Below are 113,038 nucleotides of genomic sequence, written 5' to 3' on the forward strand. Positions count from 1 at the left end.
TTGTTTTTTGATATGGAGTCTCTCACTACTCAAGTGCAGTTGGGATATATCAACCACAGTCAGAGCATTTATCCCAAGACCAAGTGTTTACAGAAGGGAGAAGCCGAGATGTTCAAGTTGTGGAAAAGATAATATCATGTGTTTTTAAAGTGATGAAAATTTGACATGTTACAATTGTGGTGGGAACCGTTAAGCCACGTCTTTGGAATGCCCAACAAGGATGAAAGAGAATGAGGTGGTCAAAGTCCGGGCTGTCCAGAGTGTTTCATATGCAGCAGCTGTTAAAAGGGTTGAGGGTTCTAATGGTGCTCCTGAAGAGTCCATGGTTGTGGATAGGCCTTCACTGAGGGCTGCAGGGGTTTCTGTTCAACAGCAGGACCCAGATATGTTAAAGGTTGAGAAGGTGGACTCTGTGGCCTTTATAGCTATGGTGATTAATGGCACTGCCAAGGTGGAGAGGAAGTCCAGGAAAATAGACATCATTGTGGATGTGGCGGAACGGTTCCTGGGACTGAAAGACTTCTCGGCGGAGGAGTTGCATGGAGTACTGTCACAAGCCGTACCTCCCTCCGAGGTCATAGAGCCTGAGAAGGGAGATATGGAGATTTGAAGGAAGGAAGAAATAGGAGTTTTGGTATTGTCAATGTGTTTTTTTACTGTTTTATTTGGGGTGGATTAAGTTTGTTTTCCCTGTCACGTATTAGGGAAAACTATCACGTATGTTTTTTTCAACTCTGTCCAGTTGGTGGCGGTAATATACATTTTGGGATTGTAGTCTGCCATAAAACCTACAGAAGAAGAAGAAGGCTATGAAGCCTGGGTTGGGATTCGCCAATAAAACTTACGTGGGCGCTAGGTCTGAGCAAGCAAATCAAGGAATCCGGGAGAAAGATAGCGCGTTTGTTTGAAATGGAAAAGTGTCGCGGTAGCTATTGATAAAGAAGAACATCAAGACAAAGCAGCTGATTTACAAGTGGGATGCACTGTTGAGCGCTACATCCTGAGGGGGTTGTGCTGATTGTATGGAGATTGTGACAGCCGGTTAAATGGCGTACCTTGAGAAGGCAAGAACAAGATGTATGCCAGGAGAAGTGTAGTATTATCATAAGGAGTGTTATACTTTGAATACGGAGGAGGAATGGAGGGAAAGAGAGGCAGAGGTCTTAGAGAGAGCTTGAGTTGGTTAAAAATGGTGGAAAAAAGGGAGATGGTTTGTTGAAGAAGAATGGTAGAAAGTGTAAGCAGAGTGAGTTGAAGACAGCAGGAGAAATGGAAGTGAATGAGGGCGAAGTATCGGAGGTGGTAGGTGTTGTGAAGTTGTCGGAGCCAGAGGCTTGCACCGAGGGTCAGGATGAAGATGAGTCTGTGACAGTAGGATTGATGTTTTTGGAAAAAGTGGGCCTTTGACTTTTGGCTGATCCATTTGTGGTTTCAGGGTGGGTGAAAACAGAGTTGGGTGCTGTGGAATCGGCGATGGTAACCAGAAGTAGTCTTGTGACAATTGTATGTGTTTCTGCTGGTCAGAGGGAGCAGGCACTCCCTGTTAAACGAATGGGGGCAAGAGATGTGAATTGTTTTTCTCTCAAGAAAAGGGCGCCATTGAAAGGAGTGATTACTGGGGTAGAGGTAAATGTGAAAGCTGACCAACTGAAGGGGAAAGATTCCCGGTGTTTGTGATGCTCGTCGTTTGATGCGATGCAGACAGGGTGGCGTGAAGGGAGAAACAGAAGAGTAATTGTCTGTTCTTTTGAGTTTTGATGTTGAGTCTTTGCCAAACAAAGTAATGTTATGATATAAGTTATCCTGTACAAGCTTTTGTGCCGAATACATTACGTTGCTACAGGTGTCAAGCTTATGTGCATGTGGCAGCAGTGTGTAGGAGGGAGTTTCCTAGGTGTGAGAAGTGTGCAGAAGGGCATGAGACAAAGGAATGTGTAGCATTGGGGAAAGTAGTGGTATGTGTTGTTGTGTCTATGACTATCATTAAATGTGAAGACTTATTTATATCAAATCAGTTCTCTAGGTTAAATTATTATGTGATTAAACTAATCATGTAAACATTAATTAACTAGGAAGTCAGTGCACCATGGGAAAATGTTGTTTACAGAGTTATGATTTCTAGAATATAACTCTTCAGATATTTTCATATCTTACGATTACAGTCTTCTTTTAATTATTATTACCCCGGTCATTCTCATTCTGAACGTCGTAAAATTCTTCGTTATCTGCACGAACCCTAGTCTCCATAATGAATCAGCGATATACAAATTGGCTTAATTATTTATTTACTAACTAACTAAATAATCACAGAAATACATAACAAACTAACATATAGTTATTGGTTACTAACACAATGCAATGAAAAAGTCACTAGTGGACTATACCAATATGACGGCTTGATAGACAATGGAAAGGGTGGGGACAGATAAAAAGCGGGAAAGACTAAATGAACCCACTACACACAGTTGATAGTTAAATTCATTGAAATGCTAATACTTTGCACATGAACGGCCGCTCATTCGAAAGGAATTGCAATGTACATATTTACGCTTTTATGCCGTTGTTGTCTCTCTGTTGAAATCACCGGTCCGTCTGCTGGAGAGTAAGTCGACAGAAAGTCTCGGGTTGTGTTAAAAAGGATACATCAGGCATACCAATGGGTGTCGCATAGAATAGACGCTTCCGCGGTTGTCTGTATTCTTGTCTTCGGCTACGCATATTTCCAGCTGCAGACTGGTAAAAGCGTTGTCTAGGATGTGCTCCTTCTGTAGCAATGTTTTAGAGTTGAACAATTTCCCGCTGTGTAGCCAACACTACACACTGTCTGATCTCCTTGGCCGATATAGTGGTAGCCATTTCAACGTTAGGACTTCGTTCCGGCGTTCTCTGACTCAATGGAAAATTTGTAGGAAGTGGGTTTTATACACTTCTGGAAAAGGACGGTCCATGACGCCGACATAATGTCTGGGCTCACGTGGGCGTGGCAACTGACTTGGTTAATACTTCACATGAAAAACAATTCCCTCATTTAGAAGGGTACCATCACATTACATCATCTCACAAATAGTTTAATATTTAATCATTAATTTTATACAACATTCAGGTAGAAAACGAATAACTGAGGGATGTACACTTCCAGAGATACCGTTATATTGTCCTACTGCCTTTCCTGATGTCACAAAATAAAACAATTTCGACAGGATTGTTCTTTAAATACCCACGGACAATTCCCACATTCTCAAAAATAGAAATATTGTTTAATTCTCCAATTTTGGGGATGAAGAGTTTTGGCAAGAGAAGATACTTTTGTCACGCCCTGATCTGTTTCACCTGTCCTTCCTTGTGATTGTCTCCACCCCCTCCAGGTGTCGCTTATTTCCCCCAGTGTATTTATCCCTGTGTTTCCTGTCTCTCTGTGCCAGTTTGTCTTGTATGTTTCCAAGTCAACCAGCAGTTTTCCCGTTCTCCTGCTTTTTGCATTCTCCTTTTTCTAGTCCTCCCAGTTTTGAACCTTGCCTGTTTCTGGACTTTGTACCCGCCTGCCTGACCATTCTGCCTGCCTTGACTACTCTGCACCGTCTCCTCTGAACAGTTGATGTTTCTGAGGCTGGTAACTCTAATGAACTTATTCTCTGCAGCAGAGGTAACTCTAGGTCTTCCTTTCTGGTGGCGGTCTTCATTAGAGCCAGTTTCATCATAGCGCTTGATGGTTTTTGCGACTGCACTTCAAGAAACGTTCAAAGTTCTTTACATTTTCCGAATTGACTGACATTCATGTCTTAAAGTAATGATGGACTGTCGTTTCTCTTAATTTGAGCTGTTCTTGCCGTAATATGGACTTGGTCTTTTACCAAATAGGGCTATCTTCTGTGTACCATCCCTACCTTGTCACAACACAACTGATTGGCTCAAATGCATTAAGAAGGACAGAAATTCCACAAATTAACTTTAACAAGGCACACCTGTTAGTAGAAATGCATTCCAGGTGACTACCTCATGAAGCTGGTTGAGAGAATGCCAAGTGTGCAAAGCTGTCATCAAGGCAAAGGGTGGCTACTTTGATGAATCTCAAATATAAAATATATTCTGATTTATTTAACACCTTTTTGGTTACTACATGATTCCATATGTGTTATTTCATAGTTTTGATGTCATCACTATTATTCTACAATGTAGAAAATAGTAAAAATAAAGAAAAACCCTTGACTGATTAGGTGTGTAGGATTGGATTTTGGGCATTTATAGTAATGATTATCAGTGGCAGGGGCGAAAATCTGATATCAACCTTGGAGGGGACAATTACATTACATTTTCTCAAGAGCAATTCCTGAGGGGGACACCAAAAGTAGTGCTGTAACACATAGCCTACGTTGTAATATGTTAAATGTATATTGAGGAACCATAATTCCTACAACTGAATAATTGATAGGGACAGTAGTTAACTGAAGGGTTTAACCAACTTGTTCAAATGTTTAAATCATTATAATACTACTACTAATAATAGTTATAGCAGTGCTCCTTACCAGTCCAGTATGTATGCAGGTATTCGTACTTACAACTAGCAATATCAAGAAAGGCCAGTAGGTAGCAATGGTACTGTACACTGTATGGGTGTAGTTTTCATAAATACAATGAACATGGTGTGATCTCATCTAAAATAATCTCCATTGAGAACCATCACAAAGTTAGTCTCCGTATTGAATTGACCTTTTAATTTGACTTTTTCTGATACATTTATATAGTCATTAAATGTGCCACTGGCCTGAGTCTACTACAATATCTTTACAAGAACAAAAAGCTTAAAATAAGTACAGTTCTAAAAGCAAAATAACTACTTCAATGAAAAACCCAAATAAATCAAACAAAATATCCTTCAGTCAGTGTCTCAACTCTTCAAACAGCAGCTATGGACAAGTATGTCGCACAAAGTATGCAATTTTAAATAAAATAACATGAAATAAATAATTTGTAAGTGTACTGTCGTGTACTGTCATGTACTAAAAACTACTCTCCTCTAGGCTGCTTAGTACCCGCTCATACTGCCCTAGCACAGCTCTAATAGCAGTATTCCGCACAGTCCACCTTGTTGGACATAGGGGTTTCCGGGTGGGCAGATGTGTTTCTTTGGACGTGGCAATTGATTCAAACATGCTCTTAAACTTTCCTGACTGGCCATAGAGGACACCTAACTGATGGACCCAAGAAAGGGAATCCCGGATCAGTGGGGAGGCTGAGCAGCCAGCCTGTGTAATCAGATTTACACAGTGTGCTCCACAATGGACATAGAGGGCTAATGGCTGCTGCCTTCTCACAATTGCCTGTGCACCTGTGTATTTTCCTGCCATGTTTGAGGCACCATCGTAACTCTGCCCACGTAAGCCAGACATGGGCAAATTGAGCCTCAACAACACTTCAGTTGCCACTTTCGCAATGCCCTCGCCTGTTGTCTCCGACACCCTGTATAGCCCAATAAACTCCTCGTGAGGGACAAGGTCATGGTCAACATAATGCAAAAAGACACTCTCCTGTTCAGCACCAGAGACATCTTGAGTACCATCAACAATTAATGAAAATTGTACAATCGGAAGAGACCTAATCTCAGCTGCAATGCCTCGAATGATTGTATTGGCCATGATGTTCAGAATTTCATTCTGTGCTTTGGGGCCTCTTGAAACGTCAACACTCTGTTGGCAAGAGTTTGCGGTTCAAAAATTGTGGGTGTGGCTGATATGGTTTTGTGCCATCACTGAGGTAACTGGACAATGCTGTGCCACTGTCCCCTATACTGGTGCTGCTGGCAACAAGGGTGACACCTGGTCCTGCCGTGGCTGTGACATTGTTCTCTGAAGTCTCTCTCCCTGGCTCTTTCCCTTTCACCACCCTCACAGACTCAGTCTGTCTCCTAGAAAATAAATAAGGTGTTTGCCGTACTCCTAACTACCGGTACCCAAAACTACACAATTCATCACAACAGCAATACCATTGCCATAAACAAATCTTAGTTTAGTCATCAGTTTAAGTTGAGAGCGGGGGTATCCATGGCATTTTCCAATTATGTCCCTATTTTACAAGTTAAAAAAATTGAGAACCTTTCATAATGTTGCCAAACAAAGACTCAACAAACTTACCTGAGACTCCCTGTCTCTGCCAGTCTGTCCCTGCCTATCTGTCCCCAGCTCTGCTGTCTGTGTGCCATCTGATGCCTGCTCTGCCTAATGACATCATTGTGAAACATTCCATTAGCATTTCACTTCTTTCTTATGAACATTTTATCAACTCGTCTTTGAGATATTAGGCTACTAGAGTTCTTACTTTGCGTTTTGGTGTACTGAAAAATACTCTGATGTCCGTCTTTTTACTTTTTTCTGCCATTTTTCTACCTGGCTGGCTGGCTGGCTGGCCGGTCTAGCTGCACACACACACATTTACACAACATATGCTACAACCTTTTCTAATTTTAATATAGTTTGTTTCATATTGGCTGGCTTCCAACAATAGCTGAATTTGTAAAGCTAGCGAGCACCAACTCCGTTTCTGTGGTGTTTGCTATAATCTAAAAAAAAAAAAGGTGAAATAAAATAAATGTAAAAAAGTTCACTAGCGACAATTTAGCTTTTGCAACGAGACCATTAAATATATTTAAGACAATGGTATAAGAGAGTGTAGTTCTGTTCAGTTTGGACTTCAGTTTATCGCTAACCTTATCACAGGGACTTTGAAGCACTACAGCTGCATGCTGATCTTGGAATAAACTGACGATAGCAAAGATTCCATCTTTGACGACGCCACATAAATGGAATAGGTACTAGCTAGCTTGCTAGTTAATGTTTGCTTTAGTTTGCGCGCTAGCTCTGCAAATTCAGCTAGTGTGTGAACCCTGCCAACATAAAAATGTAAACATTGCTATGGCGCGATTGACTGGATTAACCTCACGTCAGTTACGTACATGTGCCTTTCGGACAGTAGACACGAACCCTCTATTACCTTGCCAGCTAAAGAACTGGCAGTGGATCAAACCATTGTGAGGCAAAGGGCGGGGTGGTCGCAATCTTTTGAAACTTAAAAAGGCGCTATTAAGTGTCTATAATCAGCACAACTGCTTTCATTGCGTATTATTAATATTATTGAAATTACATAGTTATGTTTACAGTGATAGATTGGGGGAGACAAATCATATTTTTCCCAGGATGGGGGGGTCGTGTCCCCACCGCCCCCCCTGGGATTTCCGCCTATGATCAGTGGTACTGCAGGGATGGAACGTAAGTCGCAGAAAATAGAGGTTGTGGTGACAACTGCAGAGAGGCATTTGGGTCTGCGAGACTTTACATCAGAAGAGTTACAGGGTGTGTTAAGTGGTAGTGTCCTATCCTTTCAGGCTGTTGGCCTGAAGTAGGACTAAATATATTTAAATAGTTGAGTGTGGTATTTTAGTGTGAGTGTAGTGTTAGATTAGGGGGAATTTTGTTATTTATTTTAGCTAAGTATAAGGAAGTTATACCCCAGTCTAGTAGGTGGCGGTAATGCAACATGTTTTGTTTTTTTTGGATACCAACCGCCATTAAACCTCAGCGAAGAAGAAGGCTATGTCCGGCACAGTTTTTTTAGCACATCTAATTTTAACTAACTTTTATTTAATATGTAAACAAATTAACTAGCAAATATGCTCAAACTAACGTTCATTGGATTGTGCTTCTGCTTTCGTCTGGTGCAAAAGGTGGTTTCCGGAGGTAAGTTGAACCGACCGGCCTACGTAATATGTGTGCTATAGCTAGTGTGCTTATTGTATAGCCTAGCCTACAACATTATCACATGTTTGATTGTCATGTACAATAGATATAGGATATGTATCAATGTGCCTTATGAACACAATATGCGTTGCAACTTAAAGAACAAGCGCAGCCGCCGGGGTCGGGAATCAATTCAATGAAAAAAACACATGGCTATCTGAACTCAAAAGCTTGTATAGAGATTTTCAACATGGACAGTCAGAATGGTTGTAAAAAAGCCATGTAGGTTTGTAATGAGTACACCACTTTTCTTATTCCGTTTAGCTACGCACAGACCAATTTGGCCAAGGCGCAAGCCTACAGAAGGCACTGGGTATGCATGGATGTGTGTATACTGTAAATCATTTCTCAATAACTTGTTGCCTTAAAAGCATTTAATACAAGGGGTCCTCAAATAGCAGTCTTTAAAGCATATACCTATTCTCACAGAGTTTGGATGCCCTGCAGTGAAGGCTGAGTTTTCTGTGCTATTATTGTCACAGTAATATAATCATGAGATTAGACTACTAGAATGGTCCTGAACGTTCTTATGATGGTCCATGTTGGTCAGGGTGTTGGTCAACCATGGTTTTGCCTTTTCTGTGATATTGTGTAAAACAATAAATGTGAAAAATGTATGTGTGTTAGCTTAGCTAGCCAGACAGTTTTAGAGGAATGACTCCATACATTTTTCTAATTAACTGCCAATTACCATTAAAATAATGCAGTCAATCCACAGCCATACACCAGCTGGAATCAGTTGATGATAGGACTTAGACAAGTTGTAAATGCAACAAGTACTGATATTGTATCATATAATATATTCAGAAGTTTGGGGTCACTTAGAAATATCCTTGTTTTTGAAATTAAAGCAATTTTTTTTGTCCATTAAAATAACATAGTGTAGACATTGTTAATGTTGTAAATGACTATTGTAGCTGGAAACGGCAGATGTTTTAATGGATTATCTACATAGGCATACAGAGGCCCATTATCATCTGAAACTCGTCAGCCTTCATTTCTCAGAACAAGAATAGACTATTTCATGTGAGAAATTGCCAAGAAACTGAAGATCTTGTACAACGCTGTGTCCTACTCCCTTCACAGAACAGCGCAAACTGGCTCTAACCAGAGTAGAAAGAGGAGTGGGAGGCCCCAGTGCACAACTGAGCAAGAGGACAAGTACATTAGTGTCTAGTTTGAGAAACAGATGCCTCACAAATGAACCATTCAATTCTCTGGCAACAGCTCTTATTGGACATTCCTGCAGTCAGCATCCCAATTGAATGCTCCCTTACAACTTGAGAGATCTGTGGCATTGTGTTGTGACAACTGAACATTTTAGTGGCCTTTTATTGTCCACAGCACGAGGTGCACCTGTGTAATGATTCTGTAACTTTGAGGGATTATGACTAGAGGTTGACCGATTATGATTTTTCAACACCGATACCGATTATTGGAGGACCAAAAAAAGTTATTTTTATTTTTATAAATGTTTTATTTATTTATTTGTAATAATGACAATTACAACAATACTGAATGAACACTTTAACTTAATATAATACATCAATAAATTCAATTTAGCCTCAAATAATGATACATGTTGAATTTGGTTTAAATAATACAAAAACAAAGTGTTGGAGAAGAAAGTAAAAGTGCAATATGTGCCATGTAAAAAAAGCTAACATTTAAGTTCCTTGCTCAGAACATCTGAAAGCTGGTGGTTCCTTTTAACATGTCTTCTATATTCCCAGGTAAGAAGTTTTAGGTTGTAGTTATTATTGTACTATTTCTCTCTATACCATTTGCATTTCATATACCTTTGACTCAGTCAGACTGCTCTATCAAGTATCAAATCATAGACTTAATTATAACATAACACACAGAAATACGAGCCTTAGGTCATTAATATGGTCAAATCCAGAAACTATAATTTCGAAAACAAAACGTTTATTCTTTCAGTGAAATACGGAACCGTTCCATATTTTATCTAACGGGTGGCATCCCTAAGTCTAAATATTGCTGTTACATTGTACAACCTTCAATGTTATGTCATAATTATGTACAATTCTGGCAAATTAATTACGTTCTTTGTTAGGAATAAATGGTCTTCACACATTTCGCAACGAGCCAGGCGGCCCGAACTGCTGCATATACCCTGACTGCTTGCACGGAACGCAAGAGAAGTGACACAATTTCCCTAGTTAAAAGAAATTCATGTTAGCAGGCAATATTAACTAAATATGCAGGTTTAAAATAATATACTTGTGTATTGATTTTAAAGAAAGGCGTTAGGTACACATTGGTGCAACGACAATGCTTTTTTCACGAATGCGCTTGTTAAATCATCACCCGTTTGGCAAAGTGGGCTGTGATTCGATGAGAAATTAACAGGCACCGCATCGATTATATGCAACGCAGGACACGCTAGATAAACTAGTAATTTCATCAACCATGTGTAGTTAACTGGTGATTATGTTAAGATTGATTGTTTTTTATAAGATAAGTTTAATGCTAGCGAGCAACTTACCTTGGCTTCTTGCTGCACTCGCGTAACAGGTAGTCAGCCTGCCACGCAGTCTCCTCGTGGAGTGCAATGTAAGGCAGGTGGTTAGAGCGTTGGACAAGCAACCGTAAGGTTGCAAGATTGAATCCCTGAGCTGACAAGGTAAAAATCTGTCGTTCTGCCCCTGAACAAGGCAGTTAACCCACCGTTCCTAGGCCGTTTATTGAAAATAAGAATGTGTTCTTAACTGACTTGCCTAGTTAAATAAAGGTAAAAAAAAAAAATCCACATTCGGTGTCCAAAAATGACGATTATCGATTGTTATGAAAACTTGACATCGGCCCTAATTAATCGGCCATTCCGATTTAATCGGTCGACCTCTAATTATGACATAGCTCCTCTAGTAGTTTAATAGGATCTCTAATATAATTACGTGATAATGCCAGAGAAGCCGGTGTTTGGAAGATATATTGGCACGCGTGTCGAGGGCCAGCAAACTGTGCCAATAAATCCTCAACACCTGCTTCGAGGGCATTATCACTTTAATACAACAGGTTACCAAGATATTCAAATAATGATTGACATATTTTCATTGACTTTATTTTGATTGATTTCTTAATACTATTTCACCCTTCCACAAGATATAGTCCAGAAACAAATCGAGGGTGTCTACCCAAGCCGGCTGGTCATTCGTTCTATTTGTTCGGTTGCCAGAGACGCGACCCAGTCGCTCAATCTTTTTGTTCTGTAGCTCTGGACATACATTCGTTCTAAATGTTCCATTGCCACACTGGCTGGCAACGTTCTTATTCTTTGCTTGCTAGCTAGCCAACTACGGCTAACTTAGTCACGTCAAACAGTGCAGACAGAAAAAAACAGTAGCTGCATTTGTTTAAGCTGTTTTCTAGTGACATTTATTTGTATATATCCATAACAATGATGTAATGAGGCACGATTTTGCCTGGCATAGAAAATGTACTCTCTTGTTAGGACACTGTTGTTCAAAAGAGCTAGCCAACAACACAGCTCACACAATAACTTCAAACTGAAGCTGGAAAGACTGCAAACTAGCCTCACTTTGTTTCGTTATACCTTTTTTTAAATATACATTTCTTTGTATATATTCATAAAAATGATGCCAGCTGATTCATGATTTTGACTGTCTGAGAAACACTGCCTGCCTCTCTCTCGTCCCGACCCCTACACGTTCATTACTATGGTACAGTTGGAGATCACATTTGAATATTGAAACAATGTTGCAAATGTCAGAGAGATGGACAGTAAGGTTTATACAAATCTGAGATAATGTCTAGATGCTTTTTATAGTGGGGATCAAGTGTATATCTTCCCTGCCTGGGATGAGGAGACAGTGGATTGCGCAGTCAGATGGAACAGAGTAAATAAGCATTTTAATATCATAGATTTAGCCGATGGTAACTTGTGCAATAGACACCGTCTGGAATGTGCTTTTAACCAATCAGCATTCAGGATTGGACCCACCCTTTGTATAATAGTGGACAGCCTCCGAGGCAGGGTTTACCCAAAGATTTTAATCTGTGGTGTAGTCTAGATAAATTTCTACTCCAGTGGTGTTAGTGAGGGGGACAATACTGGTAAAATGGTCAGATTACATAGACCAGATACACCCAGCAAGCAGAATTCTAGACATAAACAGTAAAGGTTGAAAATAATGTCAGTTCAATGCCAATAGGGTTAGGACTACATATTTATCCCCTAACCATACTGTATTATCCTGGATACATTGATACTCTGATACATGTATGAAATGTCTGCTTTTCCAGAGGATCTTTATAAAGTGGGAGGTGAGCTCGTGTTGAAACCAGACAAGTCCACAGTGCCACACTCCATCACAAGCATCCTATGGAAGCATGGGAGGAACAAGGTGGCAGAGTGGGACAAGGGTTTTGGTGGTCTGGACATCTATGGTGCCTTCAAAGAGCGTACAACCCTGAACCAGACTACTGGAGAGCTGAGAATCAGTGGATTGAAGAAAACAGACAGTGGAGTTTATTCTGTGGAGTTCAACAGCAAACTGCTTGACAAGACATATAAACTATCTGTTATCAGTAAGTGTTTCTATGTGTGTCTGTGTCTATGTATGTGTGGTCATGTAGAAACAGCAGGTTATGTATTGTAGTGCCTCACAAACATTTTCCCAAATGATTCCTGTTTCTTTCCTCTATTTACAGAGGCAGTCCCCAAACCCACAATCACTTTTTCCTGTAACTCCAACAAAACCTCCTGCACTCTGACCTGTGAGGGCGACACCACTGATGCTGAACCAGTCACCTACAGCTGGAAAGTGGGGGAGGGGGCGTGGGAGGTCATAGGAAAACAGCTGATTGTCTCTCAGAGCGACACTGGCAAATCAACCAACAGTTACAAGTACATCTGCAAGCTGAAGAATGATGTTCGTGGGGAAGGGGAAGTCAGTGAGCCAGTTGGACAGGTGTTTGGCTCAGGTGAGTGGACACTCATAAGTGTGTTACAGTCTTATGTATTTATATGTCAGTAACACTGCTAGTGTTGTAGTGCAGCGTTCAAAATGTCCTATGTTGAATACCTGAAACTCCTGTCAAAGTATCAATACAAAATGTTTTTTTTCATTTCAGAGCCTTCTGAAATTGATGTTGGGGTTGTTGTTGGTGTTGTCGTTACTATTGTAGCGCTTGTTGCCATCGTCATAACAGGTAAGAACAGCACATCTCTAGTAACAGAGCACTGTACATGTACATAGTTGTGAAGCACAGATTGACATAACAGCAGCAACAACAGTGAGCTATACCCCCTGAAGGGGATACCTGTTCTACCTGTATTTACAGTAGTTCAGATGTGCAGGTACTGTATGCATGTTGTTTATTGGTGCTCTCAGAAAATGTCTTCTTATTGCAGCTTAAGCATGTAAATGTGGATGAAGTCCTACTCAACAGCTGATAGTATGGTTAATGCAGACTTGTACTTTAAGAAGTTGTAAAATATTTGTATATTTACTCCTCAGTTTGGTTGGTGTGGAAGAAAATTAAAGGTAGGGTGATTCTCTGGCTCTTTCTGGTCCAACTCTTCATACTCACTGCTTCACCAAAATGTTAGACAATGTGCATTTCATTTCATTGAAAGGGTCTTAATAATGTATTAATGTATGCACACTCCAACACTCAAGCATATTTTACAACTGCAGTATTTGTGTTTAGTGAATCCACCAGATCAGAGGCAGTAGGGATGACAATGCATTATATTGATAGGTGCGTGGATTGGACCATATTGCTGTCATGCCTGAGCATTCTAAATGTAATAAGTACTTGTAGGTGTCATGGAAAATGTATGGAGTAAAAAGTAGATTATTTTCTTTAGGAGTGTAGTGAAGTAAAAGTTGTCAAATATATATATAAATAATAAAGTACAGATACCCCCCCCCCCAAATTAAGAGAATAAATAAATAGAAAAAGGGTGTGTGAGTGCACAGTAGTAATCTCATAACCTTATGCAAACTTAAAGGGAAAATACAGTTGAAGTCGGAAGTTTACATACACCTTAGCCAAATACATTTACACTCAGTTTTTCACAATTCCTGACACTTAATCCTAGTAAAAATTCCCTGTCTTAGGTCAGTTACGATCACCACATTATATTAAGAATGTGGAATGTCAGAATAATAGTAGAGAATTATTTATTTCAGCTTTTATTTCTTTCATCACATTCCCAGTGGGTCAGAAGTTTACATACACTCAATTAGTATTTGGTAGCATTGCCTTTAAATTGTTTAACTTGGGTCAAATGTTTCGGGTAGCCTTTCACAAGCTTCCCACAATAAGTTGGGTGAATGTTGGCCCATTCCTCTTGACAGAGCTGGTGTAACTGAGTCAGGTTTGTAGGCCTCCTTGCACGCACACACTTGTTCAGTTCTGCCCACAAAGTTTCTATAGGATTGGGGTCAGGGCTTTGTGATGGCCACTCCAATACCTTGACTTTGTTGTCCTTAAGCCATTTTACCACAACTTTGGAAGTATGCTTGGGGTCATTGTCCATTTGGAAGACCCATTTGCGATCAAGCTTTAACTTCCTGATTGATGTCTTGATGTTGCTTCAATATATCCACATAATTTTCCTCCCTCATGATGCCATCTATTTTGTGAAGTGCACCAGTCCCTCATGCAGCAAAGCACCCCCACAACATGCTGCCACCCCCGTTCTTCGGCTTCCAAGCCTCCCCCTTTTTCCTCCAGACATAACGTTGGCCATTATGTCCAAACAGTTCTATTTTTGTTTCATCAGACCAGAGGACGTTTCTCCAAAAGGTACGATCTTAGTGTGCAGTTGCAAACCGTAGTCTGGCTTTTTTATGGCGGTTTCGGCGCAGTGACTTCTTCCTTGGTGAGCGCCCTTTCAGGTTATGTCGATATAGGACTTGTTTTACTGTGGATATAGATACTTTTGTACCTGTTTCCTCCAGCATCTTCACAAGGTCCTTTGCTGTTGTTCTGGGATTGCTTTGCACTTTTTGCACCAAAGTACGTTCATCTCTAGGAGAGAGAACGCGTCTCCTTCCTGAGCGGTATGATGGCTGCGTGGTTCTATGGTGTTTATACTTGCGTACTATTGTTTGTACAGATGAACGTGGTACCTTCAGGCATTTGGAAATTGCTCCCAAGGAGGAACCAGTTGTGGAGGTCTATAATTTTTTCTGAGGTCTTGGCTGATTTCTTTTGATTTTCTCATGATGTCAAGCAAAGAGGCACTGAGTTTGAAGGTAGGCCTTGAAACACATCCACATGTACACCTCCAATTGACTCAAATTATCTCAGAATATCAGAAGCTTCTAAGGCCATGACATCATTTTCTGGAATTTTCCAAGCTCTAAAGGCACAGTCAACTCAGTGTATGTAAGCTTCTGACCCACTGGAATTGTGATACAGTGAAATAATCTGTCTGTAAACAATTGTTGGAAAAATGACTTGTCATAAACAAAGTAGATGTCCTAACCGACTTGTCTAAACTATAGTTTGTTAACAATAAATTTGTGGAGTGGTTGAAAAACGAGTTTTAATGACTCTAACATAAGTGTATGTAAACTTCCGACTTCAACCGTACATCGTAAATTCAAGGAACCTCTTCTACTCTGTTTGCTGTAAACCAATGTTGAATGACCAATCCTAGGGGAAACACTGCTGTAATTGACAGATTCTTAAAAGTTAAATACAACACACTGTGTATTGGGAAAGGGGGATAACTAGTCAGTTGTACAACTGAATGCATTCAAGTATAGGAGTGTATAAGTATAGGAGTTTTTCTTTCAAAATGATCTGATTAGAGAAAGTTTGTCCTTCTGTTCTCAGCAGCTGAAGCCAGTGGATCCAACAGTCCTAAATATGATTCAACGCCTGAGAGTAAGAAGACACAGTGGCATTCACCTGGAATTCTGCCACTTAGCATCCTTTTCATTGTCATCCAGAAGTGAACACAACCAATGCTAATATGGTCTGTGTATCAGAATGCTAAGCTCAACTTTTCTTTCTTCTCTTCTCCTCAGCTAAAGGCAGTGATGTAGTCCAGCCAGAACAAGGCAAGTTATCCAGTTAATTTAAGACTGTATAAAGCAGAGGTAAATTCTTAAGTAGCATTTGATGCAGTAGGAGAGAGGCTGTAGTTGATGTCTTCCTTCTGTGTGATTCTGCAGAGGTTACGGTTCCGCTAACGGTCAACCACAAAACCGGGGAAGAGGACGCAGACAAACCTGGAAAGGGGCAGGAGAATGGCGGTGTGTATGAAACTTAAGGGGATAGTTTACCTGGCAGTTACAGTGAACTCCAACCATATTTCCAACTGACTGATTCTTAAATGGTAAACGTCAATGGAGCTCAGCGTTCAACACAATAGTGCCCACAAAGCTTATCACTAAGTTAAGGACGCTGGGACTAAACACCTCCCTCTGCAACTGGACTTCCTGACGGGCCGCCCCCAGGTGGTAAGAGTAGGCAACAACACATCTGCCATGCTGATCCTCAACACTGGGGCCCCTCAGGGATGCGTACTTAGTCCCCTCCTGTACTCCCTGTTCACCCATGACTGCGTGGCCATGCACGACTCCAACACCATCATTAGGTTTGCAAACGACACAACAGTGGTAGGCCTGATCACAGACAATGATGAGACAGCCTCCTCCTATAGGGAGGAGGTCAGAGACCTGGCCATGTGGTGCCAGGAAAACAACCTCTCCCTCAATGAGAGCAAGACCGGTTGCATCACCGCCTGGTATGGCAACTGCTTGGCATCCGATCGTAAGGCGCTACAGAGGGTAGTGCGTACGGCCTAGTACTGAGGCCAAGCTTCCTGCCATCCAGGACCTATATACTAGGCCGTGTCAGAGGAAGGCCCCAAAAATTGTCAGACTCCAGTCGCCCAAGTCATAGACTGTTCTGTCTGTTACCACACGGCAAGCAGTACCGGTGCGCCAAGTCTAGGACCAAAAGGCTCCCTAACAGCTTCTACCACCAAACCATAAGACTGCTGAACAATTAATCAAATGGTCACCCAGATTATTTACATTGCCCCCGCCTTTGTTTTTACACTGCTGCTACTCGCTGTTTATTATCTATGCATAGTCACTTTACAAATTACCTCGACTAGCCTGTACCCCCGCACATCGACTCGGTACCGGTACCCCCTGTATATAGCCCGGTACCCCCTGTATATAGCCGTGTTATTGTTATGTAATTTTCTTCTTTTTTCTTTTATTTATTTAGTAAATATTTTCTTAACTATTTTTTGAACTGCATTGTTGGATAAGGGCTTGTAAGTAAGCATTTCACGGTAAGGTCTGTTGTATTCTGCAGATGTGACATAAAATTTGATTTGAAATACATTATACTGTTTATAAGTATAGAGGGTTCATCTAGAACTGGGGTGTCAAACTCATTCCATGAAGGGCTTAGTGTCTTTTTTTCTTTCAATTAAGACTTAGACAACCAGGTGAAAGGAGTTATTTACTAATTAGTGACCTTAATTCAGCAATCAAGTACAAGGGAGGGGCGATAACCTGCAGACACTCAGCCCGCCATGGAATGAGTTTGACACGTGATTTAGAGGGTTACTAGAAATTATCTAATTAGCAGCTGAAGCCAGTGGATCAAACAGTCCTAAAGATGAGCTGAAGCCTGAGGTAAGACAGTGGCATTCCACCATGTACTATGTTGTTGTTTACCTTGAGGATTGTTAGAGCAAGTTTGTGGTCAATAGACCAACTATGAAATCCCTGTACTGTTTGTTGTAGTTTGAGGGTGTGAAGGGAGAGCAGGGATGTGTGTGTGCTTGCCTGCATGTATGATTAAGTCCAACTCTTCTGTTGAGTGTTTTCTTGCCAGATGCCACTCCGTTGAAGTAAAGACCACCAGTAAAGAATCCAGTATTTTAGGATGGTAATTATGAGTCTGAGAGACACCAACCACTACATTTATTAAGAAAGCATTAGGAAGTGCTCACATTGTTAGTGATGATCAACATGTGGTATTTTTCGTTTTAATTTGGATCCAATGAAAGAAACAATGAAGTCTGATTGGTGCTGGTATTCTTAAAGGAAAGGAAGAACACCTGTTGTTGCATTTATAACATAAGACCAAGAGTTTTTCCAGACCATGTGACCTGACCAGGAAAAACTCCTGGCCCTAGTCATTAGTAATGTTTTCTCATGAGCGCTTTCCTCTGTTGCTTCCTTCCAGCTGGTGGTCTTCCTGGTTGGTAACTGAGAACAAGAAAAATGGGGCACGTGTGTGTAATGATCATGCTTCTTGAAATGCCACACCTGTAATGTGGAAGAATTATCTTGGCCAAGGAGAAATGTTTACTAACAGGGATGTACACAACATTTGTCCGGAATAAGGTTTTTGTGAGTATGGAACATTACTGGGATCTTTTATTTCAGCTCATGAAACATGGGACCAACACTTTGCATGTTGCATTTATATTTTTGTTCAGTGTATAAATGGTAAATGAAGGGAAACAGGCAAACATTGCACATAGTAACTTGCATGCAATCAGATGAAGTACAGTGAGCTCCAAAAGTATTGGGTCAGTGACACATTTTGTTGTATTGGCTCTGTACTCCAGCACTTTGGATTTAAAATGATACAATGACTATGAGGTTAAAGTGCAGTCTGTCAGGTTTCATTTGAGGGTATTGTTATCCGTATCACGTGAACTCTTTAGAAATTGCAGCATGTCTTGTACATAGTACCCCCCCCATTTTAGGGAAGCAAAGGTTTTGGGACAAATTCACAAGTAGTGTGAAGTTTACTATTTGGTCCCATATTCCTAGCACGCAATGTATACATCAAGCTTGTGACTCTACAAACTTGTTGGATGCATTTGCTGTTTGTTTTGGTTGTGTCTCAGATTATTTTGTGCCCAATAGAAATTTATGGTAAATAATGCATTGTTACTTTTATTCTAAATAAGAATATAATGTTTCTAAACACGTTTACCTGACTATGGATGCTACCATGATTACTGATAATCCTAAATGAATCGTGAATAATGACGAGTGACAAAGTTAGACAGTCTGCACTTTTAACCTCATAGTCATTGTATCATTTAAAATCCAAAGTGCTGAAGTACCTTCAACATTCCACATTGGAAGCTTCTGTTTACCACAGAGAGCGTTTTATTCTTTTATCTGTTTTATCTGTTATCCTCTACCTTTCCTGGCTGGCAAAGTACCGGGATGTTGTCTCTGGTTTTTGATCTGAATTTAGATGCATCCGAGATGTTTAATATATGAAACTTTGATCAACTTGAAATAATAGTTTCTAAACTTGATGCAGAAACAATAAATTCAATATCTACCATACTGAATATTTAAATATTAAATTGAAATATAATTTTAAAACTAAATGAATATTCAATTCAGTTTCAATTGATGAAATCTATGATAAGTCAATTGGCGCATTACAAATAAAAATTCAAAATTATGGAATGAGTTCTTTTTTTTTTTTTTTTCTCTGGCGCTGTAGGCGAAATGTGTTCCCGACGTGTTCCCATTTTGAACCATTTCATATATACGAAGGTACAAACTCTGTCTTCCTGGGGGGGGAATTACTCAGCACTGTCAACACTTTCTATTCAACAGTTAAGGCATGAAATGGGTCATTTTAATATCAAGGAATATTTCACTTTCTCTGGTCATATAGGAGTAACAACATGAATTTGTGCAGAAATATTATGGTGCGACTCGATTTTCGCCATCAACTGGAAGATGGTGTCCATTTTGGTCAGTGTCAACGGATGTTATGGGTGTAAAATGGCATGTTGATGCCGTCTGTTGGTAAATGTTCATTATTGCAACACCAGTGTGCTTAATATACCCCGGATGTATTGCAATGTGCTGAACAAGAGTGGTTATTCGCATCAATGACTGTCTCGTCATTTAACATCCAATCAGCGGAGGAAAGAGAGAGTGGAGGGACTTTGAAAGGCGGACTCTGATCAGGCTGCTTCTCTCTCCCTCCGCTGAGACTGATCAGGCTCCATTTTTTATGTATTTTTTATTTCACCTTTATTTAACCAGGTAGGCTGAGAACAAGTTCTCATTTACAACTGCGACCTGGCCAAGACAAAGCAGTGCGACAAAAACAACAGAGTTACACATAAACAAACGTACAGTCAATAACACAATAGAAAAATCTATGTACACTGTGTGCAAATGTAGAAGAGTAGGGAGGTAAGGCAATAAATAGGCCATAGAGGTGAAATAATTACAATTTAGCATTAACACTGGAGTGATAGATGTGCAGATGATGTGCAAGTAGAGATACTGGGGTGCAAAAGAGCAAGAGGAAAAATAATATGGGGATGAGGTAGTTGGGTGTGCTATTTATAGATTGGCTGTGTACAGGTACAGTGATCGGTAAGCTGCTCTGACAGCTGATGCTTAAAGTTAGAGAGGGAGATAAGTCTCCAGCTTCAGTGATTTTTGCAATTCGTTCCAGTCATTGGCAGCAGAGAACTGGAAGGAAATGCGGCCAAAGTAAGTGTTGGCTTTGGGGGTGACCAGTGAAATCAGCCCAGTAAAATAAAAATAAAAGCTGATTATTTAAATGTATGCTCACTCAGCTGTGCCTCAAGTAATACACCAACTGATCTATTACCGGTGTGATCATGTAGCCTACCTCAAATGTTGATTGTAAAATTTTAAAAAATTGTCAGAAGAACAACAATGCATTGTCAGGGGAGTTCAAGCAGAGCCAATATGCGGGAATAATGTTTTAGCACTATAGCGGGGTTGGTTGTTTAGCAACAAATTGACACATCCACAAGTATGAGAAACAGATTGGATTGGCTTAGATTGCTGACAACATGTAAGCTTTATTTAGTCTCCAATGATCATAGAAAACATCAATACATTTTCACAATGAGCACTTGTTTTCTCTCATACATCTTTACAGTTCTTGGTTAGCTAGCGAATTTTAGCCATATTAGCGTAGACATGACATGAGACAAAACACCTCTAAAACAAGACATGGTATGAAGAACAAGATAAAACGAGCAACTTATGATTCCCCACATGGTAGTTTCTTGTCATTCTTGCTAGCAATCTGGCCATACAGTAGAGGGGAAATTAAGGTTTTCGGTTTTTGTTGTTGTTGCTCTGCGTGCTTTTCATACTCCCACATATAGTTAACAATCAACTTTGGCAATCAAAATGTAATATATTATTTTTCCATGACAATTTGTGTCAATCTTTTGGGAAAAAATTATCGTTTGTATGATTATATTGACAATGTTGTACCACAACACAGTGCTTTTAACCTGCATGCAAATATAATTTTGTGCAGTTGGACATCCCCCTTTTATATTAATTTTAATATGTATGTGCTGTGTATACTGTATTGTGTGTGTGTGTGTGATGTATTAATGTATGTAATAAATATTTTATCTTGAAAAATGTAATATTCTATGTAAAACACTGTAGCCAGCAATTTTTGTGATGAAATAAACAACTACTGCTACAGGCAGGAGGTTAGATGCACCACCTACCATATGGCACAGGGAAGTGCCACACAACTGCACAGTATGGTATAGACTCATCTGAGTTGATGAGTAAAATTAATCATAATTACTTTGTCAAACATATGTTTAGCCTTTGATGGATATTTTATTGATTTGAAGTCGCTAGCTAGGTTATTTTGCCTTTGTCATAGGCTAAAGATGGCGGCGACAAAGAGGGCTGCTTCGCTTCCAGCTCTTAGGGAACTTTGCAGTATTTCGTTTTTTTATGTATTATTTCTTAAATTGTTAGTCCAGAATTGTTTTTGTGTTATTACATACAGCCGGGAAGAACTACTGGATATCAGAGCGGCGGTAACTCACCAGCACTACCAGCATCATACCAGGAATACGACTTTCCCGAAGCGGATCCTTTGTTCGTACCCCCCAGGGCAATTGAACTGATTCCAGAAGCCGACCCAAAACAACGCCGGCGAAGGAGAGGTACTCGGAATGGTGTTCTAGTCCGACCTAGGAGGCGCACACACCACCCACCCCTTCCGAGTATATTACTCACTAATGTTTAGTCTTTGGATAATAAAGTTGACGAGCTCAGAGCGAGAGGATCTTTCCAGAGAGACATCAGGGATTGTAACATACTCTGTTTCACTGAAACATGGCTCTCTCGGGATATACTGTCTAAGTTGGTCCAGCCAGACGGGTTCTCAGTACATCACGCAGACAGGAATAAATATCTCTCCGGGAAGAAGAAGGGAAGGGGTGTATGATTTATGATCAACGACTCATGGTATAATTGTGATAACACACAGAAACTCAAGACCTTTTGTTCACCTGACCTACAATACCTCACCATCAAAAGCCGACCATATTCTCTCCCAAGAGAATTTTCTTCGGTTATAGTCACGGCCGTGTATATCCCCCTCAAGCCAATACCACGACGGCCCTCAAAGAACTTCACTGGACTTTATGCAAACTGGAAAAACACATATCCTGAGGCTGCATTTATTATAGCTGGGGATTTTAACAAAGCAAATTTGAGGAAAAGGATGCTGAAATTCTACCAACACATTGACTGTAGTACTCGCACTGCTAAGACACTCAACCACTGTTACTCCAACTTCCGGGAGGCCTTCAAGACCCTCCCCCACCCTCCTTTTGGCAAATCTGACCACGACTCTATTTTGCTCCTCCCTTCCTATAGGCAGATCTCAAACAGGAAGTACCCATGCTAAGGACTATTCAACGCTGGTCTGACCAATTGGAATCCACACGCAGACTGGGATATGCTCCGGGTAGCTTCAGAGAATAATATAGACCTATACACTGATACAGTGACTGAGTTTATCAGGAAGTGTATAGGAGATGTTGTACCCACTGTGACTATTAAAACATACCCTAACCAAAAACCGTGGATAGATGGCAGCATTCACGCAAAACTGAAAGCGCGAACAACCGCATTTAACCATAACAAGGTGACTGGGAATATGGCAGAATACAAACAATGTAACTATTCCCTCAGGAAAGGCAATCAAACAGGCAAAACATCAGTATAGAGACAAAGTGGAGTAGCAATTCAATGGCTCAGGCACGAGATGTATGTGGCAGTGTCTACAGACAATCGTGGACTACAAAAAGAAAACCAGCCACGTTGTGGACACCAACGTCTTGCTACCGGATAAGCTAAACACCTTCTTCGCTCTCTTTGAAGGTAACACAGTGCCACCAACGCAGCCTGCTACCAAGGACTGTGGGCTCTCCTTCTCCGTGACCGACGTAAGACATTTAAGCGTGTTAACCCTTGCAAGGCGGCGGGCCCAGACGGCATCCCTAGCCGCGTCCTCAGAGCATGCGCAGACCAGCTGGCTGGTGTGTTTACGGACATATTCAATCTCTCCCTATCCCAGTCTGCTGTCCCTACATGCTTCAGGATGGCCACCATTGTTCCTGTACCCAAGAAAGTGAAGTTAACTGAACTAAATGACTATCGCCCCGTAGCACTTACTTCTGGCATCATGAAGTGCTTTGAGAGACTAGTCAAGGATCATATCACCTCCACTTTACCTGTCACCCTAGACCCACTTCAATTTGCTTATCGCCACAATAGATCCACAGACGATGCAATCGCCATCACACTGCACACTGCCCTATCCCATCTGGACAAAAGGAATAACTATGTAAGAATGCTGTTCATTAACTATATCTCAGCATTCCATAGTACCCTACCAAGCTCATCATTAAGCTTGAGGCCCTGGTTCTGAACCCCGCCCTGTGCAACTGGGTCCTGGACTTCCTGACGGGCTGCCCCCAGGTGGGGAAGGTAGGAAACAACCCCTCCACTTGGCTGATCCTCAACATGGGGCCCCACAAGGGTGCGTGCTCAGCCCCTCTGTACTCCCTGTTCACCCATGACTGCGTGGCCATGCACGCCTCCAACTCAATCATCAAGTTTGCAGATGACACAACAGTAGTGGGCTTGATTACCAACAATGACGAGACTGCCTACAGAGAGGAGGTGAGGGCTCTGGGAGTGTGGTGCCAGGAAAATAAAATCTCACTCAGCGTCAACAAAACAAAGGACATGATCGTGGACTTCAGGAAACAGCAGAGGGAGCACCCCCCTATCCACATCGACAGGACCACCGTGGAGAAGGTGGAAAGCTTCAAGTTCCTCAGCGTACACATCACTGACAAACTGAAATAGTCCACCCACACAGACAATGTGGTGAAGAAGGTGCAACAGCGCCTCTTCAACCTCAGGAGGCTGAAGAAATTTGGCTTGGCACCTAAAACCCTCACAAACTTTTACACAAGATTCACAATTGAGAGTTTCCTGTCAGGCTTATCACCACTCGGTACGGCAACTGCACCGCCCGCCACAGCAGGGCTCTCCAGAGGGTGGTGCGGTCTGCCCAACGTATCACCGGGGGAAAACTACCTGCCCTCCAGGACACCTACAGCACCTGATGTCACAGGACAGCCAAAAATTTCATCAAGGACCTCAACCACCCGAGCCACTGCCTATTCACCCCGCTATCATCCAGAAGACGAGGTCAGTACAGGTGCATCAAAAACAGCTTCTATCTCAAGGCCATCAGACTGCTAAATAGCCATCGCTAGCACATAGAGGATGCTGCCTATATTCATAGACTTGTAACCACTGTCCACTTTAATAAATGGAACACTAGTCACTTTAACAATGTTTACATATCTTGCATTACTCATCTCTTATGTATATACTGTATTCTATACTATTCTACTGTATCTCTATGCCGCTCTGACATTGCTCATCCATTTATATATTCTAATGACGTTCCTTTTCTTAGATTTGTGTATATTAGTATATGTTGTGAAATTGTTAGATATTACTTGTTAGATGTTACTGCACTGTTGGAGCTAGAAACACAAGCATTTCGCTACACCCGCAATAACATCTGCATGTGACCAATAAAATTTTATTTGATTTTAAATCCAACATATTGTTTTCAATCGAGTGGCTCAACAGGCAAGTTGAAGTTTTACTTTCACTTTTACATCATGTCATGTCTGCTAGGTAGGCAGGCTAAAGACATAGCCACAGTGAGTCAACATACTACACAACTGTTTTGTTGTCTGTAGCTGCAAACAAACCACCACTTTTGAGCGTCTTCTTCACAGAAGCGATACTCTGCGCAGTTTCATCAAATAGGTTATTCTGTTCCACAGGCTGTTGTCTGGGTGGTGCGAAACTCTTCTTTTAAAGATGCACTCGTTTTTATTACAAGTCTGGTCTGTTATGTGTGCTGATTACAAACAAGGATATCACAAGTCAATAAACGACCGCACCCCATGCTGGTATGAAACTGCATAGGCCTACAATAATGCAGGTCCATGTTTGCATAATACATAAGCGCATGGGTGGCTTTAGCATAATAAATAGGGGGTTTCCAGGGTTGGGTAGGTTGTAATCAGTTACTCCCCAACCCTTGGGGTTTCCACTTCTGACTCCCAATGATGACATATTATAGACATATTCTATTGGCAAGGAGAGAGATTTTAACAGCTGAAATTGTGCATGGTAACCCTCACTTATCCCCTTTATTTTGGCATCAGTTTATTTTAAGGGCTATACATGAACCACACAACATAATTCCCATATACATGTAAACTGACAACTGTTATTGTGGTTAATATGTACAGTTGAAGTCAGAAGTTTACATTTAAACTCAGTTTTTCACAATTCCTGACATTTAATCTTAGTAAAAACTCCCTGTCTTAGGTCAGTTAGGATCACCACTTTATTTCGAGAATGTGAAATGTCAGAATAATAGTAGAGAGAATGATTTATTTCAGCTTTTATTTCTTTCATCACATTCCCAGTGGGTCAGAAGTTTACATACACTCAAATAGTATTTGGTACCATTGCCTTTTAATTGTTTAACTTGGGTCAAACATTTTGGGTAGCCTTTCACAAGCTTCCCACAATAAGTCAGGTTTTTAGGCCTCCTTGCTCGCACACGCTTTTTCAGTTCTGCCCACAAATGTTCTATAGGATTGAGGAATGGGCTTTGTGATGGCCACTCCAATACCTTGATTTTGTTGTCCTTAAGCCATTTTGCCACAACTTTCTGAAGTATGTTTAGGGTCATTGTCAATTTGGAAGACCCATTTGCGACCAAGCTTTAACTTCCTGACTGATGTCTTGAGATGTTGCGTCAATATATCCACATCATTTTCCTCTCTCATGATGCCATCTATTTTGTGAAGTGCACCAGTCCCTCCTCCAGCAAAGCACCCCCACAACATGATGCTGCCACCCCCGTGCTTCACGGTTCGGATGGTGTTCTTTGGCTTGCAAGCCTCTCCCTTTTTCCTCCAAACATAACAATTGTCATTATGTCCAAACAGTTCTATTTTTGTTTCATCAGACCAGAGGACATTTCTCCAAAAAGTACGATCTTTGTCCCCATGTCCAGCCGTAGTCTGGCTTTTTTATGGCGGTTTTGGAGCAGTAGCTTCTTCCTTGCTGAGCGGCCTTTCAGGTTATGTCGATATAGGACTCGTTTTACTGTGGATATAGATACTTTTGTACTTGTTTCCTCCAGTATCTTCACAAGGTCCTTTGCTGCTGTTCTGGGATTGATTTGCACTTTTCGCACCAAAGTACGTTCATCTCTAGGAGACTGAACGCGTCTTCTTCCTGAGCGGTATGATGGCTGCGTGGTCCTATGGTGTTTATACTTGCGTACTATTGTTTGTACAGATGAACGTGGTACCTTCAGGCGTTTGGAAATTGCTCCCAAGGATGAACCTGTTGTGGAGGTCTATAATTTTTTCTGAGGTCTTGGCTGATTTCTTTAGATTTTCTCATGATGTCAACAAAGAGGCACTGAGTTTGAAGGTAGGCATTGAAATACATCCACAGGTACACCTCCAATTGACTCAAATGATGTCAATTAGCCTATCAGAAGCTTCTAAAGCCATGACATAATTTTCTGGAATTGTCCAAGCTGTTTAAAGGCACAGTCAACTCGGTGTATTTAATCTTCTGACCCACTGGAATTGTGATACAGTGAATTATAAGTGAAATAATCTGTAAACAATTGTTGGAAAAATTACTTGTGTCATGCACAAAGTAGATGTCCTAACCGACTTGCCAAAACTATAGTTTGTTAACAAGACATTTGTGGAGTGGTTGAAAAACGAGTTTTAATGACTCCAACCTAAGTGTATGCAAACTTCCGACTTCAACTGTATCACGTTTATTGTCAATAGGGCTATGTAGGCCCATTTAGAGTGTTAACTAGTTCACTTTCACGTATATGATGCCTGGTTTTCCAGATGAACAGCTTCTACAGAAAAGTGGGAGAGTTTCTTGTGTTGACTCCGGACAAGTCCACTATACCTGACCCCATCACATGCATCCTATGGAAGCATGGGAAGAACAAGGCAGCAGACTTGGACAAGGATTTTGGTCTGTACACCTATGGTGCCTTCGAAAGCCGCACAACCATGGATCAGGCTACTGGAGAGCTGAGAATCAGTGGCTTGACGAAAACAGTTCAACAGCATACTGCTTGACAAGACATATACACTATCTTATCAGTAAGCGTGTGTGTATGTGTGTGTGTGTGTGTGTGTGTATGTGTGTACGGAATGCTTGTGTGTGCATGTTGGTTCCTTTGCTTGCTTCACAATAATTTTTCACAGCTTTGTCTATCTCCTGGATTTCCAGAGGCAGTCCCTAAACCACAATGACTTATTTCTGTAACTCCAACTAAACCTGTTTTTAAACACAGCCTAATAGAGATTAAAAGAGAGAGAGAAACAGAGAACACAAACAGATTGTAAAGAATGAGCGAGAGAGTGTGTGTGTGTGCGCACCACCACAGGTCCTCTGCTATGTGACATACTCATCCATTTCCATCCACAGACACAGAATCACAACCTGACGTCACCTGTAAATTGAACGGTACCATGGTAACTGTTCACTGCAGTGCTAAGGGTCCGCTGGTGGTGTACTGCTGGTCTTGGTCTGACCACCAGGGGGAGATGTGGAGCCAGGAGCAGACTGGACAGCACTACAACATCAAAGCCCTAGAGTCAGACAGACAGCTACACCTGTAAGGCCAGAAACCAGTCAGTGAGATCACACAGACCTACAACAGCAACGACTGAAAGGCCACAGCTAAACAAGATAGATAGTATAAGCAGATATGGGCGACATCAACAACATATGTTTTTGTCCAACTGACCATCCCCAACTGTTTCTGTATTTGAGTCTCCTCGGAGTTTGATGGAAATGTATTTTTCATATCAACAATTGTATCTCTAGCTATCTCAATATCAAAGAATGATTCCAGGTAAACAAAATATTCAGATTTAGAAAGTAAGTAAGTGAAAGTGTTTTTCTGAAATAGACTTTCATATGCTCCAACATACCTGGTTCTCTAGGTATGATAGGTTGAATGATATCCAGAGCAGGACAAAGAACAGGATGCTGATTGGCTGAAAGCCATGGTATATCAGACCGTATACCACGTGTATGAAAAAACATTCATTTTTACTGCTCTAATTACGTTGGTAACCAGTTTATAATAGAAATAAGTCACCTCGGGGTTTGTGTTGCGTCGTGCATAAGAACAGCCCTTAGTCATGGTATACTAACCATATACCACACCTCCTTGGGCCTTATGACGTCCTGCCCCTGAGCAAGGCAGTTTACCCACTGTTCCCCAGGCACCGAACACGTGGATGTCGATTAAATGCGGAAGACACATTTCAGTTGAATGTATTCAGTTGTACAACTGACTAGGTATCCCCCTTTCCCCTTTACCCCTTTTTGTTCAGTATAACCAGATTACCCACACCAGCAAGGGTGTGATAACCAGAGAGAGTGAGGGAGAGAAGCAGCCATTACTAGATGAGGCAGGATCTACTAATAACACAGGTGATGTTGTGAGTAATAACACCCTCAAACGAAATGACCAGAATCAGGGCTGGAATTCCAATGCCTTCCTGCATAGATCTCAAGTGAGGACACTGACTAAGGTATCTGGAAACGGAGAGGGGGAAAGAGAGAGGGAAGAGAGTAAGGGAGGGGAGGAGGCTATGTCACGGGCTCATCTGACCCCTTCCAAAGCCCAGAGATGGATACAGCCTGAACCACAATCAGGATACACTGTGGGGGACAGAGGATTATGGGAATGGATCTGACCAGGAGTCACATAAGGCAATGGTCTGAGATTATGATGCAGAGACAGGGGGAGATGAAGAGAACGAGGGAAGACGAGATGAAGAGGCTAGAAGAGATGGAGAGGGGAAGGAAGAGAAAACACAGGATGAAGGGAAGGAAGAGGAGGAATCCAGCAGAGCCACACTCAACAGCCAGACTGACGGTCAGAGGTCTCCACCAACCCCTCAGAGAAAGAACAAATATGGAGCATCAGAGATAGAGGTGAAAGAACCTAACTCCTCCCAAACAAACACCTCCATCCTGAATTCCCATACATCAAGACCCAAGGGGGGCCCGAGTGAAAACATTTGGAAAACCCTGATCTATAAGACACTATCATGGCTATCAGATGGGTGTAGAACAAGGAAAACAAGTGAAAACAATGGAAACCCAGAGGAGCAGTGGTCAGGTAGACAGAGAGGGAGGAACACCTGACCTATCAGGTCTGAGGAGACCCACTAGCTCAGTGTCAGACAGTACAGACACTCCTGATAGAAGCAGTCCAGGATTGTCAGCTGGTCTCAGAGCCACAGCATTTAGGTACACTATCTACTCCAGTAAACTACAGTTCAGTTGCACCCTCTGGATCAGTAGACACCAGCTCAGATACAGCATGTACAGCAATAGAGAGTAGCTCAGATACTCTGTCTACTTCATAGGGAAGTATAGGTAAATCCTCTGTACCAACAGAGACCAGTACAGCTACAGAGTCTGTACTAGAGGAAACCAGTTAAAATGCATTTATTGAATATATGGTTTGTTTGATAAATATTTAGATTCTGTACAGGGAAGGTTTGTATCTCTTCAGTAAACTCATCTCTCTTTATCTATATATTTGGTGTTATTATGTATCATGTTATTATCCTGTATGTGCTGTCATGTTTAGCCTAGGCTACTATCATTTTTATAAACTTTGAATAATGTGAATTATAATGAGATGTTGATCCATACAACAAGATGGGAAACATGTATTATATTTTGAGGAAAATATGTCTGTGTGAATGTTTGTGTGTATGTCTCATACAGTAGGCCTATAGGTCAATGGTTATAGGCTGGTGAATCAAAAGCCCTCAGACTCAGTGGACAGGAGGAACATTAAATGAACTATAGTTATTAAGTTAACTTTGAATATTACAGTATTGACAACGTTTGTTACATTATAGCACAGTGATCCTATCAATTGTAAATTATATAATTCTGTACATTGTAGCCAATTATACACACAGCTAAAGACCAGGTATGGGCAAGGAATATTCCAGACGTGGTTAGATTATAGTAATTATAGCATATCAACATAATGCAATGTGTTGGTATACAGTGTGATTGTATTTCAGCTATTAAACATGATTTACAAGTCAAATGGAACGTTATTTTCAACCAAGTGGTCATGACTTCAGAGGAAGGAAGAGGGAGGAACTAAAATCCACATTTTACTTTCACTTTCACAGCCTCGGTAGGCTAGCTTATGAACCTCACAGTGTTTTAGCATATCTCATTTGAACTTACTTTTATTTATTATATAAATAAACGAACGAACTAACAAAGATGTCTAAACTAACGCTTATCAGATTGTGCTTCTGGCTTTATCTGGTGCGAACGGTGGTCTCCAAAGGTAAGTTGAATCGACTGGCGGGCCGAACGTAGCGTTTGGCCTACCTAATATTTGTTAGGCTACTTGTTTGCTATTGTGTTCTAGTTGTATAGCCTAGTCTACAACATCACATCATAATATTTGATTATCAAGAACAGTGGGTGAACAATGAACAATACAATATGTTAGATCACGCGCCTTATGAACACTGCAGAGTGGGATTCATATAAAAGAAAATAAGAAAGATGGCAATGTGAAATCATAAACGACATTATGGAGTGATGGACATAGCCTAAACACGCTCTTCATATTGAAGAATGGTTTTAAACGACGTCTAAGTGGGTTACGTTACGGACCGCGCCCTTCATTTTCCGTTTAGCTACACACAGAGCCAACTTCAGGAAGTTATCAGATGTTGAATCCTGGCCTAACCAAGGCTAAAAACCTACAGAAGGGTCTGCGTGATCATGGCAGGCCCGGCGTTATGAGCGAGCCTTAGGGGGGCCCATCCAAATAACATATTGAAATATTGATCATTTATTTGACTGAGACGCTCGCCGACAGAAAGACCCATCAATCTCAGATAAAGAATCCGAGCGAGCGAAACAGCGCCCCTCTGTTTCTGTAGGTGTAAACAATGTATCTGATTCTGTCTGGACCAAAAGAGTATGGCATGTTATACTATTTCTGTCCAGACAGCATCAGATCCATAGGCTAGATAGATATAGGAGGCTGGCTTCCCCTAAAGTATTTACTAGGCAGCAGCAGCTCTTCCTGGGGTCCAAACACATTAAGGCACTTACATTACACAAAAAAACAAAGATAAAACAGTACATCATATAACATTATTACACCACTAGACATCTACAATACAAAATGTATAATACCACCATACAACAATATTACAATGTACATCTGTGTAGAGTGTGTGTGCTAACATTTGTGTGTGTATGTGTGTGTCTGTACCTGTGTGTGTGTCTCTTCACTGTACCTGCTGTTCCATAAGGGGTATTTTTATCTGTTTTTTAAAATCTGATTCTACTACTTGTACCAGTTACCTGATGTGGAATAGAGTACCATGTGGTCATGGCTCTATGTAGTACTGTGCGCCTCCCACAGTCTGTTCTGGACTAGGGGATTGTGAAGAGACCTCTGGTGGCATGTCTTGTGGGTTATGCATGGTTGTCTGAGCTGTGAGCTGGTAGTTTAAACAGACAGCTCAGTGCATTCAGCTTGTCAACACTTCTTACAAAAGCAAGTATTGATGAATTCAATCTCTCCTCCACTTTGAGCCATGAGAGATTGACATGCATATCATTAATGTTAGCTCTCCGTGTACATTTAAGGGCCAGCCATCATGCTGCCCTGTTCTGAGGCAATTTTAATTTTCCAAAGTCCCTCTTTGTGGCACCTGATCACACGACTGAACAGATTGTTTTGCCACAGTTATATAATTACACCTGTCTAAATAAGAACATTCAAAATACTTAACCAGAGAGCAGGACTTAGCCACAGAGGATCATTAAAATACTTCACCAGAGAGCATGACTTAGCCACAGAGGATCCTTAAAATACTTCACCAGAGAGCATGACTTAGCCACAGAGGATCCTTAAAATACTTCACCAGAGAGCATGACTTAGCCACAGAGGATCATTAAAATACTTCACCAGAGAGCATGACTTAGCCACAGAGGATCATTAAAATACTTCACCAGAGAGCATGACTTAGCCACAGAGGATCATTAGCTTCTTTAAAAAAATAGCTGTAGATTGTTTTAAAATCACAAGTGAATTAGTGTATGCCTATTTTGGAATCCCACAATTTGGGCAGCGGGCGTGGCAATTTGTCTGGGGTGGCAGGTAGCCTAGTGGTTAGAGCGTTGGGCCAATAACCGAAAGGTTGCTGGATTGAATCCCCGAGCTGACAAGAAAAAAAATCTGTTGTTCCACCCTTGAAAAAGGCAGTTAACCCATTGTTCCCCAGTAGGCCGTCTTTGTAAATAAGAATTTGTTCTTAACTGACTTGCCTAGTTAAATAAAGGTTCAATGTAACAAAAAATGTGATCTGATTGAGTTGTGCCTGTCAGTGAAAAGCATCTAAAATATGTGTGAAGGTAATGTGTGTATAATGTTTATGTTGCAACAAGAAGAGAAGGGGTGTGTGGCGAAGATATGGTGTGTCTCTCTCCAGAATGCACTCAGCTGTCTCCTACCAATTCTTGCCCTTCATTGTTTCATTGTGTGACTTGTTTGCCCTTTGATTGTATATTTTATTAATCACTTCCCCATTACATATGTCATCTGTAGTCCTAGGCCTAGTTAATCCCTCGTCATTTGGTTACATTAATGACTGTTAATGCACGTATTAATTAGAGTCATATACTATTCTCAGAGTGGAAACGTTGTTTGCAGAATTCAGAACCTGCTACACTTTTGAGAAACAAGTTTTGGTTTATTTCATAACCATTATGAGTTTTGTCAATCTGGGTTGGGTTAAATGCAGAAGATACATTTCAGTAGAATAAATTCAGTTGTACAACTGACTAGGTACCCCCCTTTCCTTTCACTTTAAATGGGGTATTGATCAAGATCAAAAGTCAAAAGGGCAAACAATTCACACAATGTAACAATGAATGTGCAAGAATTGTCAGGAGACTGCGGGCTTATTCAGGACAGATTTTGGTGAGAGTGAACCCTCTTGCTCAGCCTCTTCCTCTCTGCTGAAACTAGCGAGCGAAACAGCGCCCCTTTGTCTTACTATATGTAGCCCATGTATCTGATACTGTCTGTCCAGAAAAAGTATGACATGCCTTACTCCTTTTGTCCAGACAGCATCAGATACATGATCTACACATACAGAAACAGAGGTGCGCTGTTTCGCTCACTCTGACGCTTTGTCTGAGATTGATGATTCTTTCTGTCGGCGTGCGTGCGTCTCGGTCAAATAAATGATCAATATTTAAATATTTTATTTAGAGGAGAAGGCAAGGAGGTATGGTAGGGAGGGCAGGCCCCCATAACACCTTCCCTCCTTTATGCACAAATATTGATATAATAACCATCATATCGAAGTAAACTTGGAGTCACGTGATAATATGTTGTGTGTTCCTCCCATTATGACTCGGGAAGGTACTGTATGCAGTTTATTAGGCTACAGATGAAATAAATGATGGTGAACTTCACAGGGTGGTGAAAGTGCAAGGTTATGAGTTTGATTCTCCTTTCCAATAAATATTGACATTCTTATTTTGGTGACATGACGATCGATGCTTTGCTGCCGTTTGACTAATAAAAATAATAATCGCTCTTATCCATAATAATGTCATAATGTAGATAGTTTAGCCCCACTGTAGCTGTTTGCTAGAGCACATGTGTCAAGACCAGATTGGGAACATTTACTATGTAACACAACAGTCTATAATACAGTCTATATAACGCAACAGTCTATATAACGCAGCAGTCTACTCTATATAACACAACAGATAACAGCCTATATAATACAGCGGTCTATATAACGCAGCAGTCTATATAACGCACAACAGTCTATATAACGCAGCAGTCTATATAACGCAGCAGTCTACTCTATATAACACAACAGATAACAGCCTATATAATACAGCGGTCTATATAACGCAACAGTCTATATAACGCAGCAGTCTACTCTATATAACACAACAGATAACAGCCTATATAATACAGCGGTCTATATAACGCAACAGTCTATATAACGCAGCAGTCTACTCTATATAACACAACAGATAACAGCCTATATAATACAGCGGTCTATATAACGCAGCAGTCTATATAACGCACAACAGTCTATATAACGCACAACAGTCTATATAACGCAGCAGTCTATATAACGCAGCAGTCTATATAACGCAGCAGTCTATATAATGCACAATAGTCTATATAACATAGCAGTCTATAAAGCACAGCAGTCTATAACAGAAATTTGCATCCTGCAGCACTAATACCACAAGGTTCTGGGACACTGTAAAGTCCATGGAGAATAAGAGTACCTCCTCCCAGCTGCCCACTGCACTGAAACTAGGAAACACTGTCACCACGGATAAATCCACGATAATCGATAATTTTAATAAGCATGGCCAGCCGTAGAGAAATGCTTATTAAAATTCTCGATTATCGTGGATTTATCCGTGGTGACAGTGTTTCCTAGTTCCACCTGGCTACCCCAAACCTGGTCAACAGCTCTGCACCCCCCGCAGCCAACTCTTTTCTCTGAATATATCAATGATATTGCTCTTGATTCTTTGATCCACCTCTACGCAGACGACACCATTATGTATACATCTGGCCCTTCTTTGGACACTGTTAACAAACCTCCAAACGAGCTTCAAATCCATACAACACTCCTTCCGTGGCCTCCAACTGCTCTTAAATGCAAGTAAAATGAAATGCATGCTCTTCAACCGATCGCTGCCCGCACTTGCCCGCCCGACTAGCATCACTACTTTGGACGGTTCTGACTTAGAATATGTGGACAACTATAAATACCTAGGTGTCTGGCTGTCGTTCTGCCCCTGAACAAGGCAGTTAACCCACTGTTCCTAGGCCATCATTGAAAAATAAGAATTTGTTCTTAACCGACTTGCCTAGTTAAATAAAGGTAAAATAAATAAATAAAAAGACTGTAAACTCTCCTTCCAGACTCACATTAAGCATCTCCAATCCAAAGTTAAATCTAGAATTTGCTTCCTATTTCGCAACAAAGCCTCCTTCACTCATGCTGCCAAACATACCCTCGTAAAACTGACTATCCTACTGATCCTTGACTTTGGCGATGTAATTTACAAAATAGCCTCCAACACTCTACTCAGCAAATTGGATGCAGTCTATCACAGTGCAATCCGTTTTGTCACCAAAGCCCCATATATTACCCACCACTGCGACCTGTATGCTCTCGTTGGCTGGTCCTCGCTACATATTCGTTGCCAAACCCACTGGCTCCAGGTCATCTATAGGTCTTTGCTAGGTAAAGCTCCACCTTATCTCAGCTCACTGCTCACCATAGCAGCACCCACCCGTAGAACGTGCTTCAGCACGTACAGTGGGGAGAACAAGTATTTGATAACCTGCAAAATCGGCAGTGTTTCTTACTTACAAAGCATGTAGATGTCTGTAATTTTTTATCATAGGTACACTTCAACTGTGAGAGACGGAATCTAAAACAAAAATCCAGAAAATCACATTGTATGATTTTTAAGTAATTAATTAGCATTTTATTGCATGACATAAGTATTTGATCACCTACCAACCAGTAAGAATTCCGTCTCTCACAGACCTGTTCGTTTTTCTTTAAGAAGCCCTCCTGTTCTCCACTCATTACCTGTATTAACTGCACCTGTTTGAACCCGTTACCTGTATAAAAGACACCTGTCCACACACTCAATCAAACAGACTCCAACCTCTCCACAATGGCCAAGACCAGAGAGCTGTGTAAGGACATCAGGGATAAAATTGTAGACCTGCACAAGGCTGGGATGGGCTACAGGACAATAGGCAAGCAGCTTGTTGAGAAGGCAACAACTGTTGGCGCAATTATTAGAAAATGGAAGAAGTTCAAGATGACGGTCAATCACCGTCGGTCTGGGGCTCCATGCAAGATCTCACCTCGTGGGGCATCAATGATCATGAGGAAGGTGAGGGATCAGCCCAGAACTACACGGCAGGACCTGGTCAATGACCTGAAGAGAGCTGGGACCACAGTCTCAAAGAAAACCATTAGTAACACACTACGCCGTCATGGATTAAAATCCTGCAGTGCACGCAAGGTCCCCCTGCTCAAGCCAACGCATGTCCAGGCCCGTCTGAAGTTTGCCAATGACCATCTGGATGATCCAGAGGAGGAATGGGAGAAGGTCATGTGGTCTAATGAGACAAAAATAGAGCTTTTTGGTCTAAACTCCACTCGCTGTGTTTGGAGGAAGAAGAAGGATGAGTACAACCCAAGAACACCATCCCAACCGTGAAGCATGGAGGTGGAAACATCATTCTTTGGGGATGCTTTTCTGCAAAGGGGACAGGACGACTGCACCGTATTGAGGGGAGGATGGATGGGGCCATGTATCGCGAGATCTTGGCCAACAACCTCCTTCCCTCAGTAAGAGCATTGAAGATGGGTCGTGGCTGGGTCTTCCAGCATGACAACGACCCGAAACACACAGCCAGGGCAACTAAGGAGTGGCTCCGTAAGAAGCATCTCAAGGTCCTGGAGTGGCCTAGCCAGTCTCCAGACCGGAACCCAATAGAAAATCTTTGGAGGGAGCTGAAAGTCCGTATTGCCCAGCGACATCCCCGAAACCTGAAGGATCTGGAGAAGGTCTGTTTGGAGGATTGGGCCAAAATCCCTGCTGCAGTGTGTGCAAACCTGGTCAAGAACTACAGGAAACGTATGATCTCTGTAATTGCAAACAAAGGTTTCTGTACCAAATATTAAGTTCTGCTTTTCACACTGCAGTATCAAATAATTATGTCATGCAATAAAATGCAAATTAATTACTTAAAAATCATACAATGTGATTTTCTGGATTTTTGTTTTAGATTCCGTCTCGCACAGTTGAAGTGTACCTATGATAAAAATTACAGACATCTGCATGCTTTGTAAGTAGGAAAACCTGCAAAATCGGCAGTCTATCAAATACTTGTTCTCCCCACTGTATATTTCACTGGTCATCCCCAAAGCCAACACCTTCTTTGGCCGCCTTTCCTTCCAGTTCTCTGCTGCCTATGACTGGAACGAATTGCAAAAATCAATGAAGTTGGAGACTTATATCTCCCTCACTAACTTTAAGCGTCAGCTGTCAGAGCAGCTTACCGATCGCTGCAGCTGTACACAGCCCATCTGTAAATAGCCCATCCAACAAACTACCTATCTCATCCCCATATTTCTTTTTCTTTTTCTGCTCTTTTGCACACCAATATTTCTACTTGCACATCCTCATCTGCACATCTATCACTCCAGTGTAAATTGCTAAATTGTAATTACTTCGCCACTATTGGCCTATTTATTGCCTTACCTCCATGCTTTATTTGCACACACTGTATACAGATTTTTCTATTGTGTTATTGACTGTACGTTTGTTTATTCCATGTGTAACTCTGTGTTGATTTTTTTCGCACTGCTTTGCTTTATCTTGGCCAGGTCGCAGTTGTAAATGAGAACTTGTTTTCAACTGGCCTACTTGGTTAAATAAAGGTGAAATAATATAAAAAATATAACCCACAACAGTCTATATAACACAGCAGTCTATATAACACAACAGACAGCAGTCTTTATACCGCAACAGTCTTTATACCGCAACAGTCTTTATACCGCAACAGTCTTTATACCGCAACAGTCTTTATACCGCAACAGTCTTTATACCGCAACAGTTGGTATACCGCAACAGTCTGTATACCGCACAACAGTCTATATAACGCACAATAGTCTATATAATGCACAATAGTCGATATAACACAACAGTCTATATAACGTAGCAATTTGTGACAAACCATCAGTATAGTTGAAAATGCGATGGAACCCATTTCAATTTGTATTTTTCATTTGGTACATGGGAATTTATCTGCAAAAGTTATTTTTTGTAAAGTGAAAGGGAAGGGGGATACCTAGTCAGTTGTACAACTGAATGTATTCAACTGAAATGTGTCTTCCGCATTTAACCCAACCCCTCTGAATCAGAGAGGTATGGAGGGCTATGTACACTACCTCATCATTCAAAGACTTTTATCATCAAAAAGTCAGTCTGATGGAAACATGTCTCTGGTGGGAAAATGTGATTATTGTTTTATGCGGATTTTAGAATAATATCATGAAAATCTGTCGCAGATTGGATGGAAACCTAGCTAGTGATATGATAGTGAACAGGGTGTAGACAAAGACTTTTTAATCTGTAGTGTAGTCTAGATACATTTCTGCTCCAGTGGTGGTGGTGAGGGGGACATACTAGTCAAAGTGGCCAGACTACATAGACCAGATACACCCAGCAAGCAGAATTCTAGATATAAACAGTAAAGGTTGATAATAATGTCAGTTCAATGCCAATAGGGTTAGGACTACATATTTATACCCTAACCATACTGTATTACCCTGGATACATTGATACTCTGATACATGTATGAAATGTCTGTTTCTCCAGAGGATCTTTATCATCAAGTGGAAGGTGAGCTGGTGTTGACACCGGACAAATCCACAGTGCCTGACTCCATCACAAGCATCGTATGGAAGCATGGGAAGGACAAGGTGGCAGAGTGGGACAAGGATTTTGGTGGTCTGGACATCTATGAAGCCTTCAAAGAGCGTACAACCCTGAACCAGACTACTGGAGAGCTGAGAATCAGTGGATTGATGAAAACAGACAGTGGAGTTTATTCTGTGGAGTTCAACAGCAAACTGCTTGACAAGACATATAAACTATCTGTTATCAGTAAGTGTTTCTATCTGTGTCTGTGTATGTGTGTGCGTGGTCATGTAGAAACAGCAGGTTATGTAGTGCCTCACAAGCATTTTCCCAAATGATTCCTGTTTCTTTCCTCTATTTACAGAGGCAGTCCCCAAACCCACAATCACTTCTTCCTGTAACGCCAACAAAACCTCCTGCACTCTGACCTGTGAAGGCAACACCACTGATGCTGAACCAGTCACCTACAGCTGGAAAGTGGGAGAGAGAGCATCGGATGTTGTAGACAAACAGATGATTGTTTCTAAGAGCGACAGTGGCAAATTAGCCAATGGTTACAAATACACCTGCAAGCTGAATAATACTGTTAGTGAGGAAGTCAGTGAGCCAGTTGGAGAGGTGTTTGGTCCAGGTGAGTGGACACTCATATATTTCATCCTTTATTTAACTAGGCAAGTCAGTTAAGAACAAATTCTTATTTTCAATGACAGCCTAGGAACAGTGGGTTAACTGCCTTGTTCAGGGGCAGAACGACAGATTTTTACCTTGTCAGCTCAGGGATTCGACCTCGCAACCTTTCGGTTCCTAGTCCAACACTCTAACCGCTATGCTACCCTGCCGCCTCATAAGTGTGTTACAATCTTATGTATTGATATGTCAGTAACACTTCTAGTGTGTGGTCATGTGGAAACAGCAGGTTATGTATTGGAGTGCCTCACAAGCATTTTCCTAAATTATTCCTGTTTCTTTCCTCTATTTACAGAGCCAGTCACAAAACCCACAGTCACTTATTTCTGTAACCCAGTCTATATAACACAACAGTTGTGTTGCAGTTATGTAGAAACAGCAGGTTGTGCATTGCCTCACAAGCATTTTCCTAAATTATTCCTGTTTCTTTCCTCCATTTACAGAGGCAGTCCCCAAACCCACAATCACTTCTTCCTGTAACCCAGACAAAACCTCCTGCACTCTGATCTGTGAAGGCGACACCACTGATGCTGAACCAGTCACCTACAGCTGGAAAGTGGGGGAGGGGGAGTGGAAGGTCATAGGAAAACAGCTGATTGTCTCTAAGAGCGACAGTGGCAAATTAGCCAATGGTTACCAGTACACCTGCAAGCTGAAGAATGCTGTTAGTGAGGAAGTCAGTGAGCCAGTTGGACAGGTGTTTGGTCCAGGTGAGTGGACACTCATATATTTAACTAGGCAAGTCAGTTAAGAACAAATTCTTATTTTCAATGACAGCCTAGGAACAGTGGGTTAACTGCCTTGTTCAGGGGCAGAACGACAGATTTTTACCTTGTCAGCTCAGGGATTCGACCTTGCAACCTTTCAGTTCCTAGTCCAACACTCTAACCGCTATGCTACCCTGCCGCCTCATAAGTGTGTTACAATCTTATGTATTGATATGTCAGTAACACTGCTAGTGTGTGGTCATGTGGAAACAGCAGGTTATGTATTGGAGTGCCTCACAAGCATTTTCCTAAATTATTCCTGTTTCTTTCCTCTATTTACAGAGGCAGTCCCCAAACCCACAATCACTTCTTCCTGTAACCCAGACAAAACCTCCTGCACTCTGACCTGTGAAGGTGACACCACTGATGCTGAACCAGTCACCTACAGCTGGAAAGTGGGGGAGGGGGCATGGAAGGTCTTAGACAAACAGCTGATTGTCTCTAAGAGCAACACTGGCAAATCAAACAATGGCTACAAGTACATCTGCAAGCTGAAGAATAATGTTAGTGGGAAAGGGGAAGTCAGTGAGCCAGTTGGAGAGGTGTTTGGTCCAGGTGAGTGGACACTCATAAGTGTGTTACAGTCTTATGTATTGATATGTTAGTAACACTGTGTGAGGCCGTTGGTAAAATTGAATAAATGCAGAGTCAGGCGCAGGACACAGTTCTGAGTAATAATCCAAGATTTACTCAAAAGGTAAGATTCCAACAAGGAACGTATACAATCAACAAAAGCACGAACAACAAGAACCCACATGACAAACAATAACGCACAAAACAGAGAGGGAAGCCAGAGGGTTAAATAAGGAACATAATTAATGGAATAGAAATAAGGTGTGTATAATGAAGACAAAACCAAACGGAAATGAAACATGGATCGGTGGCGACAAGAAAGCCGGTGACGTCGACCGCCGAACGCCGCCCGAACAAGGAGAGGGACCAACTTCGGCGGAAGTTGTGACACACTGCTAGTGTTGTAGGACATTTTGAGTGCGGCACTATGTTGAATTCCTGATCAACTCCTGTCAAAGTATCAATACCAAATGTGTTTTCATTTCAGAGCCTTTCAATATCGGTGCTGTTATTGCTTTGGTTGTCGTTACCATTGTTGCCATCGTAACAGGTAAGAACAGCACATCTATAGTAACAGCACTGTACATGTACATAGTTCTGAAGCACAGATTGACATAACAGCAGCAACAACAGTGAGCTATACCCCCTGAAGGGGATACCTGTTCTACCTGTATTTACAGTACTGTTCAGGCTACTGCTACAGTCAAGACAATGGGTTAGATGCACCACCTGCTGTAGGGCACAGTCTTCATAATGTGTCACAGGGAGGCACCAATTTGGACAGTGCACAGTATGGATTAGTCTAATCTGAATTAATAAGCAAAAAGGATGGTAATTACTTTGTGTTAACCTAAACATATGAAGACATAGCCACAGTCTGTCACGATCTATCACAAGGATGACGCTGGAGAGACGAAGCAGGTACGGGGAGTAACATTTAATAAAATAACGGACATAGAACGAGACATAAACAGCTTAGCAAACAGAAAAAACAATCAATGCAGAAGCAGGGAACAGAGCTGGGGAACTGACACATATAGGGGAGGAAATGAACAGGTGATAATAGAGTCCAGGTGAGTCCAATAACGCTGATGCGCGTGACAAGGAAAGGCAGGTGTACGTGATGGATGGCAGGAGTGAGTAATGCAAGGCATTCTGGCGCCCTCAAGCGCCAGGGGGAGGGAAGAGCGGGAGCAGACGTGACAGTACCCCCCCACTAGGGGCGCCACCCGGCGTCCCACCTGGGCAAACCGGCCGAGACATGGGCGCTGGGCAAGCCGGTTGAGGCGTGGAAGCCCGACGAACCGGCTGGAGCGTGAGAGCCTGGCGAGCCGGCTGAGGCATGGGAGCCTGACGATCCGGCTGAGTCCAGACGCCTGTCGATCCCGCTAAGGACACCCGATGATCCGGTGGATTGTGACGTGGGATGGGAAGCCACCGAGCCAACTGAGGCAATGAAACCTCTCGAGCCAGCCAGGGCATGAAAGCTCGACGGGCTGGCTTAGGCACCCCCGGTTCCATCGGCGGCAGAATCCACCCCCGACGTCACCGACAAAACAAACAACAAACAAACAAAAAACTCCTGGACAGGCTGGGCAGACAAGAACTGACGATCCAGCTGAGGCCCGACGTGGGATGGGCGCCATCCGAGCCAACCGGGGCAAGGAAACCTCTCGAGCCTGCTAGGGCGTGGAAGCCCGACGAGCAGGCTAGGCACCCCCGGTTCCATCGGTGGTGACCCAGAGCCGATGCCACTATACCAACCAGAACGCCAGTACTCCCCGATGCTTCGTGTGATGGCTTCTGCATTCTGTCACGATCTATCACAAGGATGACGCTGGAGAGACGAAGCAGGTACGGGGAGTAACATTTAATAAAATAACGGACATAGAACGAGACATAAACAGCTTAGCAAACAGAAAAAACAATCAATGCAGAAGCAGGGAACAGAGCTGGGGAACTGACACATATAGGGGAGGAAATGAACAGGTGATAATAGAGTCCAGGTGAGTCCAATAACGCTGATGCGCGTGACAAGGAAAGGCAGGTGTACGTGATGGATGGCAGGAGTGAGTAATGCAAGGCATTCTGGCGCCCTCAAGCGCCAGGGGGAGGGAAGAGCGGGAGCAGACGTGACAGTACCCCCCCACTAGGGGCGCCACCCGGCGTCCCACCTGGGCAAACCGGCCGAGACATGGGCGCTGGGCAAGCCGGTTGAGGCGTGGAAGCCCGACGAACCGGCTGGAGCGTGAGAGCCTGGCGAGCCGGCTGAGGCATGGGAGCCTGACGATCCGGCTGAGTCCAGACGCCTGTCGATCCCGCTAAGGACACCCGATGATCCGGTGGATTGTGACGTGGGATGGGAAGCCACCGAGCCAACCGAGGCAATGAAACCTCTCGAGCCAGCCAGGGCATGAAAGCTCGACGGGCTGGCTTAGGCACCCCCGGTTCCATCGGCGGCAGAATCCACCCCCGACGTCACCGACAAAACAAACAACAAACAAACAAAAAACTCCTGGACAGGCTGGGCAGACAAGAACTGACGATCCAGCTGAGGCCCGACGTGGGATGGGCGCCAACCGGGGCAAGGAAACCTCTCGAGCCTGCTAGGGCGTGGAAGCCCGACGAGCAGGCTAGGCACCCCCGGTTCCATCGGTGGTGACCCAGAGCCGATGCCACTATACCAACCAGAACGCCAGTACTCCCCGATGCTTCGTGTGATGGCTTCTGCATTCTGTCACGATCTATCACAAGGATGACGCTGGAGAGACGAAGCAGGTACGGGGAGTAACATTTAATAAAATAACGGACATAGAACGAGACATAAACAGCTTAGCAAACAGAAAAAACAATCAATGCAGAAGCAGGGAACAGAGCTGGGGAACTGACACATATAGGGGAGGAAATGAACAGGTGATAATAGAGTCCAGGTGAGTCCAATAACGCTGATGCGCGTGACAAGGAAAGGCAGGTGTACGTGATGGATGGCAGGAGTGAGTAATGCAAGGCATTCTGGCGCCCTCAAGCGCCAGGGGGAGGGAAGAGCGGGAGCAGACGTGACACAGTCAACATACTATACAACTGTTGTTACAAACAAACTACAAACATGACTTTAAAGAAAAGGCTCACAGTGCCTCTCTGAAGACGATATGGGTGATGAAACCACGGAAAGCCATTCATTTCCAATGGAAGAGAAGCAAAGTGTGTGGGGGACAGTTGGTAGCATGGACGAGGGTTGTGACCAGGGCGGGACTAAAGTTGGGGAAAGCTGAACTTTATGGAAATACTTCCCACCATCGCGGCGTGCTTGAAGTACATCACAACACAAGTCAATAAAACATCATGTTAGAAACAGGCTAATAATAAGTAATGGGTAGAATCTGAATTGTTTACTCCTTGCATCCTCTCTCCTCGCTTCCTTCTCAAAACCCATTGGAGGAGAACGTCAGAGGGGAGGGACCTCTGGCTTTCTCATCAAATGGGTTTTGAGAATTAGGAGGGAGGATGCAAGGAGTATGCCATTGATATTCTCCCCTAGTCGCACCAGTATGCTACATTTTCGATACCATATCGAACCATCCACTAGAACTATAATATGTGACTGTGCCTAAGGCCTATCTGCAGGTCCATAAAAGGATGGTTCATTTTGGCTGTGTGTAGCTTTACCATAAGAATTATGGTGTTTCCATGGTTGGGTAGGTTACATGTAATCAGTCACTCCCAACCCTGGGGGCATCCATTGGGTATAGCAGGGTCTGGCAGTCACTCAAGAACAATCATTTAAAGTAGACTAAAAAAGTAGACTAAAGTCATTGGCATGGCTTGGAGCTGCCAGCATGGTGCCTCTTCTTTCACTTTTAGAAACCAGAGAACAGAGAGTACCAGTTTGTTTTGCCGGTCAGCAGTTTAGGCTGGTCGCCAATTACTTTGAATTTGATGTCGACATTTGAACTCGGCCTTGTTAACCTTGTTGTAATCTGATAGCCTGAGAATTGGGAGGTGGGGGAGTCCTCCTATTTGGTGACCATTCAAAACCAAAAGCAATTTCTTTGCTATTAAAATATAGGTTGTGATAGCTGTAGCCTAATTGGTATCTTCATTCATTCGGCCCAGTAGGCTAGTGCCATTTTGGTTTCATGTTTTGTTATAAAACTAAACACAACTGAAACAACTTCCCCAAAATACATGTCCTGTTTGTTTTATAAAGCTAGGCTACTTATGGTTTTTAGTCTGTTTGTGTTCTCTCCTACTGTGTTATTGAAGACACTAATGACTAATGACTTCCCACCAACATTGTCTTGTGCTCTTCCCAATTTCTACAAAGACCGTTGGTGGGAAGTCATTATAGATCTACACTGTATGCGCCGTTCCACAAGGGTGACTATAGTCTAGGGGGTCGGCAACCTTTTTCATCTGGAGAGCCTATTTACAGTTATAACTACCATTTCTAAAGTTCTGCGTGTCAGTTATGATTTTCATATACGCATTGTAGGCTACCTAACCATGCCCAAAAAATGTCTAACTGCCCACAAACTAAATCCTGATATAGCTGTCTACTAGACAGAGGCGCTGTCCATTCAGCACCACGCCACGGAGCTCCTCTATGCCTACCTGTCCTGAGGCGCTGTCCTGAGGCGGTGCTGAATCACGGACGCAGCCTTAGGTTCCTTTAAAAAAGCATGTGTAGATTTAGTGATTTTCGTAATTCTTTTAGTTTTTTTTGTCTTCATGCATCCTTGTTGATTGTAGGCCTGGGTAAGTCCTTTGATGTATGGCTTTTATTTCAACGCATGTGTAGGATTTATCGAGCATAGTTTGCATTCGTCGTCATCTGTTTAATTCACCAGTTACTTTCACATTGATTTGAAGTCGGCCTTGTGCAGGTACTGTATGCAGGTTGTTTATTGGTGCTCTCAGAAATGATGTCTTCTTATTGCAGCTTAAACATGTAAATGTGGGTGAAGTCACACTCAAAAGCTGACAGAAGGGTTAATACACAGACTTGTACTTTAAGAAGGGTTATTTCTCACTCTGTTAAACCTAATACATAAGATACAGAACCATGGATGAAAATAAAATAAAAAAATGTTTACTCCTCAGGACTTTTGGTGTGGAAGAAAAAGAAAGGTAGGATAATTCTCTGTCTCTTCCTGTCTCAATTCTTCATACTCACTGGTTCCCAAAAACATTCGGATTCCAGTGAAAACAAAACCATTTGAATGAAAATGTTAATAATGTCTTACATTTTTGTTTTTTTTTCATCTCAGGATATCCCCAAGACACCTGGATCGACTTTTTGAGAAAGTTTTGTGGTGGAATTTGTGGTAAGTTTTACCCTAACTTGACTCTGATCCATATTTAACCTGCTAACAGGGTTCCCAAAGTAATACAAACAACATTATTCATGTACTGTACTATATACACATACTTCCATGCGCTATGACAGAGAGTGTGTGAGTTCGCAGATGTAATCCCACAACCCAGAATATGTTTTCTCATCATAACCTTATGCAAACTTTAAAGAGCAAATACCTCCTAAATTCAAGGAACCTCTTCTACTCTATTTGCTGTAAACCAATGTTGATGGATGGTGTAACTTTACAGGGGATGCAGGCAACAATCAGAATTCTGTTGCCCCGGATACTGTTTATCACACTGTAGTGGATGTTCAGGGGTTCTCTCTGGGGTTGCCATGGTTACAGTTTACAGCACTATAGGGGAGAAGTCTTCTAGAGATTACTCCATGAATCAGAATAATAACAATCAGCCCACTAACACAGGTAGTAACACTAACACACCTTTTACATGGTACTTCTATGGGGACATTTTGACAATGCAGATATGTGGAGATGTTGTCAGAAATGTGTTTCTCATATTATTTGTGGTGGCATTTATTTGAAGAACATGTTTTAGTGACATCTACATACAGTATGAGAAGGTGATTACTAATGTGAGTTTAAAGTTAGTGTGTGGGCTGGCAAATATAAAATGTGTATTATGCAGTTGGAATCTGCTTTAAATTTATTTTACCTTTATTTAACTAGGCAAGTCAGTTAAGAACAAATTCTTATTTTCAATGACGGCCTAGGAACAGTGGGTTAACTGCCTTGTTCAGGGGCAGAATGACAGATTTGTAACTTGTCAGCTTGGGGATTCGAACTTGCAACCTTTCGGTTACTAGACCAACGCTCTAACCACGAGGTTACCCTGCTGCCCCATTTGTATTTAATACGCCACTTTAAACATGTACATGACACTGCAACAAAATGTCCCCATGGGGACAATAATGAGATTGGTGTGGTGCCTAAATGATGTACTTGTGATGAGTATTTGAAATAACCTGCTTGGTTTAGGTTTATCTTTACATCTATGCATTTTTCATGTCAAAATGTCACCAATAGAGATAACACTGTGGATAAAGATTGTCACTGTCATCCCTTGCTAGTTTGTACTGTTGAAAAGCCAATTATTTCACAATCTTCTGCTCCATTTGATTTGCTCCATGGTTGTCATTCAGGACGCTTTCAGTTCTGAGAACTGTTTCCATGTTGTTTTGTTTGATATGATTGTTGCTGGTTTAGAGATGTAGCTTGTATCAGAACGTCTCAAGACCTTTGCAGGTTTTGTGTCTTTTAGAGCTTACAGTATTCATCTACTGCAGGGGTAGACAACCCTGGTCCCGGAGGGCCGCAGGCACTTCATGTTTTTGATTTAACCACCTAGAAGACCAGGTGTGTTGAATTGAGGCAATCACTGAACTGATCAATTAGCTCAGTTGATCTGGTGTGGTGCCTAGTTGGAACAAAATCCTACAGTACCTACTTTACTGACATTACTGTCCCCATGGGAACATGTTGTTGCAGTGTCATGTACATGTTTAAAGTGGCGTTTAAATACAAAACAAATTGACAATACAACTTTCATAAGTTTCATACCAATAAAAAGAGACTAGCCTGCTGGCCTTACTGGGTCGATAGGAACATTAGCCCAAGCTATTTAGGAGGGATATCACACCTGGCACAAATGATTGTCTAGTTGTATTTTTCCTGCCGAGGGGTGTCCTATACCTGCACCCAGAGGGGGCTAGTTCAAAGTGTGGCTACAGGGGTTGGCTTGGGTCTAAAATAATTTGGTGCCTTGCGGAGGGCCCTGACCTTAAAAATCTCATTCAGGCCTGTCTGTGTGACTCCAAGTACCTTGCTTGTTGTGGTGATAATCCTTCTCAGCATATTTCTCTGGCTGACAGTGGATTTGCCAAACCAACAAACAATACAAAAAGTTAAAATACTCAGAGTGAAAGATTTGTAAAACAGAGTCAGTATAGTAAAGTCTACATTAAAAGATCCCAGCTTTTCGAGAAAGTACAGTCTCTGTTGACTCTTTTTGTAGATCAGGTCTCTGTACATTTACTCCACTGAAGCTTATTGTCCAAGAGGACACCCAGATATTGTTTTCCTCTACAATCTCTATGTTCTGACCTGTGATAGATGTTGCAGAGGTAGGTGTTGTATGCTTCCTGAAGTCCATGGTATTGAGGACCAAGTGTAATTTGTCACACCAATCTACAAAGGACCAGGCCATGTTGTTCCTTGTTATCATGCAACAGGCTGATCAAGGCAGTGTCATCAGAGAACTTATCGAGGTGTCTGTCAGGATGGGAACTAGTACAACTATTATTGTATAAGATGTACAGGAGGGGTGACAAAACACATCCCTGAGGAGAGCCTCTGTTGGTGGTGTGTATGTCCCACACGTGGGGACCTACTTTGACACACTGTGACCTCTGGCTCAGGAAGTCCAACAGCCACAAAACCAGCCCCCCATCTAAGGAGAATTCCCTAATGAGTCTCTGTGACAGAATGTAAGGCTGGATTGTGTTGAAAACAGAAGAAAAGTCAACAAACAAAACCCTGACAGGGGATTTGGCACCCTCTAGATGTCTATAGACTATGTTGAGGAGATTGAGAATGGCATCATCAACTCCTCTGCTGGGCTGATAGGCAAACTGAAATGGGTCGAGGAGCTTCTCGGTGGTGCGGAGAATGACTTCACAATTTTCTCAGAGCATTTCATTACTAAGGATGTCAAGGCAACATGGAGGTAGTCGTTCAGCACAGAGGGATTAGATGTGTTGCTGGTGGACCAAGGATTGGAAAATGCCTGTAAAAACACCAGCCAATTGTTCAGCCCAGTGCTTTAACACATGTCCAGTTATTTTGTCTGGGCCTGGGCTTTAGTGTGAGTTACATCCAGGAACAACTTCACAACATCAGCCTGTTTAACAACAACCCTCTCAAACATTTGTAATGATGCTTCCATTTGTTTTACCTCTGAAAACAAAGTCGTCAGATTCAAATCTTGAGAAGAAAACATCCAGTTCATTAGCCATGTTCTGGCCCTCATGTCTCCCAAGCTCAGCATTGTTTTTCCCCTGCCTATATGGAGGGCACTCGCCATGGATTTAATCCCTTGGCAGGCCAACCTTGAGTTATCTGAGGAGAGGGTTCTCTCCACCCTTTGCTTGTATGCATCCTTGTCCACCAGTATCTGTCTTTTGATCTCACGTTGTACGTCTCTTAAAGCCTGTCTATTACCCTCCGCATAAACGGCCTTCTTCCCATTAAGTAGTGATTTTAGATTTGTTGATACCCAAGGCTTATTGTTAGGGAACAATTTACAGGTGTTAGTAGGTACAACTGACTCAACACAGAAGTTCATAGTCTGAAACAACACCTGTGAGTTCATCAAGATCAGAGCTGCTGTCCTCGTACCTCCCACATAGTACAGTCAAAACACCCTTGGAGACGAGTGATACTATTGTCGTTCCAGATGTGGACAGTTTTAACTGTAGGTTTCTCCCTCAGTAGGTTGGACGGAGGTAGACATTATTGTGGTCTGATGTCCCCAGGGGAGGTCTGGTGGTGGCAGAGAAAGCATTTATTGTCCCAGAGCACAAATCAAGAGTCTTTATTTTTTTCTAGTGTGACATTTCACATTCTGATGGTATGTGACCAGGACATTATGCAAAGTACAGTTGTTAAAATCCCCTAAAATAAATGTGGGTGTGTTGGGGGAGATGGATTCCAGTTTCAGTGACAGATTATGAATCATCTCTGATGCTTTTGATATATTAGCTTTTGGTTGTACACAATGGTAACAAACAATTGGGGGAACTCACAGGGCAGATAGTAGGGTCACAGTGACACAGAAGCAGTTCAATGTCGGGGGTACGGAGTCTCTCTTACCAGAATCTATTTACACCACTGGTCCCTGACAAGCAGGCAGACGCCCCGCCGTGATGTTTCACTGTGACGGTCAGATCACGGTCTGCTCTGACCAGTGTGATGCCGGCCGGCTCCACTTCCCTGTCCGGGACTCTGTCATCCAGCCAAGTCTCAGTAAACGCCAACAAACAGGCCTCCCGGTATTCGTGTTGAAAGCGCAGTCGTTGACAGCTCATCCGCTTTCCCCCTCAGTGACTGGGCATTGATCAGCAAGGTGGTGGGTAAGGGAGGTGGTGTCTGATTCCCCGAGTTTTCCACATTCGCATTTGGGTTTGTAATCCACTCACAGACAATCAGGGATTAGATGGGCCATTGGGATATCCATCGTGTTTGAGTTGCGTTGTAGTAGAAACTCTTTGCTGTATTGGATTCCGCTGCCAGCAGCGTTTTCATCATTTAGTTCGTTTTGAAGCGGGTATGTACACGATCAACAAGATCAGTCCAACACCTCACCACTGTAAAACCATCGTTGATAGATGGTTTACAAACCAAGTGTACAAATTAAAAACATAAAAGAACGCCACACCAAATGTCACACACACTCATCATTAAATATGTAGAATTATATAGCTGTCTACTAGACAGAGGAGCTGTCCATTCAGCACCACGCAACGGAGCTCCACTACAGTATACCTACCTGTTCCCGAGGAGCTGTCCATTCAGCATCATGGAGCTCCACTATGCCTAACTGTACTGAGGAGCTGTCCATTCAGCACCATGGAGCTCCACTATGCCTACCTGTTCCGAGGAGCTGTCCATTCAGCATCATGGAGCTCCACTATGCCTAACTGTACTGAGGAGCTGTCCATTCAGCACCATGGAGCTCCACTATGCCTACCTGTACCGGTTTGGTTGTTTCAGTTAAAGCCAGGGATGGAAACAACCAAACCACAGACAAGTCATCCAGCTAATTTAAGACGTCATGAAGCAGAAGTAGCATAGATGCTCATCTGCATATCTCAGAATATTACGAGAACATACATTGATTGCCATTTTATTTTAATTATGTTGTTAATTATTTTAAATATCAAGTCGCTGTTTAAGTCAATGACACTTGATGGTAAGACAGTGTCATTCGACTGGAATTCTACCACTTAGCATCCTTTTCATTGTCATCCAGAAGTGAACACAACAAATAAGTATATGGTCTGTGTATCAGAATGCTAAACTCAACTTTTCTCTTGTCTTCTCCTCCTCAGCTAAAGGCAGTGATGTAGTCCAGCCAGAACAAGGCAAGTAATCCAGTTAATGTAAGACTGTATAAAGCAGAAGTAACTTCTTTAAGTAGCATTTGATGCCGTAAGAGAGATGCTGTAGTTGATGTTTTCCTTCTATGTGATTCTGCAGAGGTTACGGTTCCACTAATGGCATCACCAGAAATCTGTTTTAACTCAATTAGGGACCTTTACTCACACGTGTGTGTGTGTGTGTCCAAAACAGGGAAAGGCAATGCAGATAAAGCTGAAAAGGGGAAGGGGAAAGAAGGTGTGTATGAAACTTAAGTGGACAGTTTACCCGGTAACAGAGTGCTCTGGCAGTTACATTACACTCAAGACATATTTGTCACGGATGAGTTGATTCCTGTAACATACTGATTCTTAAAAGCTAAGTATACTGAAAAAATATATAAATGCAACATGCAACAATTTCAACAGTTCAGATAAGGAAAATTTTCGAGTTACAGTTCATATAAGGAAATCATTCAATTGAATAAAATTCAGTAGGCCCTTATCTATGCAATTCACATGACTGGGTAGGGGCGCTGTGTCAGATTTCAAAAAGGTTTTATGGCGAAAGCATACCATGCGATTATCTGAGGACAGCGCCCAGCACACAAAACATTACATACAGTTACCAGCCAAGTAGATTAGTCACGAAAGTCAGCAATAGCAATAAAATTAATCACTTACATTTGATGATCTTCATATGGTTGCACTCACAAGACTCCCAGTTAAACAATAAATTTTTGTTTTGTTCGATAAAGTCCCTCTTTATATCCAAAAACCTCCGTTTTGTTGGCGCGTTTTGTTCAGTAATCCAATGGCTCAAAGGCAGTCACAACAGGCAGACGAAAAATCCAAATAGTATCAGTAAAGTTCGTAGAAACATGTCAAACGATGTTTATAATCAATCCTCAGGTTGTTTTCAGTCATAATAATCAATCATATTTCAACCGGACAATAGCTTCGTCAATATAAGAGAAAAACAAGAAAGGCGCACTCTCGGTCGCGCGCAGAAAACAGGTCTGGGGACTTTCCAGGGTCCACTCACTCAGTGGTCTTACTCCCTCCATTTTTCAGAATAGAAGCCTGAAACAATTTCTAAAGACTGTTGACATCTAGTGGAAGCCATAGGAAGTGCAATTTGAGTCCCAAGTCATGGGATACTGTATAGGCACTCAATATAAAACTACAAACACTTCCTGGATGGATTTTTCTCAGGTTTTGCCTGCCATATCAGTTCTGTTATACTCACATACATTATTTTAACAGTTTTGGAAACTTTAGAGTGTTTTCTATCCAAATCCACTATTATATGTATATCCTAGCTTCTGGGCCTGAGTAACAGGCAGTTTACTTTGGGCACGCTTTTCATCCAGAGGTGAAAATAGTGCCCCCTACCCTAGTGAGGTTAATCAGCGGTCTGTGTGGCTGGTCTCAGACGATCCCGCATGTGAAGAAGCCAGATGTGGAAGTCATGGGCTGGCGTGGTTACACAGTCTGCGGTAATGAAGCCGGTTGGACATACTGCCAAATTCTCTAAAACGACGTTGCAGGTGACTTATGGCAGAGAAATGAACATTCAATTCTCTGGCAACAGCTCAGTTGGACATTCCTGCAGTCAGCATGCCATTTGCACGCTCCCTCAAAGCTGCACATTTTAGAGTGGCCTTTTATTGCCCCCAGCACAAGGTACACTTGTGTAATGATCATGCTGTTTAATCAACTTCTTGATATGCCACACCTTTCAGGTGGATGGATTACAGTGTATTTGTAAAGTATTCAGACCCCTTGACCTTTTCCACGTATTCTTACATTACAGCCTTATTCTAAAATGGTTTAAATTCATTTTTTTTCTCATCAATCTACACACAATACCCCATAATGACAAAACGAGAACAGGTTTATAGATTTTTTGGAAAATTTATAAAAAGTAAAAAACTAAAATACCTTTATTTACATAAGTATTCAGAACCTTTGTTATGAGACTCGAAATTGAGCTCAGGTGCATCCCGTTTTCATTGATCATCCTTGAAATGTTTCTACAACTTGATTGGAGTCCACCTGTGGAAAATTAAATTTATTGGACATGATTTGGAAAGGCACACACCTGTTTATATATAAGGTCCCACAGTTTACAGTGCATGTTAGAACCAAAACCAAGCCATGAGGTCAAAGGAATTGCCCGTAGAGCCTCGAGACAGGATTGTGTCGAGGCACAGATCTGGGGAAGGGTACCAAAACATTTCTGCAGCATTGAAGGTCCCCAAGAACACAGTGGCCTCCATCGTTCTTAAATTGAAAAAAATTGGATCCAGCAAGACTCTTCCGAGAGCTGGACGCCTGGCCAAACTGGGCAATCGGGGGAGAAGGGCCTTGGTCAGGGAGGTGACCAAGATCCGGATTCTCCCAGAGTTCCTCTGTGGAGATGGGAGAACCTTCCAGCAGGACAACCATCTCTGCAGCACTCCACCAATCAGGCCTTTATGGTAGAGTGGCCAGACAGAAGCCACTCCTCAGTAAAAGGCACATGACAGCCTGCTTGAAGTTTGGCAAAAGGCACCTGAAGGACCCTGGTCTGATGAAACCAAGATTGAACTCTTTGGCCTGAATGCCAAGCTTCATGTCTGGAGGAAACCTGGCACCATCCCTACGGTGAAGCGTGGTGGCAGCATCGTGCTGTGGGGATGTTTTTCAGCGGCAGGGACTGGGAGACTAGTCAGGATCGAGGGAAAGATGAATGGAGCAAAGTACAGAGAGATCCTTGATGAAAATCTGCTCCAGAGCGCTCAGAATGGGGCGGACGTTCACCTTCCAACAGGACAGCGACCCTAAGCACACAGCCAAGACAACGCAGGAGTGGCTTCGGGACAAGTCTCTGAATGTCCTTGAGTGGCCCAGTCAGAGCCCGGACTTGAACCCGATTGAACATCTCTGGAGAGTCCTGAAAATAGCTGTGCAGCGATGCTCCCCATACAACCCGACCAAGCTTGAGAGGATCTGCAGAGAGGAATGGGAGAAACTCCCCAAATACAGGTGTGCCAAGCTTGTAAGCGTCATACCCAAGAGAACACGAGGCTGTAAACACAGCCAAATGTGCTTCAACAAAGTACTGAGTAAAGGGTGTGAATACTCATGTAAATGTTATATTTACATTTTTGATTTATTAGTACATTTTGAAGAAAAAATAACAAACCTGTTTTTGCTTTGTCATTATGGGGTATTGTGTGTAGATTGATGAGGGGGAAACTATTGAATCCATTTTAGAATAAGACTAATGTAACAAAATGCTGAGAAAGTCAAGGGGTCTGAATACTTTCCAAATGAACTGCATCCTGGCAAAGGAGAAATGTTCACTAGCAGGGATGTAAACAAATTTGTGCATTTTTCTTTTTGCATATGGAACATTTCTGGGATCTTTTATTTCAGCTCATGAAACATGGGACCAACAATTTACATGTTGTGTTTATATTTTTACTCAGTAAATCTTAAAGGCTATTTATACATACAATTTGTATAAAACCCATATGGGTGAGACAACATCCCTCCCTGTGGCTGTATGAGAAGTGTAAGATAAGGCTAATGTGTAATGTATGTATTATGTTGAGTGTGTAATGTACAGTGTCTATTTTGTATACAGCAGTACTGTGTGTCTAAGACCATTTTCCCCTTGGGACATTAAAGTTCATCCTCTTCCTATATACGCTTTATCTATAAGTATATCACAACATTTTAGGTTGACTATAATTTCATTACACAATTTCTGATTCATCACATGCCTTACTTTTATTTTCCGACATCAGTAAAATCAGGAAGTGCATCATCTATGCCTCTACTGCCATTCAATCCAATTAGACTGGTTTTGGATTTCTCCCTGACCAAGATGTTTGCCATTTTTGCCCCATTCTGGAACTTTGAGGGATTGTGACAAAGCCCCTCTAGTGGTTTAATAGGATCTATATTGATATAATAGTGGACAGCCTCCGAGGCAGGGTGAACCCAAAGACTTTAATCTGTGGTGTAGTCTAGATACATTTCTCCTCCGGTGGTGGTGGTGAGGGGGGGACATACTAGTCAAAGTTATCAGACTACATAGACCAGATAAACCCAGCAAGCAGAATTCTAGATATAAACGAGAATATTTTTTTCTCAACCGTATATATTTTTAAAAGGCAAATACATTGTATATTCAAGGAACCTCTTCTACTCTGTTTGCTGTAAACAATGTTGATGGTGTAAATTTACACGGTACGCATAAAAAGGTAGGATGGAAACCTGGTTACAGATTGAGGTGAAAGTGGCGTTACACTGGAATTCTACCATCAAATATGTTGAGGATTGTTAGAACAAGTCGGGTTTAAAAAACATTGTGGTGGGAGGGCTTGTCCTGTCTAAGAAACCACTGTCTGGGAAACACTGGTGGTTCAGTAGAGAGGCTGTCGTACTTGTTTTACCTTCTCTGTGCGTTTCCTCAGGGGGCGATGATAAGACTGAAACGAATGGCAGCGCTGCACCAGGGGGCGACCTTAACGCAGCTGAAAAAGGAGAGGCAAATGGAGGTGTGTATGAGAAAGGGATAGTTCACCTCAAGTCCCTCTGTATGCGTCAGGATAAATGTACAGATCTCAGTCTCAAATAGATGGGAAAGACTGGCATCATCTTAAACTGTCATGAACGGTGATAACAGAAAAGGAATCGGTGCCATTGTTATTACAGCATTCTTGAATCACATTAATTCTGTTCCATTTCTCTAGTTGAGTTCTCCTGTTGTGTTTTCTTGCAGAGGGGTCCGTGCTGCTGAACGAAGACACGGGGAAGTACGACAATGGAGAGGGGGCAGCAGAAGAGAATTCACCATTGTAGGACGGTAAGTTGGAGTGTGATAACAATGTAGACTGTTTTCACTTCATTTCCCTTTATTGTGCAATACTTCTGGTCAACTCACTATAAGTAGACTGTTAACAACTCTTGTTCCTAATGATTTATTCCTAACTGACATCTCTCTAGCCAGGGAACTGTGGACCAGAGGTACACAGAGGATCATGAAGACAAGAGAACCCACCGTCTCATCTGGGCTACCAGCACTGGACGACATGGGTGCCCCTCTGAGGTTGCGTTTTTTGTGGCTTTACCTTTTTTTGGGAAAGAAGATTTGATTTGAATTGAATAATTCTTGAGAATCATGGATTTAAAGGAACTGAATCTCTTTTTGACTTTGACTTTTGGACTATTTAAAAAAATATATAAATATATATATTTCACCTTTATTTAACCAGGTAGGCTAGATGAGAACAAGTTCTCATTTACAACTGTGACCTGGCCAAGATAAAGCAAAGCAGTGCGACACAAACAACAATACAGAGTTACACATGGAATAAACAAACATACAGTCAAAAATACAATAGAAAAAGTATATACAGTGGGGAGAACAAGTATTTGATACACTGCCGATTTTGCAGGTTTTCCTACTTACAAAGCATGTAGAGGTCTGTAATTTTTTATCATAGGTACACTTCAACTGTGAGAGACGGAATCTAAAACAAAAATCCAGAAATTCACATTGTATGATTTTTAAGTAATTAATTTGCATTTTATTGCATGACATAAGTATTTGATCACCTACCAACCGGTAAGAATTCCGGCTCACAGACCTGTTAGTTTTTCTTTAAGAAGCCCTCCTGTTCTCCACTCATTACCTATATTAATGATAAGAGCGTCTGCTAAATGACTTAAATGTAAATGTTAACTGCACCTGTTTGAACTCGTTACCTGTATAAAAGACACCTGTCCACACACTCAATCAAACAGACTCCAACCTCTCCACAATGGCCAAGACCAGAGAGCTGTGTAAGGACATCGGGGATAAAACAAGGCTGGGATGGGCTACAGGACAATAGGCAAGCAGCTTGGTGAGAAAGCAACAACTGTTGGCTCAATTATTAGAAAATGGAAGAAGTTCAAGATGACGGTCAATCACCCTCGGTCTGGGGCTCCATGCAAGATCTCACCTCGTGGGGCATCAATGATCATGAGGAAGGTGAGGGATCAGCCCAGAACTACACGGCAGGACCTGGTCAATGACCTGAAGAGAGCTGGGACCACAGTCTCAAAGAAAACCATTAGTAACACACTACGCCGTCATGGATTAAAATCCAGGCAAGGTCCCCCTGCTCAAGCCAGCGCATGTCCAGGCCTGTCTGAAGTTTGCCAATGACCATCTGGATGATCCAGAGGAGGAATGGGAGAAGGTCATGTGGTCTGATGAGACAAAAATAGAGCTTTTGGTCTAAACTCCACTCGCTGTGTTTGGAGGAAGAAGAAGGATGAGTACAACCCCAAGAACATCCCAACCGTGAAGCATGGAGGTGGAAACATCATTCTTTGGGGATGCTTTTCTGCAAAGGGGACAGGACGACTGCACCGTATTGAGGGGAGGATGGATGGGGCCATGTATCCCTAGATCTTGGCCAACAACCTCCTTCCCTCAGTAAGAGCATTGAAGATGGGTCGTGGCTGGGTCTTCCAGCATGACAACGACCTGAAACACACAGCCAGGGCAACTAAGGAGTGAGAAGCATCTCAAGGTCCTGGGGTGGCCTAGCCAGTCTCCAGACCTGAACCCAATAGAAAATCTTTGGAGGGAGCTGAAAGTCCGTATTGCCCAGCGACAGCCCCGAAACCTGAAGGATCTGGAGAAGGTCTGTATGGAGGAGTGGGCCAAAATCCCTGCTGCAGTGTGTGCAAACCTGGTCAAGAACTACAGGAAACGTATGATTTCTGTAATTGCAAACAAAGGTTTCTGTACCAAATATTAAGTTCTGCTTTTCTGATGTATCAAATACTTATGTCATGCAATAATATGCAAATTAATTACTTAAAAATCATACAATGTGATTTTCTGGATTTTTGTTTTAGATTCCGTCTCTCACCGTTGAAGTGTACCTATGATAAAAATTACAGACCTCTACATGCTTTGTAAGTAGGAAAACCTGCAAAATCGGCAGTGTATCAAATACTTGTTCTCCCCACTGTATACAGTGTGTGCAAATGAGGTAGGATAAGGGAGGTTAGGCAATAAATAGGCCATAGTGGCGAAATAATTACAATATAGCAATTAAACACTGGAGTGATAGATGTGCAGAAGATGAGTGTGCAAGTAGAGATACTGGGGTGCAAAGAAGCTAAAATAAATAACATTATGGAGATGAGGTAGTTGGATGGGCTATTTACAGATGGGCTATGTACATGTGCAGTGATCTGTGAGCTGCTCTGACCGCTGGTGCTTAAAGCTAGTGAGGGAGATATGAGGCTTCAGTGATTTTTGCAGTTCGTGATAGACTTTGCTGAGTAGAGTGTTGGAGGCTATTTTGTAAATGACATCGCCGAAGTCAAGGATCGGTTTATATAGTCAGCTTTACGAGGGTATGTTTGGCAGCATGAGTGAAGGATGCTATTTTGGCGAACTAGGAAGCCAAATCTAGATTTAATTTTGGATTGGGGATGCTTAATGTGCGTCTGGAAGGAGAGTTTACAGTCTAACCAGACACCTAGGTATTTGTAGTTGTCCACATATTCTAAGTCAGAATCGTCCAGAGTAGTGATGCTGGACGGGTGGGCAGGTGTGGGCAGCGATCGGTTGAAGAGCATGCATTTAGTTTTACTCGCATTTAAGAGCAGTTGGAGGCCACAGAAGGAGAGTTGTATGGCATTGAAGCTCGTCTGGAGGTTAGTTAACACAGTGTCCAAAGAAGGGCCAGAAGTATACAGAATGGTGTCGTCTGCGTAGAGGTGGATCAGAGAATCACCAGCAGCAAGAGCGACATCATTGATGTATACAGAGAAGAGAGTCGGCACAGTATTGTCTTTTATCGATGGCGGTTATGATATCGTTTAGGACCTTGAGCGTGGCTGAGGTGCACCCATGACCAGCTCGGAAACCAGATTGCATAGCGGAGAAGGTACGGTGGGATTCTAAATGGTGATCTGTTTGTTAACTTGGCTTTCGAAGACCTTAGAAAGGCAGGGTAGGATGGATATAGGTCTGTAGCAGTTTGGGTCTAGAGTGTCTCCCCCTTTGAAGAGGGGGATGACCGCGGCAGCTTTCCAATCTTTGGGGATCTCAGACGATACGAAAGAGAGGTTGAACAGGCTGTGAGTGTCCAGATTGTCTAGCCCGGCTGATTTGTAGGGGTCCAGATTTTGCAGCTCTTTCAGAACATCAGCTATCTGGATGTGGGTGAAGGAGAAATGGGGGAGGCTTGGGCAAGTTGCTGTGGGGTGTGCAGGGCTGTTGACCGGGATAGGGGTAGCCACGCGGAAAGCATGGCCAGCCGTAGAAAAATGCTTATTGAAGTTCTCACTTATCGCGGATTTATCGGTGGTGACAGTGTTTCCTAGCCTCAGAGCAGTGGGCAGCTGGGAGGAGGTGCTCTTATTCTCCATGGACTTTACAGTGTCCCAGAACTTTTTTGAGTTTGTGCTACAGGATGCAAATTTCTGCTTGAAAAAGCTAGCCTTAGCTTTCCTATCTGCCTGTGTATATTGGTTCCTAACTTCCCTGAAAAGTTGCATATCACGGGGGCTATTCGATGCTAATGCAGAACGCCATAGGATGTTTTTGTGCTGGTCAAGGGCAGTCAGGTCTGGAGTGAACCAAGGGCTATATCTGTTCCTGGTTCTACATTTTTTGAATGGGGCATGCTTATTTAAGATGGTGAGGAAAGCACTTTTAAAGAATAACCAGGCATCCTCTACTGACGGAATGAGGTCAATATCCTTCCAGGATACCCGGGCCAGGTTGATTAGAAAGGCCTGCTCGCTGAAGTGTTTTAGGGAGCGTTTGACAGTGATGAGGGGTGGTCGTTTCACCGCAGACAATGGGGTATTGTGTGTAGATTGGTGAGGGGGAAAAAACTATTGAATCCATTTTAGAATAAGACTAATATAACAAAATGTTGAAAAAGTCAAGAGGTCTGAATACTTTCCAAATGCACTGTATCCTGGCAAAGGAGAAATGTTCACTAGCAGGGATGTAAACAAATTTGTGCAGAAATCTTTAGAGAAATAAGCTTTTTTGCATATGGAACATTTCTGGGATCTTTAGTTTCAGCTCAAGAAACATGGGGCCAACACTTTACATGTTACATTTATATTTTTATTTTTATTCAGTAAATCTAAATGGCTTTGTATACAGTACATACAATTTGTATAAAACCCATATGGGTGTGAGACAACATCCCTCCCTGTGGCTGTATGAGAAGTGTATGATAAGGCTAATGTGTAATGTATGTTTTATGTTGAGTGTGTAATGTACAGTGTCTATTTTGTATACAGCAGTACTGTGTGTCTCAGACCATTTCTCCCTTGGGACATTAAAGTTCATCCTCTTCTTATACGCTTTATCTATAATTATATCACAATATTTTAGGTTGACTATAATTTCATTACACAATTTCTGATACATCACATGCCTTACTTTTATTTTCCGGCATCAGTAAAATCAGGAAGTGCATCATCTATGCCTCTACTGCCATTCAATCCAATTAGACTGGTTTTGGATTTCTCCCTGACCAAGATGTTTGCCATTTTTGCCCCATTCTGGAACTTTGAGGGATTATGACATAGCCCCTCTAGTAGTTTAATAGGATCTATATTGGTATAATAGTGGACAGCCTACGTAGACCAGATACACCCAGCAAGCAGAATGCTAGACATAAAAAGTAAAGGTTGATAATAATGTCTCTTTCAATGCCAAAAGGGTTAGGACTACATATTTATACCCTAACCATAATGTATTACCCTGGATACATTGATACTCTGATACATGTATGAAATGTCTGCTTTTCAGATTATCTTTATAATGAAATCAAATAAAATGTTATTGGTCACATACACATGGTTTGCAGATGTTAATGCGAGTGTAGCGAAATGCTTGTGATTCTAGTTCCGACAATACAGTAATATCTAACAAGTAATCTAACAAATTCACAACAACTACCTTATACACACAAATGTAAAGGGATGAATAAGAATATGTACATGTAAATATATGGATGAGCGATGGCCGTGCGGCATAGGCAAGATGCAGTAGATGGTATAGAATACAGTATATAGATGAGTAATGTAGGATATGTAAACATTATTCAAGTGGCGTTATTTAAAGTGACTAATGATACTTTTATTAAGTCCATTTATTAAATTGGCCAGAGATTTGAGTCTGTATGTTGGCTGCAGCCTCTATGTTAGTGATGGCTGTTTAACAGTCTGATGGCCTGTCTCTCTGTCCCAGCTTTGATGCACCTGTACTGACCACGCCTTCTGGATGATAGCGGGGTGAACAGGCAGTAGCTCGGGTGGTTGTTGTCCTTAATTATCTTTTTGGCCTTCCTGTGACATCGGGTGCTGTAGGTGTCCTGGAGGACAGGTAGTTTGCCCCTGGTGATGCGTTGTCCACATCGCACTACCCTCTGGAGAGCCTTACGGTTGAGGCGGTGCAGTTGCCACACCAGATGGTGATGCAGCGCGACAGGATGCTCTCAATTGTGCATCTGTAAAAGTTTGTGAGTATTTTAGGTGACAAGCCAAATTTCTTCAGCCTGCTGAGGTTGAAGAGGCACTGTTGCACCTTCTTCGCCACTCTGTCTGTGTGGGTGGACCATTTCAGTTTGTCTGTGATGTGTACGCCGAGGAACTTAAAACTTTCCACCTTCTCCACTACTGTCCCGTCGATGTGGATGGGTGGGGGTGCTCCCTCTGCTGTTCCCTGAATTCCACGATCATCTCCTTTGTTTTGTTGATGTTGAGTGCTAGGTTATTTTCCTGACACCACACTCCAAGGGCCCTCATCTCCTCCCTGTAGGCCGTCTCGTCGTTGTTGGGAATCAGGCCTACCACTGTAGTGTCGTCTGCAAACTTGATGATTGAGTTGGAGGCGTGCATGGCCACGCAGTCATGGGTGAACAGGGAGTACAGGAGAGGGCTGAGAACGCACCCTTGTGGGGCCCCAGTGTTGAGGATCAGCGGGGTGGAGATGTTGTTTCCTACCTTCACCACCTGGGAGGTGAGCTCGTGTTGGCGCCGGACAAGTCCACAGTGCCTGACTCCATCACAAGCATCCTATGGAAGCATGGGAAGTACAAGGTGGCAGACTGGGACAAGGATTTTGGTGGTCTGGACATCTATGGTGCCTTCAAAGAGCGTACAACCCTGAACCAGACTACTGGAGAGCTGAGAATCAGTGGATTGAAGAAAACAGACAGTGGAGTTTATTCTGTGAAGTTCAACAGAAAACAGCTTGACAAGACATATACAGTCGTGGCCAAAAGTTTTGAGAATGACACAAATATTAATTTCCACAAAGTTTGCTGCTTCAGTGTCTTTAGATATTTTTGTCAGATGTTACTATGGAATACTGAAGTATAATTACAATAATCTCATATGTGTCAAAGGCTTTTATTGACGATTACATGAAGTTGATGCAAAGAGTCAATATTTGCAGTGTTGCCCCTTCTTTTTCAAGACCTCTGCAATCCGCCCTGGCATGCTGTCAATTAACTTCTGGGCCACATCCTGACTGATGGCCGCCCATTCTTGCATAATCAATGCTTGGAGTTTGTCAGAATTTGTGGGGTTTTGTTTGTCCACCTGCCTCTTGAGGATTGACCACAAGTTCTCAATGGGATTAAGGTCTGGGGAGTTTCCTGGCCATGGGCCCAAAATATAGATGTTTTCTTCCCCGAGCTACTTAGTTATCACTTTTGCCTTATGGCAAGGTGCTCTATCATGCTGGAAAAGGCATTGTTCGTCACCAAACTGTTCCTGGATGGTTGGGAGAAGTTGCTCTTGGAGGATGTGTTGGTACCATTTCTTTATTCATGGCTGTGTTCTTAGGCAAAATTGTGAGTGAGCCCACTCCCTTGGCTGAGAAGCAACCCCACACATGGTCTCAGGATGCGTTACTGTTGGCATGACACAGGACTGGTGGTAGCGCTCACCTTGTCTTCTCCGGACAAGCTTCTCCAAACAATCGGAAAGGGGATTCATCAGAGAAAATGACTTTACCCCAGTCCTCAGCAGTCCAATCCCTGTACCTTTTGCAGACTTTCAGTCTGTCCCTGACGTTTTTCCTGGAGAGAAGTGGCTTTTTTGCTGCCCTTCTTGACACCAGGCCATCCTCCAAAAGTCTTTGCCTCACTGTGCGTGCAGATGCACTCACACCTGCCTGCTGCCATTCCTGAGCAAGCTCTGTACTGGTGGTGCCCTGATCCCGCAGCTGAATCAACTTTAGGAGACGATCCTGGCGCTTGCTGGACTTTCTTGGGCGCCCTGAAGCCTTCTTCACAACAATTGAACCGCTCTCCTTGAAGTTCTTGATGATCCGATAAATGGTTGATTTAGGTGCAATCTTACTGGCACCAATTCCCTTGCCTGTGAAGCCCTTTTTGTGCAAAGAAATGATGACAGCACGTGTTTCCTTGCAGGTAACCATGGTTGACAAAGGAAGAACAATGGTTCCAAGCACCACCCTCCTTTTGAAGCTTCCAGTCTGTTATTCGAACTCAATCAGCATGACAGAGTGATCACCAGCCTTGTCATAGTCAACACTTACACCTGTGTTAACAAGAGAATCACTGACATGATGTCAGCTGGTCCTTTTGTGGCAGGGCTGAAATGCATTGGAAATGTTTTTGGGGGATTCAGTTCATTTGCATGGCAAAGAGGGACTTTGATCAGATGAATTGCAATTAATTGCAATCTTCATAACATTCTGGAGTATATGCAAATTGCCATCATACAAACTGAGGCAGCATACTTTGTGAAAATTAATATTTGTGTCATTCTCAAAACTTTTGGCCACAACTGTACACTGTTATCAGTAAGTGTTTATGTGCGTGTGTATATATCTGTGTGTATGTAACCGTGTGTATGTCTGTGTGTGGTCATGTAGAAACAGAAGGTTATGCAATGCCTCACAAGCATTTTTTTTGTTTAATATACATTATTCTGTGTATTATAAAGTATTGGAGATTTCTTTCAAATGATCTAATTAGAAAGAGTTTGTCCTTCTGTTCTCATTAGCAGATAAACCTAGCAGATCCATTAGTCCTAAAGATGAGTCAAAGCCTGAGGGTAAGAAGACACAGTGGCATTCACCTGGAATTCTGCCACTTAGCATCCTTTTCATTGTCATCCAGAAGTGAACACAACCAATGCTAATATGGTCTGTGTATCAGAATGCTAAGGTCAACTTCTCTCTTCTCTTCTTCTCAGCTAAAGGCAGTGATGTAGTCCAGCCAGAACAAGGCAAGTAATCCTGTTAATTTAAGGCTGTACAAACAGAAGCACACTTCTTTAAAGATGGACTATACAGAAATCATTCCTCCATTTCCTGGGTGATATAATTCTAATAGTGTACATAATTTCACTTCGTGACAAAATAAGCAGCGATTGTGTAAAATATGTAAAATATATTTTCAATAACCAAAAATATTGTTTATTCAGCTGTTTGAAGCTGGTGTACAAAACCAAAACGGGAAGCATAGAAATAACACACATAGAACATATCTACCACTTCTGATACTTGCTTTCAACGGGAATGAAGGGGAAGAGGACGCAGACCAAGCTGGAAAGGGGCAGGGGAATGGAGGTGTTTATGAAACTTAAGCGGATAGTTTACTCGGTAACAGAGTGCTCTGGCAGTTACATTACACTCAAGACATATTTGTCCTGGATGATTTGATTCCTGTAACATACTGATTCTGAAAAGCTAAAAACATTATACTGTGTTGTATTATCAGAAGAGAGGGTTCATCTAGAACAAACTCATTCCATGAAGGGCTTAGTGTCTACGGATTTTAGTTTTTTCCTTTCAGTTAAGACCTAGACAACTAGGTGAGGGAAGTTCCTTACTAATTAGTGACATTAATTAATCAATCAAGTACAAGTACACTCGACCCTCCATGGAATGAGTTTGTCACGTGATCTAGAGTGTTACTTGAAATGATATAACTAGAGCTAGTTAGTGGCCCAGAATAGACATAACCAGGAAATCCCTGTACTGTTTTATTGTTGTAGCTTGTGAGGGTGTGAAGGGAGACCAGGGATGTGTGTGTGTGTGTGTGTGTGTGTACGTGTTTAACTATTCTTGTGGGGACCAGAAGTCCCTACAAGAATAGTAAACAAAGTAAAAATTGACCAGCTGGGGACATTTTGTTAGTCCCCACAAGGTCAAATGCTATTTCTAGGGGGTTTAGGGTTAAGGTTAGAATTAGTGTTAGGGTTAGAATTAAGTTAAATATTAAGGTTAGGAGCTAGGGTTAGTTGTAGGGTTAGGGTTAGGAGCTAGGGTTAGGATAAAGTTTAGGTTTTTGGGTTAGGGTTAGGGTTAAGGTTAGGGTAAGAGTACGGGTTAGGATTAGGGTTAGGGTTAGGGGTTAGGGAAAATAGGATTTTGAATGGGACTGAATTGTATGTCCCCACAAGGTTAGCTGTACAAGACTGTGTGTGTGTGTGTGTGTGTGCATATGATTGTCCACCTCTTCTGTTATGTGTTTTCTTGCCAGAAGCCACTCTGTTGAAGTATAAAGACCACCAGTAAAGAATCCAGTGTTTTAGGATGGTAAGTATGAGTCTGAGACACCAACCACTACATTTATTAAGAAAGCATTAGGAAGTGCTCACATTGTTATCACATTATTATGTTTGATGATCAACATGTGGTATTTAAATTTGAATGCAATGAAAGAAACAATGAACAAGTCTGATTGGTGTTGGTATTCTTAAAGGAAAGGAAGAACACCTGCTGTTGCATTTATAACATAAGACCAAGAGTTTTTCCAGACCATGTGACCTGACCAGGAAAAACTCCTGGCCCTAGTCATTAGTAATGTTTTGTCTCATGAGCTCTTTCCTCTGTTGCTTCCTTCCAGCTGGTGGTCTTCCTGGTGGGGTAACTGAGGACCAGAAACATGGGGTTTGAAAGCTCTCACTACGTAACTCCATATCTGTTACATTGAGACAAACGACCAAGAAGAGAGAAACATGTTTGAACTGTTGGAAATGTTTTTCATTAAATGTAAACTTTTATTCTAAATAAGAAAATAATGTTTTTAAACACTTTTACATTAACATGGACGATACCATGATTACAGAATCCTGAATTAATCATGAATAATGCAGTGAGGAGTGAGAAAGTTAGACGCACAAATATCATACCCCCAAAACTTGCTAACCTCCCCTGTTATTGTAATGGTGAGAGGTTAACAAGTCTTGGGGTTATGATATTTGTTCGTCTAACTTTCTCACTCATTATTTACGATTCATTCAGGATTATCCATAATCATGGTAGCATCAATATTAATTATGGCTGCAAGCCCTATATCGGGATCAATATGACAACAGCCAGTCCAAGTGCAGGGCGCCAAATTCAAAAACCAGAAATCTCATAATTAAAATTCCTCAAACATACATGTGTCTTATATAATTTTAAAGGTAATCTTGTTGTTAATCCCACCAAACTGTCCGATTTCAAATAGGCTTTTCAGCGAAAGCACCACAAACGATTATGTTAGGTCACCACAAAACTAAAAATAATCATAGCCATTTTTCCCAGCTAATGATAGCATCACAAAAACCAGAATAGAGATAAAATGAATCACTAACCTTCGATTATTTTCATCAGATGACACTCATAGGACTTCATGTTACACAATACATGCGTGTTTTGTTTGATTCAATTCATATTTATATAAAAAAATCTGAGTTTACATTGAGGCTACAAGAATCACTAAATGCAAAAACATCAAGTGACTTTGCATAGCCCATCGTTTCAACATGAATACTCATCATAAATATAGATGATAATACAAGTTATACACATTGAATTATACATATACCTCTCCTTAATGCAACCGCAATGTCAGATTTTAAAAAAACTTTAAGGAAAAATAACTGCACGCTATAATCTCAAATTAGCATGTAACAGCTGCAAAGATAGGGTCACTATAAACAACAAAATATATAAATATTTCATTACCTTTGTTGGTTTCGATCAGAAGGCTTAGCAGAAACTCCAGGTCCACAATAAATGTTTGTTTTGTTCGTAAAAATACGTTATTTATGTCCAATTGTTAGCGCGTTTGGTAAACATATCCAAACGCTAATTCTGGTCAGCTTCATATCGGACAAAAACTTCAAAATGTGATATTACCGGTCGAAGAAACATTTCAAACTAAGTACTGAATCAATCATTAGGATGTTTTTAACATATAGCTTCAATAAAGTTCCAACCGGAGTATTCCTTCTTGTCTGCGTGAGCCATGGAACGTCAGTGGCTTGCATGAGGAAGAGGGATGTTACGCGAGTGGCTGCTTGATGGACACCTGACTGATTCTGCTCTCATTCTCTCCCACAACACCATAGAAATCTCATTGGAATTTCTATTTATTGCTGACATCTAGTGGAACCCCTAGGCAGTGCAACCTCAGTCCTACGTCATTTGGACTTCTTTTGGGACTCTGTTGAATACAGACAATCTCAGATTTCTGACTTCCGGTTTTGATTTCAACTCAGGATTTTGCCTGCCAATATGAGTTCTGTTAATCTCAGAGAAATAATTCAAACCGTTTTAGAAACTTTGGAGTGTTTTCTATCCAATATTAATAATAATATGCAAATATTAGGAACTATGACTAAGGAGCAGGCCGTTTGAAATGGGCACCTTTCATCCAAGCTACTCAATACTGCCCCTGCAGCCATAAGAAGTTGAGGTGTAGAGGTGTTTAGAAACATATTCTATTCTAATTTACAATAAAAGTGACAGAATACATTATTTACCATTCATTTCTATTGGACACAAAATAATCTGCAAAACCAACATCAAATGGATCCAACAAGTTTTTAGTCACAAGCTTGATGTAATCATTGTGTGCGAGAAATATGGGACCAAATATGGTGAATTTGTCCCAATACTTTGGGTCCATAAAATGGGGGGCCTATGTAGAAAAAGTCCTGTAATTTCTAAACGGCTCACGGATGAGAATACCCTCAAATTAAAGCTGACAGTCTGCCCCCCCCCCCTCCCCCTAGATGTCGCCCATTTTCCCATTATCTCCTATGCATTTATACCTGTGTTTTCTGTTTGTCTGTTGCCAGTTCATCTTGTCTCGTCTGGCCTACCAGCGTTTCCCCCCCGTACTCCTGTTTCTCTCTAGTCCCTGTTTTCTAGTTTTCCCAGTTTTGACCATCTGCCTGCCCTGAGCCTGAGCCTGCCTGCTGTTCTGTACCTTGTGACACTGCCCTGAGCCTGAGCCTGCCTGCCGTTCTGTACCTTGTGACACTGCCCTGGATTACTAACCTCTGCCTGCCCTGACCCTGAGCCTGCCGTTGACCTGTCGTTTTACCTACTCTGTTTGTAATAAACTTTTGTTACTTCGAACTGTCTGGGCCTTATCTTGAGGTCCGATAGTATCAATAACTTTGTGGTTGTATGATACCTTTTCAGGTATTTTCCCCAGAGCGCTTAATGCCAACCCACTCCACTTTCTGTTTTAAATCGCAGCATGTGCATTTCATAGTTCTTCAAGCCTTCCCTTGACTTATGTCAAGGAATTTGTACAGGTTATTGTTTACTTTTCTCAGAATAACTTAGGCCAACCCCCCCCTCCCCCCACTAGGCAAAGTATACTGTAGGGAGAGGGTGTTGGCTGAGAGGAACCAGCCTTGAGAGGTAGAGCTCATCCTCATCTGCCTTGCAAAGAGTACTGAGATGTTGTATTACTAAGAGAGAGCTCTGTAGTACTGAGATGTTGTATTACTAAGAGAGAGCTCTGCAGTACTGAGATGTTGTATTACTAAGAGAGAGCTCTGCAGTACTGAGATGTATTACTAAGAGAGCTCTGTAGTACTGAGATGTTGTATTACTAAGAGAGAGCTCTGCAGTACTGAGATGTTGTATTACTGAGAGAGAGCTCTGTAGTACTGAGATGTTGTATTACTAAGAGAGAGCTCTGTAGTACTGAGATGTTGTATTACTAAGAGAGAGCTCTGCAGTACTGAGATGTTGTATTACTAAGAGAGAGCTCTGCTGTACTGAGATGTTGTATTACTAAGAGAGAGCTCTGCTGTACTGAGATGTTGTATTACTAAGAGAGAGCTCTGCAGTACTGAGATGTTGTATTACTAAGAGAGAGCTCTGCAGTACTGAGATGTTGTATTACTAAGAGAGAGCTCTGCAGTACTGAGATGTTGTATTACTAAGAGAGAGCTCTGCTGTACTGAGATGTTGTATTACTAAGAGAGAGCTCTGTAGTACTGAGATGTTGTATTACTAAGAGAGAGCACTGCGGTACTGAGATGTTGTATTACTAAGAGAGAGCTCTGCAGTACTGAAATGTTGTATTACTAAGAGAGAGCTCTGCGGTACTGAGATGTTTTATTACTAAGAGAGAGCTCTGTAGTACTGAGATGTATTATGTGGGGGTTTTAAAAGGTTTTTTGACATGCTTAACTAACTATAAGCTAGTAGGGCTTCTTATGCATTAAAGTTTGAATTACTGACTCATGTGAACCTGCATTTTCCATTAGTCTCTACTCTTACCAGTGCTCTGTCTAACCATGAGGCCACAGCCTGAAATTGCAACAAATGTATCTGAGCATAAGATATGAACAAGCAGTGTGAAATGTGTGTGCGCTGTACTGTGTGACCGAAACTTTGCTAATCTTACAGAGACACAGGAGGGGTGTAGAGGAAGGGGGGTTAATCAGGAGACTGCTGACTATGGTGTACAATAGACAATAACAGATAAACTATACACACGAAGAACATCTGTGAGGTTCTGAGTTATGCACTATAACCCAATACTATAACAAACGTGATTAGCAACTGTATTACATGTGATTGGATATTGACAAACTGTTGGCCTGGGAGCCTGGGTGTCTGTGTGTGTGTGTGCTGGAAGTAACAGTTAGCCAGATAAGAGTGCTGGGAAGCTGTGGTTAGCCTTGAGCGAGAACAGTGGCCATTGTATACAGGTGCGAATAGCTCAGACAATATTACAGAGCTGTCTGACCTCAGTCTTTGGGGTGAAGGAGCGTAATCTACACAGTAACAGCGTCGGGACATCACATGCGCTAAGGAGCCAGGACTGGCGCCAACATCAACGATAGGCTGGGTAAGTCTAAACCACGCCCAGTCTCTACTCTGACAGGCCGGCTCGGAAGTGGGAACTATCTCTGTCATGAGTATTTATTATAATGTCTTTGTCAGTAACAAGTGTCTTCTCTGTTTTCATCCTGCGTGATGTTACAGTGAACCCGTATATACGGAAATTGCATTTGCCATTTATTACTTAGTTAATAAAAAGTACATAGCATACAATTAGTGACTCATTGTCATACTTGTCCTTATACCAGATTGAATTGACGCAACCCTAACAATTACTAAGAGAGCTCTGCAGTACTGAAATGTTGTATTACTAAGAGAGAGCTCTGCAGTACTGAAATGTTGTATTACTAAGAGAGAGCTCTGCAGTACTGAAATGTTGTATTACTAAGAGAGAGCTCTGCGGTACTGAAATGTTGTATTACTAAGAGAGAGCTCTGCGGTACTGAGATGTTGTATTACTAAGAGAGAGCTCTGCTGTACTGAAATGTTGTATTACTAAGAGAGAGCTCTGCAGTACTGAAATGTTGTATTACTAAGAGAGAGCTCTGCGGTACTGAAATGTTGTATTACTAAGAGAGAGCTCTGCAGTACTGAAATGTTGTATTACTAAGAGAGAGCTCTGCAGTACTGAAATGTTGTATTACTAAGAGAGAGCTCTGCAGTACTGAAATGTTGTATTACTAAGAGAGAGCTCTGCAGTACTGAGATGTTGTATTACTAAGAGAGAGCTCTGCGGTACTGAAATGTTGTATTACTAAGAGAGAGCTCTGCAGTACTGAAATGTTGTATTACTAAGAGAGAGCTCTGCAGTACTGAAATGTTGTATTACTAAGAGAGAGCTCTGCGGTACTGAGATGTTGTATTACTAAGAGAGAGCTCTGCGGTACTGAAATGTTGTATTACTAAGAGAGAGCTCTGCGGTACTGAGATGTTGTATTACTAAGAGAGAGCTCTGCGGTACTGAGATGTTGTATTACTAAGAGAGAGCTCTGCAGTACTGAGATGTTGTATTACTAAGAGAGAGCTCTGCGGTACTGAAATGTTGTATTACTAAGAGAGAGCTCTGCGGTACTGAGATGTTGTATTACTAAGAGAGAGCTCTGCGGTACTGAGATGTTGTATTACTAAGAGAGAGCTCTGCGGTACTGAAATGTTGTATTACTAAGAGAGAGCTCTGCGGTACTGAGATGTTGTATTACTAAGAGAGAGCTCTGCGGTACTGAGATGTTGTATTACTAAGAGAGAGCTCTGCAGTACTGAGATGTTGTATTACTAAGAGAGAGCTCTGCGGTACTGAAATGTTGTATTACTAAGAGAGAGCTCTGCGGTACTGAGATGTTGTATTACTAAGAGAGAGCTCTGCGGTACTGAGATGTTGTATTACTAAGAGAGAGCTCTGCGGTACTGAAATGTTGTATTACTAAGAGAGAGCTCTGCGGTACTGAGATGTTGTATTACTAAGAGAGAGCTCTGCGGTACTGAGATGTTGTATTACTAAGAGAGAGCTCTGCGGTACTGAAATGTTGTATTACTAAGAGAGAGCTCTGCGGTACTGAGATGTTGTATTACTAAGAGAGAGCTCTGCAGTACTGAGATGTTGTATTACTAAGAGAGAGCTCTGCGGTACTGAAATGTTGTATTACTAAGAGAGAGCTCTGCGGTACTGAGATGTTGTATTACTAAGAGAGAGCTCTGCGGTACTGAGATGTTGTATTACTAAGAGAGAGCTCTGCGGTACTGAAATGTTGTATTACTAAGAGAGAGCTCTGCGGTACTGAGATGTTGTATTACTAAGAGAGAGCTCTGCGGTACTGAGATGTTGTATTACTAAGAGAGAGCTCTGCGGTACTGAAATGTTGTATTACTAAGAGAGAGCTCTGCGGTACTGAGATGTTGTATTACTAAGAGAGAGCTCTGCGGTACTGAGATGTTGTATTACTAAGAGAGAGCTCTGCGGTACTGAGATGTTGTATTACTAAGAGAGAGCTCTGCTGTACTGAGATGTTGTATTACTAAGAGAGAGCTCTGCTGTACTGAGATGTTGTATTACTAAGAGAGAGCTCTGCAGTACTGAGATGTTGTATTACTAAGAGAGAGCTCTGCTGTACTGAGATGTTGTATTACTAAGAGAGAGCTCTGCTGTACTGAGATGTTGTATTACTAAGAGAGAGCTCTGCTGTACTGAGATGTTGTATTACTAAGAGAGAGCTCTGCTGTACTGAGATGTTGTATTACTAAGAGAGAGCTCTGCGGTACTGAGATGTTGTATTACTAAGAGAGAGCTCTGCTGTACTGAGATGTTGTATTACTAAGAGAGAGCTCTGCTGTACTGAGATGTTGTATTACTAAGAGAGAGCTCTGCTGTACTGAGATGTTGTATTACTAAGAGAGAGCTCTGCGGTACTGAGATGTTGTATTACTAAGAGAGAGCTCTGCTGTACTGAGATGTTGTATTACTAAGAGAGAGCTCTGCTGTACTGAGATGTTGTATTACTAAGAGAGAGCTCTGCTGTACTGAGATGTTGTATTACTAAGAGAGAGCTCTGCGGTACTGAGATGTTGTATTACTAAGAGAGAGCTCTGCTGTACTGAGATGTTGTATTACTAAGAGAGAGCTCTGCAGTACTGAGATGTTTTATTACTAAGAGAGAGCTCTGCAGTACTGAGATGTTGTATTACTAAGAGAGAGCTCTGCTGTACTGAGATGTTGTATTACTAAGAGAGAGCTCTGCTGTACTGAGATGTTGTATTACTAAGAGAGAGCTCTGCTGTACTGAGATGTTGTATTACTAAGAGAGAGCTCTGCGGTACTGAGATGTTGTATTACTAAGAGAGAGCTCTGCTGTACTGAGATGTTGTATTACTAAGAGAGAGCTCTGCGGTACTGAGATGTTGTATTACTAAGAGAGAGCTCTGCAGTACTGAGATGTTGTATTACTAAGAGAGAGCTCTGCGGTACTGAGATGTTGTATTACTAAGAGAGAGCTCTGCGGTACTGAGATGTATTACTAAGAGAGCTCTGTAGTACTGAGATGTTGTATTACTAAGAGAGAGCTCTGTAGTACTGAGATGTTGTATTACTAAGAGAGAGCTCTGCGGTACTGAGATGTTGTATTACTAAGAGAGAGCTCTGCTGTACTGAGATGTTGTATTACTAAGAGAGAGCTCTGCGGTACTGAGATGTTGTATTACTAAGAGAGAGCTCTGCTGTACTGAGATGTTGTATTACTAAGAGAGAGCTCTGCGGTACTGAGATGTTGTATTACTAAGAGAGAGCTCTGCAGTACTGAGATGTTGTATTACTAAGAGAGAGCTCTGCGGTACTGAGATGTTGTATTACTAAGAGAGAGCTCTGCGGTACTGAGATGTTGTATTACTAAGAGAGAGCTCTGTAGTACTGAGATGTTGTATTACTAAGAGAGAGCTCTGCGGTACTGAGATGTTTTATTACTAAGAGAGAGCTCTGCGGTACTGAGATGTTGTATTACTAAGAGAGAGCTCTGCAGTACTGAGATGTTGTATTACTAAGAGAGAGCTCTGCAGTACTGAGATGTTTTATTACTAAGAGAGAGCTCTGCGGTACTGAGATGTATTACTAACAACAATGGTGCATGAGTATTTCTTTTAATACCTTAATTTAAAATTTGACAAACAGTGTTTGTCTTTATCAAATTCCTTCAAAATACCCTCAAATCTGAGCATAACAGTTTTCACAATACAATTGTCACCCGGATTTCAACCAAAAAAATCTCAAATAAATCTTTATATCAGTCTGTGACGGACTAAAGTAAGAGGAAACAGCAGTGTACCCAAGTTGCCACCAGATTGTTGAGAACATTTGTTGGGCAAGACCACTAACCTGGTATATCCCAGGTTTTAGTTCTGTTACGTCTCAGGCAATTCTGTTACAGAAGATGTTATGAATTAAGACCAGCTCACATTCATTTATTGTGGGCCTGGACCAAGACTGTTCTAAAATGGAGTCCTGGCACATTCAAAAACCTGTACCTGTACAATCATTGTATGTATCGCTGTTTAAACTCCAGACCTCACACTGTAGTGATGTGTTGATGACTGAATGATTGTGTTGTACACAACATCTGAACACCAATTCTGTTTCAGCACTTTGACTTAGGAATGTATTTTTTCCCAAACTTGATTGGTGAAAGCAATACAGAGGAAGGTCCATATAGGGCTGGGCTGAACCATCACCAACATGCATATCCCTATCTGAACCCTTCAGATCTGTGAATACTGAGCCGGGGAAAGGTACTAGTTAAAACTAGACTTAGATCAGTCTCGTTGCATGTACTTGATGACTTCTCAGCCAGGTTCACCAAACGGATCACACCACAGGACTGACGATTCCTAAATCAAATGTCCACTCCTTCCTTTCGAGACATGCTGCTGTGCAAAACAAATGCACAAATGCAGTATGACATCTATCTGTAACGACTGAATTCCGGCCTGTATATGCTGCCCATCCTTTGTGAGTGATATTTAAATGTTCGACTTCTCCCTCCATTTTTCCACGCAGCTAACCAGCTAAAATTAGCCAAGCTTGTGAGTTGCTGTTAGCTAGTTGACGTGCTGATCCCACCGCTGCCACCGATTTCTAACGAACCTGTAAGGCCACCGAAACTAGCATGTTGTTTGTGGACTAGTGTAAACAGTCTAGGACACTGATTTCCCGTGGAATAAACAATGTGTATTATATTTGGATGAACAGACAGTGCACTCCAACACTGACCAGACGCACACAACGCCTTCCCCAAAACTCCCTCCGCCTTCTGCATCCTCACAGCAACTCATTTGCATAGCATTGTGTGATAGGCTGAGAGACTTTCGAATGTGTAAAACATTTCATTATGACACTTTGATAAATTTGAAATAATAGTTTGCAAACTTGATGCAGACAATGAATGCAATATATACCATATTGTAACTGAATATTTAAATATTACATTAAAATAGAATTTTAAAACTGAATGCAATATTCATTCAATCCAGTTTGAAATGATAAATTACAAATTCAAATGTTGAATTGTATGATTAGTCAATTGCTGCATTACACATTTTAAAAGATTACATTCAAATTCAATATCCTAATACAAATTCAAAATGATGGACTTCAAATCGAATTTCTATTGGCACTGAAATCGGTTCATACCGTCAATGTAAACGGAGGAAAGGGAGAGTGGAGGGTCTTTGAGAGGCTGACTGTGTGTGTGCGTGTGTGTGTGCGTGTGTGTATTGATCACCCTGTCGCTGGCCGCCTTTGGGGAGGGTGTATAGTGTGAAAGGCCGAAACACCCTAGGAACCAAAGGTACACTACTGACGATGCGCTCCCCAAATTTCACCAGGCTCACTGTTCATGAACTCTTGGAAGTGCTTGCACAAAGGATAGTAACATCTCATCCTGTGTTCTTGGAATCTGTATGAAACACTGTAGCCGGCAATTTTTGTGATGAAATAAACAACTACTGCTACAGGCAGGAGGTTAGATGCACCACCTACCATATGGCACAGGGAGGTGCCACACAGCTGCACAGTACGGTATAGACTCATCTGAGTTGATGAGTAAAATTAATCGTAATTACTTTGTCAAACATTTGTTTAGCCTTTGGTGAATATTTTATTGGTTTGAAGTCACTAGCTAGTTTTTTTTTTTACCTTAGTCATAGGCAGTGGTGATTTTAGCATGTAAATCTTGGTGGGGCTAACTCCCCAATTTTTGTTTTTAGATGCATGCCAGCAAAGGCACTACACAACACAACACATTAGTTGCACTATAACGGCGACAAGTGGTGCCCACAAACGGTTAGGGTCTACATAAAGCTGTCCCAACAGCAGAGCTTTCTTTCCAGCACTTACCGCCGCTACACCTGGCAATCAGCAGAGCCTTGTCTGGCAGCGAAACAATTAATTCAGCCTTGTTTACTGCCTTTTTTAAAAACATAGCTGATATGGCTGACTTGCTTAAACAAATGTGGTTTCTACTGACAATTGAGATGTACAAACTATGGCATAAGGGAACGATGAGTGGATAAGAGGCATTCCGTAATTTCAATTAAGACATTGAGCGAGCAACGACAGACGTAGTCAATAGAACTATGTGTTCAGCACCTTTGAAAAGTACAGCGACAGAATATGGGCTGCTCTTACAGTATTTTCCCTGTACACCAAGTCAGATAAAGGAGGCATATAAGCAGACAATGAAACCTCTTACAAGATTAGATGACATTTCTCAAAAACAGGTTATAGGCTACATGTGCATCACCATCTAGTCAGAACAGTAACGTTAGGCGAAATTAAGAGGTGAAAATAGACCAAATTATTAAGGTGAGGCACATGGGCTACAGCTTACTTGTAACGCTCGTCTAAGTCGTCCTCCTCATCTGACGAGGAGAGGCGAGAAGGATCGGACCAATATGCAGGGTTGGATAAATACATAATGAATTTATTTAAAGAAAAAACGAACACGAAGCACACTTGATAAATACAAAACAACGTTAACAGACCTGAACTTGAGAACATAAAACAATGAACGCACGAACAGGAAAGAACGAACGGAACGAAACAGTACCGTGTGGTGCAACAAACACAGACACAGCAACAATCACCCACAAACAAACAGTGTGAACAGCCTACCTAAATATGGTTCTCAATCAGAGGAAACGTAAAACACCTGCCCCTGATTGAGAACCATATCAGGCTAATTAACCATGAACCCAACATAGAAACACATAACATAGAATGCCCACCCCAACTCACGCCCTGACCATACTAAACAAATACAAAAACAAAGGAAAACAGGTCAGGAACGTGACATTACTACACAACATACACTTAGTATTACTTTCTTAGCTACAGTATACATATCTCCCTGGCATATTACATAACTTATGCAGCAGCATACAATACATTTTTGGACTCACCTTGGCTTGTGATGTGCTCACTTAAACAGGAAGGTGGCGTGGTAGTTTTGCCAACAAACTTTGTCATCAGTCTGGCATTCTCTGGATTTATGGTGGGAACTCAGAAAAAAAACACACAGCCACTCCATTGAATAGCAGGCTACTGTTACGGATTGCTTTGCACTGCTTGCAGTTAGCCACTGATTCCTTCCAAACGACTCATTGTTGATTTTGCGATTTCCAACTTGTTGTGTAATCTTTATGTCTAATGGCCAATGAGCAAGGATTAAACATTATTTGCCAGAAGACTGTCGACTTGATTTATGATGATGACTGCTAGCTAAGACTAAGACTAAAATGTTGACATGATCAGTCCAATCAAAGCTACTGTAGATATAACGTGGATTTGATGTAATTTTATCTGTGGCCAATGACCTTGAGCCTTCTTGGATGGGCACTTCTAATATAACTCTATGGCAGAACCCAAGGGGCAAAAATGTTCGGGCTCTAACCTTAGACTTGGAGGTCCAATCAGGCGCAATGCTCTGTATTTTCTGCTGGCTTGCCCCATAACCACCACAGAAAGCACTGAGCTAGGCTGAAACCCCTGCATTTTGGAGCTGCCTTACTCAAGAAAGCAAAATAAACCATGTTTGTATGCGGCTTTATTAACTCAATGATTTTTTTTTTTACATTGTTTGCAAACTGATATGTGACACATATTATTGCCAAAATAACAAGCAAAACAGGCATTTTGTGGGGCTCAAAACGTGACGGGTCGCCGCTGGTCATAGGCTAAATCCAACATATTATTTTCAATCGAGTGGCTCAACAGGCATATTTAAGTTATACTTTCACTTTTACATCATGTCATGTCTGCTAGGTAGGCAGGCTAAAGACATAGCCACAGTGAGTCCACATGCTACACGACTGTCTTGTTGTCTGTAGCTACAAAAAACTAGCAAAAAGGCTCAAACTTTAGAGCGTCTCTTTGACAGAAGCGATACTCTGCTCATTTTCATCATTTAGGTTATTCTGTTGCACAGGCTGTTGTCTGGGTGGCGCGAAACTCTTATTTTTAAGACGCAGTCATGTTTATTACAAGTTACTGGTATGTTATGTGTGCTGATTACAAACCAGCATATCACAAGTCAATAAAACATAATGTTACGACACTGCTAATAAATAATAAGACATTCGCACAATAAGACATTCGCACAAGTAGGCTGCGTTTTCGTTCACCATAACTGTTAATATGTGATTGCAGAAGGCCTATTTGCAGGTCCATAAAATGATGGTACATTTTAGCTGTGTGTGTGTGTGTGGGTGGGTGGCTTTAGCATAATAAATATGGGGTTTCCAGGGTTGGGTAGGTTACGTGTAATCAGTTACTCCCTAACCCTTGGGGTTTCCACTTCTGCCTCCCAATGATGACATATTATAGGACTATTGTATTGGCAAGCAGAGAGATTGTAACAACTTAAACTGTATGTGGTAACCCTCACTTATCCCCTTTATTTTGACATCAGTTATTTTAAGGGCTATACATAAACCATGCATAACATAATTCCCACATAGGGATTACATGACACATTTAAAAGTGCATGTAAACTGAGTAACTGTTATTGTAGATAATATGCATCACGTTCAATGTCAATAGGGTTATGTTGACCCATTTAGAGTGTTAACCTCTAACCTGGACACAAGTTACTAGTTCACTTTCACCTGTATGATGTCTGGTTTTCCAAATGAACAGCTACAGAAAAGTGGGAGAGTAAAGAATGAGAAAGAGCGAGAGAAAGAAACAGAGAACACAAACAGATTGTAAAGAATGAGAAAGAGAGAGAGTGTGTGTGAGTGTGCACCACCACTTGTTCTCTGCTATGTGACATACTCCTCCATTTTCTTTCCACAGACACAGTATCACAACCTGAAGTTACCTGTGAATTGAACAGTACCGTGGCAACACTTTGCTGCAGTGCTGAGTGTCCGCTGGTGGAATACCGCTAGTCTTGGCCTGACCACCAGGGGGAGATGTGGAGCCAGGAGCAGACTGCACAGCACTACAACATCACATCCCCAGAGTCAGACAGACAGCTACGCTTGTAAGGCCAAAAACCCAGTCAGTGAGAGGACACAGTTTAACAAGATAGGTAGTACAAGCAGATATGTGCGACCAATATACCATGACTAAGGGCTGTTCTTATGCACGACGCAATGCAAAGTTTTTATTTTTATTTAACCTTTATTCAACCAGGCAAGTCAGTTAAGGATCAATTCTTATTTACAATGACGGCCAACCAAAAGGCAAAAGGCCTCCTGTGGGGACGAGGGCCTGGGATTAAAATAAATAAATAAATACAATATACAGTTGAAGTCGGAAGTTTACATACACCTTAGCCAAATACATTTAAACTCAGTTTCACAATTCCTGACATTTAATCCTAGTACAAATTCCCTGTCTTAGGTCAGTTAGGATCACCACTTTATTTTAAGAATGTGAAATGTCAGAATAATAGTAGAGAGGATTATTTATTTCAGCTTTTATTTCTTTCATCACATTCCCAGTGGGTCAGAAGTTTACATACACTCAAAATCCCTCATATACTCACTGGACAGGAGGAACATTTAAGGAACTATGGTTATTCATTTACCTTTGAATATTACAGTATTGCCAGCTTTTGTTACATTATAGTACAGAGATCCTATCAATGCTAAATTATATATATATATGTGCATTATACTACAGCCAATTATACACACAGAGGCGCCAAAGACCAGGTATGGGCACGAATACAGCAAGGAATATAGAATTTTTTAAAAGTTATTATAATATATAAACATAATACAATGTGTTGGTATACAGTGGGATTGTATCGCAGCTATTAAACATTATTTACAAGTCAAATGGAACGTTATTTTATTAAGAACACAATACTATGCTTTCTTGAATATATTCACAGATGGATCTAAGGACCCTAAAACAGGGAGGATAGGTGCAGCTTTTAGTGTTCCTGAGTTGAAAGTGGCATTGACAAAAAGAGCAATGGATCATTTATCTGTTTACACAATGGAGTTGTTGGCCATGCTAAATAATTGTTAAATAAAAAATATTGTCTGCAGTGGGTGGAGGAGGTGAGGCCAGGCAGGGTAATCATCTGCTCTGACTCCTGTGCAGCAATGATGAGCTTACATTCATGTGTATCTCAGAGCAGACAGGATGTATTGTATGAGGTTTTACAGTGTTTGTATAGGGTGAAATAGATGGGGTTACCAGCTCATGTGGGAGTAGAGGGGAATGAGGAAGTGTATATTATTGCCAAGCAGGCTCTTAAACATCCTAATGTTGAGATGATACTGTCAATCAGTAAAGTAGAAGCCAGGGGATTAATAAGAACAGTGGTTAAAAATAAGTGGCAAGAGTTGTGGAACAGGGAGAGTAAGGGACGACAGCAGAATAAGATCCAGGAAAAGGTGGGGGCAGGGTTGTCCTCAGGCCGAGAGAGAAGGGAGGAAAGTTTAGTCACAAGGCTGAGACTGGGACACACAAGGCTAAATAGTACATTGAAAGTGGTGGGGAAACATCCGACTGGGAGGTGTGATCATTGTCAGAAGGACATGGAGACAGTGGAAGATGTTCTATTTCAGTGCCAGAAAGATGTGAAAGGGAGCGATTGTTATTAGATTTGAGGAGTAATGTGGTTGAAGAGACAGGATTAAGTTAACTTTTGGGGAAATCTTCAGGGGATGTAGTATTTAATTATGTATTTCGTTTCCTTAGGGAGACGAGATTATTGTGTAGGATTTAGACCTTCACTGTCTCTGGTCCACACTCCAGTCCAGTTGGTGGCGGTAATGCACTTTAAAGTTGGTGGCCAACCGCTATATAAAATCCACAGAACAAGAAGAACTTTACTTTATTTTCAACCAAGCGGTCACGACGCATGCAGAGGGAGGAACTAAACCACATTTCACTTTCACAGCCTTGGGAAATAAAGATCAGATGTAGGCTAGCTAACTAGCGCATATGCCTAAACTAACGCTCGTCAGATTGTGTTTCTGGCTTTGTCTGGCGCGAACGGTGGTCTCCCGAGGTAAATTGAGCCAACTGCCGCACTGAAGAAAAAAAAAACATGGCACTCTATACTGAAATCAAACTTGTATAGCGAAATTATGGGTGGACAACAGCCTTAACACGCTCTTCATATTGATTTCCAACATGGAAAGTTAGAATGATTTTAAACGAAGTCTGTGGGTTTCGATGAGAAATAAGGTTGGAACGCACCCTTCTTATTCCGTTTAGCTACGCACACACAGGCCCTTCAGGAAGCGATAGAATACTTAAGAGACACACCCTCTGTGTTGCCAACTAATTTTCTGGGTAAGTTGCTAGAGGCAGGTTGATGTTTTTGCTAAATGACGTTGTGATGTCATTGCGTGATAACGTAAAACTGCTTCATTACGTAGAATACACAACGTTACTCAAATTGACTGGTCATCTCGGCAAAAAATATGATTTGACATTTGTTCAGGTACAGACTCCAACTCTTTTCTGTACTTCTGGCTGTATTATTTTTGATTGAGGCATGTTTTTATTTTTTTTTATTTTTTTTATTTCACCTTTATTTAACCAGGTAGGCTAGTTGAGAACAAGTTCTCATTTGCAACTGCGACCTGGCCAAGATAAAGCATAGCAGTGTGAACAGACAACACAGAGTTACACATGGAGTAAACAATAAACAAGTCAATAACATGGTAGAAAAAAAGAGAATCTATATACAATGTGTGCAAAAGGCATGAGGTAGGCAATAAATCGAATAATTACAATTTAGCAGATTAACACTGGAGTGATAAATCATCAGATGATCATGTGCAAGAAGAGATACTGGTGTGCAAAAGAGCAGAAAAGTAAATAAATAAAAGCAGTATGGGGGGTGAGGTAGGTAAATTGGGTGGGTAGTTTACAGATGGACTATGTACAGCTGCAGCGATCGGTTAGCTGCTCGGATAGCAGATTTTTAAAGTTGTTGAGGGAGATAAAAGTCTCCAACTTCAGAGATTTTTGCAATTCGTTCCAGTCGCAGGCAGCAGAGAACTGGAAGGAAAGGCGTCCAAATGAGGTTTTAGCTTTAGGGATGATCAGTGACCTGCTGGAGCGCGTGCTGCGGGTGGGTGTAGCCATCGTGACCAGTGAACTGAGATAAGGCGGCACTTTACCTAGCATAGCCTTGTAGATGACCTGGAGCCAGTGGGTCTGACGACGAACATGTAGCGAGGGCCAGCCGACTAGGGCATACAGGTCGCAGTGGTGGGTCGTATAAGGTGCTTTAGTAACAAAACGAATGGCACTGTGATAAACTGCATCCAGTTTGCTGAGTAGAGTGTTGGAAGCTATTTTGTAGATGACATCGCCGAAGTCGAGGATCGGTAGGATAGTCAGTTTTACTAGGGTAAGTTTGGCGGCGTGAGTGAAGGAGGCTTTGTTGCGGAATAGAAAGCCGATTCTTGATTTGATTTTGGATTGGAGATGTTTGATATGAGTCTGGAAGGAGAGTTTGCAGTCTAGCCAGACACCTAGGTACTTATAGATGTCCACATATTCTAGGTCGGAACCGTCCAGGGTGGTGATGCTAGTCGGGCGTGCGGGTGCAGGCAGCGAACGGTTGAAAAGCATGCATTTGGTTTTACTAGCGTTTAAGAGCAGTTGGAGGCCACGGAAGGAGTGTTGTATGGCATTGAAGCTCGTTTGGAGGTTAGATAGCACAGTGTCCAAGGAAGGGCCGGAAGTATATAGAATGGTGTCGTCTGCGTAGAGGTGGATCAGGGAATCGCCCGCAGCAAGAGCAACATCATTGATGTATACAGAGAAAAGAGTCGGCCCGAGAATTGAACCCTGTGGTACCCCCATAGAGACTGCCAGAGGACCGGACAACATGCCCTCCGATTTGACACACTGAACTCTGTCTGCAAAGTAGTTGGTGAACCAGGCAAGGCAGTCATTAGAAAAACCGAGGCTACTGAGTCTGCCGATAAGAATATGGTGATTGACAGAGTCGAAAGCCTTGGCCAGGTCGATGAAGACGGCTGCACAGTAATGTCTTTTATCGATGGCGGTTATGATATCGTTTAGTACCTTGAGCGTGGCTGAGGTGCACCCGTGACCGGCTCGGAAACCGGATTGCACAGCGGAGAAGGTACGGTGGGATTCGAGATGGTCAGTGATCTGTTTGTTGACTTGGCTTTCGAAGACCTTAGATAGGCAGGGCAGGATGGATATAGGTCTGTAACAGTTTGGGTCCAGGGTGTCTCCCCCTTTGAAGAGGGGGATGACCGCGGCAGCTTTCCAATCCTTGGGGATCTCAGATGATACGAAGGAGAGGTTGAACAGGCTGGTAATAGGGGGTGCGACAATGGCGGCGGACAGTTTCAGAAATAGGGGGTCCAGATTGTAAAGCCCAGCTGATTTGTATGGGTCCAGGTTTTCCAGCTCTTTCAGAACATCTGCTATCTGGATTTGGGTAAAGGAGAAGCTGGGGAGGCTTGGGCGAGTAGCAGCGGGGGGGGCGGGGCTGTTGGCCAAGGTTGGAGTCGCCAGGAGGAAGGCATGGCCAGCCATTGAGAAATGCTTGTTGAAGTCTTCGATTATCACGGATTTATCGGTGGTGACCGTGTTACCTAGCCTCAGTGCAGTGGGCAGCTGGGAGGAGGTGCTCTTGTTCTCCATGGACTTTACAGTATCCCAGAACTTTTTGGAGTTAGAGCTACAGGATGCGAATTTCTGCTTGAAAAAGCTGGCCTTTGCTTTCCTGACTGACTGCGTGTATTGGTTCCTGACTTCCCTGAACAGTTGCATATCGCGGGGGCTCTTCGATGCTATTGCAGTTCGCCACAGGATGTTTTTGTGCTGGTCGAGGGCAGTCAGGTCTGGAGTGAACCAAGGGCTATATCTGTTCTTGGTTCTGCATTTTTTGAACGGAGCATGCTTGTCTAATATGGTGAGGAAGTAACATTTAAAGAATGACCAGGCATCCTCAACTGACGGGATGAGGTCAATATCCTTCCAGGGTACCCGGGCCAGGTCGATTAGAAAGGCCTGCTCGCAGAAGTGTTTTAGGGAGCGTTTGACAGTGATGAGGGGTGGTCGTTTGACCGCGGACCCGTGGCGGATACAGGCAATGAGGCAGTGATCGCTGAGATCTTGATTGAAGACAGCAGAGGTGTATTTGGAGGGCAGGTTGGTCAGGATAATGTCTATTAGGGTGCCCATGTTTACGGATTTAGGGTTGTACCTGGTGGGTTCCTTGATGATTTGTGTGAGATTGAGGGCATCAAGCTTGGATTGTAGGACTGCCGGGGTGTTAAGCATATCCCAGTTTAGGTCACCTAACAGAACAAACTCTGAAGCTAGATGGGGAGCGATCAATTCACAGATGGTGTCCAGGGCACAGCTGGGAGCTGAGGGGGGTCGGTAGCAGGCGGCAACAGTGAGAGACTTATTTCTGGAGAGATTAATTTTTAAAATTAGAAGTTCGAACTGTTTGGGCATAGACCTGGAAAGTATGACAGAACTTTGCAGGCTATCTCTGCAGTAGATTGCAACTCCTCCCCCTTTGGCAGTTCTATCTTGACGGAAAGTGTTATAGTTGGGTATGGAAATCTCAGAATTTTTGGTGGCCTTCCTAAGCCAGGATTCGGACACGGCAAGGACATCAGGATTGGCAGAGTGTGCTAAAGCGGTGAGTAAGGCAAACTTAGGGAGGAGGCTTCTGATGTTGACATGCATGAGGCCAAGGCTTTTTCGATCACAGAAGTCAACAAATGAGGGTGACTGGGGACATGCAGGGCCTGGGTTTACCTCCACATCACCCGAGGAACAGAGGAGTAGTAGGATGAGGGTGCGGCTAAAGGCTATCAAAACTGGTCGCCTAGAGCATTGGGGACAAAGAATAAAAGGAGCAGATTTATGGGCGTGGTAGAATAGATTCTGGGCATAATGTGCAGACAGGGGTATGGAGGGGCGCGGGTACAGCGGAGGCAAGCCCAGGCACTGGGTGATGATAAGAGAGGTTGTATCTCTGGACATGCTGGTCTCAATGGGTGAGGTCACCGCATGTGTGGGGGGTGGGACAAAGGGGGTATCAGGGGTACGGAGAGTGGAACTACAGGGTCCATTGCAAACCAAAACAATGATAATGATAACTAGCCTGAACAACAGTCTGCAAGGCATATTGATATTTGAGAGAGACATACAATAAGGCATAAAGTGATTGCAGGTCTTGATTGGGAGAGCTAGCTAAAACAACAGGTAAGATAACAGCAGCAATAACAGGGTGCTAGTCTAACACAGCAACAGGTAAAAATGGCGACGACTAGGCAGAGAGGGTCGGATTAACTACACACAGATCCTGAGTTAAAGCACAGAGCCGACAGATAAAACACAAATAAACAGAATGGAGTACCGTGAATTAATGGACAGTCAAGCATGCATCAGCTATGTAGCCAAGTGATCATAGTGTCCAGGGGGCAGCCGTAGATGGAGCAGGGAGGCCTCCACTAAGCTAGCACGCGGCGTTTAAAGTTAGTAGCCCGGGGGGTGGTCTGCTCAGACGGAGGGGGTCTGCTCAGACGTGGTCGTGTCGACAGAGAATCCAGAGAATCCAAGCCGGATGGCGAAAGAGAGGTTGTGAATTGTAGAATTGTGTTTGCTAACTGGTGCTAGCTTCGTGGCAGTGGCGCTAACTGCGCTAGCTGCAAGCTAGCTGTGAGGATCAGAAGTAGTGGCTCAGGGATTACGGCAGGAATCCGGCGTTGTTGTCGAGAGACAGTCCGATGCTGGTAAATTGGTGAGTAATATCCAGGCTAATAACAGGGCTGGTGTCTGTGCAGAAGGTAAAAGCTACTAGCAGCGGCAAAAAAATGGCTAAATTAGCTTGTAGCTGATTTAGACTAGTTGTGATGGATTGGCAGGGCTCTGTGTCGGCAAAAAAAAGGTCCAGTCCAATTGGCAAAAGAGGTATTGTAGCCCAAGAATTCGCTGGTAGACCTCTTCGGCTAGCCGGCAGATGGGCCTAGCTCGAGGCTAGCTCAAGGCTAACTGGTGCTTGCTTCGGGACAGAGGTGTTAGCCAGTAGTAGCCACTCGGTTGCAGCTAGCTAGCTGTGATGATACGGTGTAATTGTCCAGAGCTTGCGTCAGGAATCCGGTGATGTGGTAGAGAAAAAGCAGTCCTATATGCTCTGGGTTGATATCGCGCTTGCAGACTGGCAGGTATTGGCCCGGTATTGAAGCTGGCTGTGTCCGAGTTAAGGGCGAAGACCGCAGCAGTGGCTAACTGACTACTAGCTAGTAGCTAGTTATCTGGCTAGCTTCTGATTGGGGTTACGGTTCTAAAGTATAAAAAAAAAAAAAAAAAAAATAGCAGGTCCGTACCACATTGGGTGAGGCGGAATGTAGGAGTGTATATTCAGTTCCTAGATGGAAAGTGAAATTAAAATATATACGAAATGTATACGAAAAATACGAATACTATTTACACGGGACAATACAAGACAAAGACACGTCCGACTGCTACGCCACCTTGGATTTGAATGTTGATTGATGTTGTAAGTTCTCTTCAAGATCAAACATTCGTGACCAACTATATTCATTGTGTTTGGCTCGTCGAACCCATACTACTGCTACTGCAGTCAGCCAACAATGATTTGCAATTTGCTGAAATTGCTGCTGGCCTGCTGCTACCTGTGCACGAGCTGAGCGCCTGCTGCTGACGTCACTCACAACGCACTTTTGCAGCCAGGCGCGTGTGTTGTGACTGAGTGTGTGACAGAGAAAATCGTTTTTGTGTCATTTAAAGGGGAAATAAGTGGATTTTAGCGTTGGAGTCACTTAAAAAGTTCCAAATACATTTTTTAAAGTAGCTAAATTTGTTGCTAGGTGCTGTTTGCAAAAAAAGTTGCTAAATCTAGCAACAAAATTGCTAAATTGGCATCACTGCAGCCTCTCCCCACAAATTAGTGGAGCCTTCTGATGACGTGTATCATGACGTCTGACGAATCTACACTTGCAGGGCAAGGGGTGAGGGAGGAAGGAATTAATTTTAAATGAATCGCTCTTGCCTGGAAATTTTTCACTTCTTCGTCCCGCGATGATGATTGTTTTCAGCCACCGGTACCTTGTGGGTACTTTAAATGCGCTACAGTCAATTATGATTGCATGTCTACTTATATTAACTATATAATTAGTAATATAAGCCTACTGTATGATAGCTAGCAAATGAATTAGCTAACTAGCGTTAGCCTGCCTAGCTGGAATTTCTGAAGAAGTACACTACGTCTTCACACACAGCCTTTTATCCTCAAAAAGTCAGTTTGATGGAAACATCTCTCTGGTGGGAGAATTTGCATATTGTTTTATGCAGATTTAGAATAATAGCATGAAACTCTGTTGCAGATTGGATAGAAACCTAGCTAGTGATATAATAGTGGGCAGGGTGTAGACAAAGACTTTAATCTGTAGTGTAGTCTAGATACATTTCTGCTCCAGTGATGGGGAAAATACTAGTCAAAGTGGTCAGACTACATAGGCCAGATATGCCCAGCGATCAGAATTCTTGATATACACAGTAAAGGTAGATAATAATGTCTCTTTCAATGCCAATAGGGTTAGGACTACATATTTATACCCTAACCATAATGTGTTACCCTGGATACATTGATATTCTGATACATGTATGAAATGTCTGCTTTTCAGATGATCTTTCTCTTAAAGTGGGAGGTGAGATCCCGTTGACACCGGACAAATCCACAGTGCCACACTCCATCACAAGCATCCTATGGAAGCATGGGAAGAACAAGGTGGCAGAGTGGGACAATGATTTTGGTCTGGACATCTATGCTGCCTTCAAAGAGCGAACAACCCTGGACCAGACTACTGGAGAGCTGAGAATCAGTGGATTGATGAAAACAGACAGTGGAGTTTATTCTGTGGAGTTTAACAGCAAACTGCTTGACAAGACATATAAACTATCTGTTATCAGTAAGTGTTTCTATGTGTGTCTGTGTCTGTGTGGTCATGTAGAAACAGCAGGTTATGTATTGCAGTGCCTCACAAGCATTTTCCCAAATGATTCCTGTTTCTTTCCTCTATTTACAGAGGCAGTCCCCAAACCCACAATCACTTCTTCCTGTAACCCAGACAAAACCTCCTGCACTCTGACCTGTGAGGGCAACACCACTGATGCTGAACCAGTCACCTACAGCTGGAAAGTGGGAGAGGGGGCGTGGGAGGTCTTAGACAAACAGATTAATGTCAATAAGAGCGACACTGGCAAATCAACCAACAGTTACAAGTACATCTGCAAAATGAATAACCCTGTTAGTGAGGAAGTCAGTGATCCAATTGGACAGGTGTTTGTTCCAGGTGAGTGGACACTCAGGTGTGTTAGAGTCTTATGTATTGATATGTCAGTAACACTGCTAGTGTTGTAGTGCAGCATTCAAAATGTCCTATGTTGAAAACAGACATTGGGGTTTATTCTGTGGAGTTCAACAGCAAAGTGCTTGAGGACATACAGTTGAAGTCAGAAGTTTGCATACACTTAGGTTGGAGTCATTAACTTGTTTTTCAACCACTCCACAAATATCTTGTTAACAAACTATAGTTTTGGCAAGTCGGTTAGGACATCTACTTTGTGCATGACACAAGTAATTTCTCCAACAATTGTTTACAGATTATTTCACTTATAATTCACTATATCACAATTCCAGTGGGTCAGAAGTTTACATACACTAAGTTGACTGTGCCTTTAAACACCTTGGGAAATTCCAGAAAATGATTTAGAAGCTTCTGATAGGCTAATTGACATCATTTGAGTCAATTGGAGGTGTACCTGTGGATGTATTTCAAGGCCTACCTTCAAACTCCTCTTTGCTTGACATCATGGGAAAATCAAAAGAAATCAGCCAAGACCTCAGGAAAAAAAACTGTAGACCTCCACAAGTCTGGTTCATCCTTGGTAGAAATTTCCAAACGTCTGATGGTACCACGTTCATCTGTACAAACAATAGTACGCAAGTATAAACACCATGGGACCACACAGGCGTCATACCGCTCAGGAAGGGGATGCGTTCTGTCACCTCGAGCTGAACGTACTTTGGTGCGAAAAGTGCAAATCAATCCCAGAACAACAGCAAAGGACCTTGTGAAGATGCTGGAGGAAACAGGTTCAAAAGTATCTAGATCCACAGTAAAATGAGTCCTATATCGACATAACCTGAAAGACTGCTCAGCAAGGAAGAAGCCACTGCTCCAAAACCGCCATAAAAAGCCAGACTACGGTTTGCAACTGCACATGGGGACAAAGATCGTACTTTTTGGAGAAATGTCCTCTGGTCTGATGAAACAAAAATAGAACTGTTTGGTCATAATGACCATCATTATGTTTGGAGGAAAAAGGGGGAGGCTTGCAAGCCAAAGAACACCATCCCGACCGTGAAGCAAAGGGGTGGCAGCATCATGTTGTGGGGGTGCTTTGCTGCAGGAGGGACTGGTGTACTTCACAAAATAGATGGCTTCACGAGGGAGGAAAATTATGTGGATATATTGAAGCAACATCTCATTACATCAGTCAGGAAGTTAAAGCTTGGTCGCAAATGGGTCTTCCAAATGGACAATGACCCCCAAGCATACTTCCAAAATTGTGGCAAAATGGCGTAAGGACAACAAAGTCAAGGTATTCGAGTGGCCCTGACCTCAATCCTATAGAACATTTGTTGACAGAACTGAAAAAGCTGAAAAAACTGAAAATGTGAGCAAGGAGGCCTACAAACCTGACTCAGTCCACCAGCTCTGTCTGACTCACCCAACTGATTGTGGGAAGCTTGTGGAAGGCTACCTGAAACTTTTGACCCAAGTTAAACAATTTAAAGGCAATGCTAGCAAATACTAATTGAGTGTATGTAAACTTCTGACCCACTGGGAATGTGATGAAAGAAATAAAAGCTGAAATAAATCATTCTCTCTACTATTATTCTGACATTTTCACATTCTTAAAATAAAGTGGTGATCCTAACTGACCTAAGACAGGGAATTTTTACTATAATTAAATGTCAGGAATTGTGAATCTGAGTGTAAATGTACAGTCATTGCCAAAAGTTTTGAGAATGGCACAAATATACATTTTCACAAAGTTTGCTGCTTTAGTGTCTTTAGATATTTTGTCAGATGTTACTATGGAATACTGAAGTATAATTACAAGCATTTCATAAGTGTCAAAGGCTTTTATTGACAATTACATGAAGTTGATGCAAAGAGTCAATATTTGCGGTTTTGACCCTTCTTTTTCAAGACCTCTGCAATCCGCCCTTGCATGCTGTCAATTAACTTCTGGGCCACATCCTGACTGATTGCAGCCCATTCTTGCATAATCAATGCTTGGAGTTTGTCAGAATTTGTTGGTTTTTGTTTGTACACCTGCCTCTTGAGGATTGACCACAAGTTCTCAATGGGATTAAGGTCTGGGGAGTTTCCTGGCCATGGACCCAAAATATCGATGTTTTGTTCCCCGAGCCTCTTAGTTATCACTTTTGCCTTATGGCAAGGTGCTCCACCATGCTGGAAAAGGTATTGTTCGTCTCCAAACTGTTCCTGGATGGTTGGGAGAAGTTGCTCTCGGTTGATGTGTTGGTACCATTTCTTTATTCATGGCTGTGTTCTTAGGCAAAATTGTGAGTGAGCCCACTCCCTTGGCTGAGAAGCAACCCCACACATGAATGGTCTCAGGATGCTTTACTGTTGGCATGACACAGGACTGATGGTAGCGCTCACCTTGTCTTCTCCGGACAAGCTTTTTTCTGGATGCCCCAAACAATCGGAAAGGGGATTCATCAGAGAAAATGACTTTACCCCAGTCCTCAGCAGTCCAATCCCTGTACCTTTTGCAGAATATCAGTCTGACCCTGATGTTTTTCCTGGAGAGAAGTGGCTTCTTTGCTGCCCTTCTTGACACCAGGCCATCCTCCAAAAGTCTTCGCCTCACTGCATGCAGATGCACTCACACCTGCCTGCTGCCATTTCTGAGCAAGCTCTGTACTGTTGGTGCCCCAATCCCGCAGCTGAATCAACTTTAGGAGACGGTCCTGGCGCTTGCTGGACTTTCTTGGGCGCCCTGAAGCCTTCTGTGGAAGTGTTTTTTGGGGATTCAGTTCATTTGCATGGCAAAAACTTTGCAATTCATCTGATCACTCTTCATAACATTCTGGAGTATATGCAAATTGCCATCATACAAACTGAGGCAGCAGACTTTGTGAAAAATAATATTTGTGTCATTCTCAACTTTTGGCCACGACTGTATTTGGCCAAGGTGTATGTAAACTTCCGACTTCAACTGTATACATTGTTATCGGTAAGTGTTTCTGTGTGTGTGCCTATTTTAAATAGAAGATGATGCAGTGCCTCACAAGCATTTGTCCCTGCTTTGTCTTTCTCTCTCCTGGATTTACAGAGGCAGTCCCTAAACCCATAATCACTTATACCTGCATCACAGACACAACCTGCCTTCTGACCTGTGAAGGCGACACCACTGATGCTGAACCAGTCACCTACAGCTGGAAAGTGGGGGAGGGGGCGTGGGAGGTCATAGGAAAACAGCTGATTGTCTCTAAGAGCGACACTGGCAAATCAACCAACAGTTATAAGTACATCTGCAAGCTGAAGAACTCTGCTGGAGAAGGGGAAGTCAGTGAGCCAGTTGGAGAGGTGTTTGGCTCAGGTGAGTGGACACTTATAATTGTGTTAGTCGTATGTGTTGATATGTTAGTAATACTGCTAGTACTGTAGGCAATGAATGCTGCACTATGTTGAAAACCTGTTAAACTCCAGTCAAAGTATCATTGCAAAATATGTTTTCATTTCAGAGCCTTCTGAAGTTGGTGGTTGGGTTGTTGGTGTTGTCGTTGCCATATTATTGCTTGTTGCCATCGTCATAACAGGTAAGAACAGCACATCTCTAGTAACAGATCACTGCACATGTACATATTTCTGAATCATAGATTGACATAACAGCAGCAACAACAGTGAGCTATACCCTCTGAAGGGGATACCTGTTGTACCTGTATTTACAGTAGTTCAGATGTGCAGGTACTGTATGAAGGTTGTTTATTGGCGCTCTCAGAAAAGATGGCTTCTAATTGCAGCTTAAGCGTGTAATTGTCGGTGAAGTCATAAGTAGCTGATAGAATATTAAGGCCGACTTGTACTTTAAGAAGTTATACATTATTTCTATTTTTACTCCCCAGTTTGGTTGGTGTGGAAGAAAATAAAAGGTAGGTTCAACTCTTCATACTCACTGCTTCTCCAAAATGTTACAATGTGAATTAAATTTGAATGACAGTCTTAATAATGTCTTACATTTGAGTCTCTCTTATTCATTTCAGGATATCCCCAAGACACCTGGATTGACTTTTTGAGAATGTATTGTGGTGGAATGTGTGGTAAGTGTTACCTTAACTTGACTCTGATCTATATTCAACCTGCTAACAGGGTCCCCAAAGTAAAACAACAGGACCCAGCACAGGACAGTAGTGTTGTTTTTGTCCCATCACAGATATCCAGAAACCTGTTTTTAATAAAATTAGGGACCTTTACACTGATGTTTGTGTGTGTGCATTGGTGGAAAAAATACTCAATTGTAATACTTGAGTAAAAGTAAAGATACCATAATAGAAAATGACTCGAGTGAAAGTCACTCAGTAAAATAGTACTTGACTAAAAGTATCTTGTTTTAAATGTATTTAAGTACAGTGGTGGAAAAAATACTAAATTGTCATACTTGAGTAAAAGTACAAAGTAAAATAATTTTATACATAATTCCTTTATATAAAGCAAATCAGACGGAACAGTTTTCTTGTTTATTTTTTACTGACAGACAGGCACACTCCAATACTCAGGCATCATTTACAAATGCAGTATTTGTGTTTAGTGAGTCCGCCAGATCAGAGGCAGTAGGAATGACAACGCATTATATTGATAGGTGCGTGCCTTGGACCATATTGCTGCTCTACTTGAGCATTCGAAAGGTAACAAGTAATTTTGTGTTTCATGGAAAATGTATAGAGTAAAAAGACCATTATTTTCTTTAGGGATGTAGGGAAGTAAAAGTTGTTTAAAATATATATATATTAAAGTGAAGTACAGATACTTGAAGAAATAAATAGAAGGGTGTGTGTGTGAGTGCACAGCCGTAATCTCCTCATAACCTTATGCAACTGAAAGGGAGAATGCATCCTAAATTCAAGGAACTTCTACTCATTTTGCTGTAAACCAATGTTGAAGGGAGAAGATAAGGAGCATTAACTGTTGCAATTTGTACATTACTTTTCACAAAGCATTTCTCAAAATAATAATAGGCCTTTAATTTGTTACATTCACTGCTGAAATGGGCTAAAGTTGACCGCTAGACTATTTTATGTAAAAAACATCTTTGCGAATGGTGGTCCTTGAGCTTTTGACGGTGATTTGTTTTGTCCAATCATAAGCATGCATGCAGAATATGTCATGCAATCCTTTCATTGGCAGAATTGACATCTTTCATTTGTGCGATCTGACCTGCGTGGCTCTCCCACACAGCTCCCAGGTAGTAGCCTAAAGGATATGGCCATATCAAGAATATGGCGCCGACAGACGGTCGCCTCGCTTCGCGTTCTTAGGAAACTATGCAGTATTTTGTTTTTTCCCCCGCTATCCACATTGACGGGACAGTAGTGGAGAAGGTGGAAAGTTTTAAGTTCCTCGGCGTACACATCACAGACAAACTGAAATGGTCCACCCACACAGACAGTGTGGTGAAGAAGGCTCAACAGCGCCTCTTCAACCTCAGGAGGCTGAATAAATTTGGCTTGTCACCAAAAACACTCACAAACTTTTACAGATGCACAATCGAGAGCATCCTGTATCACCGCCTGGTACGGCAACTGCTCCGCCCTCAACCGTAAGGCTCTCCAGAGGATAGTGAGGTCTGCACAACGCATCACCGGGGGCAAACTACCTGCCCTCCAGGACACCTATACCACCCGATGTCACAGGAAGGCCAAAAAGATCATCAAGGACAACAACCACTCGAGCCACTGCCTGTTCATCCCGCTATCATCCAGAAGGCGTGGTCAGTACAGGTGCATCAAAGCTGGGACCGATGTGACTGAAAAACAGCTTCTATCTCAAGGCCATCAGACTGTTAAACTGCCATCACTAACATTGAGTGGCTGCTGCCAACTTACTGACTCAAATCTCTAATAATAAAAAATTGGATGTAATAAATGTATCACTAGTCACTTTAAACAATGCCACTTTATATAATGTTTACATACCCTACATTACTCTTCTCATATGCATATACTGTACTCTATACCATCTACTGCATCTTGCCTATGCTGTTCGGCCATCGCTCATCCATATATTTATATGTACATATTCTTATTCATTCCTTTACACTTGTGTGTGTATAAGGTAGTTGTTGTGAAATTGTTAGATATTACTGCACGGTCGGAACTAGAATCACAAGCATTTCCCTACACTCGCATTAACATCTGCTAGCCATGTGTATGTGACCAATAAAATTTGATTTGATTTGAAATATAAGTTATTTTATAGAAAATAAGGCATTGACTATTATGTGACTTAAATGGGACTATGGGAGTTTAGAGGTTGTATGACGTTTTTAATAAACAAAATTACTAAATTACTAAAATAGGACTAAAATGACTGATTAAAACGAGACTCGTCCAGAGTTGACTGATAACTCAAACTAAGGATGAAATTACTTAAATGGGACTAAGATTAAAGGTAATTTAGTCATAAAGACGAAATCTAAAATGGGTGACAAAATTAACACTGCCTCTAACTCGGGTACAGTAGTAACACTAACACATCTTCTGAGGCCATTTTGACAATGCAGACATGTGGAGATGTTGCCAGAAATGTGTTTCTCATATTATTTGTGGTGGCATTTATTTGAATAATATGTTTTTGTGACATGCAGATGCAGTTTAAGAAGGTGATGATTATTCATGTGAGTTTAAATGTAGCTTTGTGTGGGCTAGCATATATAAAATGTGAATGATGCAGTTGCAATCTGCAAGGAAAATCTGATGGTAAGACAGTGGCATTCACCTGGAATTCTGCCACTGAGTATCCTTTTCATTGTCATCCAGAAGTGAACACAACAAATACTAATATGTAGTATGTCTGTGAATGAGAATGCTAAGCTCAACTAAAGGCAGTGACGGAGTCCAGCCAGAACAAGGCTAGTCATCCAGTTAATTTAAGACTGTATAAACAGAAGTCATTTCTTTAAAGATGGACTACCGGTATATGGAAATCGCTCCTCCATTTCCTGGTTGATACAATTCTAATAGTTTACCTCATTTCAGTTTGTGAAAAAACAAGCAGTCATTATGTAGAGAATCATTGTACCATTTAAACCACTGTGAAATATGTTTTCCATAACCAAAAATATTGTATATTCAGCTGTTTGAAGCTGGTGTACAAAACCGAAACGGGAAGTGTAGAAATAGCACACATAGAATAGATCCACCGCTTCTTATGGGAAGATTATGCTTTCAATGGGAATGAAAGATCTATAACTCACATTTCTATGTGAATATGGTTGGGTCGCCAAAAAAGTTACTTATTGTAGAATTTGATACAGTAGGAGAGAGGCTGTAGTTTATTTTCCTTCTGTGTGATTCTGCAGGGGTTCCGTTAACGGCCAACACCAAAACAGGGGAAGATGGCGCAGACAAAGCTGGAAAGGGGCAGGGGAATAAAGGTGTGTATGAGACTTATAGTACCCTCAAACCATATTTGTTGTGGATGATTTGATTCCTGTAACATAAGTATAGAGGGTTAATCTAGAACAGGAGTGTCAAACTCATTCCATGAAGTGCTTAGTAGTGTTGTAGAAATTCTAATTAAGTAAGGGAGAAGAGACTTTCAATTTCTTCAAACAATCATACTTTAATATCAATTAATTATTGCTATAATGGAGCTGGTCAACGACCACCCGTAGGTGATGCAGAGGTCTTATATAGTAGACATAAAAATGGTGGTTCCACCCCTCCCTGGATTAGTTCTCGGAAGCAAAGATGATTAGAGTGTCTGCAGGGTTGGGTGTACTCGAAATGCCGTTGGGGTACGCCAAATAAAAATGTGATTCACATTATATACAGTTGAAGTCGGATGTTTACATACACTTAGGTTGGCGTCATTAAAACTCGTTTTTCAACCACTCCACAAATTTCTTGTTAACAAACTATAGTTTTGGCAAGTCGGTTAGGACATCTACTTTGCATGACACAAGTCATTTTTCCAATGAAACAAAAATGGATCTGTTTGGCCATAATGACCATCGTTATGTTTGGAGGAAAAAGGGGGAGGCTTGCAAGTTGAAGAACACCATCCCAACCGTGAAGCACGGGCTGTGGTAGCATCATGTTGTGGGGGTGCTTTGCTGCAGGAGGGCATTTCACAAAATAGATGGCATCATGAGGAAGGAAAATTTGGTGGATACAATAAAGCAACATCTCAAGACATCAGTCAGGAAGTTAAAGCTTGGTCGCAAATGGGTCTTCCAAATGGACAATGACATGACTCCAAGCATACTTCCAAAGTTGTGGAAAATGGCTTAACTTCTCTAGGGTAGGGGGCAGCATTTTCACGTTTGGATGAAAAGCATACCCAAATTCAACTGCCAGCTACTCATCTCCAGAAGATAAGATATGCATATTGTTAGTAGATTTGAATAGAAAACACTCTGAAGTTTCTAAAACTGTTTGAATCATGTCTGTGAGTATAACAGAACTTATTTACCAGGTGAAACCCCAAGGACAAATCATTCAGTTATTTTTGTTTTTTGAGGTCACTCTCTTTTCAATGAGTTTATTGGGAAACCAGATTTCTAAGCGACCTGCTTGCAGTTCCTACGGCTTCCACTGGATGTCAACAGTCCTGAGAAATTGGTTGAGGTTATTCCTTTGTGTAATGAAGAAGTACGGCCATCTTGAAGTCGAGTCACTCGAGGTGTCCTGCTAGATAGAAGCGCGTGAGCAGAAAGGTGGCTTTAGTTGGTTTTAATCGTGTATTGAACACAGATCATCCCGTCTTCAATTTTAACGATTATTTACGTAAAAAAATACCTAAAGTTGTATTACAAAAGTAGTTTGAAATTTTTTGGCAAAGTTTACAGGTAACCTTTGAGATATTTTGTAGTCACGTTTGAGCAATTTGGAAGCAGTGTTTTTCTGGATCAAACGCGCCAAATATATGGGACATTTTGGATATATATCGACGGAATTAATCGAACAAAAGGACCATTTGTGATGTTTATGGGACATATTGGAGTGCCAACAACAGAAGCTCGTCAAAGGTAAGACATGAATTATATTTTATTTCTGCGTTTTGTGTCGCGCCTGCAGGGTTGAAATATGCTTATCTCTCTTTGTTTACAATGGTGCTATCCTCAGATAATAGCATCGTATGCTTTCGCCGAAAAGCCTATTTGAATTCTGACATGTTGGCTGGATTCACAACCAGTGTAGCTTTCATTTGGTGTCTTTCATGTGTGATTTAATGAAAGTTTGATTTTATAGTAATTTTCATAGTAATTAATTTTAATTTGGCGCTCTGCATTTTCTCAGGCTTTTTGCCAAGTGAGACAGTAGCATCCCACCTAAACTCAGATTTTTGGATATAAATATGAACTTTACCGAACAAAACATACATGTATTGTGTAACATGAAGTCCTAAGAGTGTCATCTGATGAAGATCATCAAAGGTTAGTGATTAATTTGATCTCTTTCTGCTTTTTGTTACTGCTCTCTTTGGCAGGAAAAATGGCTGTCTTTTTCTGTGACTTGGCTCATACCTAACATAATCGTTTGGTGTGCTTTCGTTGTAAAACCTTTTTGAAATCGGACACTTTGGCTGGATTTACAACAAGTGTATCTTTAAAATGGTGTAAAATACTTGTATGTTTGAGGAATTTAAATTATGGGATTTCTGTTTTGAATTTGGCGCCCTGCAGTTTCACTGGCTGTTGACGAGGTGGGACGCTACCGTCCCACATACCCTAGAGAAGTTAAGGACAAACAAGTCAAGGTATTGGAGTGGCCATCACAAAGCCCTGACCTCAATCCTATAGACAATTTGTGGGCAGAACTGAAAAAGCGTGTGCGAGCAAGGAGGCCTACAAACCTGACTCAGTCCACCAACTCTGTCATGAGGAATGGGCCTAAATTCACCCAACTTATTGTGGGAAGCTTGTGGAAGGCTACCTGAAACGCTTGACCCAAGTTAAACAATTTAAAGGCAATGCTACCAAATACGAATTGAGTGTATGTAGCTGGAATCATTCTCTCTACTATTATTCTGACATTTCACATTCTTAAAATAAAGTGGTGATCCTAACTGACCTAAAACAGGGAATTTTTACTAGGATTAAATGTCAGGAATTGTGAAACTGAGTTTAAATGTATTTGGCTAAGGTGTATGTAAACTTCCGACTTCAACTGTATATATTCAGGTAAAAGAAGAACGGAAATTGATAAACTAAACAACAAAAAAACACATGATAACTGGTTTGATGCAGATTGTAAAATTATAAGGAAAAAAACTTAGAACACTATCCCACCAAAAGCACGGACCCAAATAATGGTGAATTACACCTTCATTATTGTGAGACTTTAAAACTCTATAAACATACACTCAGAACCAAAAAAGCACAGTTCAACAGCAAGCAGCTGACACTAATTGAGGAGTCCATAAACATAAACAACTTCTGGCAAAATTGGGGAGAATTTTTAAAAATCAAAACATGAGGAATTAGCGATACAAAATGGTGAGATATGGACAACCCATTTTAAAACACTACAACACTGTTCAAATTGACACAAATGCAGAACAATGCCAAACTCATGAAGTTCAATGGCTTAGAAAAAGCTATAAGGGACAATCAAAATCCATTGGACTCCCCAATTACTGACCAGGAGCTCTATAAGAAACTTCAGGCCCTCAAATTTAAAATAACATGCGGACCTGATGGCATCCTAAATGAGATGCTCAAATTCACTAGTGCAAAATGTAAATTGGCTGTATTAAAACCTACACTCGTGATCAAATTAAACAGTTATTTCCCTGACATCTGGAATCAAGGACTCATAACTCCAATCTATAATAACGGAGACAAATTTTACCTTAACAATTAGAGGCATTTGTGTGAACAGTAACCTGGTGAAGGTTTTCTGTGGTATTATAAATGTAAGTTCTAAACTTCCTTAATAAGCACAATGTCTTGAGTAAAAGCCAAATTGGATTTATACTAAAACATCGCACGACTGATCATATTTACACCCTGCACACCCTGATAGATAAACATGTCCACCAAAATATACGCTTGCTTTATCGACTTCCAAAAAACATTTGTTTCTATTTGGCATACAGGACTGTTCTACAAAGTTATTGAAAGTGGTGTAGGGGGTAAAACATATTACATAATTGAGAGAGAGATCCAAGAGGGACTGAATAAGTCTTTGGTATGGTAGAGTAGCCAGACGGAAGCCACTCCAAAGTAAAAGGCACATGACAGCCCGCTTGGAGTTTGCCAAAGGCACCTAAAGGACTCTCAGGCCATGAGAAACAAGATTCTCTGGTAAAGCATGGTGGTGGCAGCATCATGCAGTGGGGATGTTTTTCCAGCTGCAGGGACTGGTAGACTAGTCAGGATCAAGGGAAATATAAACGGAGCAAAGTACAGAGAGATCCTTGATGAAAGAGCGCTCAGGACCTCGGACTTGGGCACACAGCCAAGACAATGCATGAGTGGCTTCAGGACAAGTCTCTGAATGTCCTTGAGTGGCCCGTGCTTGAACCCGGTCAAACATCTCTGGAGAGACCTGAAAATAGCTGTGCAGCGACGCTCCCTGTCCAACCTGACAGATCTTGACAGGATCTGCAGAGGAGAATGGGAGAAACTCCCCAAATACAGGTGTGCCAAGCTTGTAGTGTCATACCCAAGAAGACTGGAGGCTGTAATTGCTGCAAAGGGTACTTCAACAAAGTACTGAGTCAAGGGTCTGAATACTTATGTAAATGTTATTTCTCTTTTTCAAATCCTTTTTGCATTGTCGTTGTGGGGTTTTGTGTGTAGAATGATGAGGGGGGGAAACGATTTTAAATATATTTTAGAATAAGGCTGTAAGTAACAATGTGAAAATCTAGTGGTCTGAATACTTTCCGAATACACTGTACAGCTTTGCGTTATTTAATGGTAGGCCTATACATATGACCAATGTAGCCTATTGGTTTTGCTCTGAGGTGAGCCCTGACTCAATTTCAATATCCTTTCATCGCGCTGACTGCCGATTACTTCCCATGGTTCTGACTCGATCGTGTTTGTACTGTTTTAATGAGCGCCTCTTGGGCTACCAGTCATCATGTGGCTTCTCTACAACATCCCGTGCTTTCTTGTGGCAAAATGACATGAATCAAAACATGAGGTAAGACACAGTGGCATTCACCTGGAATTCTGCCATCTATGTTGTTGATTACCTTGAGGATTGTTAGAGCAAGTTTGTGAACCAGAATAGACAAACCAGGAAATCCTTGTACTGTTTGATTTGTTGTAGCTTGCGAGGGTGTGAAGGGAGCCCAGGGATATGTGTGTATGCATTTGTGTGCTTACCTGCATGTGTGCGCTTGCGTGCATGTATGATTAAGTCCAACTCTTCTGTTGTGTGTTTTCTTGCCAGAAGCCACCCTGTTGATGGAGTAGAAAGACCACCAGTAAAGAATCCAGTGTTTTATGATGGTAAGTATGAGTCTGAGAGACACCAACCACAACATTTATTAAGAAATCATTAGGACATGCTCACATTGTTGTTATGTTTGGGATTATCAACATGTGGTATTTTAATTTGGATCCAATGAAAGAAACAATGAACAAGTCTGATTGGTGCAGGTTTTCTTAAAGGAAAGGAAGAACACATGTTGTTGCATTTATAACATAAGACCAAGAGTTTTTCCAGACCATGTGACCTGACCAGGAAAAACTCCTGGCCCTAGTCATTAGTAATGTTTTGTCTCATGAGCTCTTTCCTCTTATTGCTTCCTTCCAGCTGGTGGTCTTCCTGGTGGGGTAACTGAGGACCAGAAACATGGGGTTTGAGGGCTCTCAGTAGATAACTCCATATCTGTTACATTGAGACAAACAACTAAGAAGAGAAACATGTTTGAACTGTTGGAGATGTTAAAGACATGTAAAATGAAGGAAAACAACAAGCAAATATTGCACATAGTAACTTCCATGCAGTCAGATGAAGTACAGTGAGCTACAACGTATTGGCACAATGACATATTTTGTTTTGGCTCTGTACTCCAGGTTCCCCGGGCGCCAAAGACTTGGATGTCGATTAAGGCAGCCCCCCGCACCTCTGATTCAGAGGGGTTGGGTTAAATGAGGAAGACACATTTCAGTTGAAGGCATTCAGTGACTAGCTATCCCTCTTTCCCTTTTTAGATTTGAAATGATACAATGACTATAAAGGTTATAGTGCAGACTGTCAGCTTTAACCCAATATGGATGAGAATACCCTCAAATTAAAGCTGACAGTCTGCACTTTAACTCTTTTAGGGTAGGGGGCAGCATTTGGAATGATGGATGAAAAGCGTGCCCAAAGTAAACTGCCTGCTACTCAGGCCCAGAAGCTAGGATATGCATATAATTGGTAGATTAGGATAGAAAACACTCCAAAGTTTCCAGAACTGTTAAAATAATGTCTGAGTATAACAGAACTGATATGGCAGGTGAAAACCTGAGGAAAATCCATCCAGGAAGTGCCATTTATTATTATTTTTCCATTGAAAGCCTATACGCCATTTTAAAGGGATAGGACCCAGATTCCGGTCCCTATGGCTTCCACTAGTTGCGAACAGGCTTTAGACATTGTTTCAGGATTTTATTCTGAAAAATGAGGGAGAATGACCACTGAGTCAGTGGATAGTGAAATGTCCCCAGAGCTGGTTTTTGCGCACGACCGAGCGTGCGGCTTTCTTGTTTTTAATTTATATTGACACACTTGAAAGTGCGGTGTGTTAAATATATTTTATCTGCAACAATTGAATTCCAGCCTGCATGTACTGCTAATACTTTGAATTTGAATTGTGATATTTATATTTTTTCAATGAAAGTGATGATAAAATTATTTTCTAATGACTGACAGTGATTTTTTTTTAAAATCAAACCTGATTGGTGAAAGCAATATAGTGTATACATGATCTGTAAGTGTGTGCGCGCGCATGTTTGTTCCAGTTCTTGCGGTGTTTGTCGGTCTGTGCCCCTAAATCAAATAGCAGATTATGCAGTGCCTCACAAGCATTTTTCCTGCTTTGTCTCCGTCTTTCTCTCCTGGATTTACAGAGGCAGTCTTTAAACCACAATCACTTCTTCCTGTAACTCCAACAACACCTTCTGCATTCTGACCTGTGAAGGCGACACCACTGATGCTGAAACCGTCACACAGCTTGAGGGGGCGTGGGAGGACTTAGACAAACAGCTGGTTGTCTCTTAAGAGTAACACTAGCAAATCAACCAACAGTTACAAGTACACCTGCAAGCTGATAGTTGTTAGTGGGGAAGTCAGCGAGCCAGTTTGACAGGTGTTTGGCTCAGGTGAGTGATAATGATAGGCCAGGGTGTTAGGTATCCTAGCAGTTAAGAGCATTGCGACAGTATCCAAGAGGTCGCTTGTTCGAATCCCTGAGCCAACTACGTAAAAAAATCTGTCTGTGCCCTAGAGCAAGGCACTTAACCCTAATCGCTCTGGATAGGAGTGTGCTAAAGGACTAAAATGTAAATAGGCCTGGTCATCAATACTGATTATGTTAATACAGATGACATTTATTTTAAAAAATACAAACATTTTAAAAAATCAGTCAGAGCTGGTACTGCCATTTTAATTGCAGCTGGTGACCCTACCCTACTTAGTTTGACCACTTGTATTGGTGTTCATAGACATTTGATCAGTAAGGACAATACATTTTGTCATGACTGCCCTAGGGGTGGGTAGGTCTCGCGCGCACACACACACACACACACACAGGTTTATGATGGTCGTAAATACCGAAACTCCTTTCCCCACTCTGCCAAAACGAAAGTTGAGAATCCTTTAACACAGAGAGACACTTGGACATCAAAAGGTTGAATAATTGAACAGTATTGTTTTTTTTTTATGTAACCTTTTTATAACTATGCAAGTCAGTTAAGAACAAATTCTTATTTACAATGACGGCCTACCGGGGAACAGTGGGTTAACTGCCTTGTTCAGGTGCAGAATGTGGTGGAATATTGACTCCGAAATATAACACTGTTACAAGAACTTGTGAATTCAAAATAGACTTTAATACAAAGTAGCAAATTTGAGCGCTTCCATGGAAAGACTAAATTCTCTAATCACAGAGTTCTGACTTTATAGTCTTTCCGGTCTTTACATAGCACCTCCTTGTATGTACATGAACAACTCCTATTGGCCTTATAGTTCTCCCATCTTTGCATCACATATAGAATCCCCTCCCTCTATATGAAAATAACTCCTCTTGACCTTTCTCCACCATTATCTTTCCATATCAGTTCTTGCTTGTTAACGCCCACATCTGACAGCTGTATAGGTTATAATGGTAGCAGGTCTTGTTCATATATGTTCCATTCCTTATATATCCACTCTGTCTTAGCTCTCCAAAGTGGACAGTCTAAATACTGCCTGCTAATATTGGAGTCATGCACTAGATTACATAATTTCTGCATCCGGCCAATGTAATTATTATTATATTATATATTCTCAGCATAGCAACTCCACCTAGTTACATTGAATAATCTCCCACAAGAACGTTAGATTTGTACCTTGTCCGCTCGGGGATTCAATCCAGCAACCTTTCAGTTACTGGCCCAACGCTCTAACCACTAGGCTACCTGCCGCCATAGTTGGAGTGGTCCGTGGACACTTAAGGAACAGTCATGTCGAGTTTGTTTCATTTGGTGACCTCATGAAGGACAGGAGACCCACTACTGTTTCTTTGTTTGTATACACTTCAATTATGGGGTTTGCATCTGAATGTTGTATAAAATAAATGATTGAGTGTAGGAATACTTTTGGAAAGATGTAATGTGATGTTAGTCTTCTAAATGAGAATTGTTTTTCATAGTAACTTATGATCAGTCAGTGGCCATGCCCCCGTGAGCACAGACATTTACATCGGCGTATTCTACTAAAAGTATAAAACCAACTTCCAACAAAATTTACATTAGACCAAAACACGCCGGGTGATGCTGGTGTGTAAAGTGGTTCAAAACTACAACTCTACCAAAGGACAAGACCAGTGAATGTGGAGATCATCCCCACGCTGAAATGGGTGAAGAAATATACAAACTAAAGACCAAATATTCAGGCTGCAGCTGTTTTAAATACTTTAGTCTGGTAAACACATCCGATCTCAGAACATTTCCGAATGGTACACTGACGTATCCATTATAACAACTACGACAGACTTTGATCTCTGGTGGACAAACCAGAGGCTTTCTGTCGACTGACTATCCAGCAGACGGACTGGCGATCACAGAGGATTGACAAAGGTATACACTTGTAAATATGTAAATTGCTATTTTTCTAATGAGCGGATGTACATGTTCAAAGTATTAGCATTTACATGAGTGTAGTTATGAACTGTATTACAGTGGGTCCACTGAGTTTCCCGCTCTTGAACTGCCCCCACCCCTTTCCTTTGTCTACCAAGCCGTCATATCAGTTTAGTCTTCTAGGGACTGTTTATTTGTATCGTGTTAGTAATCAATGTATGACCTATTGTGTGTATTTATGTAATTCTGTATGTAATTTATGTAATTCTGATTGATTAGTTAGTAAATAAATTATTACTCCAATTTGTATATCGCTGATTCATGATTTGATGCTTGGGTTCATGCAGATATCCAAGGGTTTACGACGTTCAGAAATTAGACTGATGAGGTAACAATACATTAATAGAAGACTGTAATCAATAAGATAATAAAATATCTGAAGAGTTATAATCGGGAAATTGAAACTCTAAACAATTTTCCCGTAATGCCCCGACTTCCTAGTTAATTACTATTCAGTGATTCGTTGAATTTCAGAATAATTACACAGAGAATTGATTTGATAATATTAGTCTTCATATTTAATGACAGCAAACACTAGGACAATTCTTAGTATTTAGTAATGGAGCACTTGCTCACAGAAACTACTATGGTTTGATTACTTGTGGTGCAGGTGAACATAACAGTAACAGCAGTAACATTCACCTTCTTGCTTGTTAGTAGGCAACCGTTATGACAGGGTTTTGGTAGATTAGGTTTGTGTTTTGGCATGTTCTACTGCTACAAGAGTCACAGCGCTCAAGTGAACCATGTTATTGTCAAAATGTGGGGTTCGTAAGTGCCAATTTGTAGGTGAGTGGGAGCAAGTAATACTACCAACATGTCTACATTATTTTGCCAACGACCAGTAATTCTGAATGTGAAACTGCTTCTACCTGTATTTACAGTAGTGTTCAGGTGCGCATGTTAATTATTGCTTCTTTCTGGCGTGACCTTATAATTGAAGCATCTTGGACTGTAGATTTGGGAGAAATTCCTTAACAGCTTGTGTTCTTGCAACATAAAGCAACTTTATTTTATAATTTTTATTACAGAATCTTGGATTAGAAAATATATGAGAACTGTTCAACTGATCTCTGTCTACTTCATAGAGAACTATAGGGAAATCCTCTGTACCAACAGAGACCAGTACAGCTACAGCCTCGGTACCAGAAGAAACCAGTTGAAAAGCACTTGTTGAAATTAGTTTGTTGGACAAATATTTAGATTCTGTACAGGGAAGGTTTGTTTCTCTTCAGCAAACTCATATCTTTTTCTCTCTCTTTTGGGTCATTCTGTATCATATTGTTATCCTGTATGTAATGTGCTGTCATGTTTAGGCTCTGCTACTATAATTTTTTGCTTTGAATAATGTGAATTATAATGAAATGTTGATCCATACAACAAGATGGCAAAAATGTACAGTATCAGTCAAAAGTTTGGACACACCTACTCATTCCAGGGTTTCTTTATTTTTACTATTTTCTACATTGTAGAATAATAGTGAAGACATCAAAACTATGAAATTACAGATATGGAATCATGTAGTAACCAAAAAAGTGTTAAAACAAAGCTAAATGTATTTTATTATTTTAGATTCTTCAAAGTAGCCACCCTTTGCCTTGAACACTCTTGGCATTCTCTCAACCAGCTTCACCTGGAATGCTTTCCCAACAGTCTTGACTGTTGACAGTCTTCCACAAATTAACTTTTAACAAGGCACACCTGACTACCTCATGAAGCTGGTTGAGGAAATGCCAAGAGTGTAAATAGCTGTCAACAAGGGAAAGGGTGAGTGCTTTGAAGAATCTCAAAAATAAAATATATTTAGATTTGTTTAACACTTTTTTGGTTACTACATGACTCCATGTGTTATTTTATAGTTTTGATTTCTTATTATTCTACAATGTAGAAAATAGTAAAAATTAAGAAAAACCCTTGAATGAGTAGGTGTGTCCAAACTTTTGAATGATACTGTATATATAAATAAAAGCTGTGTTCGAATACCCATACTAACATACTGTATACTACATAATTAATGAGTATATACTACATACTACGTGCTATTATATTATATTGTAAACGAACAGTATTGTTTCGTCTGTCTACCGGAAGTTGATGCTGTTGCCATTCAACCTCTTGCTAACATAACAAAAGACTAGCTAAACATTTGATGATTTTGTGTGTGTTCGTAAATTCAATCTGGAATGCCAATGTGCGCTATGGGCGTTTGTAAATCCAGAGCGTTGTCAGATTGTCCGTTCGTAAATTTAGAGCGTTTCGCTATCGGAGCATTCAGGGCTCACATTGTCACTGGATGCTTTGGTTGAGGAGTAGGGTTGATCCAAGCGTTTAACTGCAGTCAAGCACCCAAGCTAACTGGCTAACGTTGGCTAGCTACTTCCAGACACAAATGGTAGAACACCTCACTCTGACCACTTTACTCGCCATAGCAGAGCTGATTAGGCTATTTTCATGTTATCCAGAGCGTTGGTTACCAACTGTGCTCCTGGCAATAGTTTAACTACGAATTTTTTTTGCTAACGTTTACTGACACCGGCCATATTCAACGGGTGTTGGTACGGTTGGGAACTAATGTATCCATCTATTGGCCCTTTGAGTACATCAACATTTGCCAGTGGATTCAGCAACCTGCTGCTCACAGACTTGATCAGGCTAACCAAGCTGTCAAGTAGCCTAAGAGGATCTACTTGCTCTCCCTCAAAAGCCTTGATGGCCAACTGTACCTCACCCAGCACTGACTTCAAAAAAGTCAGATACAATATGTTTTGAGGATCACTGTACATGGAGTATAAAACCTCAGCCATGTCGCAGTGTTCACTGGACTTGGTGACTGTGAAATGCAGCCTAAGCTCCTCCCACTGGTCCAAAATGCGTGAAACCGCGGGTTCAATGGAAGCATGACTTGCAGCAAGCTGCAGAGAGTGGCATCCACAGTGAATAAGAACCAGATATTTGAGGCCATACTCCTCCTTCAGCACTTTATGGACCCCATTGTTTATCCCCGTCATAACATTGTCAATCCCTATCCCCAGGAGTTTCTCTTTTTTAAGACAACAATTCTCGAGGAAAGCCACAACAGCACGGGCTATAGATTTGGCATCTCCTCCCTCCAACTCAACAAGCCCCAGAAATGTTGATACAATTGTCTGCTTGGTGTGACTAAAGTACCTCATCACAACCCCCAGGTACTTAGAAACACTTACATCCGTGGACTCATCGAGGAGGAGGCTGAAACGCTGGTCACCCACATCTGCGACCAACTTTTTCAGAAAGTATGGTGCTAGAACACCATTAATAATTTCTGTGCACTTTGTCCTGTGCATTTTGAAGTGGGAAGCAGCAGTGGAGTCTGAGAAAGCAGCTCTATATGCTTCTCCAATGTGATCACATGCCAGCATGGAATAGTGTTCAGCGATAGCTAATGCCATGGTGGCCTCAGCCTTTTTTGCAGAGTCAATTTTTTTAACCATAAATGGCAGCTTGTTTTGGGTGGAACTGTTATAAGGCTTTGCCTTTTGAGTATGTTTTTGAGTTTTCATGTGTTTTTTTACATCACTAAGTTTGGCGTAGAAATCAGCCTTACAATACAGGCAGTATGCCCGTGTATCATCTCCAATAAACGGCTTCAATAAACGACTTCAATAAACGGCTTCAACCAGCCAAGTCGCTAGTCAATTTTTGGGGGAAATGTGTCGCTAGAGGGGTCTGAATACTCGCTAAATATAGCGACAAAGTCGCTAAGTTGGCAGCACTGAGTAGTTAACAAATTGTCAGCCAACATCTGAAAAGTTATGAAGCCACGCCCATTTCTGAAGAATTGCATTATGGGCACTAAAGTCACGGAAATAATGTCCACTGCATGTATTTACATTTTTTTTTAAATTAAACAGTAACATGCAAAACATGAACATAACAGCCAGAGGGATTCCACAAAGAAATAAATAAAATGTAAAAAAATAAAAAATTTAAAAACACTAATCCATATCAATTCAAATACAGACATGTAGCGAATAATTTTTTTTTACATTTTGTTTTGTATACGTTTTAATGACTAAATAGTTTTCCAAATAAGATTAAAAAATTAAGAAAAGGGGCTTTATCTTCATAAATTTTGATTTGAATATGAAAAATGTTCCTAATAAAATAAAGAGATTTATGACATACTCACGTTCAATTGTGGAATCAGTGTAGTAAAATTGTCACGTCCTGACCATAGAGAGTTCTTATTTTCTATGGTGGAGTAGGTCAGGGCGTGACTGGGGGGTTAGTCTAGTTTATTATTTCTATGTGGGGTTCTAGTTTTGTTTTCTATGTTGGTGACTTTGTATGATTCCCAATTAGAGGCAGCTGGTAATCGTTGTCTCTAATTGGGGATCATATTTAGGTAGCTTTTTCCACCTGTGTTTTGTGGGATATTGTTTATGGGTAGTTGTATGTCAGCACTCCATTGTCGTCACGTTTCGTTATTCTTTATTGTTTTGTGTGTTTCACTAAATAAAGATGTGGAACCCAGATCACGCTGCACGTTGGTCCGAGTATGCTTCCAACGATCATGACAAAAATAATATGTCAAACTTAGAAATTTCAATAGTTGTATGCAATTTGAGGCCGAGATATAGTTTTACATCAGTCCAGAACACTTCACTATATAAACAATGACAGAATAAGTGTTCAATAGATTCAGTTTCTAGTTCACAAAAACTGCATTCATTGGTAACATCAGGTATATATTTAGAAATCAAGCTATTACACAGATAGAATCTATGGATAATCTTAAAGGAGTTCTACTTTACTTTATTGGTCACCATAAATTTGCGTGGAGTGAGCCAAGCGTGGCGCCAGTTTACATCAAACGATGAAGCCCAACAAAATATCGCAGAGGGAAGACTTCCTGTAGAAAATATCTCTTAATAAACAATTGTTGAATTTCGTATCTAGTAGACCTATGCCATTCACCTGGATATCGCTTACCATCGTAGATATTCCAAAATATGCATTATTCTGAAGTAAAGTTTTTATCCCACTAGGTATAGCTTTAAAAACATTGTCATATTCCTTGCTTGAAACCTCAAAGTTGTATCTTTCCATAAATTCTCTACGCGTAAATAAATTCCCACTACTATTAACTAATTGGCTGACAAGGACAATGTTTTTCGAGAACCAGTTACGGTAAAATAACATCTTGTTTCTATGTAATATCGACCCATTGTTCCATATAAAACATTTATGAGGTGAAAAGTTGTGTTTATACAGCAAAGCCCAGCACATTAAAGCCTGCTTGTGAAAAGCCACCAATTTCACAGGAAGTTTACCTACAATACATTGTAGTAAAAAATTAAGCCCTCCGAACTTCTGAAAAACAAAATGAGGTATAATATTCCAGAAACTATGAGGATTTTTTATGTACCTTTTAACCCAGTTGACCTTTGAGATCTGATTGAAGAGAGTGAAGTCTAAGACATTTAGACCGCCATCACAAACACTGTTGGTGATAACATCTCTTTTTATCTTATGTGGCTTGTTTTTCCTTATGAAGTTATACAAAAGCCTATCTAAGGTACAGCAAGTGGATTTGGGAATGTCAATAGATTAAAACAGATAGGATGCAACAGATAGCCCCTCAGCTTTGGATAAAAGCACCCTTCCTTGAAGACTTAAATCCCTCCCTAACCATGAGGATAATTATTATTTTGACAGATTCAGTTACAGGGTTCAAATTAAGATCATTCACAGCTTTAAGATTTTTGGTGGGTTACAGTATCTTTTTCAGAGATGTTACAATCTGCTGGATTAACAGCTCCTTTCAGAACAAACATCTCACATTTGGAAAGATTTAATACCAAACCTGAGATTTTGGAGAACTGCTTCACGATATCCAATGCTAATCTAGCTTGTGACACATTTTTCAAAAAAGGTGAAGTGTCATCAGCCAGTTGGGATATCTTGATCTCTCTGGCCTGGAATGTAATGCCTTCAAATTGACTTTGATGAACTAATGAGCATAAGATTCGAGATACTAACAAAAATAAAAAAAGGTGAGATTGGACAACCTTGTCGTATTCCTTTGTAAATCTTAAACCTTGAGGATGTTCCATGACAGAGTTTGATACAGCTATTGCCACCATTATACAGAGTTCTAATAGCATCAACAAAAAAATGACCAAACTTCAAATGCTTAAGACAATCAAAGATAAAATTGTGACTTACTGTATCAAATGCTTTCTGAAAATCCAAAAATAGGATAACAGGTAAGTCATCCAATAGATCACAATACTCAACCAAGTCTAACACCAGCCTCAGATTATTAGATATATGGCGCCCTTTCATAAACCCTGATTGACATTCATCAATCAGATCATTCAAGCAAGACTTTAACCTTTTTGCAAAGATTAAGGCTATAATTTTGTAGTCGTTATTTAGGAGTGTGATTGGAAGCCAATTATCAATATTTAAAAGATCCTTCTGTGGTTTAGGTATAAGAGTAATAACCCCTTGTTTCAGAGAGGTAGGTAGTTCTTCCTTCTTTATAGCCTCCTGTCGTGGCAATTTCCTGTATTACCAAATGAGGAGAGTTACAAACCACACACCAGTCAGCGTTATAATTAAACTTAATATTTTAATAATATGAGCTTTACTATAGCCCTTTGACTCTCAGATCAATTCAGTGTCTATAATGATACCTGAAGTATCTCACATAAGCATATTATGTAATTAAAACATCTTATTTATCTATGTTACCCAACTAATTCTGATTCACACTCCTTAAAGGTTTCAAATTAAAATGGTGCTATTTCTTCAGAGAAGGTTTTGTGAAATTCAGAGGTTAATCCACCTGGAGATTTGTTCTTTTTTAACTGAGCAACCCCATACTGGATGTCCATAATGGATAAATCTTCACTAACCAAATTAACATTCTCTATAGAATCAAGGAGATCCTTAGAGTCACTCAAATTGTTATCTAAGGAGCAAAGATTCTCATAAAACTTAGTGGTAAAGTCTGATAACAACTCTCTATCCTCAGTGGTAACCCCATTAATCTTACATTTCTGAAGTGTGTTGAGTTCCTCTCTCCTCTTTTCCAAATTAAAAAAGTATCTACTGTTCTTTTCGCCTTTTTCAAGCCATTGTTTTCTGGATCTTATGAAGGCTCCTCTAGCCTTTTCCTCATACAATGTATCTAGTTGATTCTGTAAATCATTCAATGTAGCTTCCTCATTAAGATCAAGATGCTCAATCTCTGTGATATCAGCAATTGTCTTAGAGAGTTCAGCTACCTCACATCTCCTTCTTAAAGAAAGCCGTTTTCCATAAGTAATACAGGCTGAGCGGATTTTAAATTTCAGCAGTTCCCAATATTCCCCAAATTCTGCATTAGATGTAGGTAAAATCCAGTAAACAGAAATTAGATTCTTAATCACATTTTTTAAATCATCATGCAATAACTGTCACGTTCTGACCATAGTTCTTTTGTGTTTTCTTTGTTTTAGTGTTGGTCAGGACGTGAGCTGAGTGGGCATTCTATGTTGTGTGTCTAGTTTTCCCGTTTCTATGTTTGGCCTGATATGGTTCTCAATCAGAGGCAGGTGTTAGTCATTGTCTCTGATTGGGAACCATATTTAGGTAGCCTGTTTTGTGTTGGGTTTTGTGGGTGGTTGTCTTCTGTCTTCGTGTGTCTGCACCAGACAGAACTGTTTCGTTTTTTTCACATTTTGTTGTTTTATATTTTGTAGTGTTCACGTTTATTGTCTTTATTAAATCATGATGAACACTAACCACGCTGTGCTTTGGTCCTCTCCTTCATCCACAGAAGAAAGCCGTTACAATAACAATGAGTTATTTAATTTCCAATAACCACCAGAGTATTTCTTATCATCATTACTGCACATTCTTACAGTCAACCATA

At 41.5% G+C, this 113,038-nt stretch overlaps 3 protein-coding genes and 2 long non-coding RNA genes across 14 annotated transcripts; 3 read left to right on the forward strand and 2 right to left on the reverse strand.

Annotated features, from left to right (window-relative positions):
• Nucleotides 1-4,689: 4,689 nt before the first annotated feature.
• On the reverse strand, nucleotides 4,690-6,960 carry LOC139532417 (uncharacterized). The gene is made up of 2 exons (XR_011666565.1): nucleotides 6,129-6,960; nucleotides 4,690-5,902 (listed from the first exon to the last, which is right to left on the reverse strand). It is a non-coding gene; the product is annotated as an uncharacterized lncRNA (long non-coding RNA).
• Nucleotides 6,961-7,309: 349 nt separating this feature from the next.
• Nucleotides 7,310-21,245, forward strand: LOC139532430 (CD48 antigen-like). 3 transcript variants are annotated; one of them, XM_071330005.1, is made up of 9 exons: nucleotides 7,310-7,727; nucleotides 12,075-12,359; nucleotides 12,483-12,755; nucleotides 12,906-12,983; nucleotides 13,292-13,318; nucleotides 15,630-15,677; nucleotides 15,821-15,853; nucleotides 15,968-16,048; nucleotides 18,006-21,245. In XM_071330005.1, exons 1-9 carry the CDS (start codon nucleotides 7,661-7,663, stop codon nucleotides 18,026-18,028), a joined length of 915 nt encoding a protein of 304 aa, XP_071186106.1. In that variant the 5' UTR covers nucleotides 7,310-7,660; the 3' UTR covers nucleotides 18,029-21,245. The 3 variants fall into 3 exon arrangements, with proteins under 3 accessions (XP_071186106.1, XP_071186107.1, XP_071186105.1); XM_071330004.1 differs by having other exon boundaries at nucleotides 7,313-7,727; nucleotides 15,627-15,677; XM_071330006.1 differs by lacking the exon at nucleotides 13,292-13,318 and having other exon boundaries at nucleotides 7,311-7,727; nucleotides 15,627-15,677.
• A 9,154-nt stretch (nucleotides 21,246-30,399) lies between these two features.
• On the forward strand, nucleotides 30,400-61,213 carry LOC139532422 (cell adhesion molecule CEACAM5-like). Of its 8 annotated transcripts, none has more exons than XM_071329978.1 (12): nucleotides 30,405-30,611; nucleotides 38,750-39,037; nucleotides 39,156-39,422; nucleotides 39,922-40,188; nucleotides 40,528-40,800; nucleotides 41,306-41,368; nucleotides 45,919-45,945; nucleotides 51,308-51,334; nucleotides 51,543-51,587; nucleotides 55,798-55,881; nucleotides 56,106-56,189; nucleotides 56,334-61,213. In XM_071329978.1, the coding sequence occupies exons 1-11, from the start codon at nucleotides 30,545-30,547 to the stop codon at nucleotides 56,183-56,185; spliced, it is 1,488 nt and encodes a 495-aa protein (XP_071186079.1). In that variant the 5' UTR covers nucleotides 30,405-30,544; the 3' UTR covers nucleotides 56,186-56,189; nucleotides 56,334-61,213. The 8 variants fall into 8 exon arrangements, 5 of the variants coding, with proteins under 5 accessions (XP_071186083.1, XP_071186079.1, XP_071186078.1 ...); XM_071329977.1 differs by having other exon boundaries at nucleotides 30,406-30,611; nucleotides 56,330-61,213; XM_071329982.1 differs by lacking the exon at nucleotides 40,528-40,800 and having other exon boundaries at nucleotides 30,400-30,611; nucleotides 56,330-61,213.
• A 4,716-nt stretch (nucleotides 61,214-65,929) lies between these two features.
• LOC139532434 (uncharacterized) lies at nucleotides 65,930-67,667 on the reverse strand. Its single transcript, XR_011666570.1, has 2 exons — nucleotides 67,356-67,667; nucleotides 65,930-66,324 (listed from the first exon to the last, which is right to left on the reverse strand). It is a non-coding gene; the product is annotated as an uncharacterized lncRNA (long non-coding RNA).
• A 13,642-nt stretch (nucleotides 67,668-81,309) lies between these two features.
• On the forward strand, nucleotides 81,310-105,384 carry LOC139532428 (cell adhesion molecule CEACAM6-like). Its single transcript, XM_071329994.1, has 10 exons — nucleotides 81,310-81,496; nucleotides 88,152-88,436; nucleotides 88,554-88,820; nucleotides 91,903-92,169; nucleotides 92,315-92,389; nucleotides 92,696-92,722; nucleotides 92,834-92,890; nucleotides 96,148-96,222; nucleotides 101,198-101,256; nucleotides 101,564-105,384. The coding sequence occupies exons 1-9, from the start codon at nucleotides 81,430-81,432 to the stop codon at nucleotides 101,218-101,220; spliced, it is 1,143 nt and encodes a 380-aa protein (XP_071186095.1). The 5' UTR covers nucleotides 81,310-81,429; the 3' UTR covers nucleotides 101,221-101,256; nucleotides 101,564-105,384.
• Nucleotides 105,385-113,038: the final 7,654 nt, after the last annotated feature.

This window comes from Salvelinus alpinus, chromosome 10, assembly GCF_045679555.1.
Source record: "Salvelinus alpinus chromosome 10, SLU_Salpinus.1, whole genome shotgun sequence".
In the NCBI taxonomy this organism is placed as follows: domain Eukaryota; kingdom Metazoa; phylum Chordata; class Actinopteri; order Salmoniformes; family Salmonidae; genus Salvelinus; species Salvelinus alpinus.

Bases quoted from the DNA above. Each gene is read 5' to 3' on its own strand.
- LOC139532430 (XM_071330004.1), top strand. From the start codon at position 7,661: ATGCTCAAACTAACGTTCATTGGATTGTGCTTCTGCTTTCGTCTGGTG. The intron at 7,728-12,074 runs GTAAGTTGAACC...CTGCTTTTCCAG, and splicing joins GCAAAAGGTGGTTTCCGGAG to AGGATCTTTATAAAGTGGGA. The intron at 12,756-12,905 runs GTGAGTGGACAC...TTTTCATTTCAG, and splicing joins TGGACAGGTGTTTGGCTCAG to AGCCTTCTGAAATTGATGTT.
- LOC139532422 (XM_071329978.1), top strand. From the start codon at position 30,545: ATGTCTAAACTAACGCTTATCAGATTGTGCTTCTGGCTTTATCTGGTG. The intron at 40,801-41,305 runs GTGAGTGGACAC...TTTTCATTTCAG, and splicing joins TGGAGAGGTGTTTGGTCCAG to AGCCTTTCAATATCGGTGCT. The intron at 41,369-45,918 runs GTAAGAACAGCA...TTTACTCCTCAG, and splicing joins CATTGTTGCCATCGTAACAG to GACTTTTGGTGTGGAAGAAA.
- LOC139532428 (XM_071329994.1), top strand. From the start codon at position 81,430: ATGCCTAAACTAACGCTCGTCAGATTGTGTTTCTGGCTTTGTCTGGCG. The intron at 88,437-88,553 runs GTAAGTGTTTCT...CTCTATTTACAG, and splicing joins ATATAAACTATCTGTTATCA to AGGCAGTCCCCAAACCCACA. The intron at 96,223-101,197 runs GTGTGTATGAGA...TTTTCTTGCCAG, and splicing joins AAAGGGGCAGGGGAATAAAG to AAGCCACCCTGTTGATGGAG.